This window comes from Lissotriton helveticus, chromosome 6 (assembly GCF_964261635.1).
Source record: "Lissotriton helveticus chromosome 6, aLisHel1.1, whole genome shotgun sequence".
In the NCBI taxonomy this organism is placed as follows: domain Eukaryota; kingdom Metazoa; phylum Chordata; class Amphibia; order Caudata; family Salamandridae; genus Lissotriton; species Lissotriton helveticus.
The window spans coordinates 541,740,257-541,884,435 of record NC_136067.1 but is presented as its reverse complement, the minus strand read 5'-3'; positions in this window follow the sequence as shown (position 1 = coordinate 541,884,435).

Here is a 144,179-nt window from a genome sequence, read left to right as displayed (position 1 = left end):
ATGGCTGATTTACAAAAGTAATATAGAATGAAGTTTGTCCGATCATGCTATATAGTGTATGTTGCCTGTCCCAAACTTACAATACCCAGCGCCAACCACTGAGCTGCAGCTTATGAAGATATGTCATTGTGTACGAACTGTACCGCAATCCATTTGGTATAATCTTATGAATTTAAAATGGAGATGCGGGAAAACTCTGCATTTTTGAATGTGCCTGTTGAAAGGTGGTTTATTAGGAAGGTCAGGTAGGTACCTACACTTAGTAATAGCACCACAATTACAAATAAGGCTGACTCAAGTTCTCAAAAAGTTCATACTTTCTATATCCTTGGTAGCCTGGCTGCTAGTAGACAGGCTCAACTTGGGAGGCAAGCGTGTAAAGCATTTATAAAACAGCAATACATTAAATAAATATGACACAGTACACAATAAATATCCAACAACAATTTATAATAATAGGAAATATTTGTATGATTAAAATGACACCAAAATGAAAAGAATCTAATGGAGGGAACCGGAGACATTACGTTTTTTAAGATTAAATACTTTCTTGTGCCTAAAAGCCAAAAGCGCCAACCTGGGCATCTAGTCACCCTTGACCAGGACAAAGTCAAAGCTTCTGGCTAACCCCAATGGAGCTTAAGTCAGTAACAGTGAGCGGTAAGGCCCGGTCAAGTTTTTACCTTCCTGACAGTCACTTTTTTGGAGCTTTTTTTTCTCGATGTTGAGCGAGGCTACTTGTCATGCGGGCTTGGGAGTCGACAATGGTGGCTCGTTTCAGCGCAAGACCTATGTGAAATCTTGGAGGTCTTGGCGCTCTGGAGTTTTCAGTGGGACGTACCTGAATTCCAGGTCTGATCGCCTCCAAATAGTCTCACACTTCTGGATCTTCTTCTAGAAGGTCCCTTTGAGATTTTGAAGTGTCCCCAACACCAATCCAAGGTTTCAGAAGCTCTGAGTAGCTCCTTTGGAATTGGGGACTACAACACCCACAATGCAGCTGACAAAATCCTTAAAAGTCCACTGAAGCTGTCTTGATGGAGATGATGCAGGTGGAGATCTTTTAAACTGTTACTTCAGGACGGGGCGTGGCCAAGGCGGCGAGCATGGCGGACGCAGCCTGAGAGAGCTCCGTCCCGCCTTTGCATTATCCGTGCCATTCATCCTACATTTCCCCGACCTGCGGTCTCCCAGACCAACCGCTAGGCTACCGGTGGCAGAGGAGAGGCTCCGGTGGTAGTCTGGGCTCATTCCGTGCTCGAGCTCCGGCGCGGTGACCCGGACGAGGTGGGGCCTGCACATCGCCCAGCAGCCGGGACCTCGAGTGACAGGCGGCCCGGCCGGAAGTGAGGCGGAGGCGGGGTCGGTCGCGAGGCCTGTGCCGACTCCCCGGATCTACGGGTCTTTGATCGAGGCAAGAGGGCCCGAGAGCCCCACGGACATTGTGGAGCCGCCCTGGGGTAGGGACGCTGAAGCGGTGAGGTGAGCCGGCGGGGGGAGGCGAGCGCCACGCAAGAGGGGGGAAAGTACTCTTTGCCGCAGGCCGAACCCACTCGGCAGCCGAGTCGGGCTGCGGGGGCCGGGGGTCCTCGGAGTGCCAGGGGGCTCTTGCCTTCGCCCCTGCTTCCGGGGACACCTCCACACTAGCGGACATACCCCCCTCTCTCCCCTTCCCCCCCCCCCCTGGTAGTGACCTACGCGACTAAGCTTGTAAAGCCGGACAGTGGGCCTGCCCGGCCTGGAGTGGGCTGCTGCTGGGGGCCGACGGCGAGCTGTAGCTGGATAGGGGTCGCCCTCTGGCAGTCGGGCCTTCCCCCCTGTTGGCCGGAGCTGTAAACGATCCTGTGGCGCAGGGCCCCCCTGGGGGCCTCCTATCCCTGGCCTTGCGGACTGCAATTGGGACGTACTCCAGTGGCTGAAGCAGTGGAGAGGTGGTGCTCTGCAAAAAGAAGACTCTACGACCCGCTACGCTGACCTACATAGGCACGTGCCCACCTTTCCTCTCTGATCAGGACGTGTCCCGGGGCAGCTCGCGGGGGTCCCTGACCGAGAGGGGGGCCACCAATAGCCGGACGATACCAGGACACCGGGCCCGCTCCCCAACATGACGCGAGGCGGCAACAGTGGTGGCGTTACGAAGCAGGGCCCCATAGATAAGTTTACGGGACCGAGTGGTGGAGCGGGGGCGTCCGGGGGCCAGCCCGGCCCGGGTCCTGGCCCGGACAATGCGGCCCTGATGGCGGCCATCACGCAATCAAGGGATATGCTGGACGCAAAAATTGGGGCAGTTGGGGCTGATGTCACGCTGCTTCGCCAAGACCTGAGGAATGCGGTGGCCAGAATCACGGAAACTGAAACCAGAATCTCGGAGGTGGAGGATGATGTGGTCGTTCTCAAGAGGAAGGTGGCCACTCTGGAGGGGCTACAGAAGAACATGGCACTCAGGGTCGAGGACGCGGAAGGACGGGCCAGACGAAATAACCTGCGATTCGTAGGTTTGCCGGAAGATTGCGAGAAAGGCAACATGGAGGCATTCCTGACAAACTGGCTGGAGGAGTGGCTTCCCCCGGACTCCCTATCCAGATGCTTCATTATTGAACGGGCACACCGTGCGCTTCTCCCGAAACCACCGTTGGGAGCACGCCCCCGCCCGGTCATCGCCAAACTGCTCAACTACCATGACCGCGACACAATCCTCCGCCAGGCGCGAGCAAAGGAACCCCTGATGTACGAGAACCACAGAGTCCTGATCTTCCCGGACTACACAAAACTGGTGCAGCAACAGCGACAATCCTTCACTGCAGCGAAGGCTAGGCTGCGAGAACTTAAAATCCAGTACGCCCTGCTTTATCCGGCCCGCCTGCGGGTAGTGTTTCAATCCAAGACGCTGTTCTTCAACACGCCGGAGGAGGTCTTTGAATGGACTGATGAGACGGTCAGAGTGAAGGTGCATACACCCCCGAGGCGCAACTCTCGGGGGTGTACTTCAACTACAATCGAAATAGGTATCACAAAAAGAATGTAACATTCTCTGATACCTCTTACAATAGCTCCGAGTCAGAAGGGGATAATCATCAGGATCAGAGAAATAGATCTGATGAGAGACAGGGAGGCCAGACAATCAGAGAATACCAACCAGTTTTTTTAGGACAAACACAGAGGAGACAACAGCGAGGTTTCAGAGCCCGGGGGAGGGGACGTCAGGGCAACCAACAGGCAGGAGGAATGACACGGAGACCATATATGCGGACCCGCAGCCAGAAGGAATGGGATCAATAAGAGGAAATCCCACACCCCCAGAGTGTAGACAGATAGCAGAGGGAATAGCCCTTAAAGCCCCAATAATCAATCTTTCGAACAAAATACTTAGCAAACATGAAACCAGTGTCCTTGAAAAGGGTCTTGGTTTTGCTCCCAGCACAACAGGCTGCAGATTCAATATTGAAAGGGATGTAAGGGACCTTTTTAGAAAGATTAGAATTAAGAAGTTTTTCATGGGAAAAGATGGTAGAGAAGTCACAAATAAATCTGGCCTAAAACCTCCATCTACATGGACACCCAATATTGGGATGGTCGGATCAGAGGTAGATACTTTTGAAAAAGCAGTAACCAGTGGCCTAGAAAAATTATTAGACACACAGGCTTGGACAGAAAACAACCTATCAAAAGAAGAAAGGATGGCATTAAAGTCCTTGTCATCTTGTGAGGAAATCACGATAAAACCAGGAGACAAGGGAGGGAGTATAGTGGTTTTAACCACCACAGACTATGAGAATAGAATGATGAAACTTTTAAATAATGAGTTACACTATAGACCCAGCAGCGTGAGAGAATGGGACAACTTAAAGAAGAAGGTTCGCGATGTTGTTAACTTTGCCAAAGAGGACAATCTCATATGTGAGGAGGAGTATAGGTTTTTAATAAATGAGAATCCTAAGGTCCCAGCACTATATGGGCTGCCAAAGGTGCACAAAAGTTTGGAGGATCCTCCAATGCGCCCTATAGTGTCAGGGATCGATTCCTTAACTGAGCCCCTCAGCAAATATGTGGATCACTTTATTCAGCCCCTGGTTACGAATTTGCCCTCGTATATCAAGGACACCACCCATATGATCTCAAAAATTGAAGGGAGAGAATTTAATAAGGATACCCAATGGTTGGTGTGCCTCGATATCGAAGCGCTATATACAAATATCCCGCAAGAAGATACTGTAAAAATGATGAGGGATATTTTAGGTAATGAGAATGGCGATTTAACCACGCATGACACTTTCATTATAGAATGTATAGAGATAATCCTAAAAAATAACATCTTTTTGTTTAAACAGGATTACCATTGTCAGATCAAGGGCACCAGTATGGGAGCCACATGTGCTCCCAGCCTGGCATGCCTGTATGTCGGTAATTTCGAGACAAAGCACATTTACAATGAGATGTGTCCTTTTTTTGAAAACGTGAAGTGCTGGTCACGTTTCATAGATGACATTTTTTTCATTTGGGAGGGGGAGGAAAACGAGCTAGACACCTTCCTAGACTGGATAAACTGTGGGGATCCAAACCTGAAGTTTACCTCCAACAAAAGCCAAGTGTCAGTAGATTTCTTGGATATCAAGATTCACGAAAAAGAAGGGGTCCTTAATGTGGACTTATTTGTTAAGCCAACTGACCGAAACACGCTTCTTCACCACAAAAGCTATCACCCGAGGTGCCAAAAAGATGGGATACCTTTTAGTCAATTCCTAAGAATAAGGAGGAATTGCAGTGACAGAGCGAGTTATGAAAAACATGCAGCCATCTTAAAAACAAAGCTCGCCCAAAGAGGATACCCAAATCGCTTAATAAAACAGGCATATAAGCGTGCTAAGTATTACAATCGTGACAGTTTATTCGAGGCATCGTCCAAACCTAAAAATTGTAATGATCAGATCGTTATGGTAAATGACTATAATGGCTTTAGTAATAAAGTAAAGAACCTGATAAACAAAAATTGGACCATACTAAATAAAGTAGGATTAACACCCATGAGTAAACCCATATACGCATACAGAAGAAATAAGACCATAAGAAATCACTTAGTACAAACCTTTAAAGAACCAAAAAGAGGAGGACAACGAGATGTTGTAAGTAACAACCCCATCAGGGGCAATTTACCGTGTGGTTCTTGCTCGCACTGCAAAAGTATTATCAAAACTGACAAATTAGAAGTGCAGGGCATTACCCATTGGATGAACGAACACGTAAATTGTCGCACTGCCAATGTAGTATACCTGGTGTTGTGCCCTTGTAACAAATGTTACATTGGTGAGACGGGGCGCGAAATGCGTCTACGACTCACGGAACATCGTTCTGCAGTTAGAAATAAAAAAAAGAATGCCCCCCTAGTTGATCATTGGACAGCGCAAAATCATAGTATAGATGACATCAAGTGGTTTATACTGGAAAAGATCAAGATATCAGTAAGAGGGGGCGATTTAAACAAAAAACGCAAACAGAGGGAACAATTCTACATGTCCAAATTCAAGTCATACTACCATGGATTAAATGGACGGGAGGAGTGGGATAGAATGATTCGGTAATGACCCCACAGGACAGTATACTGTCTACCCTGGTATACTTTTACTGAAGTTTGTATAAAATGAAATATATACTATGTATTTTTGCACTCTGTTTGTACTATTGCAAATTAAGTGTATACTTTTCACCCAGGTACATTTTTACTTAAGTCTGTATAAAGTGAAATATATACTATGTACTTCTGTACTCCTTTTATACCAGTGCAAATTAAATGTATTGCTGAGTGAATATGAAATGTCCATTGTTTTAACATCACTGTGGTATTTGCTAAATCACACAAAAATGCAAGAAGTGGTATCCATTTGAGAAACGAGGCAAGCACTGGCATTGAACGTGTGGCTTTAATGTTCTGTCTAGAAAATAATGCATGGACAAAACGGGTAATTTCGTTCTTTTTCAAAAAAAACAAAGGAAAAATATACTCAAGCTAGGGCTAGGTAGAGTAAACAAAATCAGAGATGAGGCCCCAGATTACCCAAAATATAGAATTCAGCATGTGGCACAGTGAGTTTCGGCGTCCACAGCGGTCTCGAACCCGAGACCTTGTAGTTCAAAACAATTTCCATGAACTACTAAAATGGCGCTAACAGATGGGCGCTGACAACTATACACGCAAATTTATTGGCAAAACAATACTGTGGCGAGTATGTGGCACAGACATAAAGTAAATGCAAGGACATGATGCCCTTGCAAAATCAAACTAATTAAATAATGAGGGTCAGATTCGGGAATACGGGGGACTCGAACTCGTGGCTCGGTAGTCAAATAGGGATAATAAAACTACAAAAATGGTGCCGAATTTTGCCGCGAAATTAAGCAATTGACTTCAATTAACGAGACAATTGCTAACTAATGAAGGATGCGCATGGGTATTTAAGGCGGACACAATGTAACCAGCTCAATCGAAAGCAGCCAAAGCAGGAAGCGGTCGCAAGCAATTTTTTCTCTGTGCCGGCAATGAGAAGGTAAGCGTTCGGGGAATGCAAAAGCTGACGGGGGCTGCGCGACTTGAGCAGGAGGACGGTAATAGTCCATGCCCTAATGAAAGAGTAGGCGAATGGTGGGGAACTTTTACCGCCAGTTAGAATAATGAACACAAATGGGGCTCGATGTTCTGAAAGAACAGGCGAAGGGTGAGGGACCTGTTCCCAGTAATAATAACGAAGGATAACGGGGCTTTATGTGAAAAGAGCGAGATATTGGGCGAAAAGTAAACAGTAGATGCCCACGTTAAGGCGGTAGAAACAAGTAAGAAATGTAATATATAGACGTAATACCAACACGTCTCTGTTCCCATCTTAAGATGATCTATTAACCTTTTAGGTAAAGAACAGACCAAAGTAAGATTATCGCTCCAAACAAAAAGTCAAGGCGCACTCTGGACCAATGCCAAACCCGTCAACTAAACAAGGTATGTATGGCATACCAACTGCCCCAGAAGCATAGAAGATAGGGTTATTAGAACATGGTGAAAATAATGGAGATGATGATACTTAAACACACCACTATGTCACTCCAAATATAGGTTGGCAGATACCACCGGAGAGGGTGCAAGAAAGAAAGAGCCAGAGTGTCAGCATTGAGTAATAATTTGCTAGGTGGGTATCAGTAAAATTACTCTTACAAGCCAAACCTACCTAAACAAGAAGGCAAAAAAAATTTTAATCAATCAATGTGTTGTCTACAGGCGCAGTAACATTATTAAATGTATGTGGCAAAGTAACACCACCAAACGCTTGTGGGCCAGACTGGAACACAGTACCAGCTTTGACAGATACCCATATTTTAAAGGGATATATAAAATCTCTATAAGTAAGTAAATTATGAAATATGGATGCACGAGCCAATATCATTATCTCCAGCATGGTGCATAATTCCCTGCTTTTCTTTTGTAGAAAGTCAATAAGAGAATAAGATTTTGGTGCTACCGATGAGAAGCGTAACGCCAAATAGGAATAAAGAAGTCCAGAAAGATTAATACAAGGACTGAAATCCCTAAAATTTCAAGTAAGGGGACCCAACATATTAAAAAGTAACCACTGGTAAATTAGTCCACAACTAGAATAAAAACTCTCCTTAGGAAAATATATTGATTATATTTATTTTTTCCTTTTTTAGAAAGAAGCTATCACGTTGGTTTTAAATATTTCGTCTGTCCTGAGGAAGGTGCCACAAATGTAATCTACGCACCGAAACGCGTCGACAAATAGGACTTATTAATTATTAATGAATTGTATTGTTTTGATTTACTTAATGTGAATATACAAATATTGTTTGAACCAGGTGTGACTCTGAACTAGAAACCGTAACTTGGAATTGTTAGATAGCAGCTATAAGTGTAACAGAGCACCCTTTTTAAATGATTTAAAGTGTGATCTAAAGTTTGTGAATATACATGTTCTTCTTTTAAAAAAAAGTTTTTATAAAAAAACATTTTAAATAAAAAAACTTTGAGAGTAACCAAAAATGATATTCTAGTGTGGCGTACTAATGTTGAAAAACTGCTTAAACCTATAAGTAACACCGAATGAGTCATATGTGTAGGCCTGTTGGTCACTTATAGAAAGACTAATACACAGAAAGGATTTCTTTTTTGTTAAAACTGTTGATACCCAGTCCTTTCTGGTCCCTGGGAAACTCTCTACCTTTTGAGATTGGCAACTCTGAGCCTTCCTCTGAGCCGAGACCCTCGAGGGCTCCCAGGAGATCGCGTAGCAGAAGCAACTGGAGGGCACGTAATCGGAGGGACCAACCTCCCACGGATGGCGTATCAGGAGGCGACAATGCAGCGGAGGCCCCGGCTCCGGACCCATGATGATACTTAACGACTTAAAGCTCTCTACTTAGATGCCACCACATGATTTCCTGCACGACAGCGGTGTGGGACGAGCAGAAGGTCGGGGGGTGCCCGTAAGTGGGCGGTCATCACCCCGAGAACTAACAGTAGTTAATCGGGTAACGGGTTAATTGGCGTTGGGTGGGTGGTTGGTGGGGATCCATTGGCATAGACGGTTGGGGGTCTCCCGTTGGAGGCTGAAGACTGTCTCTACCGCGACAGATACTTCAATGTTACTGAGGTATAGGGTGGGGGGGACGGAGGGTGGACAAAGTTGGGGATGTGGGAGGGATCGGGGAGTTGGTGGGGGTTCAGGGGTTCAGGGGACGGGGTGGAGGAGGGGGTTTGTGGGTGATGGGATTGTTGTTCTCGGCACAGTATGTTTTCAAAGCTGGTTGTCAGTGCAGGAATTTGGATGGCCCCGAGGGCTCAGGACTTTGATTTGTACACTTTTCGATGGCGGGTGGTACACAGGAGTCTAACCCCACACGGGCGGTGTTTCGAGTGGTGAGTTGGAACGTTCGTGGGATGCTTGACAAAATTAAGAGGGGTGCAGTACTGCGGTTGGGGAAGAGAGAAAGGGCAGACGTGCTCCTCTTGCAGGAAACTCACCTTCTGGGCAATAAAACGCTTAGCCTACAACGATATGGCTATCACCAAGTGTTCCACGCAGGCTTTGTGCGGGGGTCACGGGGAGTGGCGATTCTGATACACCATCGACTGGCTTACACACATGAGGCGCAGTGGGTAGATGCTCAAGGAAGGTTTATATTTATTAAAGGAATGGTGGGTGATGAGCCGATGGTCTTTGGCAGTGTGTATGCCCCACCCCCGCTGCAAGAAGCGCTCATTGAGAAATTGTTCGATGTCTGGGCTGACATACCTAGTGTGATGTCTGTAGTGGGCGGAGATTGGAACGATGTCATGGATGGATGCAAGGATAGATATAGATCGGATGGGGGGACTATTTCACACGCTCCCACTAAATTGAGTGGTATGGTACGAGGGATGGGGTGGATTGATACATGGCGGTATCATCATCCATGGGGCCGTGAATTTACCTACGTCTCGGCAGTGCACAAATCCTTCTCCAGACTTGATTGCTTGTTTGTTCCTAATGGGTGGATGGGGAGGGTTGCTTCTTCATCTATACTCCCGCGTGGTCTGTCGGATCACTCTCCAGTCGCAGTTGATATATTTATTGGGAAGGCACGACAGCCATTTCGGTGGCGCATGTCCACATGGCAGCTGCAACAGGATGATTACAGGTCGCACTTGCGCGAAGCCATCTCCCTGTACTGGGACTGCAATGATCAGCCAGACATGGACGCCATGAACCTCTGGGAAGCCTTGAAGCCCGTGCTTCGGGGGGTGGACATCGCTTGGTGCGCGGCGGCACGCAAGGCCCGCAGGGAAGAGATAGAGGAGACTGCGAGGCGGGTTCGAGATCTTGAGGGTGAGAGCACTGCCGACGGGTCTGTGGATACCGTTGAGCGGTTGCTACTGATGCAGCAGACGTACAACTCTCTTCTCATTGACGAGGCACGCCAGCTGTGGCTGGCTACACAGAGTAGGATCTATCAGTGGGGGGACAAATCCAGCTCCATGCTATACAGACTCTGTCAAGGGACATTTCATGCGCAGACCCTACCGGGACTTCGCGATGAGGCGGGAGAGCCTATGACGGCCCCGGTGGAACTGGCAGCCAGTTTCGCCCGATACTATGAAGCCCAATACGCCCCACGAGAGACTATCCCTGAAGCAGACGTTCACAAATTCCTAGCCGATCTCCCACCGCGGGCCCTCTCTGACGAGGACCGGGACCTCCTGGACCACCCACTGTCCTTGGACGAATTGACCACGGCGCTCGGGGAACTGAATTCTGGTAAGGCCCCCGGGCCCAATGGGTTCCCGTGTGAATTCCTTAAGACGTTTCATGTTCAACTGGGTGCGCGATATAAGCAGGCGCTGGAGGAGGCCAGAGACCGTGGTTGCCTACCGGCTGAATGGCGTCACGCTGAGATAGTAGTCTTCTGCAAACCGGGAAGGCCCCCGGAGCAGCACGCGTCGTACCGACCGATTTCGCTCCTGAATGTTGAAGCGAAAATACTAGCGAAAGCCCTGGCCAATCGCCTTCTCCCGTATATTACAGACCTGGTACACCCGGATCAGGCCGGCTTTATGCCCCATAGGGCGACTAGGCACAATATCCGCCGCGCACAGATGGTGATCGAAGCGGCCAAGGCTGCCGGGATCCCGACAGCGCTTCTCCTAGCTGACATTGATAGAGCCTTTGACTCAGTCAGCTGGGTTTATCTCCGTGCGCTGTTGACCCGTCTGAATTTTGGGCCTCGACTCCTCTCGTATCTACACCTGCTCTACACGGACCTGACGGCCTCGGTGAGGGTAGCGGGAGCAATCTCGGCCCCCTTCCCCATAGGCCGGGGCACCCGACAGGGTTGCCCCCTATCGCCTTACTTATTCGCCCTGGCCATGGAACCGCTGGCGGCATGGGTGAGAATTGACGCGCAGATGCGGGGACTTGAATGGGTGCAGGGTCCGTCTGATCGTATTGCCCTGTATGCGGACGATGTCCTTTTCTTCCTTACTGACATTGATAGATCTGGACCCAGAGTTCTGGAAATAATGCGAGTATTTGGGGAGGTCTCCGGCCTGCACTTAAATACACGGAAATCCGCGCTGTGGGTGCTGGGAGAGCGCAGACGACTTGGGTCCTGGGCATCGACGCTACAGGAAGCGGCGGGAGGCATCAAATACCTCGGTGTATTCCTTACGGACGTTCCGGGACTAGCCTGGACCCGTAATGTGGTGCCGGTCTGGGATCGCGTGCGGTCCGACATGAAGGTCTGGTCCAGGATGCCATTAAACATATATGGCCGCTCCGCCATCTTTAAGATGGTGGCTCTCCCGCGCCTTTTGTACCAACTGCAAAATCATCCATGCCCCATTGCGCCACACTGGTTTAGGCAAGTGAACTCTGCACTGGGCCAGTTTCTCTGGGCTGGTGGGGCGGTCAGAGTGGCGCTCCGCACATGCTTCCTTTCCACGTATTGCGGGGGTCTGGCGACTTCAGACATCCTATCTTACTACCAGGCTTCCCATCTTCTCATACTAAATGACTGGTGGTATGGAGACCGGAGCAATCCGGCCTATGCCCTTGAAAGATACCTGATGGACCCAGACACACTCCACACCATCCTTTATTCGGCAGGCAAACGGAAAAAACTCCCACTTATTACTCAAGTGGTATTCCGAGTGTGGCGTGGAGCCCTACGCCGCATGGGTTGGTGGAATGTCTTAACACGAGAAACGCCCCTGTGGCACAATGGACGTCTGCCGGAGCTCGCGGCTCTTCGGGGGTTCCGGGGCTGGGATGACATAGGCATCTCGACACTGGGCCACGTTATGCAAGGCACGACCCTTAAATCGTTCCAGGTCCTGCGGGATGAGTACGCTATGCCGCAGACCCAATTTTATAAATATCTACAATTCCGCCATGCTCTGTCCCCCTCGCTGGTAGGACTGGACAAGCTGCCTGAATTTAGTCCTGTTGAAGCCAAGGTATTTATGGGGGAACTGGGGGACAAGAAAATATCCAATATATACCAAACTCTGGTTACACACTGCTCTGCCCCACTAGATAAGCTGCGTAAGATATGGGAGGAAGATATTGGTGCCTTGGACGAGGATGACTGGAGGGAGGCCTTGGAGGCGCCACGAGGAGCGGCTGTCGCGGTGCGATTGAGATTTATTCAGTTTAAATATTTGCATCGTGCATACTACACCAGAGAACGGCTGTGGCGAGCTGGTCTGATTGCCTCCCCTGAATGCCTGAGATGTGGTAACACGGTTGGTACGTTCTTGCATACAGTGTGGTCTTGTGTGCGGCTGACGCGGTTTTGGTCGGGTGTGTGGGACTGCCTGTCTGAGGTACTGGGCTGGGACCTTCCCCGCTCCCCTAAGCTGGGTCTCCTTCACGTAATGGAACAGGTGGGAGGGAATATTTACAAACGCCACCTACTACTCCTGGGCCTCACGGTGGCCAAAAGAGATGTGGCTCATGCCTGGAAAGACCCCAGAGCCCCTGCGCTAGAGATGTGGAAGAGGGGTTTGGACTTTACCATGGGACTGGAACGTCCGGTCTTTGAGGCCAGGGGGTGCCCCCGTAAACACTTCAAAATATGGCAGCGTTGGGCTGACTATAGAGGGCTCTGGCTGGAGCCGCCGGTGCAGTGGGACTCCGATGTGGACCACTTACCGATTGACTCTGGGTGAAGGGGCCAACACACTGATTGCGACTCCAAGAACTAATGCTCTGAATAATACGAACACTGTGCCGGGGGGGGGGGGGATCCGGGAGGGAAGGGCCAGGGTGGGAGTGGGGGGAAGGGAGTTGGTGGGAATACTTTCAATTGAAAATGTTGATTGCACTGCTGTTATCTCTTGCTTGTCTTATTGTTCACTAGACCCCTGATACATAGGGGACTGTGATCTGATTCTATGCAATTTCAACGAAATAAAATTTGTTCTGAAAAAAAAAAAAAAAAAAAAAAAACTGTTACTTCAGGGAGTACATGCCTCGAACGTTTAGGGTCAGGCAAAGTACTTTTTTTGCTGAAGCTCAAAGTGTGCAGCAGTTGCAGGTCTTATAAGTCCAGTCCTCTTGGTGCAGACCAAGGGGTTCAGCAGACAGGTCCTTCTTCTTCTGGTTTCTTCCAGGCATGAATCTGAGTTGCTGTGCAGCTCTCCTATATTTATCCAGGCTTTTGGACTGGCTAGTAGGGGGGCATGGTGGTCCAATGGGGTGGAGGGGGCCACCCTCAATGATGACCACTTCCCCTGTAGTGTGACATATTTCTTTTCCCAAAAAGCACTGTTCTCTAAAACCCAAAATGGAGAAAATCTCTCCTGGACCTTCAAATCTGCCTAACTGAACCTACAGGTGAGGCTAACTTTCCCTAACACATTTTCTTCCAGCCCCTCTGCTAATTTAATTACAGGGGCTCCCATCTGACTGGGGGGGTGCAGGAAGTGGGGATAGGCCTGGGTCCTGTCCTAAGTGTCTTTCCCTACTCAGCCCCCTTCCTGCGTTTTTCTCTGCAGACTGCAGATGACCTTCCACCAGATGTCTCTTTGTTTCCTTTCAGACCACCTCATGCCTCATCTGAGCAGTTTGGCTCAGTCTGCCTAAGGCTGGCCAGTCAGGGGAGGCTGCTCTAGAGCTGGATTCAGGCACATCAGAAAAGAAAGTTCTATAACTTATTTTCTCTCATAGTTATAATAAATCTAACCTTTGTAAGTTGCAGGATTTATTCTAACTATTATTTAAACTCTTTGATTTTCTATTTTAGCTCACTCTTATCAATAGTTAGACTTTATTAAAGTTTGATAAAGTCTTCCCCATGTTTGTTTATGAACCTTATGCACTACACTTGGGAAAATGAAACTGGCAGTTTTTCCCTCATAGGGCTCATAAAATATCTTTTATAATGTCCCTGCATATTTTATATAGCCCTCTACCCTTGGGGCATCTAGAGTAGACCTTAGGGGTGACTTATATGTACAAAATAAGGTAGTTTAAGACCTTCGAAGTACCTTTAATTCCAAAGTCGAATTTGCACATATATTTCCTTTAAAAGCAGCCTGTAAAGCAGGACTGGCTTTTCAAATGACAGCATACATCACAGCATTGCACACTTAAGTGCATTATTTCTGTTGTGCTTCTAAACCTGCATGCCCTACCAAATACTAAGGGCTTAAAGGTAGGTTGTCAAAATAATTGTAATTACACCTAATTATCATATACCTTTTAAACAGAGCAGTTGCCCTGAGCCTGGTTAGCAGGGCCCAGGGCACAATCAGAGTCAGTAACCACCAGTATCAGTTTAAACAATTGGGGTGATCAGGGAAAAGGGATGACTGTCTCACAGCACCCAAAACACTAAGTTTAGCATTAGTGGTTGTTTGTACAAACGTAATATAGAAAATGTAGGCCAATGTCACTGAATAAAACACAAACTCTCCTCTCTTCCTAGAAACAGCTTACTGTCACAAAGTGCACTCAGTATATCAGGGGCAGCAGGTCTCTAGTTGTGGAAGAGGATCACCTGGGAAGCACAACGCCGATAAAAGATTATCTTCCAAGGTCCATGTATAAAAGATTCTTACCAATGCATTATCAAAACACCTACAGAAAGGGTCTGACCACTACCATGTGTAAGTCTCTCTTCTGGACCATTCCGTTATACAGCAGCAAAAAAAACTTTAAGACAGCAAATGAAGATAGGGTCAGTGTTTGGGTTTGGTGGTCAGTCATCTACACTTCATGGCAGCCATTGGAGCTGCTCAGCCATAGAAGTTCTCTCTGGTCAGTCTGTCCCCTGAATGAGTTGAGCACATTAGACAGTCTAACCACACACATGCGTTGGTCTCTTTAAGAAGACATGGTTCTCAGACCTTGAAATGGTAGCTATGTTTGGATAACTTTCAGGGATGAAAGGTTAAAGTAAGCCTGGCATCAAACGGGCTAAGCCACCCTCATAGGAGCAAAATTGTCCAGCACAAAAAAACATATGCCTTTGACATCTGACATATGAAAAGGTCAAAGAATTAATTTTGTGCAATGGTTGAGCTCACAGTTGCATGTATCCTCCATCTGTTTTGGCATTTATTGTGTTATGTGCATACTTTCTCTTATTAAGTGAAGAGTATAACGAACGGCCTGGTGCTTCATAACATACATTCCAAGTGGACTTGTCTCTTTCAGTGGAAGTCAACACCTGATTCTTTTCTATGGATTGACATTAAACATAGATTTAGTGGCTCAAAGATCCAATGCCTGCTTGACCTGAATTATGAGAAGTTGGTTCTAGGTGCCTGGTTAAATTCACCCTGGAATCCTGCATATTGAGTTCAGACTCCTCCGCAAGTGCAGCAGGCAAAAACATATAAATAAAATGGCATAATAATGCCATTTCATTTTGCCACCAGCTCGTGCTGTGTACAGTGTGAGAGTGAGGCGGGCGGGACTGAATCCTGCAATTGCAGGATTACTGCTGCTCTTTTCAGTGCGCATGTCAGTTTTCTGGCTGGCCAATTACGGCCAGCCCAACATGCACACTGTGAAACAGCCCTGAGATTTCTGGCACAGACCCCCAGCCTCAAATTGAGCGCTGGGTAAACCTGCTCCCACCAATCTTGGAGCTGATCTCAAGCTGAAAAAAGTGTGAGAGCAGCTTCAGGATTGGTTGGATTTGCGTTCCACTTAGCAGGAAGGAAGTCCTTCTTTTCCTACTCATGGATGTGGGGGAGAAGTGCCGCATTTAAGGTGAGTTTGGCACCATTTTGCTCACCATATTTTATAACAGCTAGACACCACTGTAGCGAGTGCCCAATAATAGGTATATTGCAGTAACTAGAAAATGCTGTCAGCAGTATCAACAAGAGGCATACCACTTTCATACAGCAGAAATTGCTAACTTTGGGGAGACAATGAGGTTTTTGCCCAAAGAATTTGACAGCTAAGTTTAGCTTCCTTTGAGAAAGCACTGAACCTTCCTAATCTTTAATCTAACCAAATGTAGTGCTTGAGAACACTGAACAATGAGGTCCCCCAAGTGATGAAAGGCCATTGTAGGAACTGCTCATTATGCCAAACTGTGTGATGGAGGAACACCTCTACCATAGAAAATTGCATTCAAGTGAGATGTTTGATGAAACAACAAAACGCAGCGCATCAGTCTTCTGAAACTGATACGTAATGATTGAAATATGATTTTTAAGCAGAGGCCAAACAACACCAACGTAAATTTGTTGTTATAACTTCCTATGTAAAAACTGTCCTTCCACTTTCTTCAAGTTCTTAGCACACGATGCACGTGTGTAGGCCTTGTCTGTCTGAGTCTGCCATTGTTTGCCTACAAACATAACATGTGTATTTGTAAATTGCACGTTCACCCATAGGTCTCTTGGCGCTGAATAACAGATGTTTATTGTTACCCAACGGTACTCATTTTATCGACCTCAGATGGATGAAGGGCTGAGTGGATTTGAACCTGTGCCCATAAGGTCAAATACAGAACCCTGCAGGGGATGCATTAGTCCACTGAGCCACCAGACCCACCACACCAACCATAAGAGCCAGTTTAAATCCCGGAGGGCAGTATAAGTTTGATCTGCAAAATTAACTGCGCCGGTTGTTTTAAATGTACAATATCTTCACTCAAATATTCTACTAAATTGCTGATGTTGTTCTAGCTCAGCATCAATAATAAAAGTATACGGCATAGGTGCCAAAACAAAGAAGTCATAAATTACGACTGATCAATGAGGCTTGTTATTCACAACTATTAGAGGAGAGGAAAAAAACCATACAGCCAAATGTTTTGTAAATCCAAGAGTATGTTTATTAACTACAAAAAACACGGAGAATATTTTGATTGCTGATTATTTAATTTCATTATTAAGACCGGAAGAAGTGTAATTTTCAACCGCCTACTATAATTAAAGCAACTTACAAAAAATAATTTGCTGATTTAAACGCTGGTTGAGAAAATGGAATAATATGCAAGGGCAAGTGACTGGGAAAGTAATTGATGGAGGGAGACGTTTTAAAGAATCCTACTGAAAATGCAATGCATTAATTTAAACTGAGGTTTGTGAAGTTTCTAAAAGATCGTCCACTCTTTTTTTCTGCCAGCGTATTCCTCTTAGAGTGAACAAAACATAATTAGCGTGGGATTCAACTCAGTATGTTTGTCAGGGTGAAGTGTGCTTTTGCATAACTTATTCCTCGGAGTCTCTTTTTTCTTTTATTCAGATAGGATATTAGACAAACACAGCTTCCTGCTGAATTCATTGCACCGTGATGCTGGGTTGAAAGGCCCAAAGCTTATGGGTCATTTCAATAAATACCTCTCTGTTAAACCACTTGCAAAATATGTGGTAATTAAATTAAATTAGCTTTGTAAATCTGGAAAGGCAGAATAAGGTACCTAAAGGATCAGGGTCACTTAGCTTAAGACTTTTGTCTTTGTCTGTCTGTTAGAGTACATTTTAAGACATTGTACTTCATTTGCTAAGCCCATTAAAGGCAAGGCCCATCCTAACTTCCATCACTCTCAGAGCAAGACCACTGCAACCCTTTCAAATTGAGGGTTCATGAGTGAGAAGAGCAACTTCGGTGATCGGACTGCTATGTGGAATTGTGAGAAATGGGGTTGTTGGTTGAGTGTGTTGCCAACCCTGTACAAGCAACAGCCACAGTGCCAGTCAGGGTGAATCACTAAGGTCACGAAATTAACCCATACTTAACCTTCTGGTAGTTTGGCACAAATTAGTCATTCTTAACTTAGAGGCAATGTGTAAAGTACACAAACAGTAATAAGTGAAATCACAACAGAAGAAACATTCCACATCATTAAAAAAATGAAAACATTTTAATAAAATATTTTACAACAAAACCCCAATTAGCAGGTTCAAGAGATATGCAGTTTTAAAGATTTAGGTGAAAGAAGTGCTTAGAAGCACAAAGTGCAAACTATGGGTATCTGGTTGCCCCGGATTGGAACAAAGTCACAAGTTCTGGCCAACCGCGATGGAGCACGGGCCAGATACAGGGACCAGGTTAGGCCCAATGAACAAAGTACCTTAAATCCTGGTTGCAGTCCAAGGATGTGTCGTGCAGCAGCGGTTCAGAGGAGCTGTGTGGCTGTGATGTGAAGTCCTGCATTTAGGATGCATCATGCAGCGACGGTTCCGAGGGACTGCGGGCTGCAATGTGAGATTCTGCATTGATGTGTCTATTCCGGGGAGCTGTGGGGATGCATCGTACAGTGGCAGCTTCAATGTGGAGCCACAAGATGATGTGTCGCGTTGTGTTAAACCTGCTAAGACCACCGTTGGGCTGGCAGAACACCTTCAGGTCCACATCCAGAGATTCAGAAGTGAGATGGCACCACTTGAGGGGCTATGATTCACAGCAGGCTGCGCCTAGGTACAGTGTTCAAGTAGGTTGTAAGCCTTTTTTTGTCTCTGAGACTCTGATTACGATGCCAGACAACTATCCTTTTTAGTCACTTTGGTGGTCCTTGGTTCAAGATGTAGGCCCAGTTCTTCTCACTCAGGCAGCAGAGTAGCAAGATAGCAGTCTTTCTTGCATTAGAGGAGCAGCACAGCAGTCCTTCTTCCGAGTCTTCCACAGGTCTAGACGTGTACTGAGGAAAGGTTCTGAGGGTTCTATTTTTATGCCTGCTGCCTTCTTTGAAGTAGGAGAAGCTTCTGGAGATTCCCTTTAAAGTGTTTGCAATTTCCTGCTTCCGTGCCATGGCTCCAGCCTGGCTGCTGGCACAATCGGCTAGTGTGAAGTCTTGTAAGTGGGGCTGTGCCAAACTTCACCCTCCATATCCTCCCAGTGACAGCCCATCCAGGAACACCTAATCCCTCTATTGTTTGGCTGTCTGGGAGGAATATACAAAGTTCAACCACCACCTACACCCAGTCGTGCATCCCAGTAACAGGCTGCAGGCACCAAATAAGGAGTTACATGCCAATTTTCTAAAAGTGGCATTTTCAAAATGATAACTTAAAATCTGATTTTACCATTAAAGAAGATTTTAAATTACAATTTCTCAGATACCAAACATGAATTCTCTACCTGCTCCCATTCAAAAGTAAGCACTTAATAGATGTAATAAGGCAACCCAATGTTATCCAATGGGAGAGGTAGGCCCCACATTAGTGAAAGATGAATTCATGAGTTTTCCCTGCCAGCACATGTCACACAAAACATTTAATGTCCAACTTTTTAATTACAACGCCTCCGTGCCTGCCTAAGGTCTACCGTTGGGGTGTCGTACATGTAAAAAAGGAGATTTTACAACTTGGCAAGGGAGTTATTTTGCAAAGTCGAATTGACAGTTTAAAACTGCAGACAGCTTGCAATGGCAGACTTATGCCATGTTTTAAAGGGCTGCTTAATTGGGAGAAGCAACAAGTGCTGCAGGCCCACTAGTAGCATTACATTTAAAGGCCCTTGATAAAATGTATACCACTTTACTAGGGTTGTATAAGTAACATTAAGTGTGCCAATCAGATAGTAGCCAATGTTACCATGTTTTTGGGAGTGAGCACAGTTACTTTAGCACTGGTTACCAGTGGTAAAGTTCACAGATTCTTAAGCCCAGGAAAAACAAATTCAGATAAATGGGAGGGTGAAGGAAAAATGTTTGAGAGAAGACACCTCTAAGTATAACAAATCTCAGAAGAATGTATTACCCTAAATGTTATCAGCACTGCAAAAATACATAACATTGCAAAAAAAGTTCAGTAACCTCTCTCGGCCCAGGCCTTTTAGCAAGACCATAAATAGGTATCAGAATCGTCATTTGGAATGTGTATCTTTACGCTGCATGGACTCCCTGTGATGAGCCACCATTCAAGTCAAGACAGGCTAGCTAAACCCCTAGCAGGCCACAAAAAACTTTACACATCATCACCTCGAACCCTAAATCAAGTCAACTGCATGGGGCCTCATTATAGCCCCAACTAGCAGGCCTTTGTAGTTTGGCTCGCCAGTACTTCAAAACAGTGCCTTAGCAGTATCAACACTGCATTTGTTCTTCAATGTCCCACCAAGTGACTCCACTTTCAACATTTCTACGAGATAGAGCTTCAATGCCATACACTATGCCTTTCAGCCACCTTGATGTTAACTCCACAAAGCTTCACTGAGCTAGACAATGATTCTCACTTACTGATTGTATTGATTTGAGTTGAAATGCACTTCAAACTTCTAACTGAACTTAAACTCAAGATTTACTTTGACGATTGATTCATTTGAATTCTTTATTATTTTTTAATCTGTTATCACATTTATTTAATTTACCTTTGCCCATTTTCCTGTATTGTGTGATTTAAATTGCTTTATTACATTTTTATCTTTATCCTTAACTTGGTGTGTGTTCTTTATAATTTAATTGTATTATTTGACTAGGTGTTGCAGAGATACCACATGCACTTTCCAGAAACCAGAATAAATCTGTGGGTAACATTTCCTCGTATAAGCTCAGTCACATCAGGACTGTGATCCCTCTCTCTAGGGGTTCCCGCCACTAAAAAAATTTAATCTTATGATGATATACCATGAACATAGCCATACATGTTATATTCCTATGGCAATGAAAACAATACCTCGATAACACAAAAAGGCAACAAACAAAGATAAGTGAAACAAAACAACACAGAAGAAAGTGACACCAGGAAATACCAATAAACTAAGAGGGATATTCACAAGGACTTATCTCTGATTTATCTCCACCTTAACACATCAAAAGTGGAGATAAATTTAACACACCATTCACAAGCTGGTGCAAATTGCAGACATTGCCAGTATTCCCGCAATAACTGCCCCAAAATGTATCTCCACAGTGGACACCACCGACTAACCCTAATGAGATGCAGGGTAGGCATTCCCGTGCAAAAACACACGAAAAAACTACAACACCACTTTCACAACGAACTGCCAGATCCGTGATGTGAGTCAAAACCACTCGATAACAGGCATTTAACTCTTGCCTCCTGCAGGTGTAAATCCGGACGACTACCTGCAATAGGCAACGGAGCCCCGCACACAGCCACACCGAAGAACAAACAACGCCATGGAGCTACTCATCATGCAGCTTGGAGCCCCAACAGGGTCACCTCACCCACCACCCCCAGGACCGCCACCACCCCGAGGACCCGGAATCGCCAACCCCAACCACCAGAGAGGCAGCACAGAGTAAGACAGCAGACCTACCGAAAACACACCAGTCTCACAGACCTAACGCCGGAGGAAGTCATTGACCACTACAGGCTCAAAAGGTCAACCATCATCCGCATCATGACCCACATCGCCCACAGGTTGACGGTCCCAACACAGCAGAGAGCCAGCATCCCTCTGCAGACAAAGCTGCTGGCTGTGCTGAACCTGTTGGCCTCTGGTACCTTCCAAACAACAACTGCCAGAGTCGGAGGGGTCTCACAGCCAGCCCTATCAAAGTTCATCACACCTGTCTTGGATGCCATCCTCAGCTTCATACCCCAGTACATTTACTTCCCCCACACTGCGCAGGAACAACAGGAGACCATGCAAGGCGTCTATGCCATAGCTGGATTTCCGGCCGTGTTGGGGACAATGGACTGCACACATGTCCCACTTGTGCCCCCTGCGGATACTGCACACCACTGCCGCAACAGAAAGCACACGCATTCCATCAATGTGCAGGCAATAGTGGACTACCGGGGACTGTTCACCAATGTCATCGCAAACTACCCCGTCAGTGTGCATGAATCCTACATCTTCCGACAGTTCATCATCAACCAGCGCTTCCAGGATGTCATATATGGAACTGAACTGCTCATTGGTAAGTGCCAAATCAACACATCACACACCTCAAAGCCACCATCACATAACACACAACTGTGGGAATGCACCCGTGACCAAACCACATACAACATGTCAATCAACATGCCCACCTACCAGACACAATAACACTACTCCATGGTGATCCTGGGCTTCCCCTGCACACAATTCAGCCACATCATGGCACCACAGCCACACAACAGCAGAACATGTATAGATGCGGAATACAAAATAAAATATATAGCATTATAGACATAGAGTTTGTTGTTTTTGTCGAGTCCTCCATATAGTACTGTTATTATTATCCTACAATTGCCTAGGAAGTATTTTTTTCGCACTAGATGCGGAATGCAGCCATGTGCATTGGATGCAAGTGACCCGTGAATGGGAATGTACACAATGACAAGTGAGGTGTGGATGTGCAGGACAGACATGGGTATGCAAACCACAGATATGTCCATGCAGACCACAACTGCTGGTGAGTTGGAGAGTAGTGAACAGTGGACGCAACCATGTCACACCCGGCCGTGGGTCAGATAGCGGAAATGTCCCTCGCTGCTCCCCCCCTTGTGCGTGAGTGTAGTGGGTTGTCACTGAGTATGCCAGGGCTGCGCAGGGGTGTGGACAAAAACCCCATGGTGCAGAGCGTGGTTCTCTCCCGGAAATGCCATCATCACTGACAGGATGGCGCCTCGCAGTCTGACACGTGGCCGACGCCGTGAGCAGTGGGACCTGCGACCCTGTGCGCCTGCTGCTCCCCAGGACGTTGATACTCAGACCAGGCCTGCCCACCCCGGAGCCCCAAGACCGCACTACTCACCTGCTGACACCATTGTGTGTCAAAGAGTGCCCACCATGTGCCGGTGCAAGCTCCAAGCCCCAGCCTTGCAACCTCTGCAGCCTCCACAGACCTTCCCTGGCCCCCACTATGCTGTCCCACATTACTCCTTTCTCATTGACATACTCCACCTGCATCCTCTTTGTCCCAGTAGGTCTCACAAGTGGAACTGTATACTGAGTTCTGATTGGCAGTCACCCCAAGTCCGTGGAACAGGCCACAGCACCAGACTCCCTACGACCGGTGAAGCATAATTCCCTGCCGCAGGCCTGCGACACGTGGTGCCGCTAACCCTGCTTAACGCATGCCTGCGACATATGGTGCCACTAACCCTGTTCAACGCAAACCTGCAACACGTGGTGCCACTAACTCTGTGAACCGTGAGTGACCATCAGCCTCCAGCGGAACATTGTTGGTGTCTGAGCCTGTGGCCTGGGGGTTGTCATCAGCAAAGGGCAGGTACGTACTTGGTGTCTGGCATGAGTGTGTGGCTCTCATATCCGCCATGATGCCGGACACAGCTTGCATATGCCCTCTGCATCATGCCCAGGGATAGACCTCCCATTCTCCCCCGAGACACTCCGCGGAAGGCACCCATGACACATACGAGACCCTGCTCTCATGACCCTACCCCAGTCTCCCCCAAGTTAGCATCCCGTGGCGGTGGGCCAGTGTCAGCCGCTGTGCATCAGGGGCCACTAACCCTGTGCGACTCAAGTCATCTCCCCTTGTTGTTCCTGATGACTGTTGGAGTTGGTGCCAGCCCCAGCTAGTCCCCGAGGACTGGCCTACACTCGTCACTGGATTAGTGGGCCTGCCATCACATCCTGCCGAACCAAGTATTGCCTTTTTTCTCTCTGCACTGTCACAGGTGATCAAGGATATGCACTCTGCTCTTGGATGATAACACCCCTCCGAGACCCGAACACACCCGCCCAGAGGCAGTACAATGTGGCCAACATACGCACCAGGGGCATCACTGAATGCACATTTGGCGTGTTGAAGTCACGTTTCAGGTGCCTGGACAGCACAGGTGGAATCCTCCTCCTGTACAGCCCGGACATCGTGTGCAAGATGAGCAATGTATGTTGTGTGTTGCTCAACATCTGTGTACGCACCAATGCTCCATGGATCCAAGTTCCAGAGGTACCGGACGATGATGGGGACGATGGGGCTGGTGGTCCACATCCCACTGCAGCTGTGGCAGGAATGGCCCATAGGAACACCATCATTGACAATTACTTCTCATGAGCATGTGACATTGTGGCCAAACCTGGTAATCATGGACTAGTACAAAATGTCCAAAAGCACAGCATGTGTGAATAAAACATATTTGCAGGTTATAGGTTGTACTTGTATATTGTCATGTCACAGTTTCCTGCTGTGCCAGATGTGAATTGCCATGTTGTGCACATTTGCCACACCAGTTGTGTCCTGTGTTCTGTTGTGGAGGTGTTGCTGTTTGTACTGGGATGTTTTCAATGTCGAGGTGCACTGTGCGTATTCTGCAGAGTGAGTGATTTGCTCCTGCCGCTCTGATTTGTCTGCCACTGGTCCCTTTCATGTGGTGTGCCTGTCAGTTCTGTGCTTCCACAGTGCTGAGATGTTGCAGAGTTGGGTAACTTGTGCTCTTTGTTGAGTTGTGACTCACAGGCATGGTTTGTCCACAGATGTGTTTTTGATATCAGGGGTTGTTTGTGCAGGTGGTTGTGTCTGAGTGTGACCTGCTCCTTTGCGGTTGTGGTCGGCACTCAACCACCTCAGTGTCGTGCCTTGTACATTGTCATGGTGATTGGACTGCAGCCATGCTACTCATCATGTGGTGTCTTTTGCATTGTGAGTGTGGCTGACGTATATGCATGTTTGCTGTGTTTAAGCATGTTTGCATGTGTTGGTTCTGTGCTTGTTGATGTGTTGTGTGGGTGCTCCTATGGGCACATGGTGTGCGTGGGACTACTTGGTGTTTGTGTGTGTGCTGAAGTGTTCCCGTGGGATCAGGGATATAATCCTTATTCATTGTGGGTGTGCAGTGTGGTCAGCTTAAATGTGCATGTGTGCCATTGTGCCCATATCCCCCCACCCACCCACTCTCTGGTCAGTGCGCACCCTGTTGCTGTGGTGTAGGGTCATGTTGGACAGTGTCCGGATCCCCGACTCCTGTCACTGTCTCACGCCTGGTGACTGTGGCCTCCATCTTCATGTCATTCAGCACCTGGTGTTCTGCTGGCCCCCCTCCTCCGGGGTGCGTTCGTGTTGGCAGCGATGTTCTGCTTGGTTTTGCCATTCACATCAGTCCAGGGCCTCTTGTGCTCTTCCATTGTCCTCCTCTGCCATGTAACGGCATTCACATGGTCCCAAGTGGTGTGCCATCTTTACCTCTTTGTTGCCAATGACACGTTGGAGGTGAAGTACAGTTGGTGTTGGTGTTCTGGCTCATCTGTGGTGATAATCGGGTTTTCCTGGTGACTGTACCTCGTCTTCCTCTTCTCATTTGCCTTCCACGGGCCCTGTATTCCTGGGTGCTCCTCCGTGGGTCATGTGGGGCTCATGTTGTCCTCTGCAGTCTGTCAGGGTGCATCCGTGGTACTCCGCTGATGTCATTTTTTAGTGGCATTTTCCGTATACTGTTCTTGTGCTTCCTCCCGCAGTACGCGTGGGTATTGCTGGCCTCTCGCTGGTTGTCACTGTTTTCTTATCACGTTTGGGCACATTGCATCTTATTACGCGTTGGGGTTTGTGTTTTTATCTCCGTCGCGGTGATTGTATCGCAGACATTGGTTGCGTTTTTAGTGGACTATCGCATGGTACCACCGTGTTGTGAATTCCATGTTGATGCGGAGTTATTTCCCAAAGATAGGCTGCGATGTGTTAAGTTGCGTTAGCATTTTTTGGTGATGTTTAGCACACGTTCTTGTGAATATCCCCCTAAGTGCCTTATGCCTTATTGGTGACCAGCCATGTTTAATGTGACCGCTCAGCAAACGTTTTAGTTTTACGAAAACAAACTCCCAAAGCATTAGGTTGTTTTTGTAGAACAACATCCTGATTGACCGTGGCATATTAGGAGTTTTTTCCAGGGTGTGGAGGTATTTTTTCTTTTGCAACCACGAGGTTTCCCTAGTGGTCTCGCACATAAAAAGAAGGAAATATATAAGACCATAGGCTCTAAATAAAGCAGATGGTCTAATGTATTTAACCCAGTGTGATCTGTGTAGGATTTCATCTTGTAGAACCCTCATTGAAAACATAATGGTCCACTAACTCTCAAAAGAATCAGTATGGCAGAGAGGGTACTCTGAAAACCAAACTCTAAATGAGGCCCTAAGTTCACTATGATGAAAACATGTAAATTGCATAAAAAATCGTAACTGCATTTAAAATCAACCAAAATTATAGAAGTCCTCAAACCAGCAGTAAAGATATTAATATTTACATAACATAGATAGACATCTGTTCACCTCTTCAGCGCTGCCTTATTACTGTCAAATTAAGGACATTTATGTTGAATCTTGTTTAAGTCTTATGGTCTTCAGAAATTATTGCTCCTTATAAATAAAATTTCTGCCAGAGATCAATTCACAGGCACCGTATTTATCTAATCAATAAGTCTTAGTGACATCTAACTTTCTCGTCAGAGTGTTATCTCTGAAATTTAGTGAAACTCACGATCTAATATTTTAAGTAAAGGAGCATACTGATGCTTAAAGGCAAAAAATTCTTCACAATTTTCAGCCCAGCAGGTGCAAGCATCTTCGCTAATGCAACTCTTATGCGAAGCGGAACTGAGTCTTGGTTTTTGGAGAGGAATCAAGTCTCGGTTTTGGAGGTGGAACCTGATTTTATAAATACCCACCTTTTATCTACTGTGGCAACTTTGCTGGTCGACTGTGCAATAGTTGCTATCACTTTGTATTTGAGTTCAGCCCTGATCTGCTGTTTGTTCTATGAGCTTTACAAGGATTGTTAAATTTTTTAATTTGCGAAAACCTCTGTAAAGTAGACAGACTATCCTATATATGCATCAAACCTCCATTATGCGAATCCTAAATGGCGAAAAATAACGAATCGCTATTAAGAATTCACAGAATGGGATGCAACATCTAAATCGCTTAACATTTGCGATTCGCATCCGGCCGCAATCAGCAAATGTGACTCCGCAGAAATCCCTCCAAAATTGCAAAATCGGCTGTTTCCAACACCCTAATTCCGTATTCGCAAATACTGATTTCGCAAATAGCGATCTCACACATTGTGAGATCGCAAAAACGTGAAGTCGCATTTGGAGCCCAATGATGACATCACTACCAGGAAGTAGCCTGGTCCATGCATCATTCAGAGCACAGAGCTGGATACAGGAGGAGGCAGAGCACTGAGCTCCAAGAGCCACACCCTGCAGTGCCCATACAGGAGTGGAAATCTAACCACAATGTCCCAGGAAGCTGCATGACCAAGTGAAAAAGGCCGCAAGCGCAAAATTAAGTTCAGTGAGAAAGAACTTGAGTACCTGGTTGAAGGAGTGAGCAGGGACCATGATCAACTGTTCGGGAAGCTGTCCCGGAAGGTGCCCGAGGCAACCAAGATGAGCATCTGGGTGCGCATCAAGGCAAAGGTGAACACGGTGGGAGTCGCCCACCGGACCATCGATGACTTAAAAAAGAGGTGGTCTGACCTCAGAGGCCGTGCCAAGAAGCGAATAGCTGAGAGACTGGGGGAGAGAATGGCTACGGGAGGGGGACACTCCACAGTCCCTGAAAACACCCCCATGGAGGACCTAGGGAGTACACCAAACACCCTGAAGCCTGATGGGTGTTACCCAACTGGACACCTCCCGCACCACACACCAAAGTCAAGGGAAGAGCCATGCTACTGCGACCCTGTACCCTAATAATGCCCATGCCCCCAGTGCAATCCATATTTGTGAGCACAGTATTCCAGTCCCTGCTCCTCCCAAACGCCCAAATGCATTGTGGAACCTGTAGTGTGTAAAGGTGCCTTGATAGCCAAACACATCCAGATTAGTAAAGATGCACAGACCCCAAAAGCCAGCCAGGGAATGCAGACATTAACCAATAGCGAGACTGCATGCATGTTGCAACATCCCAGGTGCCTTACTCATACCAGTAATCATGCACTCATCCACATCACAGGTGCTGCGGATACTGACATGTCCGACAGTGACATCCTCCACATCGCGGAGACACCTGAAGAGAGGCAGCCTGCACCTGCACCGACACACAGGGCCACCCCTACAGCTACAGGCGCAGCACAACATAACGTTTCGACACATAAGGAAGTGGAGCAGAACCCACCCCCCACCCAGGAGGCAGACACAAATCACAGCAAGTGTGCGGGCCCACGCCAGCAGCAGGTCAAGGCAGCAGCACTCCGTGCCCACCACAGCAGCCATGGAGCAACACGCACACAACGTGGGCCTGGGTATTGAGACTCAGATGCTGCATGTGCACCGCAAACAGGCACAGCACATGGCAGCAATGCAGCTGCAGCTCTACAAAACAGCAGGCAATATCAGTCTCCTCACAGAGAGTGTGCAGGAACTGACCACAGCGGTGAGGGAGAGCAACCAGCTGATGGTAGCGCAGCAGGACGTCACCCTCAGACGCCACAGGCAGCTGCTCACATGGCTGTCAGCCTACAACCGTTCCAATCACCTGATCGGGAACGCCACATCCCAGCTCTCGAGAAGATCATTGGCCATGCAAATCCAGATGGTCTAATGCTGTGCTGACGTAGCAAGGGCCCTGGAGCAGGTCACCAACGCTGTGGAGCACCAACAGGCGGCAGACCATAGCAATGCAAGGGGGGGGAGAATGATGCCAGCGAAGAGGCATCTAGCCTCAGCAGCCTGTCTGTGCCGGTGCAAACAGACAGGAGGCGCAGTGCCAACCGAACACTGCATCCCGACAGAACCAGCCTAACGTGAAGGGTGAGAGGCAACAGGGTGCACACGGCAGGAGGCGCTAGTTTCATAACATTTCAGGCTGTGCCGTGGTGAGGCAACCATGCACACCAGCTCAGGTTACATGACCGTGGATGTTTATAAGCCGTACCCTTATTTGTTGCTGATGGAAGCACATTGAGACTGTATGAATTAAACACAAGCTTTATTTTGAAAACAAATCATCCTCATGTCAATCTTTGATGTGGCTTGCATGTGTGCAGTGTTGTGTGAGGGGTATGGATGCACTAGAAATAGTTCTGTGTGATGTGTGCGTGGCGCCTGTGATCTTCAGCAGGATTCTCCCTGTGTGCATGATGCACATGTGCAGGTGGCAGGTTGTCCCCCTCCGACTCACTACCAGACACCTCAACAGGTATCCTCCGCTTGGTGGCAATATTGTGAAGCATGGCGCACACGGCCACAATGCGGCAGCAGGTCTAGGGCCGGTATTTGAGGGCCCTGCCAGTCTTGTGGAGGATGTGGAATCTACTCTTTAACATGCCAAATGTTCGCTCTATCACATTTCTGGTGTGTATATGCCCACCATTGCACCTCCGTTCCTGTGGTGTTGCTGGGTTCAGGTATGGGGTGAGGAGGTATTCACGGAGGCCGTAGGCGCTATCACCTGAAGGGAGGAGCAGAGTGTCAGTGCCTGTTATGCGCGGCAACATGGTCTTAACATACTGTATGTGGGCATGTGTACTTACCTAGGAGATGTCCTTCGCCAAAATCACCCCTGGCCAAACGGGTGTGTATGCCGCTGTGCCGGAAGATAAACTAATCATGCGTGCTCCCTGGGTATTGTGCCACAATGTTCGTAATGATGGTCTTCGCATTGCAGACCACCTGAATGTTGAGGGAGTGATATGACTTGCGGTTCCGGTACATGTATTTGGTCTCTGCGGGTGGACAGATGTGTATGTGGTTGCAGTCGATGCAGTGATTTACATGGGGGAAATGGGCGGTATGATAGAAGTCCAGTTTAGTTTGCATTAAGTCCTGTTGGGTTGTTGGGAAGGTGATGTAGTGATGTATCCGGCTCAGCATGGCGTCCAGGAAACTCTGTAGGCAGCGTGAAAGTGTACTCTGGGATATACCCCCTGCAACTGCGACTATCCCCTGGAAGCTATGGGAGGCCAGGAGGTGCAGGCAGCACAGGACCTGGACATGGGTGGGAACGACATTGGTCCTCCGTGTTGGGTGCTGCATCAGGGGGTCAAGGTCTCTGATGAGCTTCTTATTCATTGCCCCATTGAGCCAGTATTTGGAGTAGACCTCCTCTTCAGTTTGTCCCAGTAGTGTAATCCACAGCCGGAAGATGCGTTCATGGATCCTGCGTCTGTTCTGGGCTGCAGCCTGGAGCCTCAGCTGCCTTGCCAAGATGTATAGACCTGCCATTGTGACTTTCCTCATGCTCCTGATGAGTCTCCTTAAGTGTGTTTGATTTAGCCAACACCTGTTTGTTATTTCCCAAAAAATTTTGGGGGGGCAAATTTGACTTCACGGTTATCACCTGGTTTATCTTCTACTTAAATTGCGACTCGTTTTTTGTGAATTATGATATTTTCGCTAAATGCGATTGCCGATGCATGTGGACAGCGATTTGTTTGCTAATTCGCTATTTGACTGTGAATTCGCTATTAAATTCGCAGATTATGTGGAGATTCGCTTTTAAGGAATCGCATTGGGGGTTTCTACGGGTTTAGCGATTCTTTGTTTTGCGAAATCGCAAATTGCTAATTTTCCACTTGATCCATTGCGGAAATGGAATTTGCAATCGCAATCGCGGTTTCGCAGCGATTGCGATCGCAATTTCGCTTGATGCATCTATGCTTATATAGCCATTGCTGTTTGTGCCCTCGAACAAACATCTGACTTTCATCATTCTAGGTGATTTAAACTTGAACCTTATTAATTAATAATTCAGGGATGATTAAAGTTTTTGGGATTCAGGTTCTAGATTAGAAAAAAGACAAACAATACTTAGGGAAGGAGACCAAAAGGTATTTGTATATGTAGATGGTCATCACTAAATATTTGGGACATCGCCTTTCAAAACACTTGAGCTTCTGATCATAACTGAGAGAGAACTGTCAGCCAAGAATATTCTTTTTATCAGTATGGTTTTTTAATCAGTGCCACAGACCACTGATTGCTGTGTCTTTTCCTATAACCCGTTTTTTAGGGGAGTCCCTTTACTCTAGATTTGCCTAGGGTTTCTAAGTCTTGCAGTGGTAGTCTATGATGATACCCCTGTGGTGGAATGCAGGTACCATGTATATTTGTGACATTTACTCAGGTCCTCGAGCCACATCTCAGTTCTATGTTTGTGCTTTGATTTCCAAATGTCTCATTATGAATATATTCACAAGTATCAGTGCTCAGTGCTGTGTAAAAACGTTTCATAAACTGTGATGAGATCATCTCGATTAAGGGCTTCATTCTGAGGTCTCCAGAGTAACCCCTACTGATCAGAATTATTAATACCATGAGGTTCAGTAACGTGGGGGCAGAGGGCAGTGCTACTGAGCTTTATGATTGTGGCCCTGAGGTTGCCCTTAGAAATGAGGAGTTACCAGTAGAATATGGAATACTGCTCCAATTTCCCTAGTTAATTATCATTTCTCTCCATGGTTTCTAGCAGAGATTTCAGTTGCCCAACTGTCTAGTTAAAAAGCGCAAAAAATATCTTAATTCTAATTTAGTTACTGCTACCGTTACTGTCCCCAACAATATTACTGGGGAACTTGTAACAAGGGTATAGGTAAATGGGTTACTGCTTGAGGGGGGAAACCCCTAATGAAGCAGAAACCACACTGTTTGTCAGGGTGAAACACAAGCAAACCTAAAGCCTGTGCTCAAACCTCTGGTAGCTTAGCACTAAAAGAGTCAGGCTTTACTTTGAGGCAAAGCATTTATACAGCACTTCAAACAGTAATGAAGTGGAAACATAACATAAGAATTCTATATCTACTTACGAAATAGAGTAACATGTAGTACATTATTTGACACCAGAATGATTAAATAACCAATTAATAGAAAGAGTAGAAATAGTGGCTTATATGCAGAAAGCGCAAATTGTGGTTATCTGGTCACACCAGACCAGGGCCAAGTTACAAGTTCAAGGTGACTGTGATGGAGTGCAGGCCTGATACAGGGACCAAGTTAGGCCACAGCCCCGAGTCCTGAGCACCATGTCTCCAACGTCCGAGGCACCCACTCCGACTCCGACACAGGTCCTACTGTGCGGCTGAATAAATCGACGCATCACCTGCCTCAAGGCTGGAAAATCAACACTGTGCCAGTTTTCCCGTCGCTCATCGACCCAGCTGACACAGATTTTCGGTGCATCGCACCTGTGCACCACATTCTGCATTGACGTTGCCCAGCACTGAGGAACGGAGGATGCATGTCAAGATATCAACGCATCACCTCACAGTAAGGATGCGACGCATCACATCCCCTGGCAATAAGGAATGGACGCATCACCTCCCTTGCCCTGCAGTAAGGAATTGACACATCACATCCATAAGAAGGAAGTAATCGATGCATCGCTTTGCTTTTCCAGCACCTCATGTGCCCACCGTCTGTTTTCGTCTTTGATTTTGATGCATCCATAGTTTCCAATGGAATTACCCATGTTGAACCTTTTAAAAGTGATATCTTTGCTTGTGTATGATGGATTTTTGTCATTTTGGTCTTGTTTTATTCAGATAAATATTGGTTATGTCTAAACTGGTGTATTCTCCTTTTGTAGTGTTTTACTGTGTTACTGTGTGTGTGTGTTTGTGTGTATATACAAATACTTTACTCATTGCCTTTGAGATAAGTCTGACTGCTCGTGCCAAGCTACCAAGGGAGTGAGCAGGGATTATCTTAGCTGTGAAATCCCCTTACCCTGACAAGAATAAGGGGCCCTACTTGGACAGGATGCATGCCAACTAGAGATCCCCATTTATAACAGAACACCTAGCCAACCTATACATTTCTGAAAGCTAAACACCTATGGGTATACAGGATAGGCTGACTTGCATGGCTCTGACCTTGTTTCTTTTAGCCAGAATCCCTTGCAAGCCTCAATATTTGACAAAAAAAAAACAATTTTACTTACATTTCTTTTATGGAAAGTTCTGGCATCTGCAGGGAGCCACAAACTTCCATCCACCTGGCATTTCCCCAAGTCTCCTGGCAGCTCATGTGTGTGGGTAGGACTAGTGCCGGCTCAAAAAACAACATGGATGCATTGCATTTTTCCACTGAAAACTGGCCCTATTTTTTTAATGCGGTTAGCTGAAGATCTTGGACCCTAGCTCTGACCGCACCTAGGCAAACCTAGCAAACCTGAACATTTTTTTAAACTAGACACCTAGGGGTATCCAGAGTAGACTGACTTGTGTGGCTGTAAACTGATTTTTTTTTACCCATAATCCATTGTGCTGTAGATCTTCCCTACTGATCACATGGCACATGTCTCCTCAACCTCACGTCTTGTGAGGTAGTCATGATCAATCAGAATTTCCCACACTCGTCCCTCCAGACAATTGTGCTGAGCTCTTCAATGGGATTGGTTCCTCGTTCTTGTGGACACTGGCCAGTGGTTTACTGAACTAAGTAGGTCTTCCTCTTCATGCAGATAAAGAGTAATGCCGCTTCAAGAGTCTTTCCAGACCAAGACAAGATCTAATTGATTAGCAATAGCAATTGCCAAATAGCAATTTTTTCCAAATCGCAATTTGGTAATAGCCATTACTAATGTACAAAAGTAATATTAGTAACATTAGCAATTCGTAGTGGGTCATAGAAAGACCTATCTCATTAATATTAATGAGGGAGGTCACAATTGGTGACCCACTAGGATTTACTTGCAGAGGTCAGCAGACCACCATATTTGTGATCACTTTTAAATAAAGCAATACTTTTTTACATGCAGTCCCTTTTGAAAAAAGGATGCATTTAAATACAAAAAATAAAAGATTCATTTTTAGTTTTTTAAGAGTAGTCAGTGGTCCTTGGGACCACTGCCTGCTCTTAAAATATCTTTTTTAATGTTCTCAAAGGGGAAGTGGTCCTAAGGGGACCCCTTCCTATTTGTGAATGGGTTTCCACCAACTTTGAGTTGGTAGTAAAATGTGAATATTTTGAAACCACATTTTGGTCATAAACATTCATACATCCCATTCTTATTCAGTATTTGGAAGGGACACCCTGAACAGGCCCCTTTCAAATACCGAATCGGTATGTATTCACAATTTCAAATTGTGTTTTGGTAATACCTTACTGAATCTCAATTTTGGATTAATGCATTTTTATGGTCGGAAATGGTTTGCAACTGCAAAAATGCTTCATACTTATAGCACTAAGCCCTAATGTGGGCCAGGTACAGTGGCAACCAGCAGAGGTTTCAGTACTGAATATTCTTTTCTTCTAAGATGCACTATTACAAAAAGCCTCCTTGGATGTAGGGAAAAGGATATGAAGTACTTCTCTTTCCCGGATGACAAGGTCTTGGAAATAAGATTACTGATTGTATTATTCAAAACACAGTGGAGATCCTTCAGTCATAAAGGGGCATGACTTTAGTATGACATAAAGCACTTCAGCCTCTCCAGCGGCCCATTGTAAATGGTATAAGTGAAATATATGTTGTTTCTGCACGGGAGGTCATATATTTTAGAAATTCAGAATCAGTAAACACCTTGGGTGGGACTCATTCTGGCAGGGAAATTATGACTAACTTCAAGGGACTGGTGGGATACCTCCCTCAACTAAAGACAAAAAGGTTTTTCATGGAGGCGAACAGGAGTGAATGTGCAAGGTCCACCTTAAGTGATGAGCGAAATTGCATTTTTTATGCATATTACAAGTAATTCTTGTATTAATTACAGGTATTAAGTGTATTATGCTCATACATTTGTCTGCATGAAAATTACATGTGAAGCGTAAGAAAAATGTTAATTACTTGAAGTACACAAAAGCAAAATAATTGAGATTTCTGTGAAATTACACGTGTAATAAAAATTTTAAATGTCCCTAACCACCATGGACCATATTCAGCTGCTCAAAAAGCAGACCACCATCTCGAAGTGCACACATATGAGTCCATTCTCCCACCAAACATCTGTGAGCCCACAACCACATCCACAACACGGAAACTTGATGCGTGTCCTGGACATGGTTGAGACAATGGACCACAGTTATGAAGGGAATAAACAGATTTTACACACAGGCATCTAGTTGGTTGTTCCTCCTGGGTGAACTGAAATAATAATGATCTTTATCCCTGTAATTACAGGTATTAATGTTTGCATTTCCTGTGTCTCATAGGCTGTTGTGTAGTTCCTAGGACCCCACCAGGACCTGCGCGTTTTGGATGACCTAAACTGAGGCCTTGGTGTGTAAACAGACTCTGGACACCCTCACAGGAAGAGGCAGCGATTAGACCAGCTAGCTCTACAGTGCCACTACCACCCCCCTGTATTGTGCAGTGGTATGTGTAGATTCTGGCAACCACTGAACATGACAACCTTGATTCCTCAGGTATCGTGAAAAACAATACTGTATCTTTTGCCTAGTCACTCGTGCTTACTTTACTCTGAACTTCAAGAAACAAAGGTCCTGAGCAAATTCAAGGATTATAAACAAATGCAATATATAGAACGCAATGGTAACTATATAATTCTCCTGTCCAGCCGGACCAGGGATTTATTGTCAATGAATAACACAATAAGATGGAATACAAAACAGCAATCATGGAAGGTAGGGTACAGTCCTGTACCGTACTAGAAAAATAGGGACAAAGTGATAAGGGCAAGTAGAAAAGAGAAATTACACAGGCAAAGAAACAGAGCAGCCTGGACACTAGTTATATCAGTGCAATTAGTGTTCTCCAGAGTAGAACATACACAGTATTTACACAATGGTTTACATGTATGTCTACTTATAAAAGTCGACGAAGTTTCGATCCATTTGCTCTAATATATAAGGATCATCTTCAGGACTACAAATCAAATTAATTTGCCTCAGTTAAATAATGCACCTGTTTGGAAGGAAACAGGAAGAAAGAGAAAGAACAAGGGTTTTCTTTAGAAAATCCGAGTGTAAAGGGTCAGCATTTCGATTGCTTTCTCACACAGTTACAGTATTCGGAAACGCAGTGAACCATCGGGTATTGTGCGGGTATTGTGCCACTACAGTAGCCATGTGTAAAGGTGCGAGAGTTATCTCTTAATTCGCTATTAGATTCCAATTTGTGAGGGCAGTGTTGGTGAAAATAGGCAACGTAGCGAAGTGGGAGCTCACCGTGCGGCGAATTGACCGAGCTAAGTGACGAACTCGTTATACTAATATTATTGGGGTGATAATAGAAGCAATTACCGCGTGCATCCTAGCGTCACTGGAGGATATAGTCATATTGTGAAAATATAGTGCTTGTCGGATTTAACAGTTGCGGACATCGGTCGGCAGCTTACCTCGCTTTGGAGGAGGCTAAATTCTGGTTAAAGCATCTGCCGCTTTGGGCGGTCATGAAGTGCTGTAGATTAGGAGGCATGGATTGTTTAAGGTCACACTTCCGCTGTAAGGACGAAAGGGGTTTGAGCCACGAGGCAAAAATTGACATGCATCTCTGTTGGCAGTGTGAGTGTCGGAACCTTACTGAGTGGATTTTCGTCTGCAGTCACTGGGTATGGGATTACCCGTCCTTTTGAGCAGTTTCTGGATGAGAAACTCCGCTATGCAACCGGGAGAGAAAAAATTACAATTACAAGGAGCCCGGAGGTCGTGGCCACAACTACGAGGGTGAAGAGCTTACCGAATTAGCTGATAATTGACAGGATTTCAATGCAAGGTCCGTGGCAATCTGACGGGGTGCACTTGCCGTATGGTCCGCCTGTGGAGTTACTCGGCAGCCATATTATGAAGCCTGGGATTCGTGGTCAGGTGATCCTGAACCTTAGTCACGTGCTAAGGGTTAGAAAGGTCTAACAAAGGCGACAACGAACCCTGGCAGACATCTTGGAATGGTGAAAAAAATACTTTACTCTGAATACACTTGAATGACGATTGGAATGGTTTCAATAATTATTTATTGGTCACGCATCAGTCTAGTTTGAGACATATTCGCTGCAACAATCAAAAGACAGGAGCAGACAAATGTGATCACTAGCACCAATAATGTATATTGTAAATACATTTCAAGCATAGTGCTAATAAGATGAATAAAAGCAGATTATATATTACAAAAGCTTTGGCGTACTCCTACGATGCATAACCTACCTAAATGTACCTAGCCTAGATATGTAGGTGAGGCATGTGTATGTAAGTGTTAGGATATATCCTAATGGAGCCAAGAAACCCCCGGGGAAGTGCTAACCCCTCATCTGATCGTTCTGAATGAAGGACCCTATCTCTGCTTCGAATATGGCACCCCGCAAGGGATGTCAGGTCTCTGTCTGTCGAAGGATCAGCCTGCAGAGTCTCGGTCCTGCCTGGAAGGATTTCTCCTCTGTTCTGTATGGGGGAGTCTGGGTCTTTTATACTAAAGTGGTCACTTCAGGGTTTCTTGTAGAATCGCTATGTTTTAAAAACTTTTGCTAATCCTCTGCTAATCCTTTTCTAAAAAAAAATGATCTTGCTCAGCTGGCTGTTGGCCATGGGTGAAAAAGGTGGTGAACCCTATACAGAATAAATCTGCTGTGCCTGGGGACATGTTTATGTATGTCAGGTACAGGGCTTAAGATAGGGTACCAGGAGCCTGATGTCGGAGAGACAGAAGTAAGCTACTAGGTAAAAGGTCACCTGTGTTAGGACCATTATGTCATGTGGATGGAAAAAAATGTATGTACATGATGGGACTATCCTAAAGGACATAACAAGGCTGAGTAGAGGAAACAGATGTACCTTCAACCAGAATTGTGTGCTTAGGGAGCTCCTCTCACATCAGGGTCCAGATTTATCAAAATATTGTGTTTCACTTGTGTCACACAGGGCAACACAATCCTTAAATCTGATTTACTAAGCCACGCAAGCCCAACTTGCATGTCCTTGTGTTACTTGGTAAATCTTGAGAAATGCAAGGCAGCACAAGTCGCTACACCAGGAAAATATTAGATGGGTGGAGAGTGGGCTTCACCACACATTCATCCATGCATTTTGGTGCATTCCAAGATTTACCAAGACCAGTAGGTATGTGAATGCCTCAAAATTATACACCTTCCCAGTAGAGGCCTCGTTTTTTGCTCATTTTCCAGCACAGAAAGAGGAAAATAACTCTGAGGATTTTTTTTGTGCAGGATGGCGTTAAAAAGAGTGTAATGCAGACAACATTGCAACAATATGCAAGGATGCCTGAGTTGGTACTAGGCAGCATATAGTACGCCGGCGCAGTGAGAGTGAAGGAACGCGCCATATAATATTACATATGGTGCATTCCTGCCCTTTCCATTTGATGGAAATCAAATTTGATGCTAATCAAATAATGGTAAATCTAGCCTCAGATCCCAGCTCCAATGCCTTGTAATGGTAGAATGGGATTTGCCTCAATGGACATGCTAGGTAGCCAAGGATTACTGAGGGAACCCTACACAGTGCTGTTCCAAAATGTAAAAGGGCAGGGCAGAACAGCTTCCTAAGGGTTCTCTGATGGAATATTGATGCCCAAAATATCGCCATACACAAATATCGAGTCATAAATATCGATGTAAAAAATATCGACATCCTATATTTACAAAGGTAAGTATAAAAAATAATGTTAAATATATTAAATAATAAAATTCACTTTAAAAACATTATTTGGATTTAATATACATTTTAACAAATATAAGAAATACATTTAATTTAAAAAAAATGTAAACATACATATATAAAATGTGATATATATATATACTTTAAAACAAATATATATTAAACTATTAATTGTAATTTCTTTTTGCATTTTATAAATATATAAAAAATTACAGATAAATAAATATATATATACGCGTCATGCCACAGATATAGTTAAAGCTGCCTTACCGTGCTCCGCTGTGTCCCTCATCTTTTAGTCAAAGGAGACGATTTCTATATATATATATATATATATTCACTTACAAAAACGTAGGTTTCAAACTCATTATAGTTAGGAATTAGCATTGAAAAAACCTTACAAATTCACTGAAAAAACCATAGGTTTCACACCAGTTATAGTTAGCTGGACATTTCACTCATACAAAACCATTGAAATTCCCCCGTTATAGTTAGTTGTACTCACTATAACTCGCGCGCCCGCAATCCACTGTTGATGATGTCACATATTCCATCAATCATGACATCGTCAGTGACATCACTGATGACATCACTGATGACATCTCAAATGACAATACTGATGACATCACTGATTACATCATCCATGTGACAATGAAATACACCTCATCACGCACTAGTATAATATTTTTCACTCAATGTAAAATAGAAAGTGCCCTATTTCAAACCATTGACACATCAATGGTATTTTCTAAACATCCACTCAGTGAATCATAGATCTATAGGCACATCTAATCACTTACCTATAGATTCAGTGTTATATACAGTGAATAATTAACAGAAAACTAACAAATATACTTATACGCCTATTTCAACATTACACACCAGCACACATTGTATTCACTTATAAAGACATCTTATTAACTTATGCAAACAATGGATAATACTTACATTTACTCACCTACACACTTCTAGAAACACCACTTCATCTATTCAAAAATACACTTGGTGTGTTATAAAATGACTATTAGAAAAATTCAGATCTCCATATAGTGACTCATACAATCACTAAGTCGTAGGCTCTCTTAATTAGATATAACTGTAACATACACTGCTTCTTTATGGAAATTTAATGGAGATATACTATTGAGAGACATATTTAATCACCACCACACCCATAAACATATACACTCACTGAAACAACTGTTATAACATGTAGTCTTAACCTCATTTACCTTCAGAATGAACTATTCACACATATTTAGGCAATTACATACCCCCCACCAAACCACATAGACATTCATTTACCCATACAAATACTCAGTTAAGAAACCAATAACAAATATAGTCTTTAATATACCTAATTAAGTCAAAGCAATAAAGACCTTAACACAGTTAAATAACTACATATTATATATAGTGAGACTCTACAAATTAGTCAAGGAAACAATCAATGACACTATTACTAAATCCATCATTCACACATTTATATTTAGATATCCACTCATTCTTCAATGCAAAGTAGTGTATTTATAATACATATTTAAATATCAAAGCAAACCACATTCACTGGATGATGTCATCAGTGATGTCATCAGTGATGTCATTTGAGATGTCATCAGTGATGTCATCAGTGATGTCACTGACCATGTCATGAATGATGTAATATGTGACATCATCAACAGTGGATTGCGGGTGCGCGAGTTATAGTGAGTGCAACTAACTATAACAGGGGAATTTCAATGGTTTTGTATGAGTGAAATGTCCAGCTAACTATAACTGGTGTGAAACCTATGGTTTTTTCAGTGAATTTGTAAGGTTTTTTCAATGCTAATTCCTAACTATAACGAGTTTGAAACCTATGGTTTTTTAAGTGAATTATTAACATTTTTTAATAGCTAATTTTTATAGCTATTAATTTGTAAAAAATGTTCTAATTATTACAATATTCTATATTTTTATAATATTATTTTTGGGTGTTTTTTCCTGTAGTTTTTTTTAAAAATATTTACACTCTGGTGCGCTTAGGGTGCGCGCACCCATACACGCACCTGTACACGTAGCGAGAGCGCAAATCCCGCGAGCGAAAAAAAATACATTTATGTATTTAAAGTAAATAATAATGCAAGACATTTAGTGGCATACTCATGAAAGTAGTATTTTTAATTTCTAAGAACCGTATTTTAACTTTAAAAGCATTTCCGAAAATCAAGCAAAACGTCATTCATACGCGCCGCGTAAGCGACCCCGTATGTGCCTCCATAAGCACCTACGTACGTGCCGCGTAAGCGCACCCGGAAGCGCCCCGGAGCGCGCAGCGTAAGCGCGCGTCAAGCCATGTGACCTTAGAACAACACTTTTGATTGGTTCATAACAGTTTTTTTCGCAACTGCGGAAAGTCCCCACCCATTTCCCTCACTACCTCTTTGCAATTGCTGAGAGAACACCTCTTGCCTGTTTCTTAAACTGATTTTTGAAAGATGTCTGCTTCCCAGGACCCCTCCTCAGATTCTGATGTGGAATTTCTGCCTGAGGAGCCCCCCCAAAAAAAGTTAAAGAGCATTTCATTTGGAAGTTCTTTACTTTCCCAGAGGGGGAAAAGAAATGTAATGCTGCAAAGGTAACGTGCCGGATATGTGACAAAACTCTGTCACGTGGGGATCCCACCCGAAAATACAGCTTTGGGAATGCCACCTTGATCCGGCATGTGGAGAGGAGGCATCCTAACAACTTTGCCAGGGAGAGCACCAGGGACCTGGCAAGCAATCCGCCTAGAGATGGTGCCACCACCTCTACCGGAGCATCTACACCATCTGGGAGAGTAACAACAACTTTAATCCCCAACATCCAGCCGGTGTTTAAAGATTTGAAAATCTTCTGCAAACAGTGTGATCAACTGCTCTGCTACGGGGAGCACAGCATTGAACTAATTGTCCGTAAGAAGGAGGACCACCGCTGCTCTTTCCAGCCCTAATTTTTCTCCCTTTTTTTCTCCTGTTGAGCAGTTTTGGACTCCCTGGTTTTGTTTCTCTCATGAAAAAAATCCAAAAAATAGAAAATTGTTCTTAAAAAGTAGGAAAACATTTTTTTTTAAAAAGAAGAAAAAAAATTATTTTCAGAACTACCTCCAATTCTCCAAAAAGAGCTATATTCCTTAAATATATTGTGTCATTCTTTTTTTCAAAGAATGTGTACTGAATAAATGAATGAATCAAATGAGTGAATCAAGGGGAGAAAGTGACAGAGGGAACAAGTGACAGAAGGGGAGTGAGAGAAGGTGAGTTGTGAACGGGAGTGAGTCGAAGTGGAGCGAACAAAGGAGAGTGACAGGGAGTGAGGGAAGGGAATGAGTAAAGGTGAAAAAAAGGGATTGATATTGAGGGAAAGAGGGTGAGGGAGGATAAAGTAATGGGAGTGAGAGTAAGGCAAGGGGAGTGAGGGAGAAGGAAGGGGGAGTGAGGGAGGGTGAGTTGATGACAGTGAGGGATGGAAGATGAGTGAGGGTGAGTGAAGAAAGTGAAAGAGTGAGGGGACGGAGGGAGTGAGGGTAAGACAGAGGGAGTGAGGGAAGAGGAGTGAGGAAGTGAGAGGACAGAGGGAGTATGAGAAGGAGTGAGTGAAGTGGAGTACGGTGAGTGAGGAAAGGAGAATGAGTGAGGGAGTGAAGGAAGGAAAGAGAGGGGAAGGGAAGTGAAGAAGAGGGACTCAAAGAAGCTGAGTGTGGGAGGGGAGTGAGGGGAAGGGGAGTGAACATGGGGAATAAGAATAAGTGAGGGAAGCGGAGTAAGGGAACGGGGGTGAGGGAGGGTGAGAGAAGAGCAGTGAGGTTGAGGAAAAGAGTGATGACAAACTATATTTTGATGGTGAAACTTACCTTATAAGTAATGTAAACTTCATTACATATTTTTACTAAATATAATATCTAGGAAGAGGAAAAAAATAAGTTATAATATTTATAATATATATTTCAAAATACAAGAGACAAGGCAGGAGAATAAAAGTCACAAAAGCGTACTAAGAGATAAAGTAGGAGTGAAGGAAACAGAAAGGGAAACAAAGGAATGGTGAAGGACAGAGAGAGGGAAAGAGAAATAGAGGGAGAGCAAATTACTAAGAGGATAATGAGGCGGTTAGATTCAGTGACAGAGAGGAAGAGAGGGAGAGAGAGGAAGAGAGGGAGAGATAAATGAACTGAAGGTGAGTAAGGGACTAAAGGAATGTGAGTTAGCAAAACTAAATGAGGACAGGGGAGTAAAGGAAGGGGAGTGAGGGAGAGGGAAGGGGGAGTGAGTGAGGGTGCGTTCACAACAGTGAGGGATGGAAGGTGAGTGAGGGGGAGTGAGAGAGTGAGGGGACAGAGGGAGTGAGGGTAACAGAGAGGGAGTGGGGGAAGAGGAGTGAGGAAGTGAGGAAGTGAGAAGACAGAGGGAGTGAGAGAAGGAGTGAGTGAAGTGGAGTTAGGTGAATAAGGGAAGGAGAATTACTGAGGGAGCGAAGGAAGGAAAGAAGGGGAAGGGGAGTGAAGCAGAGGGACTGGGAAAAGGTGAGTGGGGGAGGAGAGTGAGGGGAAGGAGAGTTAAGCATGGGGAATGAGGATAAGTGAGGGAAGTGGAGTAAGGGAACGGGGGTGAGGGAGGGTGATAGAAGGGAAGTAAAGTTGAGGAAAGATCGGTGATATAGGGTCGATAAAGGCGAGTGAGCGTAAGACAAAGGGAGTGAAGGAGTGAGGAGATAGAGGGAGTGAAGGAAGGAGTGAGAGAAGGGGACTGAGAGAGGGAGCAAAGAAAGGTAAGTGAGGGAGTGTTGGTGAGTTAAAGAGAGTGAGCGTGAGGGAAGGGGGAGTGACAAAGTGAGTAGATGGAGGGAGTGAGGATAAGAGAGAGGGAGTGAGGGAAGGGGAGTGAAGATGTGAGAGGAGAGAGGGAGTGAGAGAAGGAGTAAGTGAAGTGGAGTAAGGTGAGTGAGAGAAGGGGAATGAGTAAGGGAGCAAAGGAAGGAAAGAGAGGGGAAGGGGAGTGAAGGAGAGGGACTGAGAGCAGGAAAGTGGGGGAGGGGAGAGAGGGGAAGGGGAGTGAAGGAATGGGGAATGAGGGGTAGTGAGGGAAGCAGAGTAAGGGAACGGGGGTGAAGGAGGGTGAGAGAAGGGCAGTGAGGGTGAGTAAAGAGGGATGATAGAGGGTGGATATAGGCGATTGAGCGTGAGACAAGGGGACTATAATATATATTTCACAATTCAAAATACAAAATGACTTGTACAATATGTTATATTATTTATTTTGCTGTTCTCAGAATATATTGAATTTCACTAAAAACAGTGAGTTCAATACTACTCATCATATGACAGCGGGCATAAAAAAACCTCAATCAAAAAGATTGTGTTTAAAAAACCCATACAACGTTTCAATAAATAATGTAAAACTTAGAAAAAACATATCTTAAATGTTTTTTTCCAAACAACAATTAGTTACGTACATTTTAACAATCACAAACTAATAAAACATTAGTATGTCATTATTATACTCTCAAAGTAAAGTAATATACAATTATATATTAATAACATTTACCCGAAATACTCATTTTTGATTCACTTACTTTTCCACGAGGCCAAATAGTATATGAAAAGTCCTTTTTTTGGAAATTACTTAATAGTACTTTTAAACTTCCATTTACCCGACTTTCTGAATGAAAAGCTCCAACATCTATTCGATCATCTAACAATAGTTATATTTCCACCTCTGGCTCACTCATGATCAACATTTCCTATAATACTGATATCACTCACTATGTGATACACTTACACTACCTCTATAAGAACTACAAGTTTTTTATTATCTTGATCACTCTCACTCACAACGTAATTTTGAACAGCAGACTAACTTGTATTAACTGCTCTAATCTTCCTAGGCCAATTACTTTTCCTAAAATTTTGGTTGTAAGAACACTAGGTAAGAATTTTGTAAGTCAAACGGCAAACGTTTGAAAGTCAATTGAGTATCGTTACAATAAGTCCAGCCTTTTTGACATTTTAAATAAGCTGTGTAATGTCCTGATGTTGTAGAAGGACCATCATGGAAAATAATTGCTGCAGTTACAAAGGTTTTTCCTGAAATTGATAATTGAGAAGCCACAATTTTTTTTATTAAAGTTGTCAATTTAGTTCCATCAGGTCTACATCGTTGGAACATTAAAATTACATACTGTCCATATCTTTGTATAAATAATGTTGATAGCAGTGCAGAGTTACATTGGGTACAGACCATGTTTTGATTTGCTTCTCTAACAAGATTATTAAAAGACACTGTAAAAGTCAAATATATGAATCTTTCAGTGTCTATTGTAGTACTACTTGAAAAGGAACAATTGTCGCAGTCATGCTGCCATTTATAAGAAAGGCCAAAAAGATTTTCAACATCTATACCTTCATCTTGCAATACAACAAGCATATACATTGGAAATTCCTGACAATCTTGCTGAATATTCTGTGAAAATTGATTTAGACCAGAACATATGTCTAAAACATTTCGAATATCAGAAACACTTTCTATTTTTGTTTTATCACTGCTACATTTCTCAAACACAGTATTCAACAAACAACAAAATCTTTGATCCCGATTTTCAACAATCTGCTCTTGTAAAGTTTGGAGAAAAAAACCAACATTAACCACTACATTAGCATAGCAGTTGACACCAGAACTGTTTTCAAACTGAAATCCAACAACATCTTCAACAGAATCCTTTTCCTTTCTGCTTACAATTACTGGTTCATCTAGTTTTTTTCTTTTTGCTACAACCTTGCTACAATTTTTCTCATTTTTTCTTTTTCGGCCTACCAAACGCTTTTCAAATAAAGGATATTGTGGTAAATTTGGAGCATATTCTCTTCTTAACCTATTATATTCTTTTACACAATTTAGATCTGCACTAATCTTTGTCTCATCAAAATCAATCAAATATAATCCAGATAAAGTTCTGACTCGAGATAAAGCAACATATGCCATACCCTCCTTGAACACAGAACTTCCAATATTCACCAAAGCACTATCTACACTTAAATCTTGAGATTTATGAATAGTCACCGCATATGCCAAACAAACAGGAAACTGTTTTCGGCGGACAAATAAATCTTTCACAAGCAAAAATCGAGCAGAACAACGACTCAATTGTTGTACTTCTTCAATTCCATCAAATGTAATTTTCACAAATTCAATTTCATCTCTATTTCAGTAATTCACAAAATCAACAACATGACCCATTGCTCCATTTACTAAACCTCTTTCCACATGTAAATTCCGCCGTAAAATTATACGACAATTTAAACATGCATATAGACTCTTTTCAAAACCAGCAGTTTTAGATATTGTCTTCTCTAAAGAATCCAATTTTGATTTAAACTTTTCTGACAAAATACTAGTAGCTCCTTCATTCTCCATTTTATCAATAGCTTGCAGTTTTACAATCTCTTGATTTTCTAACTTTAACATTTTGTTGTTGAAGATTGAACATTCTTGCAGAGTTGGCATCAAGCATATCAGATTTGTTTTCAGCAATTTTTCTATAAATATATATATAAGAATATTTTTGTTTGGAAACAAATTTGACAGTAATCGTGCCTGTAAAGCTTCTTTGACATGTTCACTTACGTTTCCAATTCTTATAACTTGATGAATATTTTTATAATCTTCATCCTTTGCCTGTCGCATATTTTGAAGCAGTTCTGCATATTTGAAATATAACCATATATTAACATTTCCAATGCTTCCTAGGCACTTTCTGGTATCTTCATGCATAAGCATTTTAAACACTGGCTGTCCTTTTACAAGAGTTAGCTGCAGATCTCCAAAAACAATGATGTGTTTGCCTCCAAATAACACATCATACTCTGTTTTAAGAATTTGTTGCATTCTTAAATGCACAAAAGCAAGCATTAAATTTGATACCATGCTTACCTCATCAATGATAAGAAGTTTCATTTTCTTCAGGACTCTGGAAACTTCACAACAAGCTTCTCCAGATAGCTTGTGGTATTGTAATTTATTATCATGCTCTACTGGCAGCATCAATAAATGATGTAAAGTAATCCCTTTAATGTTATGTGCTGCCAACCCTGTTGGAGCTGTAACAACACAAGAGAACAATGACTCAGTCCTTTTCTGTAGATAAGTTGCAATTCCTTTAATTAGAAAACTTTTCCCAGTTCCTGCTTCTCCACTCACGTACAGTTGGACAGGTTTAAATGACGTACATGAGCACTCTTTTTTCTCATGACATAAACCATGCTCAATCTGTTCTATGACTTTGTCATATATTTGTTTCTGCTTAACGTTTAGTTGTTTTTCCAATTCTTCTAAGTTTACTATGTCCTCCTGAGCTTGTTTCATTGCTCTTTCCACCTCATCCATGGCAGTGGCAGCTTCATTTTGAATAATTGGTCCTCCGAGTGGATCCTGACTCAACGAAGCAGAACTCTGACTGTCTTGAGAAGTGTCTCTAGCAATCTCAGCTGCAATTGTAGCTTCTTGCTGTATTTCATCGTTCAACATTTGCAGATAATTAGTAATAGCAGGACATTCTAAAGTATTTTTGCTTGCATTGAAAGAATCTTCATAACTAAGAAAATCTCCAAGTAGTTCCTCTTCTGTACGCCATGGCTTAACGAGTTGCAAAAGAGCTAAATAGTAAAATTCCCTTTTGTCAGGAGATTCGCAACTCAATTTTCGATGATTAATCAAATGTCCTTTTCTTTGTTTCACCAGACATCCTTCACATCCAATTACAGCATATACTCCTTTATTGATATCTTCTCTAATATTCCTCTTAAAAGTATACCTTTGCAATACTCCATAGAGACAAACATTCTCAAGATGACTACTTCTATTTGGATAGTATGTATCCAACATGTTTGTCTTCAAAATGTCTGTACTGTTTGGTTCTTTCTCTGCCAAATACTCAATTTCTTGTACAGATTTCAAAACTCTGTTTCGCGTTGCAGCAAGACCTAGACTCACCCAAATGATTGTTCTAGATTTGGCACATAGACTTGCTGATGTTAACCGATCTGAACATTTGTATGCTCCAATTTCTTGATGCGACAACATCTTCAGACTGTAACTGTACAATTTCTTACTTAGGCTCTTTTCATGAGAAATTTCTTCCCACATTTCCTTTAGTTCTGTCATTTCTGATTTTGTTATGTAAGACGTTACATATCGAGTCACAGCAATAGAGTTGTCAGCAACATATTGAATATCCATGTTAGCATTCCACATGGACAAAATGACTGGGTTATAGTCATTTATGTATTTTGAATCTTCATTTCTTTTTAAGTTGTATGTATTTTTTGGTGATTTTCTTGTCACAGTATGTTGCAAAGAAGACATAACATTGTTTACTCTTCCTTTAGATATTACTGGTCGTGGAAATCCAAAACGACATTTTGTGTAGAACTTGTCCTTGGATTTGAACTTTCGACGACAGTATTTTCCACAACGAGGGGTTTGAAACCGTAAGACTTGATGTCTTAAATTGTTTTCTTCTGTACTTTTCGGAACAACACATGTAGAATACACTTCAATAAAAATCATCACTGTGTCATCCGAATCTGTTCCAAATTTGGGAGTATCTTTGATCCATAGCAGCATATGTATGTGAAGAGCACCTCTTGCTTGATACTCCTTTCTCCAAAAGAAATCCAAAACCTCTCCAAGAGGAGTATTTTTTTTGTTTGTGATAAAAGACATCATAGCTTCAAATCTATGATTGAAAAACCTGCATACATTAACTGGATCCAAAGAGCACAGTTCTCCAGGTGTCTTGTATTCTATATTTTCTATGTTTGTATTTGCCTCTCGAAGAAATTGAAGTAAGTCTTCTCAAGCATACTCAGCAGAGCTAAGAGTAAGGAACCATGTAGGAGTTCCTAAGTTTCTTAGCATACATTTCAGGTTCTCATGACGACGGTACCAATATTCGTTGGTACCACGCTGACATGCCATGAGATTAATTAGCTGACACTCCAAAATACTGTCTTGCTGTTGGACTTTATCCATAAAGTCCCTTGCCGAAACATTTTGAAGATGTACTCCACTTTTCAGTATATGGTTCACTGCATAAGAAAGTCCAGACAAGTCACTCTCAAACAGAAGATGAAACAAATATGGAATACATTGGCGAAACCTTGGAACTTCTGCATATAATCTTAAAGTCCGGTATTCAGATGCTGGTATCAGCACAGGTCGGACATCATATCGACCACCGTGACCTGTTGGAAATAACTGAGTAAAACAATGAGCTTCCAAGCTTTCTTCCCATACACTAATGGGACTTCATTTTGCTTCTTTCATTTGGAACAACTCAATAGCATTCCCCATTATTTCTTTGGAATGCAGAAGATGAACACTATAATGTTCATAAATTTCTTCACTTCTAGACACATCTACTTTTTCAATTTGCCCAGCTGAGAAATCACTGTCCTCTTCTGCAGTTGTTTTCTCTTCCCCTACATATTCATTTTTGTAGTGCTGATTGTTTTTTTACCAAATACAACGTTGCCTTTTTGACTTTCCCAACATCCACTAATTCTTGCCAGATTTTCTTACTCTTTGTAGGAACGCCATTAACTAGAATAACCAGAGGTTCGTCTTTCACTTTTTCAACACCAATTGTATCAATATTTTTCTTTAAATCTAGAGGCAAATAAACAACTCTTCCCTTTAATCCTCTCTGTAAATCTGAAGGAGGCAATTTCCCAGTCTTAGGCTCCATGCGAACAATAGCCTGAAATGGATGCACACATTGAATCAGAATAAACTCATAAGTATTTAAATCCATCAATTCAGAAGGAATGTTTACCAACTCAAGATTATTATGTACAGCTCTAGCAGGCATTTTGTTTTCATTTAATTTATTATAACAATATTTACAAATACGCAGATCAGAACCCAAATCAAAACAATTCTCTACCAACAAATAAGTTGCAAAATCCTTCCACTCATTATTATTTTCCTTTTCACTTTTTACATATAAATCAACTAACCTAGTCTGATTCTTATAATGAGTTCGTCGACAACACACACAAGAAAAATTTGGCCTTTCACTTGAAATGACCTTAAACTTTGTAATTTCATGGTCAAAATTTTCTGCACTTATATTCTGTACATTCTCTTCCACATTACCTTCTATTACTGTATCAGTTTCTGCACTGCCCTCTTTTTCACCAAAGTAACTAAACTCAATTTCTTCACAAATGTTGTTCAAATCTAATACAGATCCATGCAAAAGAGCACTGTTTAACTGTTTTAGCTTAAGTGCTGGACTTTTTACATAATACAACCTTCTCACTAATTTCCTCACTTTAGTATGATGTACTGCTAACATCCTAAAATGATGAAAAACACTCTGACATACTTTTCTAGAAAGACAAGCCAGTGAATGCCCATGCAAACCAGTTTTTTCTCTCATTCTGCAAGAATCTAACTCTTGCAACATTTTAATTTTTAGTTTTAGACTTTTCTTAGTATATGTACGTAAGAAATTGAGAAACAAGTGCAGAGGGGGTTACTTCTGAATCACCTGGGGTGTCTGATGCAGGAGCCTTATTATATTCCAGTTGGCCGACTGTTACTTTCTTTAACATAGGTTTTGTATTGCCTTTGGTCTTAGTTTTCACAGTGTTTGATATCTGTCTCCCCTCATCAAAACTGTCTTCTGAGGAATATATATTTATTTCTGATTCATCTTCAGACAATTCATAGCTCTCAGACCATTCTCCTAAATTGTCAGCTCCAGCCTCTTCAGTCTCATCGGAAAAAGAATAGAACTCCGTGAGGTCTTTTTCCACTTCTTGCACCTGTCCCGGTTGTGTGAGCAATTGTAAAGTGTTATTTAAAGTCGGTTCATTGATCTCTTTACTTGCACTTGGTGCACTAGATATCTCCTCCGCAGTAACAGTTGTCTTGCCTAGAGCTGGAGTTGTCACTATTACGTTAGGAGCAATCCGGTTGTTATTTATTATAGGAAGAGACTCCTCAGGCAGAGAACTAGTCAGTTCATTTCGTATTTCTGGAATATTACCTCCAGGCCCCGAGAGTGACACTGTCCGGTCAGCTTCAACCTGTTTTTCTTCCTCCAATATTATTACTTTAGGCTGGTCAGTTAAGTTAATTTTTAAAACCTCGTCATTTGTAATACTTATTATATTGGGAATCTCCACATTCTGAGCGTCATTAATTGCTATATTCTCAGAATTTTCAGGATTTTCAGGGTTAGTAAGAGTATTGGATGTTCCCTCCTCAGGATCAGAAGTGGCAATCTGCTGTCCCTCAATTGTAAGACTCTGACCCCCATTCAGTATTGGAGTAAATACAGTCTCGGTTTCAAGATCAGTCTCTAGTTGCGAATTATTCTGATTTGGGGTCTTTCTAAACATTAAGTCGTGCACAGTTTTCCCTCCTACGCTGTTTATTCTTCTACGGGTCGCTAAGATTTCCTGTCTTGATGACCCCGAGGGAGAGTCAGTTGCAATTGCTTGTTTTTTAGATTTTGCCATCTTTACCTGTAGCTGGTCTTCATCCTCCATCAGCCCTTCTCGCTGCTGTCTCTCTGCCTCCTTTCGCAACACCCTCGCCGCTTTTGCAATCCTGGCTCTGGTGGCTGCAGCTGTAGCATTTTTTGGCGGCGGCATCTCTGTGTCTTTCCTCCCTCGCGTCTCGCTTCGCAAAACCTTCCCCAAACACCAAGGAGAACCGCCCAGAGAGGAGCTGGCGTTTTGCCACGTTAATGCCTGGAGCTGACTCGGCTTCCGTAGAGCTGCTGCTGCTGTCTGTGTACACACTGTTTCCCTGGAAACGCCACCGCGCATAGGAGCCGGGTTCCACCAAAGGGTGAGTGTGTCGGGTATTCCGCAGCGCTTGAAAGTGTTCAGTACGTTGTAGCAGTATCTCATTATTAATGTGTTTTGCCAAAGGAAGCTGCAACAGTATCTTACTATTGAAGTGTCAATTGTGAGTTAGACATCGGTGCTTTCCTTCTCACGGCGTCGCGCGCTTTCCCGCTACAGCTACCAACTTGCATCCAGCGGCGCTTTCACTTTTCACGGCGGCCAGAGTTCCCACTAGATCTTGCAACTGTATCCTTCAAATGTATCACACTTTGGGCTGTAGAGTATCAGTTACATTTCATTTCAGCAGGCGGCTTTTTATCCACAGCGCCGGGAGCTTTCTCACTTTCCCACTAGAGCTTCCAGCTCGCACTGTATCTACGAAAGGAAGCTGCAAAAGGTGTCAATTATAAGTTATAAGACGGCGCTTTCCCTTTCACGGAGTGAGGAACTTTCCTGCTCACGCTAAAAAGTATCAGTTGCATTTCATTTCAGCAAGCGGCGCTTTTCCATTTCACGGCGCCCAGAATCCCAGCTAAATTATGCCACTGTATCTTTCAACTGTATCTCGTTCACAGCTTTCCATTCAGAAGTGTCAGTTACAATTCAGCTGGCAGCTTTCTTTTCACGACGCTCAGGGTTTCTCCACTATTAACTAGTGAGGATATCGACAACCTTCTCCTCCTCTGCTGTGGTGACTTTTACCTCTCCTGCTTCAGCCCCTCTCTCTGATATCGTGTTAGCATTTCTTGCGCTCCATGTAGAACCCTCCGCAGAGCGTTTCAGTTAATCCTCGGAGCTCAGTAGAGTGCTGCAGTCAGCCTAGCGTCTAGGCCGCCATCTTGCCGCTCACCAGGATAGCAAAAGATCTCGTATAGCTTTCCGCAAGATGCAGGGGGCTGTAAAGAAATTATCCAAGACATGCACAAGGATTGGAGAGCGGGTAACTGAGATGGAACAAAGGGTAATGGCAGCAGAGAAAGATTCTTCCGAAAACTGTGAGAAAATTAAATTACAGGAAGCAGAGCTGGTGGATATCAAATGGAAGCTCGAGGAATTTGAAAATAGGCAACGCCGCAATAATCTTCGAATTCTGGGAATTCCAGAGAAAGTTGAGGGAGAGAACATACGAGCTTTCATTATTAAACTTTTTAGCGAAGCAATGCCTGAACTACAGAGTTGGAATTGGGAAGCTGAAATCCAAAGGGTACATCGTTTCCCTTTTAATCTTCCACCGAAACCAGGACCATATCCAAGAGCCGTTCTAGTGTACTTTGGTAATTTTTTACTAAGGCAGGCGATAGCGGATAAAGCAAGACCAGACCGGAAGATAGCTTGTAATGGTTTTTCTTTCTTTGTGAGACCTGACTTTTGTCATGCAACCGTCGAAAGACGATGGAGGTTGCGAATGCTTATTAAATCATTTCAAGAGAAAGGTGCTCAGGCCTATTTGAACAACCCGGCGACTCTCAAGGTTGTCCATCATGGGCAGACTAAGTTTTTTCAGTCAGAGATAAAGGCAAAAACATATTTAGATGAGATGTCGTAGAATATAATTCATCTGGACTATAACACTTGAACAATTGATAGGGAGAATGTCTCCATCTTCATGCTCTGACATGCTCTGACATGCTCTGACATTATTTTCTTTTTTTTTTTTTTTTTGATGGGTGAATTAAAGACGCTTCTCCTAGGGGAGATAGTATATAAAGTAGGAAATGTTTAAATCTAAGGATGTATGATATAGACTGTATATAAGGGTTTTCTTTGTTTTTTGAGAAATAATATGATATAATATGATATACTTCAATGTGATGTAGAATCCTCGTAAGAATACTTAGTTTTATTTCTTTTCTTTATGTTACACTGGTAGCTCAGTAGAAGTGCAGCAACTTCATCACACAGACTCTGGGTGAGTCTGAAAGCCTCAGCAAGAAGGGAGGAAGCGGAGAAGGGGTGGGTAAGAGGGAGGGACGACACGGAGGGAGAGGGGGAGGGAAGGGGAAAATGGAAAAAAGGGGGAAAAAATCAGGCATAATAGCAGGAATAGAGTTAATTTTGGAAAACACAAAGCAGGGTTTGTATATGAAGTATGATTTGAGCAACACTAATCAACAAAGCTACCATATCGATAATGGGTAAACTTAATATACAAACCTGGAATATAGGAGGATTACTGACGGGAGATAAAAGAATGCGACTTGAAGAATTATTAAAACTATACCCCGTAGACATTTTATGTCTACAGGAAACCCATATTCCATGGAACAAAAGAGCATTATTAAGACTGAGGGGATACCATCTGATAGTAGCTTCAACTCAAACGACCAATATAAGGGGGGTTGCAATATTGGCCAAGAGTTGTTATGGACAAGGAATACGCTGCGCATCAGATCCATACGGAAGATGGGCAATTGCCAAATTAGCTAACGGTATTACGATATGCACTGTTTATGGATCCAACCAGGATGATCCTACAACTTTTGAAAAATTGGAAACCGAATTAGCCATTTGGCAAGGGCCATTCATTTTTTGCGGTGATCTGAACATTTCCTTAATACCATCCTTGCCGTCGCAGGCAACTGGATTAAAATATAGCGGTCGGAAACCAAAGGTTTATCAGGCTATTAGTAATTTAATTGGTAGCCTAGGGCTGACTGATATTTGGATGCAAAATAACCCAACAGACTCTGGCTACACGTACTACTCACATCCCCATCAAAAATATGTACGGATAGATTACATTTTTACATCAAAAGATTTAACTCCCTCTTCGCAAATAAAGAAACTTCCGAAAACATTATCGGATCATAACCCCTTAGTATTATCAATTAATTACCAAACTAATTATAGTCAAAAAACTACATGGTCCTTCGATAGGAAATTACTATGCAACCAAGAATATATTGATTTTATTAAAGCTTGGACTGAAGAATTTTTTAGCATGAATCGATTTAGTGCTTCAAGGAATACTGTTTGGGATACTTACAAAGCTGCTCTAAGGGGGGAAACTATTAGGTACCAAGCTAAAATTAGAAATGGGGAGAAACAAGAATTTGGAGTGAAAATAACTACTCTAGCTAAAGCTGAAGAAGAGCATATCAGAAAAATCAGGTTAAGACAAGATATAAGCCAGGTGATGACGCAGATAGCTATACTAAAGTCAGACTTAAACTCTAAACTCAGTCAGAAGGCTGCCGAGACATATCAATCACATAGGAAACAAGTGTATGAAAGCGGAGAGAAAGTGGGCAGACAGCTGGCACTTAGTACGCGACAGAAGATCACAAAAAGGGATATAGCTACTGTAATAGAAAACGGACAGACATTTACTCATCCAGCTGGAATCAATTCCCAGTTTCAAGGGTATTACCAGAAATTATACACAGAGGATATTAATAAATCAGATAAAGAAATAGAAGCTTTTTTAAATAATTTTCTCAGTAACTCCGAGGCTATAGAAACACTGGACACTGATTCAAGGGAGGACCTTGAAAAAGAAATAACAATTGCAGAAGTAAGGACCGCATTATCATTGTTAGCCTCTGGTAAAGCAGCAGGCCCAGATAAAATACCGATTGAGCTATTTAAGATACTTAGCAATCAGCTATTACCGATCCTACATGATCTGTTTCTTGGAATACAATACAATGGTGTACCTCCAACTTCCTGGGAGGAAGCTAATATAATTGTCTTTCCAAAAAAAGGAAAATCCCCAGAGCTCCTTACATCATATCGCCCTATATCCCTTATTAATTCGGACTCTAAATTATACGCAAAAGTCTTAGCACTCAGGCTCAGTGGGGTCATAGAACAGCTCGCTTCCCCATGGCAACATGGTTTTATCCCTGGAAAGGGAACCACTGAACACATCCGCAGGGCAATTGCTTTATTTGACGTCATGACAGCTAAGGGGGAGCGAATGTCTATGATTTTACTGGATGCTGAGAAAGCTTTCGATCGTGTTACCTGGAAATTTCTATGGGAAGTTATGACACGCAATAATTTTGGCCCCAAATTTATTAACTCAATAAAATCAATGTATCACCGCCCCAAAGCGAAAGTCCTCGCGGCCGGATTATTCTCTGAATCTATTGATATAACAAGAGGTACTAGGCAGGGCTGTCCATGCTCACCCCTGTTATTTGCTTTATATATCAACCCTCTTATTCTGAAATTATTAGAGAGCACTATTATTAAACCAATTGTTAGTTATCAGCTTGAAACGAAAGTACTGGCATATGCTGATGATGTCGCGATAGTCACATCTGATCCTACAGAAGCTATTCAGGAAATAGAGGTAATTACGTCGGAATTTGGGACTTACTCTGGGTATTCTCTTAACAAAGGAAAGACGATTATAATAAGCACACCCGACACAGTTTGTATTGATCCTCGAAGAGTTGAAAAAGCTACTTATTTGGGTATTGAACTTTGTGGAAACACTAAAATAATATCACAAATTAACTTTGATCCATTACTGAAAAAAATTGAGAACGACTTTAAAAGGATCAATAGCCTTCATCTGTCTATAATAGGGAGAGTTAATTATGTTAAAATGAACACGTTACCCAGATGTCTCTATTTATTTAGAGCAATACCGCTAGCTATTAAAAAGGAGGTTTTAGCAGCGATTAACTCACTTATATCTAAGTTTGTGTGGCAGAATGGAAAAATAAGGAGGTCTATTGAACTATTGTCTTTGCCTATCGAGAAAGGGGGTCTTACTATACCTAATATGGAACTATATTATTGGGCAGCACAACTAAAACAACTTATGCCATTACTTAGAGGCTACAGTGAACAGAATTTGGAGGGGCATGTCGAAATACCGTCAATATATGAACTTATAGTTGGACGGGAGGCAAATAGCTTGTTACTCCGAAAAACTGAGACAAGAAATTATAAAGCTTTTAAAGGGGAAATTATGATCAATGTTTGGAAAATTTGGTGCCAAATTGCTAAATATAGTAAAGTTGGGAAAATTAATCGTTATACACCACTTCTCTATACTAATTTTATTCAGGTACGGGATTCAACCGTCTTTTTGAAACATTGGGCAAAGATAGGAATTAAGACAATTGGTGATTTTTTAATAAAAGACTACGACACAACTTTTTTGGATTTAAAAATTAAATATAATTTACCGAATGGGGATTTTTTGAAGTTCGCACAAATATTTGCCACACTAAAAGCCAAGGAATCACTAATCTGCTTAGATAAGTATGAAATTATGGATGTAATTTCTAGGGAAAATATTAGAATTGGAACTTTATATAATACTCTTCTAAGTATGAAGAAAGATGATCTCGATAAAACGGAAAAAAAGTGGTCTTTAAAATTGAATAACCCTAATGTGGATTTAGACCAGGTGTTAAATATGAGTCAAAAGTTATTGATGGCAAGTAATCTTAAGGCACAATTGTACAAAACCATTTTTGACCTTTACTTCACTCCCGCTAAACTATTCACATGGGGTAAACGAGACAATGATTTATGCCCAAGGTGCACTCAAGGACCGGCAACTCTTACTCATATGATGTATACTTGTCCTAGCTTGACATTAGTGAAAACTATGATAAAATCCTTTTGGGAGGAAATTTTTGGACACATAATTCCAGTATCGGAAACCCTATTTCTTTTTGGTTATGACCTTACCTTAAAACTAGAAAAAGCTGAAGAAAGATTAGTTTTTATTGGCATGGCTGTTTTCAGGATAATCCTATCTGCGAGATGGAAAGACGCAGAGCCCCCTAGCTTTCAGATGTGGTTAGCACGCCTTTTGGCAGCGTATAGATATGAATCTGCAATATTTAAAACAAGAGGGATACGATCCAAATTGCGAGGAGATGCGCTTTGGTGCCCAATAACTGATTGGAAAAATAACTTCGTCCCTGGTGGTATTGGGTGATTATTGACCATATTTATAATTGATTTAGAATGTGTTTATATTATTGTATAATGTATAATTATCTTAAATTGTATTTATGTTGATTACAAACCCTGCAATTCATTTATTTATAACACTGTATTATTTGAGTGAAATTTGAATTGATGTACTGTTGTAATGATGTCCCACTTATTATGCCTGAATAAAAATAATATTAAAAAAAAAGAAATTGAGAAACAAATCAATTGAATCCTGTCGCACACTACAAATACTACTACAATTCCAAGTGTACACTGGAGCCTTAGGATGTCTCCCTAAAACTTCATCAGCTAACACCTCTTCTGCATTTCTAGACACAATTTTTTCTTTTTCAGTCGGACAACCGTCCTTCACCTAATATCCTCGACCACTGGTGTCAACTGCATGCACCAAATCATTATCCTGAAAAAAACTCTCTTCATTAAAAAATGGCTCACAACTTGAACTATGCTTCCATTCTCCATAAAAAACATCACAAAAATTAGTCCGATTAATTACTCTTTTACACTTACTTTTTGATTTCAAAACATTGATTACCTTGTCTAGTGTACGAATTCTATTGATTTCTAAAATATATTAAAAAAAATCATTTCGAAAGCCTGATCAACTATCCTCTCTATACTTTTCTTTTTCTTGTAAAAATCTGTTTTCCTTTTACAATTCTTAACATTTTTTATAAATTTAAAACAATTCTGTTATAAAACATTCACCTACGAATGTCAATGAACTGATTTTTATGTCTATTAATATAGACAATATCATCTCCATAAACTTTTTCTCCATTTTTGCTGAGATTTTGCTTTTTCTTTGTATTTGCAGAAACATTTTCTTTCTTTTGTGCATTATCTTGACTTTTTTTACATTGAGCTAATTTCCGTATAAAATGCTTTGTTGCCTTACCAGGAGCATTCTTCTTTTTCTCCATATTTTGTTTTTGACATACATCTTGTAATTGCGTTTTCTTGGAAAAGTAAGTTTTTTTATATTATCTTCTTCGAACACATTTAGTAGGCATATTGCTTCTTCTTTTTGTAGATAATTACAATCTGTTGTAAAGAAAAAAGAACATATTATAGACCACTACTAACATACTACATAGCAATTACAATAACTAAACGATATAAACACTAGTTTACAACATAAATAAGTTTATAGCACAGCAACTGTGTCTCACCAGAGTAGGTAATCATGCAGTGAGTGCTGTTTCTCACTTTATGGCAGTGCAGAACAGCTTCAACATTATTGTCACTCTCTACCTGCACCATCTCTCTCTTTGCGTGTGTCATCTCACTCTCTGCCTGCACCATCTCACCCTCTACCTGCATCATGTCTCCCCCCACTTGCATCATCTCACTGTCTGGCTGCGTCATCTCTCTCTTTGCGTGTGTCATCTCACCCTCTGCCTGCATCATGTCTCTCTCCACATGCATCATCTCTCTCTTTGCGTGTGTCATCTCAGTCTCTGCCTGTGTCATCTCTTTCTTTGCGTGTGTCTTCTCACTCTCTCCCTGCGTCATGTCTCTCTCCACCTATGTCATCTCTCTCTTTGCGTGTGTCATCTCTGTCTTTCCCTGCATCATGTCTCTCTCTACCTGCGTCATCTCTCTCTTTGCGTGTGTCATCTCTCTCTTTGCGTGTGTCATCTCTCTCTTTGCGTATGTCATCTCACCCTCTGCCTGCGCCATCTCTCTCTTTGCGTGTGTCATCTCAATCTCCGCCTGCGTCATTTCTGTCTTTGAGTGTGTCATCTCACTCTCTACCTGCGCCCTCTCACCTTCTGCCTGCATCATGTCTCTCTCCACCTGTGTCATCTCTCTCTTTGCGTGAGTCATCTCACTCTCTGCCTGCGCCATCTCACCCTCTGCCTGCATCATGTCTCTCTCCACCAGCATCATCTCTCTCTTTGCGTGTGTCATCTCACTCTCTACCTGCACCATCTCTCTCTTTGCGTGTGTCATCTCTCTCTTTGCGTGTGTCATCTCACTCTCTGCCTGAACCATCTCTCTCTTCGCATGTGTCATCTCTCTCTTTGCGTGTGACATCTCACTCTCTGCCTGCACCATGTCTGTCTCCACCTGCGTCATCTCTCTCTTTGCATGTGTCATCTCACTCTCTGCCTGCGCCATCTCACCCTCTGCTTGCATCATGTCTCTCTCCACCAGCGTCATCTCTCTCTTTGCGTGTATCATCGCACTCTCTGCCTGCACCATCTCTCTCTTTGCGTATGTCATCTCACTCTCTTCCTGCGTCATCTCTCTCTGCGTGTATCATCTCACTCTCTGCCTGCACCATCTCTCTCTTTGCGTGTGTCATCTCTCTCTTTGCGTGTGTCATCTCAATCTCTGCCTGCACCATCTTTCTCTTTGCATGTATCATCTCTCTCTTTGCGTGTGACATCTCACTCTCTGCCTGCACCATGTCTCTCTTTGCGTGTGTCATCTCACTCTGCCTGCATCATCTCACCCTCTGCCTGTATCATGTCTCCCTCTACCTGCATCATCTCTCTCTTTGCGTGTGTCATCTCACTCTCTGCCTGCGCCATCTCACCCTATGCCTGCATCATGTCTCCCTCCACCTGCGCCATCTCTCTCTTTGCATGTGTCATCTCACTCTCTGCCTGCGCCATCTCTCTCTTTGCGTATATCATCTCACTCTCCACCAGCGTCATCTCTCTCTTTGCGTTTGTCATCTCACTCTCTGCCTGCGCCATCTCTCTCTTTGCATATATCATCTCACTCTCTACCTGCGTCATCTCTCTCTTTGCGTGTGTCATCTCACTCTCTGCCTGCACCATCTCTCTCTTTGCGAGTGTCGTCTCTCTCTTTGCGTGTGTCATCTCACTCTGCCTGCATCATCTCACCCTCTGCCTGCATCATGTGTCCCTCCACCTGCGTCATCTCTCTCTTTGCATGTGTCATCTCACTCTCTGCCTGCGCCATCCCACCCTCTGCCTGCATCATGTCTCCCTCCACCTGCGCCATCTCTCTCTTTGCGTGTGTCATCTCACTCTCTGCCTGCGCCATCTCTCTCTTTGCGTATATCATCTGACTCTCCACCAGCGTCATCTCTCTCTTTGCGTTTGTCATCTCACTCTCTGCCTGCGCCATCTCTCTCTTTGCATATATCATTTCACTCTCTACCTACGTCATCTCTCTCTTTGCGTGTGTCATCTCACTCTCTGCCTGCATCATCTCTCTCTTTGCGTGTGTCATCTCTCTCTTTGCGTGTGTCATCTCACTCTCTGCCTGCATCATCTCTCTCTTTGCGAGTGTCATCTCTCTCTTTGCGTGTGTCATCTCACTCTCTGCCTGCACCATCTCTCTCTTTGCGTTTGTCATCTCTCTCTTTGCGTGTGTCATCTCACTCTCTGCCTGCACCATCTCTCTCTTTGCGAGTGTCATCTCACTCTCTGCCTGCGCATCTCACCCTCTGCCTGCATCATGTCTCTCTCCACCTGCGTCATCTCTCTCTCTTTGTGTGTGTCATCTCACTCTCTGCCTGCGCCATCTCACCCTTTGCCTGCATCATGTCTCTCTCCACCAGCGTCATCTCTCTCTTTGCGTGTATCATCTCGCTCTCTGCCTGCACCATCTCTCTCTTTGCGTATATCATCTCACTCTCTGCCTGCGTCATCTCTCTCTTTGCATGTGTCATCTCTCTCTTTGCGTGTGACATCTCACTCTCTGCCTGCACCATTTCTCTCTTTGTGTGTATCATCTCACTCTCTGCCTGCGCCATCTCACCCTCTGCCTGCATCATGTCTCCCTCCACCAGCATCATCTCTCTATTTGCGTGTGTCATCTCACTCTCTACCTACGTCATCTCTCTCTTTGCGTCTATCATCCCACTCTCTGCCTGAACCATTTCTCTCTTTGTGTGTGTCATCTCTCTCTTTGCGTGTGTCATCTCACTCTCTTCCTGCACCATCTCTCTCTTTGCATGTATCATCTCTCTCTTTGCGTGTGACATCTCACTCTCTGCCTGCACCATGTCTCTCTTTGCGTGTGTCATCTCACTCTCTGCCTGCACCATCTCACCCTCTTCCTGCATCATGTCTCTCTAAACCAGCGTCATCTCTCTCTTTGCGTATATCATCTCACTCTCTACCTGAGTCATTTCTCTCTTTGCGTATGTCATCTCACTCTCTGCCTGCCCCATCTCTCTCTTTGCATGCGTCATCTCTCTCTTTGCGTGTGTCATCTCACTCTCTGCCTGCACCATCTTTCACGTTGCGTGTGTCATCTCACTCTGCCTGCATCATCTCACCCTCTGCCTGCATCATGTCTCCCTCCACCTGCGTCATCTCTCTCTTTGCGTGTGTCATCTCACTCTCTGCCTGCGCCATCTCACCCTCTGCCTGCATCATGTCTCCCTCCACCTGCGCCATCTCTCTCTTTGCGTGTGTCATCTCACTCTCTGCCTGCACCATCTCTCTCTTTGCGTATATCATCTCACTCTCTGCCTGCGTCATCTCTCTCTTTGCGTGTATCATCTCACTCTCTGCCTGCACCATCTCTCTCTTTGCGTGTGTCATCTCTCTCTTTGCGTGTCATCTCACTCTCTGCCTGCACCATCTCTCTCTTTGCATGTGTCATCTCTCTCTTTGTGTGTGACATCTCACTCTCTGCCTGCACCATGTCTCTCCTTGCGTGTGACATCGAACTCTCTGCCTGCACCATCTCGCCCTCTGCCTGCATCATGTCTCCCTCCACCAGCATCATCTCTCTCTTTGCGTGTGTCATCTCACTCTCTACCTGCGTCACTTCTCTCTTTGCGTGTGTCATCTCACTCTCTGCCTGCACCATCTCTCTCTTTGCATGTGTCATCTCACTCTCTGCCTGCGCCATCTCACCCTTTGCCTGCATCATGTCTCCCTCCACCAGTGTCATCTCTCTCTTTGCGTGTGTCATCTCACTCTCTACCTGCGTCATTTCTCTCTTTGCGTGTCATCTCACTCTCTACCTGCGTCATTTCTCTGTTTGCGTGTGTCATCTCACTCTCTGCCTGCAACATCTCTCTCTTTGCGTGTGTCATCTCTCTCTTTGCATGTGAAATCTCACTCTCTGCCTGCACCATCTCTCTCTTTGCATGTGTCATCTCACTCTGCCTACATCATCTCACCCTCTGCCTGCATTATGTCTCCCTCCACCTGCGTCATCTCTCTCTTTGTGTGTGTCATCTCTCTCTTTGCGTGTGTCATCTCACTCTCTGCCTACGCCATCTCACCCTCTGCCTGCATCATGTCTCTCTCCACCAGCGTCATCTCTCTCTTTGCCTGCGCCATCTCTCTCTTTGCCTGCATCATGTCTCTCTCCACCAGCGTCATCTCTCTCTTTGCATGTCACATCTCTCTCTTTGCGTGTGTCATCTCCCCTCTGCCTGCATCATGTCTCTTTCCACCTGCGTCCTCTCTCTCTTTGCGTATGTCATCTCACTCTTTGCCTGCATCATGTCTCTCTCCACCAGCGCCATCTCTCTCTTTGTGTGTGTCATCTCCCCTCAAAGAGAGAGATAGCGCAGGTGGAGGGAGACATGATGCAGGCAGAGGGGAGATGACACACGCAAAGAGAGAGATGACGCTGGTGGAGAGAGACATGACACACACAAAGAGAGAGATGACACACACAAAGAGAGAGATGACGCTGGTGAAGAGAGACATGATGCAGGCACAGAGTGAGATGACACACTCAAAGAGAGAGATGGTGCAGGCAGAGAGTGAGATGACACACGCAACGAGAGAGATGGCGCAGGCAGAGAGTGAGATGACCCTGGTGGAAGGAGACATGATGCAGGCAGAGGGAGACATGATGCAGGCAGAGGGGAGATGACACACTCAAAGAGAGAGATGGCGCAGGTGGAGGGAGACATGATGCAGGCCGAGGGGAGACATGATGCAGGCAAAGAGATAGATCGCACAGGTGGAGGGAGACATGATGCAGGCAGAGGGCAGATGACACACGCAAAGAAAGAGATGACGCTGGTGGAGAGAGACATGATGCAGGCAAAGAGAGAGATGGCACAGGCAGAGAGTGAAATGACACACTCAAAGAGAGACATGGTGCAGGCAGAGAATGAGATGACACACGCAAAGAGAGAGGTGGCACAGGTGGAGGGAGACATGATGCAGGCAGAGGAAGACATGATGCAGGCAAAGAGAGAGATGGCGCAGGCAGAGAGTGAGATGACACACTCAAAGAGAGAGATGGTGCAGGCAGAGAGTGAGATGACACACGCAAAGAGAGAGATGGCGCAGATGGAGGGAGTCATGATGCAGGCAGAGGGGAGATGACACACGCAAAGAGAGAGATGACGCTGGAGGAGAGAGACATGATGCAGGCAGAGGGTGAGATGGCGCAGGCAGAGAGTGAGATGACTCACTCAAAGAGAGAGATGTCACACGCAAGGAGATAAATGAGACACGCAAAGAGAGAGATGGCGCAGGCAGAGAGTGAGATGACACACGCAAAGAGAGAGATAGCGCAGGTGGAGGGAGACATGATGCAGGCAGAGGGAGAGATGGCATAGGCAGAGAGTGAGATGACACACTCAAAGAGAGAGATGGTGCAGGCAGAGAGTGAGATGACACACGCAAAAAGAGAGATGGCGCAGATGGAGGGAGACATGATACAGGCAGAGGGAAGATGACACACGCAAAGAGAGAGATGACACTGGTGGAGAGAGACATGATGCAGGCAGAGCGGAGATGGTGCAGCAGGCAGAGAGTGAGATGACACACGCAAAGAGAGAGATGGTGGAGGCAGAAAGTGAGATGACACATGCAAAGAGAGAGATGGTGCAGACAAAAGAGACATGGTGCAGACAGAGGGGATAAATAATGCAGGCACACGGCAGATAGCGCAGGCAGAGGGAGAGATGGCGCCAGCACAGGGTAACATGACGCAGGCAGTGGGAGAGATGACGGAGACAGAGAGTGAGATGGCACAGACAAAGAGTAAGATGGCACAGGCAGAAGGAGAAATGATGCAAGAAGAGGGTGACACAGCAGAGGGTGAAATGGTACAGGCAGAGGGAGAGGGCTTTTGCAGTCAGAAAATACATTTCCAATGTACAGCACTATCTCAATACCAGCATTGAATGAAAGCATGAGAAACAATCTAAAAAAAAAGAGTACCCTATAAGCAAAGAAATGCAAACTGTGAGGAGGTACAGGTGACATTATAGAAAAAGGTGCAAACATAATTCTTTAATTTACACAGACACTCAGTGTGATCCTCCTCAAAAATGTTAAAGCCATAAATTTTACCAAAAAACATTTAGCATAGTAAATCGTTTAAGACACAGAGCACAGCCCATATAAATGACCACTACTTTACAATGCAGAAACCTGACTCATTTCCAAAATACATTTCCAATATGCACCATTCGTTTTTTGCCAGCATTACATACAAACATGAGACACAATGCAAAAAGAAACAGTACCCTATAAGCAAACAGATGCAAATTGTGAGGAGACATTATAAAAAATGTCCAAATATAATTCTTTAATTTACACAGACACTCAGTGTGATCCTAGTTAAAAATGTTAAAAACAATCATTTTACCTAAAAACAAGTACCACAATAAATAATTTAAAAGACAGAGCACAGCCCATATAAATAAGCACTACATTACAGTGCAGAAACCTGACTCATTTCCAAAATACATTTCCAATATGCACCATTAATTTTTTACTAGCCTTACAAAAAAACATGAGACACAATGCAAGAATAAAGAAGCGCAATATGCTTGTTAATCTTCCCCATAGTGCATACAGCACTCTATCTATATTAAATGAGTCATTACTCACCTTTAGAAATGCTTTTGAAGATTTAGAACAGTGTCAGTCACACACACCAGATTTTCTTAAGCAGAATCTCTGAAATGCACCTCAGACACTGGAACCTTAAAATGGCCCTGATTCCCTCTTACTTTTCACACATATGCCTGTGTATAACCAATCAAATTTCTTCCCACACAAATTCAAAACCAAACTAACATTTTAATTGGTTGTACATGTCAACACTTTCAAACTCACCTAACATTCACCTATCCCCCCACTTCTCTTTCTGCCTGTTACCAAGGTAACACTCCACACATCACCTAACTGACCAAACAGGTGAAAAGTTCATCATACTATGTTGCAAATGAACCCAGCAAGACTTTTTGACTTCTCAATATACCAGCTTATCCTGTGCAATGTTTCTTTCAATGACTTTTTCTCAACCATTAGAATTACTTCTTTCAAAGAACAGAAGCAGGCACCCTAATGTTCAGTGTTGAATTTTCAGAAACCACCAATCATTTCTGATTCTTCAAGTGCACTGAATCTCATCCACATTTTTTTTAAAATCCTACTTTTCAAATTGCCATTTCATTTGCAGAGCCCATCTGAGTACAACAACATCTCTCTTCAAGAGGCCTAAAGTGTGGATTGTGGGACACAGTTATATTTACTGGAGTGAGAGGTATGCAGCAAACAGAGGTATTCCCAACCTTGATTTACCAAATGTGAATATTATGTGGATTGGCCAGAGAGGATTGAGATGTCACCAATTGATACCATTGGTGAAATCCTTTTTGCATCTCCCACACCCTGACCTCATAATTGTGCACTGTGGTGGCAATGACCTAGGCACTATGACTGGGGTAGGTTTGGAAATGCTTTTTAAAGGACACCTTTGGGGAATTGATGCCACGTTTTTCTCAAACTGCCTTTGTATATTCTAATATATGCCAAAGGCAAAAATGGAAGTGGTCCAACCAATATTGTCCACAGATTGAGAAAGCAAGGAAACATGTGAATAAGTCTGTTTCTGCTTTCCTCAGAGACTATGGTATGGGTTGTTTATACCACAACAACTTGCGTTACAACATGCAAGGCATTTATAGAGGAGACGGTGTACATTTCACAGATGAGGGAAACAGAATCTTCCTCTTGAATTTTAGACTCTGCATCGGTACCTACTTGTAGGTACTTAAATCACTCACATAACACAGCTCTTTTTCGAGCTACCCTACCTCTAAGCACTCTAAATTCTTATTTTACTCTATTGTTTTTCACAGTTTTTCCTCGTGGTACGCTCAGGGTACGCGTACAGGTAAACGCAAATGTAAGCGTACATGTAAACGCGCCCTGAGCGTACTCCGCGAAATGTTCGAAAAAAAATAATAGTTTTATTGCTCTTCGTGGTCCTTCTAGGCCCCCCTTATAAAACCTAGGAGGTCAAGGGGTCTCTACCCTGCCCCCTTTTTAATGTTTTCCCCTTTTGTGTTTCACCTCTTGTGTCTCGGAGCTACGAGATACAGCGAGCCCACAGGTTTCCTTTTCGGCAGCGATCAATGCGAAGTGGACAAGCTGGCCCACAACGACCACGGGCCATTTTGATATCCTTTAATAACTTTTTGGCAAGACAATTTTTGTACGATAAGGCCCGGCCCGATAAAAGAAGAGCAGGGAAATGGATTCAGTTCTTCGTAAGGCCAGACTTTTGCCACTCTACAGTGGAAAAGCGATGGAAATTACGTCAGCTAATTGCTCCAATACAAGCAAAACGGCTACAAGTTTTTCTACTGCAACCTGCAACTCTAAAAATTGTGAACAAGGGCCAGATTCGATTTTTCACTTCTGAGGCTGCTGTCAATGTTTACATGCAAACTGTTTCTTGTAGGGCTCAACTATTGGTCTGACTGTTGTGGACTTCTTATCATTGCCTTTTGTTCTAATTGGTACTGGCTTATTTTACATTCCACATTTCTCTTGTTACTTAGTATTTCAATCAAGGTCAAAAGAAATATATATACTTTGGTTTTTTTTCTCTCTTTTTCTATTTGGTGAGCCGAGCTGCATGGGAACCAATCACCGAGCATCACAGGGCCATTTGCCCAATTGCCTTAGCTAAGGGGGGTGGGGGCACTGTTGGAAACTGGGGGGGATCTGGGTGGTGTTGTGTGGATCTCGGGTGGTTGGGGGTCACCGGGGGTTTGCTGCTGGGAAAGGGGGTAGGGGTTTGTGGGGAGAAAAGGGGAAAAACATCAGTTCATAGCAGCTGTCATAGATTTTTTGGAGCAAGGGTACAATTATGTATGTTTATTAACGACCTGCAATTAATTCTTACATATGGCGGCTAGGAAGCTATGAATCTGCTCCTACAATGTTTGTGGTCTTAATAACATTATGAAAAGAAAAAGGGTGAAATATGAATTACGTTTAATTAACCCAGATATACTCTGCCTGCAGGAAACGCATTTTACTTGGTCTAACTACAAGATATTATTAGAATTGGGCTATTCAATCTTAGCGGTGTCTAAACAATCTACTACGAATCGTGGGGTAGTTATAATGGGCAGCCAAGCTGTAATTGGTACGAGTAGGATACTGGTCGACAATTTTGGACGGTGGGCTATTTGCGAGTGTATTATTGGGGCCATGAAAGCTACTATATGTACTGTGTATGGGTCTAATCTTAATGAGCCAGATATTCTAGAATTTTTAAATGTTGAACTAGCGCAATGGCCCACGCCCTTAATACTACTGGGAGATTTTAATATCCATGGTGATATTCATATTTGGGATTCCCGGCCCCAGAGATATTATGGTCGTAAGCCAAAGGTTTATCAGGCATTATACCAGTTAGTATCCCAACATGGTTTAATTGATGGATGGGCTAAGCTCAATCCTAGTAATCCAGGATATACATTTTTCTCCTCTCCCCATTTCAGGTATGTTCGCCTTGATTATATTTTTATACCTCAACATTTAACCATAGGTGCGAAGATTCAAGTTATGCCCTGAATAACGTCAGATCATAGCCCAATTGTCCTGGAGGTGACATGTATGCAACTGACTCGTCTCATACATTCATTTACTTTCAATAAAAAATTCTTAAGCAATGAAGAGTTTGTTACACATATTAAACTATGGGCTGCACAATTTTTAGATTTTAATAGAGGCACTGCTAGTCAGCCGATGGTATGGGACTCTCTGAAAGCGGGTATTAGGGGGGAAACGTGTAGCTATGGCTGGGCCAAACAAAAATTTCAAAAAGCTAGGATTGCTGAAATGCTGGAGGACCTCAGACTAGCAGAATCTGAACTTATGATGATAATTCAGCCAAATTCTGACCCCCAAGCCCAACAAACTAAGGTTGCTAGTTGTAAAGCTAGGATTAACGGGGTGTGGAGTCAAGACATAGCCTCTCAGTATAATACTTATAAAACCGAAAGATATGAATATGGAGAGGCAACGGGGAGATGTTTGGCTCAAAGGATGCGGGGCAAACAGGCAGCTCAAAGTATTGTCTTGCTGGAGAATGCTAGGGGAGATTTGGTTGAAACCCCAGATGGTATTATGGAAGTTTTTCGTAGTTACTATCAAGAATTATATACACAAGATATAATTTCTCAAGACCAGATGGAAATTTATCTTAACAATTTGGATTTTCCTAAACTTGGGCCCTCTGAGAGAGAAATACTTGAGGCTCCAATCACTATACAAGAACTGCAGCTTGCCTTTGAAGACCTTGCACAAGGAAAGGCACCTGGGCCTGACAAACTTCCTTTAGAGGTTTATCACTTATTATTCAGTGTTATTAAGGAGGACATGCTTGCTACTTTTATTATGGCTCAACGAGGTAGCCCGCCGGCATCCTGGGACGATGCTAATATTGTAGTTTTTAAAAAAAAGATAAGCCTCCTGAACTGCCTGGGTCATACCGGCCCATATCATTAATTAATGCTGACGTAAAAATATATTCTAAAATATTAGCCACACGATTACTCCAAGTTACTCCGAAGCTAGTATCTCACCATCAACATGGGTTCCTCCCCGGGAGAAGTACGATAAACCATCTCCATCGCGTTATAGCATTAATTGATTATGCAACCGCATTACAAAAAAATATGGGTATTCTTTTTTTAGACGCGGAGAAAGCCTTCGATCGGGTTGCTTGGCCATTTTTATGGGCAATAATTTGTAGAATGGGATTCAGTCCGTTATTTATGCAGGCTGTTCAGACTATGTATAGGTATCCCCGGGCTAAAATTTGTACTATGGGACAGGAGTCATCATTTGTTCATATCACCCGGGGCACGCGACAGGGGTGCCCCTGTTCGCCTCTACTTTTTGCGATTTAAATAGAGCCACTCCTGAAGCGATTGGAATCTACCAGTCTAATAAAATCTATGAGGGTAGGTGATTATGAAGCACGCGTACTTGTGTACGCTGACGACATCGCGGTGACAACATCAGATCCTGAGCTAGCAATCCGGGAGGTTGAACTTTTGACGCAATCTTTTGGACAGGTTGCTGGCTATAACCTTAATATTTCAAAAACCCAAATTGTTTATTTAACTGGACTGTGTCTTACTGAGCCACGAGTGACGCAAGAGGCTAAGTATTTAGGGATTAAAATCAGGATGTGCATACAGGAGATAATTGATGTTAACTGGAATGATATAATAGGTGCGGTTAAGAGCCAGCTAGAAAAGTTAGAATGTCTGCATCTGTCAATGGTTGGGCGGCGTAACATATTTAAGATATGCATTCTCCCCAAAGTACTTTATTATTTTCGGACAGTTCCCTTGGAGTTATCTAGACCACAGTTGACTAAATTGCAAGGCATTTGGGATCGGTTTATTTGGGGCTGGAAGAAACCCCGTCGTGCATCTAAATATATGACATTACCTTTGGATCGTTGAGGATGGGGTGTCCCGAATTTTTTCTTCTATTATTTAGTTTGCCTTATACAAAATTCAAGTTTTATGTTAACTGGGGGGACCACACGGTAGTATGAGACACCTAATGTTTATCAAATGAGAATGGGAGAATCGGCTCGCGAAGCCCTGTTGAAATTTTTGGAGCCTAGTTATTTTAAACGTACTAGATTTAAAATCATGATTGCGACTTATAAGGGGTGGAAGCTACTTCGGAAAATCTTGGATATCCAGTGGGTTAATTTTTATACACCCTTAGACTCTATGAACATACTACCATCTATATTTTGGGATGCCAAGATGCGAATTTGGAAAAGTAAAGGGATATCCCATTTGGGCGATTTTTTTAAGGATGGTACTATGGTCCAATTCACGGATTTAATGGAGTTGTATTCGGTGCTGAAAATTGATTTCTTTAAATACTTGCAAATACGGGATTTTATGTATAAACGCCAACTACAACCCATTGTAATTAACAAATTCATTGAAGCTCTCTCACAAGGTGTTAAGATAGGTGTCTTATATGAAATTCTATTATCAAAACAATTGGATGGTATTCAAGTGCAGGTTATCAAATGGCAAAACCGATTGGGATGTTCGGGCGTATTTCTGCAAGATTCCATAGATATGGCAGGCGCAATGGTTCAGTCTGCCAATTTGCGTACGCAACATTACAAAACTGTATTTAATCTGTACCATACACCTGTGAAAATGATGAAAAGGGAAAGTAATTATGATGGTAAATTTTTTTGATGTCAAGTGGATGCAGCCGATATTGTTCATATATTTTATAATTGCAATGCACTTTCCCCATTTTTTTCAAGCATAGAGCAATTTTTATCTACTATATTGAAGGTGCAATTTCATGTAAGTTGAGAACTGCTGCTCTTCGGGGTTGGTATTGATTATGAAAATGCACAGAACTGTTATCCCCATCGATTTTTCCTTTTCATGGCTATGGCGGTAGCTACACTATGCATTGCTACAATGTGGCTGAAACCCGATGCACCCGCTTTTGAAATGTGGAGAGCTAAGATCTATAATGTGTTCCATTTAGAATATAATTTATATCACATTAAATCTACGGAAAAAAAAACAAATGGGATTAAAGATATGGCAGCCAATGCTCCAACATTTTGAATTGTCATTTGGATAATATTCCTGTTTATTATTTGATAGTATTGTCTTAATGTTATGGAACTTATGCTTTATTTTTCTTTTTTGTCTGCTATGAACTGAAATAAAAATAAATAAAAAAATAAAAAAAGAATTACCAGGACCCCAGGGGAGACCCATTGTTTCTTCGATGGGTTCTCTCTTGGAGAACACCTCCAGATGTATTGATCATGACGTAAGACCTTATGTGGTAGCATTACCCTCATACCTCAGGGACACCACACACTTTTTAACCATCATTGAGGGAATACACTGGGAGGAAACTTACATCTTAGTAACACTTGATGTAAGTAGTCTTTGTACCTGCATTAAACATCAGCTTGGATTGCAGGCTATCCTAGCACTTCTTCAAGACTCGTTCCATCTCATTATTCAATCACTCACAAATGATCGTCAGTATGATTGAATTTTGTTTATTGAACAACTTTTTTATCTTTGATGGTACCACCTACAGGCAGTCACAGGGCACTGCGATGGGTACCTGGTTCGCCCCCAGTTACGCGAATTTATTCATAGGCTGGTGGGAGTAGCAGGTGGCCGTGCATATGGAAGAATTTGAAAACAATGTCGCCCTGTGGCTGAGATACATTGATGACATTTTCTTCATTTGGAGTGGGGATGAGCAGTCAATGAGGAAGTTTGTTCAGAAACTCAATACTAATGAGTTGAATTTGATCTTTTCAGAGAATATAAGTACTAAAAGGATTGAATTCCTAGATGTATCCATTGAGATCATTAACAGTACTTTAGAAACTAAATTATTCCGTAAAAAACAGCAGGGAACAGTATTCTGAGTGCCAGCAGTGCGCATCCACGAAATCTTGTGTATAGCATCCCCTATGGGGAATTGCTACGGGCCAAAAAAAACTGTAGCACAGTGGACACATATAAGATTGAAGAAGCCATCATGTCTGACAGATTCAAAGAGCGGGGATACAGTGACAAAATTATATCCAAGGCCAAAACGAGAGTAGAAGGTGTTACCAGAAGAGATCTGTTATATCCCAAAAAGAAAGAAGAGCAAAGTGAGAATATCAGATTTATTACAACTTTTTCTGGACAAGCCAGAGAAATTTGCAAGATTTTTAGCAAATACTGGCATGTTTTATTGACGGACGAACATCTAAATAAAGATCTAGGGAGCAATCCAAAAATAACCTTCAGAAAAAGTAGATCCCTCAGAGATGATTTGAGTCACAATCATGTGACACATGAAGAAAGAGGAAGGTCATTGGTTAAATCTGGATTTAGATGTAGGAAATGTAAGGCCTGCAAAGGCAGCACTGATTGTGACAGATTGACTGTACCTAACTCAGGGAGAGAATTTCTAATTAGCAAAAGTCTCACCTGCAATAAGACCCATTGTGTGTATATATTGTTTAGCCCTTGCAACAAATGGTATGTGAGCAGCACAAAACACCAAGCAAAAAAGCGAGTGCTGAACACATATGGGCAGTGAGGAATAATAACAAGCAATATCCGGTATCCCGCCATTTTCACTCTAACCATTTTCAGGATGAAAATCTAGTCTGCATGGTCATATTGATACTATGAATTTAGGAGTGAGGGGGGCAACATAGAATTGTCTTTGAGAAAATTGGAATCTCGATACATAATTGATTATGAAAGTGTTGCACCAAATGGATTGAATACCAGTGAGGAATTGGCAATCCATTTATATGAAGCTGAATTTTCTTGTAGTAATGTCAGTCAGTTCCGCAGCTGCTTTGTAGTAATTTTAACTTTTCATTCTTTTAGGGCGTACCTCTGCAATCAACATGGCTTTAAGTGTGAACATTTGGATCTCAGGGTGCTATACACAAAAGAAAGTTGGCAGGAGCGTATATGATATTGTTTTGAATCGCTGCGGGACAGCTGGGTGGTGTCCAGGGGGAGGGAATGGACGGACAAGGAATGGGCGATGGTACTGGCAGGCCCTGTTAATATCCCACGCAACTCCCGCTTTAAAATCATACAATTTTATATATTGCATCGTGCATATTTATCGCCAGATAGGATTAACACGTATTTTCTGATCACCACTGCTGAGTGCCCCCGCTGCTTTTTGGTTGGAGCGGACCTCTTGCACATGCTTTGGGAGTGCCCCGCTGTCCACACATACTGGAACACAGTCACGACCCTACTGACACAATGCGGCGGTTTGCCGCACACATGGGAGGCCTGCATCCTAGGGCTATACAAAAGAACTAAACTAAACAAAGTGCCGGCTAGGTTCTAGGACCTGGGGCTCATCACGGCCAAGCGCCTGCTCACCAAGCGCTGGAAAACGCGCGAACACCCGCAGGCTAAATTCTGGTACACCTCCTTTACTAATTAGGCGGGGGCGGAGGGCATCACGCTGCACTGGGAGGAGACCGCTGGCCTGAGGAAGTTCCCCATTGCGCAACTCTGGGACGATACCCTGAAATCTTTCCAGCAGGCGAGTTTGGACAAGGGAGTCACCTAGGCTAAGACCCTTTCCAGGTCAACCCTGACCGACGGGTGCGATGAGATGCAACGTGCTCGCCCTGATGCTGCCTCACTCTGGATGGCGTACTAGAAGCACCTTGTGGCTATGCGAAGAGGCACTGTCGTGGAGACTTGATGCGACAATTGCCTTACACACGCATGCTCCTGGCGGCAATACCCTGGGGCAAGCCAGGTGTCGCTGGGCCGCTCATCTCCCCCCAATTGCCCCACGAAACAACTGTCGCCCATTACCCTCTCCGCGGGCTCGGACTCCTGCCTCCATGGCCACGCATGGACACTCTTCATGACACACCAGACCCTTCACTTCATACTGGTCTCCTCAACTCACTGATTATGCTTTTGTTTATTCCTCATTGTAGTTTCATAATGTAACAGACACTATTCCTTCTCCCTGTTTAGCCCCATCCCGTTTTTTTCCCCTATTGGTGTTGCTAAGACGTCATGGTAGTTTTCCCGTTGACACATCTGCTATACGGCTGTATATGCTGCATTGGTTGACGATCACCGCCTGACATTCAGTATTCCTGATGACGCACTATCTTAGATGACACACTACACACTGCCTATCAGGGGGGACTCGGGGAAGGCACGGAACTGCTAGGACATGCCGCCTCCCTCCCTCCAAATTTCACCCCTCCAGCCTTCAGATTACATTACTATAGGTACAAAGCGACATCGCATTCATTTAGGCCCTGATTATTATCCATGTTGTTCCACCAATTTTGCTAAATGAACCGTGCTGTATAATGATCACCTTGTTATGGGTTATAATCGTACTCTATTGTCGCTATGTTACCATGCAACATATGTGTGTTATTTCCTATTGATCATCATGTACTTAAGTATTGCTTATAAATGTTGAAAACCAATAAAACATATTCAAACAAAAAATGATATTGTATTGAATGTTATATACCGCATGCACATATAGCTTGAATTGGGGAGTAAGGCAGTTATGAAGCATAGAGTTAGCCCACTGGGGCGAGGGGTTCTAATAACTGATGCATTGCCAGAACATCATGCAGTACTTGATTGGGAGGACATTGGTTGCTTATGTGTTGGCATAATGAATTTAATTAGTGCCATTTGTACATTAGTGATATTACCTGCTTTGCGAAGCCCACTTGGGCATAATTGCTAACTGCACGTCATGTTATTGGTTTTCATTATGGGTACCAAATGTCGGTTTCATTCTACATGAGATGCACAGAACATATTGGCTATGTGATTAAATGCCATCTAAGATGAAGGGCATAACATGACAATGAACCTGTATATATGTGTATATAGTTATATTGTACATAACTCGTATTGCACTCTCCCCATTTTCTTATTGTCTCAAAATGGTCGCGTGTGATGGTGGGTTGGCATAATGTATTTGGATTGCTGCTGTTTGCACCTTAGCTGTGGTACCCGGCTCAGTGAAGCCCACTCGGGCATGATTGTTAACTGCACGCCATGTTACTGGTTTCCACTATTTTTAACCAATGCCATTTTCGGCTTACGCAAGATGTACATACCGCATTGGTCATATAATTAACTGCCACTTAGCATGAAGTGCTCAATATACCAACTATGACATTGTATTGAATTTGTATATACTTGTATATACTGTATACAACACGTACTTTGCACTCCATTTTTAATGTTCCAAAATGGCCAAGATATTAGTTCACACTGAGGATACACTTAAACTGAAGTCCTGTTTCCATTGCCATGTTCGCAGGGGTCAAAATTGTGGTGACTATGAGCTTTCTGAAGCGTGACCAAGGCTTAATTGCCGAAACGCTTTGCTTTGACTTGCCATTAAATTCATTAATTTCCTGCATACGTAGGCGTCCGAGTCGTCTGTTGATCTAAACAACTGGTGGAAGAAATACTAGGGACTTCCGGTGTCCCTGCTCGGACCGCCCGGGACAGCTTGCGGATAGTTACCGGACGTTGTGGAGGGGATATTTATATATATACATATATATATATATATTCACTGAAAAAACCATAGGTTATAGACCATATATAGTTAGGAATTAGCATTTACAAAACCTTGAAAATTCACTGAAAAAACCATAGGTTATAGACCATATATAGTTAGGAATTAGCATTTAAAAAACCTTATTTTACTCACACAAAACCATTGAAATTCCATATATAGTTAGTTGCACTAACTATATATTGCGCACCCGCAATCCACTGCTGATCATGTCACATATTACATCATTCATGACATGGTCAGTGACATCACTGATGACATCACTGATGACATCTCAAATGACATCACTGATGACATCACTGATGACAACATCCAGTGACTATGTTTCTGTAAAGTTAAAATATGTCTTACATATTGAAGAATGAGTGGATGTATAAGTGTCTGGACGAAGGATTTAGTAGGTGCATGACTGAATGTATGAGTGAGTGATTAAATGTGTCTCACTGAGTGCATGGGTTAGTGACTAAACTGTCTTAATTTGTGCATCATTATGTCTGTTGTTCTGTAAACTGCTGCATGTGTTGATCAGTAGCTATATGAGTAACTATATGGGTTATTGATTGATTGCCCAAGTATTTGCATGGGAGACTGAGTGTGTGTGTGGCTGGATGGGAGGTGTGTGACTCTGTACAGATCAATGTGTACTTGTATCAATGATTGTATAAGAGAGTAAGTATGTGTTAGTATATGGTTGAAAACGTAAGGTGCTCTATGTTTAACTGTATAGAGTAGAAAATGGAAGTGTGATTGATTCTTTACAGGACTGACTAGGTGTGTGAGTAACTCCATGGATGAGTGGCAGAGTGTGAGTGTCTGTATAGGTGTATGAGTGCATATGATTGTGTTGTAAACATGAGTGATTGTATGTATGAATGATTGTATGGGTGAATGAGTGAATGTGTGTGTAGACGTAGGAATCAGTGAGTACGTATGTAGTAACTAGTATTGGTGTGTCAATGGTTTCAAAAATTATACTCTGTTTTTAACACTGGGTGAAACAGAGGTTATATTAAAATGTGAAGAGATGCATTGTATTGTCACATGAATAATATCATCAGTGATGTGGTCATTGATGTCAAATGAGATGTCATCAGTGATGTCATCAGTGATGTCATTTGAGATGTCATCAGTGATGTCATCAGTGATGTCACTGACCATGTCATGAATGATGTAATATGTGACATGATCAGCAGTGGATTGCGGGTGCGCAATATATAGTTAGTGCAACTAACTATATATGGAATTTCAATGGTTTTGTGTGAGTAAAATAAGGTTTTTTAAATGCTAATTCCTAACTATATATGGTCTATAACCTATGGTTTTTTCAGTGAATTTTCAAGGTTTTGTAAATGCTAATTCCTAACTATATATGGTCTATAACCTATGGTTTTTTCAGTGAATTTCAATGGTTTTTTAATAGCAAATATCATAAGCTGTCGAATGTCAAGTACGTGGTAAGTGAAAACATTTTCGTGTTTATGCACACTGATCTGCTTTGAATGGTGCCCCCCCCCCTCATTTCTATTAGGAGTACTCTCTCTTTGCAGATAGTGAAAGGTAGTTAACGCAGGCCTTTGCCCCCGTTGTAATCCGTCGTGCCTGCTTCTCTCTCCATTTGATTGATTGTTATCCAAGTATTTACTGTTTTAGAATTAGTTCTCTTTGGTTCATTCTCTATTTACAAACAAACACAGAGTCGCAATACTCTGTTTAGTCTTTGCAGATAACGAAAAATCGTGTAAAAAAAAGAAAAGGAATCGAGCAAAATCAGTAGGCCACTAATGGGATCTCTTTTTGACCTCGCTAAAATAGAAACATTAGGAACAACCCCTCATGACAAATACAAAACTAGTGAGATGAACTGAACTCCACACAATGATGGCTGCAAAACAGCTCGGCTCCGCCACCCACCCCGCCCAAAATAACGATAAAGAGCGGCTGCCATGATTGGTTGCGGAATGGCCACGACGGAGCTACGAAATGATGCTGCTCTCATGCTAACCCCAGCTTCAGTCTGAAACATCCAGAAACACTGTAGACTACCAATTCGATCAGTTCCGGTAGCGCCCCAATGTAACCCGGTAGAGAAGAACTAGCCCTCCCCTCTTTGACTGATGGTTCTTGTTGCCTGTCCCTTCTGTTGTCATTTAACAGAACTATTTAGCCTGCTGAAAGGGGTTGTGTTCCGACCGCTGGTTGGTGGAGACATTTTGACTATATTCTGGACCTGCGTTGTCGCGTAATGCGTCATATGACGCGCCGCGTTAGCGCATCCGGAAGTCATCCGGGGCGCGCAGCGCGTAACGTAAGCATAACAAGTCATGTGACTTGTTAATAAAACTTTTCATTGGTTCATTTTACTTTTCTTATTGTAATGATGAAAGGCTTGGTCATATGACCTAAAAATTACGCTTTTCATTACTTCCGAACATTATTTTTTCTTAAATATATGTTATAATGTTCCACACTAATGTACTTTCCCGGAAATTTTACAACTGTCCTGCAAGTAAAATATATTCTTTTTTCGAGAAAAAGAGCGTTTCTTCGTCCCATGATGGAGCCGTTGAGCAAAAGAGGGTCGACCTGCTGTCTTAGTCGCCGATACGCCTGAATATGAGATTCTTATCGATCACTTTATGTTGCAGGAATAGAAAACACAACAGCCCTTGACCATTTATCTTTACTGCGTTCCTTCGTATTATACCTTTTACCCTTCATGTAATTGGTCTGCTTTATTTCACTTGCCTTTTAATGATTCTAAAACAGTGACTATTATTACAAACTTTACCAATGTATATACTACTACCATGTTTTCTTTTAAGAACCTTTATTGTGAAAATTTCATTATACAAATACGAGCCTATAACCACGTGGGCCGGCCACGGAGCAAACTGTAATCGTATGTGATGAGTAGACATTTACACTGTAGAGGAACGTAACGGGCGGGCCATTAGGTTGCAAGAACTAAGGTGTCTAACAGTTACGGAATCGGTGGACGTACATTTTATAATTAAAATACGACAGGGCCAGTTACAATAAAATTATCTAGATATACATTTGCGGGCAAGTACCATGGGTGACGTTAATTCGAACTTTCAACAGTACAGTAATCAATAACACATCAGAACTTAATATCAATAGGGATGTCGAAATACTCAATCAATTCTCGTCCCCGCCCGCCATGTGCTTCAAAACTGCATACGTATCTCGTGATTTCAAGGTTCTGCAACCAGTACACAACAAGGAGTTACGAGTCCCATTTATTCCGGCGCCATTTTGGGCGAGGACGGGCAGGTCCAGGATATAGTCAAAATGTCTCTACCAACCATCGACTATGATGATGTTCATATGCTGTATTTATTAGAGTAACACTCATCTGTCCACATGAAATTAATTTGCCACAATCTAAACATGTCATTTTAATCTTTCCAAAGTTCTTCTAAAAATTTGGGACCGTTTCCCTTGCCTCTGAAGCTCTCAGTGCCACTTCTTTGATGAATGTACTAGCAGGTCAGGGGTTCTCCTCCAAATCTCTCTTTTATGCAGCACTATAATTAATTGGTGCCACCTCTCCATATGACGATGCATGGTATAGTTACCACAACTATATTTTTTTTCGGTTCCTCTGGAGAGTTCATCGTGGCAGATGAAGCGTGTAACGTACCGGGCATTTACCTTTTTTTGCATGTACAGGAAAGGAAAAAAAAATCGAGCGTCCGAGTTCTAATGTGTCCCAGGGCCATTTTAGTGGAGGACATGATACAGCGATAATGCCCTGGATAAGGACACTTCCTTCGGGCACCCCAAGCCGTCTTTCGGCGCAGCATTGTAGGATGGCCACACCAGTGCGGCAACTTGCTAGACACCACCTCGGTGCCATCCGGATCTCGGCGCCCCACTGCAGATGAACTGCCTCCACATGGAGAAGCGGGAGAGGCTCGTTTGCGCCGCCTCCCCCCCCCCCCTTCGGGCACCCCACGCCGACTTTCGGCGCAGCATTGTAGGATGGCCACACCAGTGCGGCAACTTGCTGGACACCACCTCGGTGCCAACCGAATCTCAGCGCCTTGTGTTGTCTTCCATTCCGAAAATATTGTTGGCAGCATTTTGAAAGGAAAGACAAACAGCCGTTTGTGGCCCTCACTACACCGTTCTCCTAGTGAGTCTCACATTGTTACATTTAGGAAGAATGTTGAAGAGTAGTATGTTGAAAATCTGAAGCCATTGTTATACAAACTCTCAACCAGCCTTGGATGGAAAAATCCTGAAGAATGTACAAACTGAAAACCAGTTTTTCTCTGTATAGCATCAGCAGCAACGCTTGAGTCAGCTTTGTGTGAAGCCGCCATTTTGATTCAATCAATAGCGTCCCCCTGCACACATTCAGGGACCTGGTCGTGTCTTCAGGTCAAACGGATTGTGGGACAAGATGCACAAAGGAAAAGGAAAAAAGTTCCGCCGGACCCCGGGAGGTGGCCGCCTATGTCATGGGCGATCTTAGGCCACACCAGGGCAATAGTGAAGCTGCAGCAGGTGCAAATAAGCTTCAGACAGTGTTACAAGCGCTGCTCAGAACTCTCAACTATGACACCACCTCGGTGCCATCCGGATCTTGGCGCCTTGTGCTGGTTCCGGCCTATTCACACATCGGTCCGCTACTGACGCCACCTCACAGGCCAACGGGGCACCCCACGCCGACTTTCGGCGCAGCATTGTAGGATGGCCACACCAGTGCGGCAAATTGCTGGACACCACCTCGGTGCCATCCAGATCTCGGCGCGTTGTGCTGCCTTCGGCCTATTCGCCACAAGTGCGCACGCAACTCAGCTGCATAGCGAGTGAAACACCAAGGGGCGCCCCACTGCAGCCGAGGAACCTCCATCTTGGGGGCGACGCACAGCATCACATTGCTTTCCAATGCAGTCAGATCCTCAAACAGCCCCCACTGACTGACGCGAACTCACAGGCCAACGGGGCGCCCCACGCCGACTTTCGGCGCAGCATTGTAGGATGGCCACACCAGTGCGGCAAGTTGCTGGACACCACCTCGGTGCCATCCGGATCTTGGCGCGTTGTGCTGCCTTTGGCCCCATTCGCACATCAGTCCGCTACTGACGCCATCTCACAGGCTAATGGGGCGCCCCACGCCGACTTTCAGCATTGTAGGATGACCACACCAGTACAGCAACTTGCTAGACATCACCTCGGTGCCATCCGGATCTCGGCGCCCCACTGCAGATGAAGTGCCTCTCAACTATGAAACCACCACTGTGACATCCGGATCTTGGCGCGTTGTGCTGCCTTCGGCCTATTCGCACATCGGTCCGCTACTGACGCCATCTCACAGGCTAATGGGGCGACCCACGCCGAGTTTCAGCATTGTAGGATGACCACACCAGTGCAGCAACTTGCTAGACATCACCTCGGTGCCATCCGAATCTTGGCATCTCAACGCCTAGTGGTATCTTCCATACAGAAAATATTGTTACGCTACCTTTGGCCCCATTCGCACATCAGTCCGCAACTTAGACATCACCTCGGTGCCATCCGGATCTTGGCATCTCAGCGCCTTGTGGTGTCAGTCAGAAAATATTGTTGCGCTGCCTTTGGCCCCATTCGCACATCAGTCCGCTACTGACACCATCTCACAGGCCAACAGGGCGCCCCACGCCGACTTTCAGCATTGTAGGATGGCCACACCAGTGCGGCAACTTACTAGACACCACCTCGGTGCCATCCGGATCTTGGCGCGTTGTGCTGCCTTCGGCCTATTCGCACATCGGTCCGCTACTGACGCAAACTCACAGGCCAACGGGGCGCCCCACGCCGACTTTCAACATTGTAGGATGGCCACACCAGTGCTGCAACTTGCTGGACACCACCTCGGTGCCATCCGGATCTTGGCGCGCTGTGTTGCCTTCGGCCTATTCGCACATCGGTCCGCTACTGACGCCGCCTCACGTGCCAACGTATTTTCTCCGCATTTTATACCCTATGCCGCATAACAGGTCATGTGACTTGTTTATAAAACTTTTCATTGGTTCATTTTACTTTTGGTTTCCTAATGATGGAAGGCTTGATCATATGACCTAAAAACAACACTTTTCATTGGATGAAAACTTTTTTTTTTTCCAAACGATGAAAGCCCCACCTTGTTTCTGGATGTTTCAGACTGAAGCTGGCGTCAGCATGAGAGCACCACCATCTCGTAGCTCCGTCGTAGTCATTCCGCGAGCAATCATGGCAGCCGCTCCCCACCAGAAGCCTGCAGGAGTCGGGGCCCCCAAAACTTTTGATGAATTCTCAAGGCGGAGGGGACGCTTTCGAGAATGGGGTCCAAGACCTAGCAGACAAGCGTCCGATTTCCAAGGTGTCCCAGGGCCATTTCAGTGGACCAGGCCCAAAAAGGAAAGAGCCTGCCGCCATTTTGAGAGTCCTGTGACAGCCGCCTATCGCTGCACCGCAAGAGTGGGCGCAACTCAGCTGAATTGCGGCTTTTGACACAGTGGACCAAAAACGGACGGAATGGCAACTGAAACGGTAAAGGGGCGCCCCACTACAACAGATGACACTCCACCTGGAGAGGCCCGTTCACGCCGCCTCCCCCGGGGCGCCCCACGCCGTTATTCGGAGCAGCATTGTAGGATACCAAAACCAGTGCGGCAACTTACTGGACATCACCTTGGTGCCATCGTTCTGCTGCCTTGGAACTATTCGCACAACAGTTTGCTACTGAAGACCCACCCCCCGCGACGCCCCACGCCGTTATTTGCTGGGTGGCAACTTACTAGACATCACTTTCGTGTCATCTAGATTTCAGCGCGTTCTGCTGCCTTGGAACTATTCGCACAACAGTTTGCTACTGATGACCCGCCCCACGCCGGAAATCTGGACGTTGTGCTGCGTTGGGACTATTCGCACAGCCGACCGCTACTTCGTTGTTTTTCCCTAAAAATGTTTATATGTTATTACTATTTTTGTTTTCTTGTATATATTTATAAATTATTAAAGTTTTATAATCTTACTACTTTGTCGGAGTGCTATATATTTTTAATGTGACACATAATTGTAAAAACTTTGATGTACAAAGAGTCATCCCTGGAATCTTCCGCTTCACGCTCGGTCCCCTCCCCAATCACAATACAGGATGGTTTTCAGATAATAGCAACGCTTCTGCTGTGACGGATCTCATCGAGTGTGGGCCTTGATCTACTATAACTCCTTTGAAGAGGGGTGAATCTTTACAGCTGTGGCCATAAACTACATCTGCAGGGCTAGCTGATACCCTAGGACCAGCCTGGACAATCGGACACAGAGGAAAAGGAGTGTCAGAGGGTGCAGTAGTGAATAGGGCGAAAGGGAGGTGTCGGGCGGGCACAGGGTGTGATTCTCAGGAAAGAGCAGCGCAGATGGGGGGAGGTTTATTACCCATGCATAAGACAGAGAGCGGGGGTGACCACTGCCTGGGGGAGATGCTTGCGAGGGTGGGGAGCCATGCTAAGGATCGACAGCGTGCACAGAGTGGGTCTGGTCAAGGCATCTAAAATGGCTGCCGTGCACGACAAAAGTGTGGCATTTGAAAAAAGACAAGATGGCGCAGACAATGTTTTTCAACACTTCCTGATTTCCTTCGAATCGAACGTTAACAGACGTTGGGGCATATTACCAAAGTTAAGCGATATTTATCCCTAACGATGCATTGCAAAGATTTTTTTACCGTCAGAAATTATCGCAGATAAACCTTGCTATTATCAAAGTTTATCGCAAATACGATAAAAACCGACCGCAATGCATTAATATCGCTGAAAACTCAGCGATATTCATGCATTACCGAGCTAATCCTCTTAGCCATGTTATCCACCTCCCATAGGATAACATGGCTAAGAACTGCTCAGGGCAGCTGTTACTTTTTGGAGATATTCGCGCTTATCTCGAATATTTCCAAAAGTTGATAATAGGAGATAGCGATGTTAGCGACTGTTTCCAGTCGCTAACATCTTGGCATGCCCACTTTGCATGTCATTAGTGATAAATATCACTCACATGCAAAGTGGGGCCCAAGATGGTCGCTATCTCCTACTAGCCGTCGCTAACTGGTGTTAGCAACAGCTAGGTAATACAGATATAATTTTATCTCCGCGAAGCGGAGCGCTGTTACAGATATATATCTTGTTTTTGAACGTTAATTTCTCAAAATGCACTGAAGCACATATATTGAGACCTAGCAAAGGCACATCGGGCTACCAGTCCCTAATATTTTACCAAGTTTCGTGCAAATCCATTCAGCCGTTCGATTATTATTATTATTTATTTTTTTTGCCCCGCGGGGCCCTTTTAAAACCTCCACATCAAACCTAGGGGATCAGCGAGGATCTACTATGCCCCCTTATGGTCATTTGCCCCTTCGCTTTGGCCTCCTCTTGTCTCTCGATCCTACCGAGAGACAAGATGGCGGCCGCTACGGACTGTTTGGAATGTTTACAGACACCGGAGAGCCAATCAGCTTCGCTTCGCAAAGCTCCGTAACGCGAAAAGTACGCGAAGCGGTGCGCTGTTACAGATATATATCTTTTTTTGAACGTTAATTTCTCAAAATCCACTGAAGCACATATATTGAGACCTAGCAAAGGCACATCGGGCTACCAGTCCCTACAATTTTGCCAAGTTTCGTGCAAATCCATTCAGCCGTAAGATTATTATTATAATTTTTTTTTTTTGCCCCGCGGGGCCCTTTTAAAACCTCCACATCAAACCTAGGGGGTCAGCGAGGATCTACTATTCCCCCTTATGGTCATTTGCCCCTTCGCTTTGGCCTCCTCTTGTCTCTCGATCCTACCGAGAGACAAGATGGCGGCCACTACGGACTGTTTGCGGCCACTACGGACTGTTTGGAATGTTGACAGACGCCGGAGAACCAATCAGCTTCGCTTCACAAAGCTCCGTTGCGCGAAAAGTACGCGTCCTAGGCCGCTGCCCGGTCCGCGCTTACAGATATATATCTTTTTTTAAACGTTAATTTCTCAAAATCCACTGGAGCACATATATTGAGACCTACAAAAGGCACATCGGGCTACCAGTCCCTACAATTTTGCCAAGTTTCGTGCAAATCCATTCAGCCGTTCGGGCTAAAAGTGAGGCCAACCGCCCTATGGAAATTAACATGGGAAAAACGCGTTTTGGGACCCCCCTTTATTCTCGGCCCCCCCTTGACGAACCCCCCCCAAATTTTCAAAGGCTGCTCAGAAACAAAATGTGCCATTTTCCTGAAAATTTCAGCCAATTCCGTCCACAAACGGCAAAGTTATTAGACATAGAATTTTCAAAAATCCCATAGAGAAAAAATCCTAACTATATATACCTACTGGCGACCGCCAGTAGGTAATATATATATATATATATATTCACTGAAAAAACCATAGGTTATAGACCATATATAGTTAGGAATTAGCATTTAGAAAACCTTATTTTACTCACACAAAACCATTGAAATTCCATATATAGTTAGTTGCACTAACTATATATCGCGCACCCGCAATCCACTGCTGATGATGTCACATATTACATCATTCATGACATGGTCAGTGACATCACTGATGACATCACTGATGACATCTCAAATGACATCACAGATGACATCACTGATAACAACATCCAGTGATTTTATGTTTCTGTAAAGTTTAAATATGTCTTACATATTGAAGAATGAGTGGATGTATAAGTGTCTGGACGAAGGATTTAGTAGGTGCATGACTGACTGTATGAGTGAGTGATTAAATGTGTCTCACTGAGTGCATGGGTTAGTGACTAAACTGTTTTAATTTGTGCATCATTATGTCTGTTGTTCTGTAAACTGTTGCATGTGTTGATCAATAGCTATATGAGTAACTATATGGGTTATTGATTGATTGTCCAAGTATTTGTATGGGAGACTGAGTGTGTGTGTGGCTGGCTGGGAGGTGTGTGACTCTGTGCAGATCAATGTGTACTTATATCAATGATTGTATAACAAGGTAAGTATGTGTTAGTATATGTTTGAAAATATAAGGTGCTCTATGTTTAACTATATAGACAAGAAAATGGAAGTGTGATTGATTCTTTACAGGACTGACTAGGTGTGTGAGTAACTCCATGGATGAGTGGCAGAGTGTGAGTGTCTGTATAGGTGTATGAGTGCATATGATAGTGTTGTAAAGATGAGTGATTGTATGTATGAATGATTGTATGGGTGAATGAGTGAATGTGTGTGTAGACGTAGGAATCAGTGAGTACATATGTAGTAACTAGTATTGGTGTGTCAATGGTTTCAAAAATTATACTCTGTATTTAACACTGGGTGAAACAGAGGTTATATTAAAATATGAGGAGATGCATTGTATTGTCACATGAATGATATCATCAGTGATGTGGTCATTGATGTCAAATGAGATGTCATCAGTGATGTCATCAGTGATGTCATTTGAGATGTCATCAGTGATGTCATCAGTGATGTCACTGACCATGTCATGAATGATGTAATATGTGACATCATCAGCAGTGGATTGCGGGTGCGCGATATATAGTTAGTGCAACTAACTATATATGGAATTTCAATGGTTTTGTGTGAGTAAAATAAGGTTTTCTAAATGCTAATTCCTAACTATATATGGTCTATAACCTATGGTTTTTTCAGTGAATTTTCAAGGTTTTGTAAATGCTAATTCCTAACTATATATGGTCTATTACCTATGGTTTTTTCAGTGAATTTCATTGGTTTTTTAACAGCTAATATCTGTAGCTGTAAAATGTATTCTTCTTTAAATCCAAAAATATATTTTATATGTTTATTAATAATTTTTTTTTTAAATATTTTTTTTTCTTCGTTCCCGCTTCGCGAATCGGGAAGCTTCCCGTTAGCTGACCTTGATGCCGCGAAATAGACCGCGAGCCGGTAAACGTTTCTTTACCGCAACTGCCGCGTTAGAAAACAACATCGTGACGCCTCCCGTCCGCATGACGTTTCGCGTTGTCGCGTGATACGTCATATGACGTGCTACGTTAGCGAACTGGTACGCTTACCGAGTCGCAAAGCACAGGTTTCTGGAAGCAAACCGGGAGGCCCTGCAAAGCACTTAACGTAAACACAGCAGGTCATGTGACTTGGTAATAACACTTTTCATTGGTTCATTTCACTTTTGGTTTCCTAATGATGTAAGACTAGGTCATATAATCTAAAATGAACACTTTTCATTGGTTGAGAACTATTGTTTTTCCCAAATGATGAAAATCCCTCCTTCTTTCCTCACTCTGACTTTCATCATTGTGAGAGAAAGACCCTTTGTTACCAGTGAGCAATGGCTTCTTTAGTAGCTTCAGCTGGTGCTTCCCCACCACCTCCACCACATCCAAGGAAGAGTGGACCACCTGCTCAAGTTATAATTCAGCAAGAAGAGGAAGAAGAGGAACAGGACGACGAGCACGAAGAGAGGCACTTTTTGCCTGAGGAGCCCAGGACGTCTCACCGGAAAGAAAACTTCATTTGGCAATTTTTTTAAATTCCCAAAGGTCAGAAAAAAGTAAATGCAAGATACGTAACTTGCCTTATATGTCAAGATAGACTGTCCAGAGGGACCGACAAAAAATACAGTTTCGGAAACTACACAATGCATCGCCATATGACTAGGTGGCATCCTAACAACTACAGTGCTGCACAGTTTCGTAACGACCTAGATAATCTCCCTATTATGGCCAGAAGATCTGTTGTAAAGAAAGTAACGGGACCAGAGGGCAGGGAGATGGTGCCAAATATTCAAACGAGATTTCATGAAGTAAAACACGTCTGCGTACATTGCAATGGATTCATTTGCTACGGAGAAAGAAGCATCACTCTGATCAACAGAGCTATTGACTATCATATGCAAGTTTGTACGAAACGCCCCAAATAATAAATACTTTTTTTTTGTTTTGTTGCTCCTGTTGAGCCCTTTACAATGAATCGTTTTCATTGCCCCCTGCAAGAAAAACCCCAAAAAATATAAAACTGTTCAGAAAAATTCAAAAAAAGTAAAAAAATGTTCAGAAAAATAATAAAAAAAATATAAAACAACAAAAACAATAAAAAAAAAGTTATTTTCAGAACTACCTCCCCGTTATTAAAAAATTGGTACAATATTTGGAACTGTGCCAACCTCTATTTCTCGTAGTTCGCTTCCCAGTTCGCTCGCCGGTACGCGAACCGGAAGTGAACCAAAAATTTTTTTTTAAAAAAAGAACAGTAAGTATAAGGGAAGGAAACAGACACTTATGTTAAAAGAAAGACAGCTATAGGGGAGTAAACTAGAGATACTATTACCCGTAATCCACTGCTGATGATGTCACATATTACATCATTCATGACATGCTCAGTGACATCATCAGCAGAGGATTGCGGGTTTTTTGGCAACGTGCCTTATCCACGGTTTAATAACGCTGCCTTTTGCTTTATATAAGTTTTCAAATTGTATGAAATATATACCAATAGGTCGTTATGAACCTTTAGGTAGTGCTTTTCTTCATGAGGTCTGGTCGCTTCCATACACATACAGATGTTTCAAAGATGATCAAGAAGTTTATCTGAATGGAGAGGAATGCACTGAGACGCCAGATCATTCACTAATGTGTAGGCACATACAGTTACACGGTTCATGCAACAAACACCGACCAAATATGGCTTGCGTGTTGCAAGGCACGCCAGTTCCTGCTATCATCCCCACGTTCAAGTTGTTGGAAAATGGTAGTTATTTGATGCTCAATAATGAAGATTGTTCTGGGTTAATTAAAAGTATTCCTTTTATCGTAACAGTAAGTGAACGGGTTATTTGCTGCAGAAATGTTCTATTTCCTCCCACACATGAACATAGGGAGTTTTCAATCTGGCCACAAATACCAACCTTGGGAGCACATTTCAACGGCATGGCAAGAATAAGAGCTCTTTTGTCTCAGAGAGAGGTGGCCTTGAGTTCGGCCCGTGAAACTTTCGTGCTTCACATAGCGAACACCCGTACAGAGGTGCAGACCCTTTTAAATACTGATTCGCCTTTGCATTTCAGCGACATGGTTCGGACTATCTTTAACGCGTCCTCCACAAAGGCCCTGGCGCACTTTTTTAAAGTTGTTACCAGTGGTCTCGTGACTTCATTTGAGAAAATCTTTGGAGTCATCCCTGCTTTCTTTCATTCTATTTTTTCCACTCTGCTTCGTGGATTCCCATTTTTACTTGCATTACCAGCGGACGCTCTTGTGCTTTTTTACATTTTTAAATATGGATGTCCCTCCTGTGCAAGCTCCCGCCCTGCAGCTGCTGACACTGTTCCGCAATCGCATGCTAGAATATTATGGCACAATGCCGTTGGCGATATTAAGCACGGCATATGGATTATCTTTTCGATTCTCCTACTTCACCTGTGTCCAGCCTGTATTTCACTGCCTGACCTGTGATTTCGATTGGGCCATTGATTTGTGTCTCTGCGGACCGGTTTCTCCTGACGTCGACTTTAATCAGCTGATGACTCCTATCATTACTCACGAGTTGGTTTGTCCTGGCGAAAGGATTATGGCTGTGGCATTGATGCATGGACTAATTGGTCCCTGGAATTTACTGGCGGCAACACAGTCTTTCTTGGAACAGAGCTTTCTTGAAAACCCACCGAGCTGTCCTCTGATGGTGATAGAGGATCCGGTGCTGGGAGAGCACGTATGTTCTTTTCCGCTTTTAAATTGGATGGCTGAACTCTTTTCGGATGAAGACGGTGACTTCCTATTGGAGGCTGTTGCAGCTTATTTTGCATACACAGTTGTCATAGACCTTTTTCATGTTTGATATGCTGAGTACTAGCATTTCATTGACAATTCATTGACTTATTTGTCAAGTTTTTATTATTTAGCTTGCCTATTGGCTTAAGACTCGATAAAGTACTTGGCTGTTTTATTTTTCTTTAGCATTAAATTTTCCTAGTTTTTAATGTTTTACCTTGCGGACCGTCCACATATAAAGTTGCAATCTGCTCTCATGAGATGGCACTTCTATTATCTTATTCAGTTCGTTTCCGGATCATGGGGAGGTGTCATCTAGGTCCTGGATATCTTTACACCGTGTTAAGTTAGCATGGGCTCATTACCGGTTTAAACGCCATTTTTCCTTTTTTGCAACTTCTGCACACGACACTTAGTTGTTGCTTTAGCTTTCAACCTAGTAGTTCATCGTGGTTTACATGAGAATAATATGTTATTGCTCTACTATCTGCTTTGCTTGTTAAACTATATCTGTACAGCGAGTGCTGAAGTTTCAAGAACAACACGATACAGAATTGTTATGAGGTCTGATCTCCACGACTTCATACTCATAACATAAGTGCAGCTTCTGCCAATTCTGGGCATGAGGCGGGTTTTATATTGCTTTGCCGAACACACATACACAACAGTTGATGCGGTTCACATGAAGAGAGAGCTGGTGTATGCTGATGTGATTCCTTCAAATCTAAGACACTAAAGTATGGGCACGCCCTAAACCAACACAAAGAGACCTTCTTAGCAAATAATATAATATGTGTATTAGGGAGGGTGAGATATAAGCAGCCGCGGGCCGTGGAGGGAGTTACGGTGGGGCAGGGAGGCGGGGAGGGGGAGGGGCAGGGTGGAGCCCTCTCCACCCTGCCCCTCCCCCTCCCCGCCTCCCTGCCCCACCGTAACTCCCTCCACGGCCCGTGGCTGCTTATAAGTGTTGCTAACTCTTATTCATTTACAGCATGTTAACATACTGTCACCATTCGCTTTTTATGTACTAGTAACTATGCTGGTAATTTTGCTACTGATAATATGTGTACTTGTATTATCTAAGATACTACGCCTGAGAAGACGGCATTAGTAAATAAACATTTCAAATACACAGGTGTTCTTCTTAACTCCATGTTCTGGTTTCTAAGAAATATATAACGACCGACTGTTCATGAGTTCCACGTATCCTGAGGTACTATAAGTTCATATTCTGGATTGTCTAAACATTGAGAGTTTGTTATATCCAATGTGACACTGTACCTAGCTTGCTAAGGGGTTTTTGATTACTAAGGTGAGTTTTGGGGCACCCTAATTCGCCGAGGTTCCAATCCTCTGTCCACAGTTCTGTGTGAGAACAGAAACCCTGCGACAGGGGCACCCCCGACCCTTGCTGGAGCTTCATCACACTTGCGATACAACTCCAGCAATGCGCCACCTTTACGGCACAGATACATCACGCATCTGTGCTGTTTTTGCCCCATGATGCGCCGCATTGTAAATGCAGCACACCATAGGTGACGGAACAGCGGCACAGAATGACTAACACATCCCTGGTGATGCGCCAGTCATCATAAATCTATCCCTATGCTTCTTATCTTGTTAGAGATGAACCGCCATATGTATCATCAAAGTTTTTTGCATTTCCTAAATAGCGAACTTTAAGGAATAAATAGCGATTCTTTACCATTCCTAGTTTGCGATGAGCTATTTGCTAATTACAAATTACCCATTCATTTCCTTCATTTCCATAGGGCGGTTGGACTCACTTTTAGCTCGAACGGCTGAATGGATTTCCACGAAACTTGGCAAAATTGTAGGGACTGGTAGCCCGATGTGCCTTTGCTATGTCTCAAGATATATGCTCCAGTGGTTTTTACGAAAATTAACTTTGAAAAATATATATTGGGCTACATTGGCCTATATATATGTTGGAGCCCAAATGTAGCCCAATGTAGCCCAATGAAGCCCAATGAAGCCCAATGTAGCCCAATGTAGCCCAAAGATGGCCGCCAGAGACAAAAAAAACAAATGTAGCCCAAATATCAGCCAGATGTAGCCCAACTATAGCCCAGTGACAGAATGACCAATCAGCTTCGCAAACCTCCGTTACGCGAAGCGGAGCGCTGTTACAGATATATATCTTTTTTTGAACGTTAATTTCTCAAAATCCACTGGAGCACATATATTGAGACCTAGCAAAGGCACATCGGGCTACCAGTCCCTAATATTTTACCAAGTTTCGTGCAAATCCATTCAGCCGTTCGATTATTATTATTATATTTTTTTTTTGCCCCGCGGGGCCCTTTTAAAACCTCCACATCAAACCTAGGGGGTCAGCGAGGATCTACTATGCCCCCTTATGGTCATTTGCCCCTTCGCTTTGGCCTCCTCTTGTCTCTCGATCCTACCGAGAGACAAGATGGCGGCCGCTACGGACTGTTTGGAATGTTTACAGACGCCGGAGAACCAATCAGCTTTGCTTCACAAAGCTCCGTTGCGCGAAAAGTACGCGTACTGGAGCGCTGCCCGGTCCGCTGTTACAGATATATATCTTTTTTTAAACGTTAATTTCTCAAAATCCACTGTAGCACATATATTGAGACCTACAAAAGGCACATCGGGCTACCAGTCCCTACAATTTTGCCAAGTTTCGTGCAAATCCATTCAGCCGTTCGGGCTAAAAGTGAGGCCAACCGCCCTATGGAAAACTCAATGTTAAAAACACGTTTTGGGACCCCCCTTTTTTCTCGACCCCCCCTGGACGAACCCCCCCCCAATTTTCAGGGGCTGCTCAGAAACAAAATGTGCCATTTTCCTGAACATTTCAGCCAATTCCGTCCACAAACGCCAAAGTTATTTGACATAGAAGTTTCAAAAATCCCATAGAGAAAAAATCCTAACTATATATACCTACTGGCGACCGCCAGTAGGTAATATATATATATATATATATATATATACATATCCAACTCCAGACATCCTACAGGTCATAAACCTGTAACAGATAGCCGCACTCGCGGGAGTGGTTTCCAAAAGATGTTTATTCGAAAACCCTCAGCACATCAACATTTGTTGATGTGCTGAGGGTTTTCGAATAAACATCTTTTGCAAACCACCCCCGCGAGTGCTGCTATCTGTTACAGGTTTAGGACTTGTAGGATGTCTGGAGTTGGATAATATTGACGGGTACACCCCCGTTATGCAGGCACCCGCTCGGTGGTGCGGCAGGCTGGTGTTTTGGGAGCTGATATATATATATATATATATATTGCCTACTGGCGGTCGCCACTAGGTAGTTATAGTTAGGACCTAGTTTCCATAGGAAAAGCATTTTTTGATTTGCCAATATCTTTGGTATCGTTTGACGAATGTTCGTAAAATGTTCAAAACTAATGGGGCACACCAGTCAACTCCTGTCTTGAAATGTTTTGGGGTGATTCGTCAAGAGGGGGCCGAGAAAAAAAGGCACTCCCAAAATGCATTTTCCCCATGTTAATTTCCATTGGAAAAATTGGAACAGCACGAACTGCTGAACGGAATTACACCAAATTTGGCAAAAAGGTAGCTCTTGGTTCAGAAAGCGACCTTATTTTAAATGGTGTAAATCCATTTGGTAGTTCCTGAGAAATTAAAAAAAGAAAACATTCGATATCTGAGCACCAAGTCGTGACTCCTCCTGAGCACGAGCTTCATTCTAATTGGCTTCCAACACTCCAAAACAGGAAGTGTTGGCAAACATTCTCACAGGAACCCCCAGGCCCACAAATGGCATTTTCTTTCTGCGGTATCATGCCGTTGTGCAAATATGTCCGAAAATGTAAAAATCAAAGCGCGGGCTCCCGCACTCTATATTTAAATACTGGGGTCTGTTATGGACACCCAACCCCGGGGACCACCAACTCCCCGGGGCTTTAGAAATGTTGTGAGTGGGGCCCCATGACCCCCCTCCTGGAGCCCTTGATGGCCCCTGGGACCTCCACCCCCCAGGGCCGGCTCCTGCAATTTCCCGGGGTGCCCACCCCCAGGACACTGCCATTTGCTATGACAGGACGGGAGTCATGCTCATAGTAAACTCTGTTTGGTTTTCGTAAGCGAAACCAAAAACCAAAGTAGATTGCTTTTGCACGAGGGGAGCTGCATGTTAGCAGCTCCCCTTGTGCAAAAGCAATGCCAGCTCCAGCAGGAGGTGCGGATCCGTCAGGTATCACAGGAGCATTGGGGCTCCCCCCACGGTCCCCAACAGTGGGGCCAGGCCCGGTGGATGGGGTCGGGCCAGAAGTGGCCCCGGAGTGGGGGCACATGGCCCCCTCCCATTTATTTTATTTTATTTTTTATGGCTGGGCCCTGGTGGATGGAGTCCCCAGAGACAATAGTTACCTGAGGAGGGATACCATGCGTCCCCCCTCTAAAATTAAAAATAAAGGCTGGCCAGGACCCGAGGGATGGGGCCTAGAGAAGTAGACTTTAGACTTTAAAGTACTGCTTAATTTGCGCCAGGGTCTACCAGTGCACAAATGGGCACTTAATCATTAGCACTTGCTCTTTGGGTGTGCTGTGTAACAGACTCGTTAGGGAAGATGTTGTTTCTCTTTTATAACACACAACACACAAAACAGCGAGTGTAATGATGCTAAGGCACAAGCCCACATGGACGGACAGCTCGGTGTGAAGACAACTTGCTGCAGAGACCACGTGTTCTAGCGCTCAGCCTTTTATCTTTTAGGAGCAGGCAACCATGCTGCTACATCAGTTTGGCAATTTTAGACTTTAAACTACAGCTTAATTTGCAACGGGGTCTACCAGTGCGCACATGGGCACTTAATCATTAGCACTAGCTCTTTGGGCGTGCTGTGTAACAGACTCATTAGGGAATATGCTGTTTCTGTCTTATAACACTCAAAGCGGAGAGTGTAATGATGCTAAGGCACAAGCCCACATGGACGGACAGCTCAGTGTGAAGAGAGCCTACTACAGAGACCACATGTTCTAGCACTCAGCCTTTCATCTTTTAGGAGCAGGTAACCATAGACTTATCCAAGCATTTCACCAATACCCAAGCACTTATAAAATCACCACACACTACTTTTCCACTCTTGCAATCACCTTGACACAACCCATGCACTCATGCAATCTTCCAGACATTAACCATTAAATAATGCAATCAGTTAAGCATTACTCATGTACTCTTCCAATCTTCCTAAGCACTACCCATGTATTCTTCTGATCACCCAGACACTACTCATTCACTCCTTCAATTAACCAGCCAGTAGACATGCACTCCTCCAATCACCCCGGCACTAGTCATGCACTTATGCAATCACCCAGGCATTGCCCATGCACTCATGCAATCACTCAAGCACTACCCATGCAATCAATCAGGCACTACCCATTCGCTCGTGCAATTATCCAGGTATTACCCATTAACTCATGCAATCACCCATGCATTACCCATGCACTTACAAAATAACTCAAGCAATACCCATGCACTTCCAAAAACACCCAGGCATTGCAAAAGCACTCTTCATGTACTTATGTAATATCTCAGGGACTACCCATACAGTGTTCTATTCACATGTGCACTGCCCATGCACTTCTCTGATCACTCAGCTACTAGTCATTCAGTTATCCAAACACTCCACCAATACTGGAGCACTTATATAATTACCATACACTACCCTTACAATCATCCAGGCGTGACCCATCCACTCATGCAATCATTCAGGCATTACTCATAAACTAATACAATCAATCAAGCATTATCCGTGCAGTCTTCCAATCATGCATACATTAACTCTGCACTCATGCAACCACCCAAGCAGTAACAAAGCATTTCCAAATCACCCAGGCACTACCCATGCACTCTTCCAATCATCCAGACAGTATTCATCGACTCATGGATTAACCCAGGCACTATCAATTTACTGCTCCAATCACCCATGTACTACCCATGCACTCCTGCAATCACTCAGTCACTAGCATACACTTTACAAAATCACAATGCAATCTGCTTGTACTCCTCCAATCATCCAGGCACTACCCATGTACTCATGAAATCATCCAGGCACTACTCATTCATTTCTCCAATCACTCAGGCAGTACCCATGCACTCTTGCAATCACCCAGGGATTACCCATGCATTCCTTGGATCACCAGGCACTACCCATGCACTCATGCAAACATTCTGCCAATATCCAAGCACTTAAAAAAATCATTACAGACTACCTTTGTACTCATGCATTCACCCAGGCACAACTCAAGCAGTTATAAAATTACCTAGGCATTACCCATGCACTCATTCAATCACTCAGGCACTACCCATGCACTCATGCAATGAACCAGGCATTACCCACACACTCATCCAGTACCAGTCAGCAAAAAGCTGGGAGAGGGGTGCCCAGGGCACAGGGTGACTTTGCAACAAGGCTTCTTTCTGCACCCATGATGGTTCTTTCCGCATACCCCTTGCTGTTTCTGCAACTTTCTTCCTCTTTCTGCACATGCCCTAACTATGTAGGCATAGTTAGAAATTAGCATTTAAAAAATGTTCAAAATTCACTGATAAAACCATAGGTTTCAGGGACCGTATAGGTAGAAATTTGCATTTAAAAAACCTTAGAAATTCACTGAAAGAAACATAGGTTTGAGGGACGTTATAGTTTGAGATTAGTATTTAACACTCAAAATATCCTCATAAAAATATTGTGACCAAAATATTGATGTCAAAAATATCTACATCATGTACTTATAATGGTAAGCACATAAATATCTAAATGAAATATGTATGTCATAAATATAGTTGTACAAATATTGTTTTATATATATATATACCCGTGCTGGCTCCAGCCCTGAAATGGAGCAAGCACACCATCCTCCCGATGTTCCCAGCTTGTTGCTAAGCCGGGACGGGCCCGCAATCCAGCAGTGGACCTCTCCTCAACGGCCGTGCCAGCCGTTTAAAATTCAGTCAATTTCAGGAAGCACAAAAGCGAGGAAGCCACCGGAAGCCTTCTGAGAGGGTGCAATCTTTTATTTGTTTGGTAATCTTGCCAGCAGTCACCCCATGAGAATCGGCATCTCATACTTCAGCCAGACGCGTTTCAGGACGGAATGTCCTTTCATCAGTGGCAGCAAAAAGAAGTAAAAGTTCACGCTGCACACGCACAATTTAAGTTCCACACACCTCCCCCAGTGGGCGTGGCGCTACTGCAGCCTTCTGGTGTTCGTAGTCCGTGTACTATGTAATACCAAATAGGTGCGCTTTTACATTCTTTTAGTTCGTGCAAATAATCTCCACTGGTGAACGGACATTCCGTCCTGAAACACGTCTGGCTGAAGTATGAGATGCTGGTTCTTATGGGGTGACTGCTGGCAAGATTACCAAACAAATAAAAGATTGCACCCTCTCAGAAGGCGTCCGGTGGCTTCCTCGCTTTTGTGCTTCCTGAAATTGACTGAATTTTTTTAAACGGCTGGCACGGCCATTGAGGAGAGGTCCACTGCTGGAGTGCGGGCCCGTCCCGGCTTACCAACAAGCTGGGAACATCGGGAGGAAAGTGTGCTTGCTCCATTTCAGGGCTGGAGTCAGCACGGGTGCAGTTGGTTATCTACAAAGCAGGGCAGCCACAACATGAGAAGCAGGCACCAACCCACATGGGGAAGATTATTTGCACGAACTAAAAGAATGTAAAAGCGCACCTATTTGGTATTACAGAGTACACGGACTACGAACACCAGAAGGCTGCAGTAGTGCCACGCCCACTGGGGCAGGTGTTTGGAACTTAAATTGTGCATGTGCAGCGTGAACTTTTACTTCTTTTTGCTGCCACTGATGAAAGGACATTCCGTCCTGAAACGCGTCTGGCTGAAGTATGAGATGCCGGTTCTTATGGGGTGACTGCTGGCAAGATTACCAAACAAATAAAAGATTGCACCCTCTTAGAAGGCTTCCGTTGGCTTCCTCGCATTTGTGCTTCCTGAAATTTACTGAATTTTAAACGGCTGGCACGGCCGTTGAGGAGAGGTCCACTGCTGGATTGCGGGCCCGTCCCTGCTTAGCAACAAGCTGGGAACATCGTGAGGAAGGTGTGCTTGCTCCATTTCAGGGCGGGAGTCAGCACGGGTGCAGTTGGTTATCTACAAAGCAGGGCAGCTACAACATGAGAAGCAGGCACCAACCCACATGGGGAAGATTATTTGCACGAACTAAAAGAATGTAAAAGCGCACCTATTTGGTATTACAGAGTACACGGACTACGAACACCAGAAGGCTGCAGTAGCGCCACGCCCACTGGGGGAGGTGTTTGGAACTTAAATTGTGCGTGTGCAGCGCAAACTTTTACTTCTTTTTGCTGCCACTGATGAACGGACATTCCGTCCTGAAACGCGTCTGGCTGAAGTATGAGTTGCCGGTTCTTATGGGGTGACTGCTGGCAAGATTACCAAACAAATAAAAGATTGCACCCTCTCAGAAAGCTTCCGGTGGCTTCCTCGCTTTTGTGCTTCCTGAAATTGACTGAATTTTAAACGGCTGGCACGGCCGTTGAGGAGAGGTCCACTGCTGGATTGCGGGCCCGTCCCGGCTTAGCAACAAGCTGGGAACATTGGGAGGAAGGTGTGTTTGCTCCATTTCAGGGCGGGAGTAAGCACGGGTGCAGTTGGTTATCTACAAAGCAGGGCAGCCACAACATGAGAAGCATGCAGCAACCCACATGGGGAAGATTATTTGCACGAACTAAAAGAATGTAAAAGTGCACCTATTTGGTATTACAGAGTACACGGACTACGAACACCAGAAGGCTGCAGTAGCGCCACTCCCACTGGGGGAGGTGTTTGAAACTTAAATTGTGTGTGTGCAGCGCAAACTTTTACTTCTTTTTGCTGCCACTGATGAAAGGACATTCCGTCCTGAAACGCATCTGGCTGAAGTATGAGATGCCGGTTCTTATGGGGTGACTGCTGGCAAGATTACCAAACAAATAAAAGATTGCACCCTCTCAGCAGGCTTCAGGTGGCTTCCTCGCTTTTGTGCTTCCTGAATTTGACTGAATTTTAAACGGCTGGCACGGCCGTTGAGGAGAGGTCCACTGCTGGATTGCGGGCCCGTCCCGGTTTAGCAACAAGCTGGGAACATCGGGAGGAAGGTGTGCTTGCTCCATTTCAGGGCTGGAGTCAGCACGGGTGCAGTTGGTTATCTACAAAGCAGGGCAGACACAACATGAGAAGCAGGCACCAACCCACATGGGGAAGATTATTTGCGCGAAGTAAAAGAATGTAAAATCGCACCTATTTGGTATTACTGAGTACACGGACTCCGAACACCAGAAGGCTGCAGTAGCGCCACGCCACCTGGGGGAGGTGTTTGGAACTTAAATTGTGCGTGTGCGGTGCAAACTTTTACTTCTTTTTGCTGCCACTGATGAAAGGACATTCCGTCCTGAAACGCATCTGGCTGAAGTATGAGATGCCGATTCTTATGGGGTGACTGCTGGCAAGTTTGCCAAACAAATAAAAGATTGCACCCTCTCAGAAGGCTTCCGGTGGCTTCCTCGCTTTTGTGCTTCCTGAAATTGACTGAATTTTAAACGGCTGGCACGGCCGTTGAGGAGAGGTCCACTGCTGGATTGCGGGCCCGTCCCGGCTTAGCAACAAGCAGGGAACATTGGGAGGAAGGTGTGTTTGCTCCATTTCAGGGCGGGAGTAAGCACGGGTGCAGTTGGTTATCTACAAAGCAGGGCAGCCACAACATGAGAAGCAGGCAGCAACCCACATGGGGAAGATTATTTGCACGAACTAAAAGAATGTAAAAGTGCACCTATTTGGTATTACAGAGTACACGGACTACGAACACCAGAAGGCTGCAGTAGTGCCACTCCCACTGGGGGAGGTGTTTGAAACTTAAATTGTGTGTGTGCAGCGCAAACTTTTACTTCTTTTTGCTGCCACTGATGAAAGGACATTCCGTCCTGAAACGCGTCTGGCTGAAGTATGAGATGCCGGTTCTTATGGGGTGACTGCTGGCAAGATTACCAAACAAATAAAAGATTGCACCCTCTCAGCAGGCTTCAGGTGGCTTCCTCGCTTTTGTGCTTCCTGAATTTGACTGAATTTTAAACGGCTGGCACGGCCATTGAGGAGAGGTCCACTGCTGGATTGCGGGCCCGTCCCGGCTTAGCAACAAGCTGGGAACATCGGGAGGAAGGTGTGCTTGCTCCATTTCAGGGCTGGAGTCAGCACGGGTGCAGTTGGTTATCTACAAAGCAGGGCAGCCTCAACATGAAAAGCAGGCACCAACCCACATGGGGAAGATTATTTGCCCGAACTAAAAGAATGTAAAAGCGCACCTATTTGGTATTACAGAGTACACGGACTACGAACACCAGAAGGCTGCAGTAGTGCCACTCCCACTGGGGGAGTTGTTTGAAACTTAAATTGTGTGTGTGCAGCGCAAACTTTTACTTCTTTTTGCTGCCACTGATGAAAGGACATTCCGTCCTGAAACGCGTCTGGCTGAAGTATGAGATGCCGGTTCTTATGGGGTGACTGCTGGCAAGATTACCAAACAAATAAAAGATTGCACCCTCTCAGCAGGCTTCAGGTGGCTTCCTCGCTTTTGTGCTTCCTGAATTTGACTGAATTTTAAACGGCTGGCACGGCCGTTGAGGAGAGGTCCACTGCTGGATTGCGGGCCCGTCCCGGCTTAGCAACAAGCTGGGAACATCGGGAGGAAGGTGTGCTTGCTCCATTTCAGGGCTGGAGTCAGCACGGGTGCAGTTGGTTATCTACAAAGCAGGGCAGCCTCAACATGAAAAGCAGGCACCAACCCACATGGGGAAGATTATTTGCCCGAACTAAAAGAATGTAAAAGCGCACCTATTTGGTATTACAGAGTACACGGACTGCGAACACCAGAAGGCTGCAGTAGCACCACGCCCACTGGGGGAGGTGTTGGGAACTTAAATTGTGCGTGTGCAGTGCAAACTTTTACTTCTTTTTGCTGCCACTGATGAAAGGACATTCCGTCCTGAAACGCGTCTCGCTAAAGTATGAGATGCCGGTTCTTATGGGGTGACTGCTGGCAAGATTACCAAACAAATAAAAGATTGCACCCTCTCAGAAGGCTTACGGTGGCTTCCTCGCTTTTGTGCTTCCTGAAATTGACTGAATATATATATATATATATATATATATATATATATATATATATATACACACAATAAGTTAAAAAATAATAAATATATTACAGAATAACATTATTCTTTTTTTTAAATCGATGTAATATACATTCATCATTTATAACAAGTGAACGCAATTAAAAAACTTTAAACACCTATTCACTGAAAGAAAAACGAAGGTTTCAGGGACGTCATAGTTAGAAATTAGCATTTACAAAACCTTTGAACTTCATTGAAAAACCATAGGTTTCAGGGACGATATAGTTAGAAATTATTATTTAAAAAACCTTTGAAATTCACTGAAAAAACACAGGTTTCAGGGACGTATAGTAAGAAATTAGCATTTTTAAAAAACTTTGACATTCACTGAAAAAACCATAGGTTTCAGGGAAGTTATAGGTAGAAATTGTCATTTAAAAAACCTTAGCAATTCACTGAAAAAACCAAAGGTTTTAGGGACGTTATAGTTAGTTGGACATTTCACTCGTACAAAACTAGAGAAATTCTGCTGTTATAGTTAGTTGAGCTAACTATAACTCGTACCCCCGCAATGCACTGCTGATGATGTCACATATTACATCACTCATGACATGGTCAGTGACATCACTGATGACATCTCAAATGACATCACTGATGACATCATACAAGTGAAAATCTGATGCACCTCCTCACAGCCTAATATAACGTTTAGTACATCCACTCTCAAATACAGACCGCCATTCTCGAAAGCATAGACACACTAATACCAGTTACTACATACCCACTCACTGATTTATAGCTCTACATATACATGTACACCCTCATCCATACACTCAATCATAAATGCAGTCACACATCAATACAGCTACTATCAAATGTACCCATACACCCATACAGACACTCACACACCACCACTCACCCATGGAGTTATTCACACAGCTAGTCAGTAATGCAAAGAATCAATCACACTCCTATTTACTCCCCTACACAGTTATACACACACCACCTCAGGTATTCATACAGATACTAACACATACTTACTCTCTTCTGCAATCACTGACGCAAGCACACACTCATCCATACAGCTACTCTCACAATCACTCATTCTCACATATAATCATTCATATACTCCAACACTCACATATACTCCCTTTCACATATATAGTTACTCACACATTTACCACTGAGACATCCATTCACTCACCAATACAGCTATACACACACTCATCCACCAATATAGCCCCTCACTGATACACTCTTAAACCCATACACCCAGTAAATCACCCAGTCACACATCCATACATGGAGTCACACACACACTACCCACCCACACAGACTCTGAGACACCCATTTACGTACTTAGACAACAAATCAAAAAGCCATATATAGATACTCATATAGCTATTCACCAACCCAAGCAACCACTTACACACCAATCGGCAGACTGATATAGACATTCATACAGATTAGTCAGTCACCCATGTATTAGTAGGACACATTTTTTCACTCACTTATACAGTCAATCATGCACCTATTAAATCATTCATTCAGACACTTATATACCCACTCATTCTTCTATATACCTTGGCATATATATGTATAAAACATATTTAAACTCTTTAGAAACACTCAGTCACTGGATGATGTCATAAGTAAATTCATCAATGATTTCATTTGAGATTGTATCAGTGATGTCATGAGTGATGTCACTGACCATGTCATGAGTGATGTAATATGTGATGTCATCAGCAGTGCATTGCGGGGGCACGAGTTATAGTTAGCTCAACTAAATATAACAGACAAATTTCTATGGTTTTGTACGAGACTCAAATGTACTTACACCCCAGACATTACCCCTATAAAACTGAAACCAACACACAAAATAAAAATAAACAATTACCATAAATATTTACGAATAATTACACAATTTCCATAAATAATTCAACATTAATAAATTAATATCAATTAACAACGTATTAGTTAATTTAAAAGATATCACTCCCCACCCTTTGCCAGTATTAACCCCACAACTCACATCTAAAATTAATTACACAATTGCCATATTTAAATTGTAAATAATAAATTAGTATTAATTAACATATTATTATTAATTAATAATAATAATTTACTTCACACCCTATACCCCTATAAACCCTACCACCTGCTCGTAAAACACATAACACAATTAACATGATGAATTACCAATTCGTGAATCAATAATAATTAACAAGCAATTAATAAATAATTAATAATAAATGATTTCCCACAATTAACACTATAAAATATAAATAAATAAATAATAATAAATAAAAAATATGAATACATTTATTGTAACTAAATTACTTCCTACCCCATATCCCTATAAGCCAACAACCCACTCCTAAAAAATGACACAATTAACATAGTTTCCAATTAATTAATTAATAACACTTAACATCCAATTAATAGATAATTATAAAATAAATTAATTCCCACAATTAACACTATAAAATCTAAAATTAATGTAGACTAATAAATAAAAAATAATAATTAATATATTATAATTAAATTACTTCCCACCCTATTCCCCTGTAAACCCACAACCCACTACAGAACTAAAAAACTCAAAATGTAATTAAAATAAAATTATTAACTACTCAAAATAAATCCCTTGTTCCAAGAATAGATACAAATGCTTAACATGCTGTATTAAAGGCGATTGGGCACTATACAATCACTTGAAAATTGGAATCACCTTGTTTTGAAAAATTCAACAAACGAACAATAAAACGAAAATATGAACTTGAAGTGGTGGACAGTGGATTAAATTTGGTTTAAGATGATGTTTATCATCCTATACGGCGTTGCATCCTGGGACTGATATTATATTGTATATCAATGATATGATAATGATTACTGATGCTTTAAGCATGAAGGGGACTCCAGGATAGCTCCCCTTAATGAATAAATTGAGATGAATTTCTTAAAAAGAGGTGTGCTAGGCATAAACTTTTTTCATTGTTTATACAGTCATCCTACCTGACTCAGCACCCCAGAACTACATGAATTTCCAGAGAAAATTAATGATTCATGGACAATTACTTAAGTATAAAATCAAAGCATTTGCAGTAATTTACTCAAGAAAACTATTGTATTTGTTATATTTGTTGTATTTTTCACCTTGCTCTCATTGTATTGTGATTCAACGAGTTATTGCTGATGCAGAATAGCTGTGCAAACAGCGCAGTAATGTAATATCTAAGGGAAGGGCGGGGCATAGTATTTGGTTACCGAGGGTGGTTTGACAATGACATTTGCAAGTTCTGAGTGGATCGAAGAAGCTGAAAAAGTGGTTTATGGGAGTTGTATTTTTTTAATACCAAGTAGAGATGAACAGTTACGTAAGGGCAATTATGTGGGTGCGGTGAAGGAGTTTAAAACCATGAGTTTAAGTGGGAGGATGAAAGGAACAACATTTTAGAACAGAAGTTGAGAACGCCATGTTCGTAGTTGACCAGTGAATAAAGGTACGATAAAATACTTCATACTTGATAGTTAAGAACTATGGTTAAGTGTACACCAAGCTCAGAGCTTTAGTTCAATGTAAATTCTTTATGGACATTTTTGCAGATTGTTATTACAACTATTATAAGTAAGAATGATACAATTGGTTAAACCCATTCGGTAGTACATTTTGATAGCGTTTTTGTACGATTATAGAGGGAAAGCGCTGTTTACAGGAGGGCTAGCATGATGTATAATGGAGCGTTGTAAATAACTTAGTGATTTATATTGACGAGTGGAAATGAGTACATTATGTTAATGGCAACATTTCTGATTTTAACTTCACAGAAAAAAAAACCTGTCGAAGGGCAGTATTGGCTTGAAATGCATTGGGTTAAGCATTTGTATATATTCTTGGAACAAGGGAATTTAACATGCTGTATTGAAGGCAATTGGGCACTATACATGCACTTGAAAATTGGATTCACCTTGTTTCGAAAAATTCAACCAACAAACAATAAAACGAAAATATTAACTTAAAGTGGTGGACTGCGGATTAAATGTGGTTTACGATTATGTTTATCATCCTACACGGCGATGCATCCTGGGACTGATATTAGTTGTATATCAGCGATTTTGATAATGATCACTGATGCTTTACGGATGAAGGGGACTCCTGGATAGTGCCCCTTAACGAATACATTGAGAATAATTTGTTACAAAGAGGTGTGCGAGGCATAAACTTTTTTTCATTGTGATGCATTGTGTAGCATGCCACACAATTATTTGTCACAGTATATCTAATAAGTAATAATATGTTGCACTCCCTCGATGCTCTTCACCTGGCCGGATTCAGTGAGGGTTCACCTGCTTGGGTTTCGGCCAGCTCCCAGTCAAACTCTGGAAGTCGGACCTCTGGATCTTTTCACTGGGACCAACCTGAAGGAAAGGCCGACTCGCAGTTGAGGGTCGCTGGCTTGGCTGGCCATGTCAAGTCGGTCAACTTATGGAGCTGTTTTCCAAAGTTGCTCCAAACTTCTTGAACTTTTTCCTGAGGTTTCTGTGAGGGTCCCAAAGTGTAAAAAACTTACTCCAAGGGTCTGGAAGCTCTAAAATGGTACTTGAAATTTGAGACTTCAATTCCCACATCTCTCTTGGCCAAAACACTTACAAATCCACTGGTAGTAATCCATGCTGTGCATTCTTGGTGGTGAGGGTTCGGGTGAGCTCTGTTAACCTGTGGGTTGCAGTAAGTCCACTCTTTGGTCATTTTGAAGCAGGTTTGATCCACAAGGCTGTAGTTTCAGATTGTGCAGCAGACGCAGTCAGTCAAAGGGCAGGTCTTGGTTGGTGCAAATCAAACTTCCAGAATGAATGCTTCTTCTTCTGTAGTTTCAAGCAGCTGATCTGAGAGGCACTGCCCCTCTCAGATTCTTATTTAGTGTTCTCTGGGGTCACTCAGAAGGGCACTCCTGTCCAATGAGGAATGCAGGACGGCACCCCAGAGCACAATCATTTCCTCCCAACTGTGTCACAATGTTCTCACAGGAAGCATTATTTCTCAATAATTCAATATGGCTAAAGTTACAGCAGAGAGGCAAGAGTCTAAACCAACCTCCACGATGGCTCTTCTCCATATTCTCCCTCCCACTGGCATCTGCACATTCCTTTCTGATCCCTGCCATCTGGCTGGGTTCAAAGAGTTGGGGTGTGAATTAAACTGGTTTCTCCTGCCTGTCTCCTCCTTCTATTGAAGATTATTGTTTACCACCCCTCTCCCTCTCCCTGGCTCTGGCAATCCTATGTAGCAGAAATCTCTCCTCCCAGAATGGCTCCTTCACCGATGAGCTACTTATCACCTCATCAAATCAGCCTGGCTAATCCACTTAACTCTGACCAATCAGGACAGAGCACTGGAAAGCTGAATTTTGGCTTACATACAAGAAAGTCTTATAACTTCTTATCTGTACATTTTAGGATAAATTCAACAATAGCATATTATTGGATTTATCAAACCCATTCTAGTAAGTCCTTGAATTAAATTTGTATGATTCTCCTGGCTGGAATTATTCCTTAAGAACTTCTTGCCATGTTATCCTATGTAGCTGGGGGAAATGAACTCATAATGTTGCCAACCCCAGGGCTTATAAAACATACTTTATAAGGACCCTGCCTATATCTACAGGACCCCCCTACCCCTGAAACACCTAGGGATGACTTTAGGGGTTCTAAATATGCAAAAGTGAAATATGCAATTTCACTAAAGCCATGGCATATAAAACCTATTTTATAAGTGTCCCCTTTATAAATACCTGACCCTGACCCCTGGAACACCTTGAGGAGAGCTGAGGGGTACATATTATGCAACAATATTGTAGTTTATTAATTTTGTGTAAGTGGCCCAAATACCAAAGTCGAGTTTGAGCACCATTTACATATTAAAAGCAGGCCTGCAACACAGAGCTGCTTTTAAACTGACTTCAGGCCTCAGCAGTGCACACATGCAAATGCAGGAAGGTCTTTAAGCCTTCAAAAATGCCAAGCTCCATTATATACTAAGGACTGATAGGTAGTTTCAATACCCTTGCCCAAAAGAGCGCGGAATCCACAACATGACCCTCCACACCCCAAGCCTGCGGCCCCACTCAGAGCCCACACGGACAGCACAATCACAAGAAGGCAACATAGCAATGACAGGCTCTCTCCTTCTCGGGATGACCCCACCCAGAAAAAACCCACCCCCGCCTCTGAAGAGACGGGGCTGCATGTCACCCTGCTGGAAAGCCAGCTATAAACTTTATTCCAGGGCTTTAACGAAATCCTAACTAACCTTGGCTTGCTCTGAAAGGCTAACCAATACCTCACTGGACTCCCACCTTCTCTAGCCCCACAGACCGAAGGCCTCCCAAGGCTCCCCATACTAGATGGATCACAACCCCCCTCTCGAATCAGATACAGAGACCCAAATGAACAAGAGATGCAATGTCCTTGAATGAAGCGGCAGATCTTGCAACCTTGTACGACACCCGATCTACTGTCACCCCACAATCCAAGATTCAAGTGATCACCGGATTCAGAAGAGACTACGCCCCTCCGAAATCCCCAAGACCCCAGGCCTCCCACACTAACATCCCCATGGCCCCCCTAATGAAGAAACCCAAAAAAGAGGAGCCCTCTACCAACTGCATGCACATAAACTGCAGATCAGCCACTAAACATGCAACAGAGGTAGCAGAATCCATCCTCACCCATGACATAGACATAGCTTTCATCACCGAGACATGGCTAAATGACTTCTCCTCCCCAATCGTGGATACACTGGTGCCCCCCGGCTTTGCAATTATCAACAAAGATCGAAAAGTCCAAAGAGGAGGGGGTATAGCAATCATTCACAAGAAAAACATTTCCGTGATGGGACTCGACACCTTTAACTACAACACCTTTGAATGCTTAACCGCCAACATTAACACAAACGACAACAAAACACTACTCTGTCATCTCCTATACCATCACCCAGGCTACACAGCACAGCATTCAGTGAACACTTGTCTGACTTGATTGCTCATTGCTCACTCCAAGACGCTAACAACCTAATTCTTGGTGACTTTAACCTACACTGGAATGAAGAAAACAACTCTCTAATACAAAACCAGAATCAATTGCTACTCAGCAACATCTCCCAATACTGTTCAGGGGAAAACCAAAACAGAGGAGCAATCCTAGATACCATTATTGCCCAACATGACACAGTCACGATAGACCACATTTTGCCCGTTGACTGGTCCGACCACCACTTAATCCTATTCCACATCACCCAACTGATCATATACCAACACCCCACGCAAGACCCCCCCAAATGGATGAGGAATCTAACTCAGATCACCCTGGCTGACCTGGAGGAAAGAGTAAGCTCTCTCCTTCCAATCTCTACGGATGATCTCTCCACAACAGAACTCACCTCTCATTACAACACAACTATGACTTCCATTCTAGACCAAATAGCCCCCCTGAAATAACAAAAAATAACAGAAAGACTATGGAGGAACAATCCTTCCACAAGCCTCCTTGAGCAACTCAAAGCAGCTCGAAGGAAATACAAAAAACACATCAACAACGGAAAAAAAAGACCCATGCAACCTCAGTTCAGGCCTCCAAAGGCCTGTGCGACAACTTAGCTAACTTCTTCAATGACAAAATCACTAAGATTGAGCTCTCACTGGACATCAACCTCAACCCCACCTACAAACACCTGTAACCAGAGACCAAAGACAGCACACACAAGCACCCCTTGAAATCCTGGAACTCCTTCAACCCCATCCCGGAGGCCAAGATTCTCAAAGTGATCTCTACCTCCAAAACCTCACCGCACGTCCTAGATCCTATACCTACCCAATTGACCATAAAGCTGAAACTCTCCCTAGCCCCATCCTGGTGCAAGATCATAAACAGCTCCTTAAGAACCAGAGGCATACCAGACTGCCTCAAAGTTGGGCAAGTCACACCATTACAGAAAAAAACAGGCCTTGATACCAATGATCTGAACAACTTCAGACCAGCTTCCAATCTCCCCCTCCTATCCAAAATCCTCGAAGGTGTGTTCTCCTACAACTGACTCAGCATATGGACAGCATCAACCTTCTAGATCCCCACCAATTGGGGTTCAGAAAAGGCTACAGCACTGAGACCATGATCCTTAATGTCGTGGATGATATCCACAAGTCTCTCGTTGCAGACCAATATTGCCTACTCATTCTCCTGGACCTATTGGCAACCTTTCACAAGGTTGGTCACAATCTACTCATTAAGGCGCTTCACGAAAGGGTATTCTTACACTGGTTCTCCTCCTTCTTACACAGCTGCTCTCAAAGGATAAAAATTAAATCCTTTACGTCCAACCTACAACCCGTCAGCAGGGGTGTCCCCCAAGGTTCAGTGCTTTCCCCACAGCTGTTCATCATATACATTGAACCCCTCACCACTATACTCAAAAAAGCCAACATCCCCTTCCACCTATATGCAGATAACACCCAGATCTATCTGGAAACCACCTCCGTTGACGGCATTCATAGACTCAACGACGCCCTAAAAGAAGTCCAACACTGGCTATCAATAAACCACCTAAACCTCAACCAAGACAAAACAGAAATCCTCCTAATTTCCAACAAAGAAGAGAACCCTGAAGTCGTAAAATGGCTAAAAGCAATTGACGCTCTCAACGGTAATCTCAACCTGGCTAACTCTGAAAAATCACTAGGAATCACCCTAGACCCAAACCTTGACATGGCTAAACACATTAAGAACTCCGCAAAGAGCGCCTTCCTCAACTTAAAGTTACTCAACAAAATAAAACCCTACATCCCGCCAAAGTACCTCAAACAAGCCACTCAATCACTGCTGCTGTCCAGACTTGACGACGGTAATGCAGTCCTCACTGGTACAGCAAAATCCACCTAGCTTCCCTCAAAACAACTCTCAATGCAGCAGCCAGAATGGTCAACGGAGTTAAGAAATATGATCACATCTCACCGGCTCTCAGAGAACTAAAATGGCTCCCAGTCAAAATGCATGCCAGCTTCAGAACAGCCTGCCTCACGCACAAAGCCCTGCACACAGGGAACCCCGATTAACTGGCCTCGAAACTCAAGAAGGCTGTTCAGTCAAGGAACCTCAGGAGCTCCGACACCCTACTACTCATCCCTATGAAAACACACAATCAAAAAAACGCTGCCCGGTCACACAATCAAAAAAACGCTGCCCGGTCCTTCGCCGTAAACGCGCCCAAAATCTGGAACTCCATCCCAGCAGATATTAGGACTATCCCTCCCTTTGTAAAATTCAAAAAAACACCTAAAAGACCTCTTCCTCAACCGTTCCCTCCCAAACCGATAGCCGCCGCCGAAGCACACAAGCCTGCACACTGCAGCACCCTGACACTGTGTCATTAATGACCTACTTCCTCCCCGCTCCTCGACCCTTGCCCCGTTCCCTCCTCCCTGAAAGAGGTTCAGCCCAAGACAACGTGCACTGAAAGAGGTTATCTCAGAACTTCCTTACCTTAATGTTGAATAGCACGCTGGGACTTCGGAACCAATATTTAAACTACTGCTTTATTGTGTGACTCTCACCTTGAAAACTGTTGTAAAGTGCTCCGATACCCTCAGGTCTGGCCAGCGCTATATAAAACTCCTTAATAAATAAATAAATAATAACTATAATGTATTGGGGCCTTATAGGGAAGGACATGCTAGTTATAGGGGAACCCTACCCCGTAGAGTACCCTAGTGTATGTAGGTGTTTTCTCTGTATTCTAAGTTTGTTTTCAGCATAGCACTGGCCCTGGGCCTGGTTAGGCAGAGCCCAGGGTCAGTCAGAGTCAGTTACCACCAGTACCAGACAGCAGATAAAATGGGGGGTGGCCAGGGCACAAAGATGACTTTACAACAGGTATCCTGTTAGTACTAAAATACTGAGGGATACTGAGAGGATATGCGTGCCCATACTGGTAAAGACGTGACTACATAAATATACATGTGTTCTCATCCTAATGCTGGTTTAATAAAGTCTCCATTGTAAGTTGTGAACACAGAGCACTGCTGGCTGTGCGTTATTTTGTATTAAAGAGGTAAATGGTCCAAATACCTCAGCTCTCGTATAAGAGCACACCTGGAAGCATCTTCTATAATGAGGTGTGATAGGTCTTTCGACCTGACAAACACAAATCCCTAATTACGTGAAAGAGTGTTGTTTAAACTGTTTGCAACACCCAGGTCGCAGGAGCGCAAGGCGCACACCGATAGGCACTTTACTCGCTGTTTTCTGCTTCTTGTCTCTGCGGTGCTGTATTCACGAGTAAATAGATTCTCGTCGGGAGGCAGTTCATTGCTGAGATATATGGTTTACTCTCGGAAGCAAAATGAATCCCCGCTGTCAAGTGAGGAGCTCGAGAGATTCTGTAAACATGTGACGCAATATTCCTTTGATGGAAACAGAGGATTATTGTGATGGTTGTGCACTGCCAAAATAATCGAATTTATCCACATAATTCCCTAAATCCCAGAGATGGAGAGTGCTCAACCTGCGATCTCAGAGACGCAAAAACAGAGCAAAGGTGCCTGAGACGAGCTGGCCAAGGACAGGGATGGATTGCTCTGGAAATAGACCGGGCCGTGGCACAGACCGGCTGCCGGCGGGAGTCACTTCCCGTGTCAGCCAAAGGCGAAGCTGACACTGAACTTAAAATCCACTCGGACACAAAGACAGGAGAAAGAAATGGATGCAACCCGGCGCTCAGCAGCCTAAGACGAGTGTGTTTATCCTGCTGAGGGACTGAAATTCATCTTTTGTAGGAGGAAAAAAGAAGACTTTGTCTTTTCTATCTTGAAACGATTTTTTGGGAGAATGACAGAGTAAAAGATGCACATGGCGGAGCCAGATAAATGGAGTGCAATAGACTAGGTTAGAGCCCGTGAGTGCTGAATTAACAACAAGACAATGGCATGGCATCTATTAACTGGCCTGCAAGGCATTAATACGTGTTTAATATCAGATCCGTGGGCTGCGCTACAGGCCGTGCTTGTTCCCACTTCCCGTGATGAAGTAATCCCGGGCCCAGCGCTGCAGTCTTGTGTAAGGAGGCGCGGGGGGGGGGGGGGGGCTAATTTCAAGCAATCCTGCTCCGTTAATGAACGCGGCTGCGGTAAGTGCCTCCGTCCATACATACCGCCCTGGCCGGAGCGTGCCAGCGTCTGGCATGCACAGGCCAGCCGCGTCCTCGCTGATTTAATAGAAAAGAATGATTGAATCAATACGGTGTCTGAAGATGGCATCAATAAGCGGAAGAAAGAAAGGGAGCGTCTCGCGGATATGCTGCTGCAAGGATACTTTTACTTGATTAAATTCTTTTTACTGATAGCGTGCCAATATACCCGTTAAATGCATAAACCTGTAATGTCCTCTCTGCTGACCTTGCGCCGCTGCGTATTTCTGTGAGGAGTTAATAATTGCCGCGCGGTGAGCTAATGGAGAGGCCTTCCCTCTTGATGAATGTGGCATATAATGCGAAGTAACATTCTCTTTAGGGTCCTGCCACAATCCGGAGAGTAATTAAAGAGCTGTTTTTGCTTAATATGACTTTGGCTGACAAACCTCCCTTTCAGAGGCTGCCCACTCTCTATAATTTCTTTTGGATGCTCCGTAGGTATAGAAAATGTTGTCAAACGGCCACTGGAGTGCAATAAAAACAAGAGGAGATTGTAATATCGATTCCATCGGGGTGATATTAAAAGACCCGCGGCATGTTCCCTTTTGACTCAGCGCCTATAAATCTCAGACGGACTGTAACAGAATGTAAGGTGCTGATTAGAAAACCTAAAGGTGTCCGGCTGGTTCACGCCGAAGAGGGAGGCAGCCGTTCCAGGCTCCCCTCGGTTGGACTCATCTCGGGTCAGCGCACCATGAGGATCTTTTCGGCAGTAACAATTCAAACTCAATTCCACCCGAGGAGCCTAATGGACAGTTACCGATCAAGGCTTCTCTAAGTGCAGCTCCCAAGTTAACCTGGGGTCGCCTTATGAATTTTTCACGACAGTTTCCTGGAAAAGTGCAAGTACCAAGTTTTAATCGAAAGGAAACTTTTTCAGCTGCGATTGAATGCAGCACTTCCCAGTAGAATATTGCACAACACAGAAATACTTGGGTATTTGATTTCTTTTGAGATTTGTAACAATGTATTGAAGGCGCTCACGCCGGAGCTTGGAAGCTGTGACGTTGTAGTGATCATGAATTCATATTCAAAACGGCAGAAGAAGTGGAGATGGGTTCTCCTCAGTGGCAAGCAAGCATCCTTGATCTTGCAACCAATATTCCCAGACAAGTAAATGTTTGCATATAGCTGTGGATGTTTGTAACGACAGGTTCAGCAGCAATGTTTGCGAAGTACTAATAGTGCACAGACGTTCCAGTGACTTCAATCATTTATTGTAGAAGTTCGGAAGACACTGTTCTCAAGCAACTGAAGCAAAACATTAAAAAAAAAATGAAGGGGGGCCTGTTTGCCTCAAGCGTCTGAATACAGTTTACAGTAGGAGACCAGTAGTATCTTCCCGAGGAGCAACAAAGCCCGTCAAAACCTATAAATAGGCCGTCAGCAACGGAGATCTGAGGGGAATGGGCTATCTATCCTGTTGAAACTCCTCGGTGGGTAAACCTAGTGAGTACTCCCTTAACAGGGCACACCAACAAGGAGTCTCTGGGAGCATCGATTTGCAGTTTGAAGGGATCACTCCGCATTGGGGGTGCAAAAATGTTTTCCTAAAACCAAGACAGTGGGCGTTTCAGGGGCAAGGGAAAATGGAAGAAACGGCACAGATGTGCCAGTTGTTGGGGACTTTCTTCTTTACAATAAGTTTCACATTAGGAAAATATCTTCAAAATAAAGTCAGAGAGTTCTTGATTCGTGTTTCAGTGGGTCCAATTCCCATTTATAAGTACGGAAAGTAGTACAACAGGAGTATTCTTTAATGTACTCCTATTTGCCTTTATGAATCAGCCTGCAAACCATCTAGCAGCCTATTACTGCAAGTACAAAGAGGACACAGTCTTTTCTATTTTTACTAACTCTGTATGAATATTTCCTGACTAATTCTATTTTATTCTTATTTTAGATGTTTTAAGTCCAATTTCCAAAGGCATGCAACAGTACATTCTAGTGGCACTCCACGAGCACTGCTTTACATGCTCCAAAATGTCTGTGTGACTAGACCCCAATGAGGATAATAACCATTATGTTTTAGATAATATTTGGCTATATTTAAGTATGATTTAATAAACTGATTCGGAAAACTCCAAGATTCTGCTAACCCAGCAGCATTCAGCATAGACTGTACAATGCCATTCTAGATTCTTGGGAGGTTAGAGAATCAAATTTAAATTTTGAAGTGGAAGATGTAGATTCTTTGTCCACTGATCTCAATAATTAGAATAATACCACCCTGGAAACAATAGCCCTTTTGAAACAGTGTAAACCATGACTGTTAGAAGGTGGTTTGGACACTATAGCCGCCCAGATGTTTCGCTTTTTGAGCACCTAATTGTTGAGCTTTTCCGGTGGGGGAGCCTCATAAGTTGGTACTCACCCACAGTGAACTCATAATGAAAGAGGCTGCATGGGGATTTTACTGGTGTCCCCCTGGCTTGACCAGGTCACTGCGCAGCAGCTGGAGTAAGGGACACTGGGCAGGTTACATGCAGACACATGTCTACATGCGTGTGCACATGTGTAGGGGCTGTGCAGGGGAGATGCCAATGAGCAGGTGCAGATACACTGGTGTGGCAGGACATATGCAGAATAAGGTGGTGACATGGAATTGGCTTTATACACTGGGGAGAAACATGCCAGGGAAAGTCAGTGTGTTTTACTGTTTTTCACTTCATTATTCCCCTTTAGGGATGTGGAGCCCATGGGCTAGATTAACTTTCCTACGGCATACAGATTCCAGACACACACTACAGTCCACTGTAACGGGTGTGAGAAGAAGTATTCTGCAGAGTCCAAAGTCTTATTTGTACTGATTTTGGGTCATCCAGAAATGTCATATTTCTCTGAGTCAGCCATAACCAGGGCCTGGCTGGAGGCTGACCTCAACAGGCTGGATTGATAACCTTTCTCCCAAGAGCTAAGGCCTCCACTCTAAGGAGAGAAGATGTGTGGAGCTACAGGTTCATCCACCAGTAGCTGACACCTGGTGCCAGGCACCAGGCTCCTCTGGAGGGAAGGCAGCCTGGGGGGAAGGGGCTCTCAGAGACCATGTGGCAGGAGACCCTGGACGACGCCATTTTGAACAAACCCAGAGGCCTGGGCAGGAAGAAGAGAGCAGGGGCAGAGAAGGGATGTGTTGCTGTGTGATAGCGCAAACAGAGACTTCCTGCCAGCCACTTCCCCAACTTCTTAAAAGAACTTGTACAGGAAGAGAAGCTCTCTCTGGGGTGTGGTCTGCTGAGGCAGAAGTTGCTGGAACCTAGCGCAATGGGCATTTGGAAGGAGGAACCCCTGACTTCACCCAGGCCCCTGAACAGCGCCAGGAGAATAGTCCAGGACCAGTTTGTAGAAGCAGGGGCCTCTGCGCAGGAAGAAGAGAGGCCCAGGAGGAGAGCAGGCAAAAGGCTGGTACATGGAGCAAGTGAAAACAGCTCCCTGCTGAATCCCCCCCTCTCAGAGATCCAGAGTGTGAAGGAGAGGGTTCTCAGTGGCTTGGGAGCAACACGAGGAGCAAGAAGAGATGAAAATTGTGCAAATCGGCCACTTGGGGGCCGAGATATGCCCCCAAAAAGGTAGGCGACCTTTGACTCCTCAGTGGACTGACAACGAAGCACGTGGGGCTCCGCTGCCGGTCTCAACTATGCCCCCGGGGTGGGTCAGGTCCCGGGGGCTACCCCCAAGAGAAGTAAAGTTGGGGTGCACCGTCATGCATCCCGTGAAGGTTCCCCAATGGGGTGCCAAGAGCCCAACCTGGCCCACGCCAAACATGAAGCCGGGGAGTCCCATCGCGCTCCCTCTGAAGGTGTGTAGGGGGAGGTGCCCGGGATCCCAACTCCAGGCCCCGTATGCAGATGAGAGGGCGGGAAGTGCTGTCGTGCCCCCGCAAAGAAGTTTCCGGGGTCCAGTGACATCATCTCCGGGCCCCGAAGCAAAGCCGAGGAGCGTCGTTGCGCTCCCCGTGAATCTGGGCAATCGGGATGCTAGTAGCCCACCCTGGCCCCTGTGAAGACTGTCGCCACAGCCGGGGAGCGCAGTCGCGCTCCTTGTGAAGAATGCGGTGCAGAAGGGGTCCATGATCTCAACTCCGGGCGCCGGTGTGTCCCATGGAGGGGGAGGAGGCTGGGGGAGTGCAGCCGCACATCCCCCAAGGTCAGGCGTGCCGGCAGGAGAAGAAGTGTCCAAAGCGGGCAGTCCAGAACTGTTGTGTCGGCTCCCATGGTAGAATGCGTGGGTGCTGGATGTGCGGGGAGCTGGTTGGGGCAGCTGGGGGTGGGCTCCCAGAGAGCCTGCGGGGGTCCCAGGTGGGACCGGGCCCCGTACCATAAGGAGGAGGAGCCAGGGGCCCGGGTTGGACCGTGCCCCCGGCGAACCGCCAGAGCTGCCGGGGGTAGGCTCCCTGAGCTGAAAGCACTCACCTGGGGTCCAGGTGGGACAGGGCCTCCACACGAGGTCTGATTGCAGCAGGAGGCTGCCAGCAGTGATCGCGGCTCTCCCTGAAGCAGCGGGGGAGCCGTTGCTACTATGTTCACGGAGAGGACCCTGAAGCACCCCATAATGCCTTGCAAGGCATGGGGAAATCCATTGATTTTGGTGCATGGTGGCCCCCTGAGGAAGGTGTCACCCTAATTTGTGAAAGAGGTGCAGGGGGAGCTGCTGGAAAAGCGCAGTCTCCCCCAGCACAAAGAGGAAAGTCCTCCCCTAAGTTTCATGGGGACCTAGAAGAATAACTCCCCAAGATCTCAGCACAGGCATTAACACCTCCTGGGCTGGAACATTTGTTCTACAGCTGAGGGTGTATTGAGAAGTGTTTCAAGGAATGAAAAGCTGAGTTTGGGATGTCTGGAGAAGGGCATCCCCTGGAGGTGAAGAGATGTAAGTGCACCCAAAATGGATTTACTAATTTTATTTCTTTTAGAGAGACTGAAGGTTACATATGTAATGTGAAGTACCTAAGCAAGGTGATGGCATTAGCAAAGTGGGGTTATGTTGCCAGACGTTCCTGCTAGGTTGTTTGGCTGTATATGCATAATCCTGTGATTTCATATGTGATGCCTTTAGGGGCTGTAATTGCAATGCATTCTAAAGATCCACAAATGTGATGAGTACTGTCAATCTAAAGTGATGCTTAAAAATGTATTCTTGCTGCTGCTCTTAGGTGAAGACCCCGACTGCTAGCCCTTAAGATATAGGGGTGTATACTTCATGGTCAGTAGGAAAGGCTCAGTCAGGGTTATGTGTCACCAAGGCAGGGTTATCTATTTTAAATGCTTGTTGAGATAATGGGGTGAGTCGCCACTGGGATGGTGCCAGTGCGCAGGGCCCTAGCTCCAGGTTATGTTCAACTTCCTACTTCGGGGACAAGATGATGTGCATACATGGGAGTCGTGGTACTAGATCCCACCCCCCTTGCGGGAGGGTTGGAGATCTTAGGCAATGTCACAAAGTAATTCCAACAGCTTATGTATATTTGTAAATTGGTGCAAAGTATTCAGTAGTGTGTGTGCTTAATAAATGTACTTTTACTTTTGTAAATCAAAGTACAGACTTGACAATCAATTATTGAGTGTTATTTTTGCACACCTGCAAACGGTGATTACTAGCCACACCACCTCCCTTGAGTAAGCCTCAGACTGCTCTGCAACGCTACCATCTGAGAGTCAGGCGCTACAATTGGGTGTTTGGTTCCCAGTAAAGGACAAACAAAGTCATGTTATTTGTGCAGGCCTCACAGATAGTACCTCATTTTCCAACAATGACCAACTAGAAACTCAGCACCTTGGTTCACTGAGGAACTTTCAGAAATTAGGAAAGCTTAAAAAAAGGCATGAGATATTCGGGGAGATATTATATGGATGAAAATAGAGAGAACTATGCAGCTACTCTTAGGGAATGTAGAAAGCAGACGAGACTAGCTGAAAAGGCATATCTTATTTCCCAGATCTCAAATGCACCTAACCTTTAATGGCATGTTACAAATTGTGAATTACTTTTTAAATCTAACCTATCTCTTGTTAAACAGTGTTGGCCTCCTTGAAACTAGCAACAATCTTCTGGCTTTTTTGTTTGAGAAAATTATTGATATCTGCACAGAGTTTATTAAAAGATCTGCCGCCAGGACATCTGAGAGTGAGCAAGGGAATGCAGTTGCTTCATCAGAACTGATATTGCTTTCTGAGTTTGGGACATTTCCCACAAAAGTAGCTCAGAAGCTCTTCCTGGCTCTTAAACGGGGCTCCCAACATGAGCCATGTTCTGCCAGGTTACAGCATCTGGCTGCTAGTAAGCTGGAACCTGCATTTGCTACAATCCGAAATTCTTTCTTGAAGGCAGTTGAAGTCTTTCAGGGCTAGAACTTGTGGGAACCATGCACATTTTAAAGAGAAACTTAGGAGATCCAATCACTTTAACACATTTTCAACCTATCTCCTTGTTACCGGTTCCAGGGAAAATAATGGAAGAATTTATGAATAAGAGCCTTCTGATTTCCTAGGATCTCAGTCAGTACTGGACTTTATATAATGAGGATTCAGACTGAGTCTGACTGGTAGATGTTGAGGATGAATTGCCGTTGGTCTTGGCTAGAGAAGGGTGAGCTGCTTTGATCTTTATGGATTTGTCAGCTGCCTTTGACACCATCCGCCACATAGTTGCATTTATGTTGGCTAGCTTCTTATCTTAGGAAACATTACCAGAAAGTAAAACATTTGTCTTCGTTGTTGGAGCCATATCCTGCCAAATTTCGAGTGCTACAAGTTTCATCTGTGAACCCTACACTCTTTAATATTTATGTCACTGCATTGAACAAACTCATTAGATTTGATGGGTGTCACTTTGTGATGTATGCTGATGATTCTTAGCTATGTCTGGAGGGACACCATAATCAGAATTGTTCATTATTAAAAACGTGTTTCTCAGAGACAGCCAACTGGAAGATAGAAAATGCATTGAAGTGTAACACTATTAAGATACAGGTCATGATTTTCGACCTGGACATATCAGTTTAATCAGGCACTTGGTGGCCAACAGACCTTGTTTCCATTTCTACCATCAAAACAGTGGCCAAGGATTTGGGGGTTTAGCTAACCTTTATTTTCCATCTCAAACTGCTGAAGAGAATCTTCCCCTTTTGTTCCTTAGAAGGTTGACATTTTACAGCTCAACATTTCCTCTTACAGGGGATTGACTATAGTTATAGCCTAAACATAGGAGGTACTAAGACAGAGATCAAGAAGCTCCAACTCATTTAGAACTTCGATCTTTGCTTGATTTTCAAGGTGCCAAAAGATGCACATATTGCCTTGTAAAGGCAGCCACTACACAGTCGTTTGCTTGATTTTCAAGGTGAAAAAACATGCACATATTGCCTTGTATAGGCAGCTACTCCACAGTCTTACGATTGAAAAAAGGATTCAGTTTAAGTCTTTATTTCTGGTACAACAAACAACACAAAAAGAGCCTCACTTATACCTTCACAGGAGAATTCAGAAATACCTTCCAAGCCGCTCTCTCCATTTAGCTTCTGAGCATAACCTGAGAATCCCACAGTAGAGATTACTCATTGTGGAGGTGTGAACTTCAGCTTTCTAGCTGCTAGAGCTTGGAACTTCCTCCCTTGGGTTCTGAAGGGTTGATGCTGTACCTTCACATTAGGAATGCCTTAAAAGCAGTGTTTTTTGAGTGGGGGTTGAAGTCTATTGATTGCCTAGATTTCTAAAGAATCCAAAATTCTCTCCAAGTCATCTCACTCTTCATATTTGGTTTTCCCGTTAATGGTGATGAGCATTATAGCACATTCAAGAAGCCAAAACCACATGTTTCATTTATGTAGGCGCAACCCCAGGCACAGAGTGTATAGGTACTCTATGAGCCCTCTGGAATACCAAGGGTTAAGCCAACAGAACTTCTACTAGCTCAGAAAGAAATTGAGAAAGAAACAAGAGATCCTCCTTGCCTACTTTTTTTATACACCAGAGAACCTCACATTATCTCTGTTATGCTGTGCACATGAAATGCACCCCTGGCCCTAGTCCTGGATGCAATTTAGTCAATGCGCCACTTCAATGATTCGTTTCTCTATTTTGTCATTTAGTTGACCATATAAGAAAGCAACAGCTTTCTTGAGCAGTTGCACTTCAGTCATAGTCTTGGTGACCTCAGATTCCACGGATCCAAAAGGCAGTTTAATGTCAGCCAGTTCCTTCATCAATGTCTCAGCAGTGATGTCTTGCATTGTTGTAACAGGCATACCTTAAGCTACTCACTTTGGTCTAACTCAGCAAGGCCCCAAAAACAGCAGCTACCCCTATTGCTTATCAACGGACCACGCACGCAACCTGGGCTTCGTCCTGGACTCCTCCCGCTCGATGACCAGGCAAGTCAACGCCGTCTCCTCATCGTGTTTCAGCACCCTGCGCATGCTCCGTAAGATCTTCCGCTGGATCCCCACCGAGACCAGGAAGAGGGTCACCCAGGCACTCGTCACCAGCCGACTGGACTACGGGAACACCCTCTACGCTGGAACCACAGCCAAACTGCAGAAAAGACTCCAACGCATCCAGAATGCCTCCGCACGACATGTCCTGGACATCCCCCGACACGGCCACATCTCTGGCCACCTGAGAGACCTGCACTGGCTTCCCGTCAGCAAGAGGATCACGTTCAGGCTCCTCACCCACGCACACAAGGCTCTCCACGACCTGGGCCCCAAGTACCTCAACGATCGCCTGACCTTCTACACGCCCACCCGCCAGCTGCGATCGACCAGCCTCGCCCTCGCCGCCGTCCCACGCATCTGCAGAGCCACCGCCGGAGGAAGATCCTTCTCCTACCTGGCAGCCAAGACCTGGAACTCCCTCCCCCTCCACCTTCGGCTGACCCAGGACCACCTTTCCTTCAGGAAGCAACTCAAGACCTGGCTGTTCGTGCAGTAACGTATCCCACCCCCAGCGCCTTGACACCCTCCCGGGTGAGTAGCGCGCTTTACAAATGCCATGATTGATTGATTGATTGATCTCTCAATGTAGTGATTTAGGGCCTTTTGTGCTGTTGGCTCTTAGCCCACCCACACAAGTGGGATATCGGTCTTAAACAGAGACACATGGGAGCTCAGGGTGGTAGTAAAGCTGTGGCTCCCCAGATATTCCAGGTCTTTCCATCACAGAAATGTGAGGAAAACGTGTGTTTCTTACCAAAGTTTGATGTTTGCAAAGGCTTCTGGGAAAAATTACCTGGTGAGAGAAATGCAAGTCGCACACCCCTGGACTTCCCTGGTTGTCTTGTTTTTAAAAATGTGCAGGTTTGCCTAGATGCCGGCTCAGCTAGGGCTCATAATCCACAGCTACCCACATTGTTACCAAAAGGTGTGATTTCACTGCAGAAATGTGTTGTGTCAATGTTGTGTTTTTATGCACACTAGTATTGAAATTGTGGCAGAAATGGGGCTGCTTCCCTTGAAGTTGAATGAAGAAGGACAGCATAGATGGGAATTCAAACATGCTGCTACTTTCAAAAAAATTTGTATTGGTCCACTTTCAGTCACTAACATAGTCAAACATAAGATTTGATATCCCTGATGAAGTGTATTATCCCAACATGCATTGGGTACTTTTAAGATATTGTGAATTGTGGAAACTCTGACTGTCTTGTGCTACTTTGAAAAGCTCAGATGGGCGATTTTGGAAAAAGTGTGAAATGAAGTGAAGAATGATGAACATTTGGAGAATAAAAATGGGGAGAAATAGACAAAAAATAATGTCAAATTGTGATAATTTGGTAAAAGACTTTTGACTCATCTGATTCATGTATACATATGGCTGTGGAGCTTGCTTGGGGACCTGATGTGGCTCCATTTTGTCTACACACATATATTGTGTTTTTAGAATATTCCAATTGTGGGTGCTAGGCCCACCCTCAAAAACTGTTTTTGGTTTCTATGTGGAGACACGTGGGAATGCTGGTTAGTTGTCAATTTGTGGATCTCAACAAATTACAGAAATTTCAAACACAGAATATAAATAAATGAGTAATGTTAGCTATGTACGCACTTTGTAGTTGTTTACATAATTATGGGAAAGTGAACATAAGCAATGCAAGTTATACCATGCTGGGCACCTTTAAATGTTTAGATCGGAAAGAAAATGAGGAGTTCATAGTAAGGGGCATATTTACATTTTGGCTGACAAAGAAGACTCAGTCGCACTGGCAGAGGACTTAAAGTCTGCCATGCTAAGACTACTCCACCCGCCACATTTAGAAATGACCAACAATCTGGAGGTCAATTCAAAACATTGACTGGAGCCACCATCATGGCGGTTCCTGTCAAAGCCATTTATTGTTTGACAAACTACTCCTTCAACAAGATGGAGCTATTCATTAATGTTGAATTTATTTTTTCAAAAATAAAATCCGGAAATTGATTTTCTTTTTTTGTTTTTTAAGTGCTCCTCTTAGCATGGATTTATCTCCCATGGCAAATGGGACATTAGACAGTTTTAAATTCCCTTCCATGGTTTTCCAGGTGGCGACAAGCAGTGAAAATTGACGTCTATGTCTGCACATCTAAATTAGGTGGGCAGCCCAGAGGTCAACCGCAGGTGGCCCCTGCTCCATCAGGATATGGGAGGGGCGCAACCATTCCAGAGATGGAGTGATCTTCCCAATGGTTATGCCAATGGTCCATCCGGTTCTATGTCGGGTGGTCAGACCAATATTTTCATGATAAGGATACTCTGCCGCCATTGCAACAGAGTATCCTTACTGTCACAGATATAAATCTGGTACTCATTTTTTAAAGGTAATTCACCACTTATACTGGTTGTTGTTAGCACCTTGAAGAATTGCTAGCTTCAAAGCACAAATACTTATCAAAGTATCTGAATATTGAAACCAAGAATACTAAAGGTGAGCCATAAAGCCACGTCAATGCACCAACTGCTTTATGGTCCATTCACATGCTATTCATGCACCACATACAAGACTTACACACTGCCAGCCATGGGTCCAGTCCAACAAATCAGTGCACACACATCTTTTTTACGTCACGATTCATGTGCCCATCACCACAGGACGAAATCCCCTTCCAAGACTACCTGTTAACCTGTCACCAAACAAAATGCACACAAAAACACCTCAAACAAACCTCTATAAACACATATGCACAGACATGTTGACAGTTGGTGAATCCACAACCTTCACAAATGAATAAACAGTTTGACTACTTTTTTAACACCTGTCAAGTAACATCCTCTATTCTGAACATTACCAGATGAATGCCTAATGAACCTTTACTAATGGCTCCCATGACAGCCACATGAGGTTCAGGAAGACAAGTCTTACATGCGTCTTCAGTGCACTCCCTGTTAAAAATCCAAGGGGCATATGTAGGTAATTCACATTTTGCGATTCTCAAATAGCGATGTTTAAGGAATCGCTATTTGAGAATTGCAAAATGGAATGTAGGTAAAAAAATCACAATTTTTTTGCGAATCTCTAAAATTCCTTAATTGCGATTAGCAAATTACGAAACGCAATTAAGGAATGAGTGTCCCATTCATTCCTGTGGGCCAAGGGGCCCATAGGAATGAATGGGGATACATTTTCAAATTGTGATTTTCTATGAGAAAATCGCAATTTGAGAATCGCAATTCCAAGGGTGCCAGGGTGTCCAAAGGACACCTGTTGCACTCCTGGAATGTGCCTGTAAGTACATGTGGCGCACATACATGCCCTAAGTACATGTGGCGCACAGACATGCCCTAAGGGCATGTCTGTGCGCCACATGGCACTTTGAATTTTTTAAAAAAATGCATAGTGACAGGAAATCGCAAAATACCATCTACTTGGAGTAGGTAGTATTTTGCGATTCCTTAACCCAAAATCGCAATGTCTAAGGCACCCCTATATAGCATTTAAGGAATCGCAAAATTGCAATTCCTAAATGCTTGAGCAAAATAAGGAATCACAATTTTTGCGATTCCTTATTTTGATATGTGGCAAACGCCTTCCTACATATGCCCCTAAATCCTTCCAGTTTGCGAATGCAAGTTGGGGGTGTCCGAGAATGACTTCCGAGGCCTGCATTGCTCAAACTGAGTGAGCATATCTACCTTTGAAATTAAGGAGAACATGCCAGAGAATGACTTCCGAGGCCTGCATTGCTTAAAATGAGTGAGCATATCTACTTTTGAAACTGCGGCAAACATGCTGGGGAATACTGCCTAAGTACCAGAAAAACCACATCATAAATTATAAAGAATGTTCATTTTTGAAACACAGGATAGTCAGTGAGAACATGGCATGTCACGTTCACTGTTATGTGTAGGGCCGTGACTGTAATTCACTTGTCGTACAGTAAACTGAACATGTACAAAGTTAAGACTGAGTATGAACATGGAAAGCAGAACAAACATTATATCAGTGCAGAGTTGAGTGCAGAATTCTCTGTAATTTTATACATTTTTTGTAAAGCACATTTTCACACAAGAGGGTAATCTGTCGCTGATGCAAGAGCAGTCAGAGCTGATCCCTGGATTAACCTAGTCAAAGAGCCAAGCGTTTAGCTCCATTCAGAATGCACTAATTTTAGAGAAAGCGCATATGTGTAGATGCAGGGCATTCCACCCTTTGGAGCAAATTAGGAGAAGTCACTTCTTCTTGTTCTGGTGCTGCAAATGCATTGAATGTGTATGAGCCCCACTGAGTAAAGTTGTCTGGAAAGTTTCTGGAATCTGAGGCGGTATGAATGTATGCTTCAGGAGTTTGATAAGAGCTGTGGTTGTGGAGTCAGTGAAACTATTTGAACTGCAGAGTGTGTGCATGTTGGGATGTTGAGGTAGAAGGCTCCCTGCTACGTTCCACATGGTTTGGAGTCATCTGCTTATTTGAGTGAGGGAGCAATTCTGTATTCAGGTGAGTGTGGCACCAATGGGTTTGAATCCGTAGGTGAAGATGAAGTGATGGCATATGTATCTATCTGTTCTACCTTTACTAACTGCCTTCTACCAATGCAATATCCCTGTGAAAGCACACCTAGCCTAATTTTTTCCTACCCATGCATGTTTCTGCCCTTATCTAAGTCTTTATTTATCCTGTGTACTTGCCAAAGGAACCTATACTAACTCCTTCCATCGCTAGCTACATGAAGGTCAAGAAAATGTGCCTTTCATGCAGCTTCATTAAGTCTTTCTCTGTGCTAAATGCAACTCCTTCCAGTTCATGGATGCAAGTTGAGGGTGTCCAAGATTGCCACTGAGGCCTACATTCCTCGAACTAAGAGAACATATCTACCTTTAAAACTAAGGCAAACATGCTGGGGAATACTGCCTAAGTTCTCTAAAATATTAGGCCAAACAAATGTCCTGAGGGACTCATTCACCAACACTTCTACTTTTGCTTTGAAAGTGTGAAAACTCAAATAGTAACTTGTATCATCACCAATGTTATTAAAAAGGGTAAAGGACACAATATCTTGCATGATGATTGTATTCATATTGTTAGTATAAGCAGAACGTACAATTCATTATGTATGCACATTAGTGCAGACTATGCTGAGGTCAGACAGTGAGTTAGTTTATATACAACAACATAGCATTGTGTGTTTCCTTTAGGGTCAACTTAGTTTGTTCATATTTTAGCTTATCTGCACGTTTCAGGCTGATTTGAGCATGTTACACTGAACACGTTTATTTTTGTGCCACAACATTATTTTAGAAAACACTGCACGTTTTTGTTATGGGTGCAAACTCTATCTGAACATCTTGCACAATGTCAAACAACACTGTGCCAGGTTTTTCTGTGATCAGTTAGCAAATATAGCTTGGCATTTAGACACAACATACATTCACATTTGCTGTTTTAAAAACAAAAAAACTCGTAAAATATACAACAAGATGTACCATTTGAAAACAGAGAGAAGACATTCTTACAGAACAAAGGTCCAGAGACAAGAGAGCTGCACCAGTCGAGATGTAGAACAGCTATTTATGCATGCCTGGTATGGGGTTCACCCTGATCCCAGAGATCTATATTATAACACTGTTTTTCCATAGTGAGGGTAGGCTGAAGCAGAGATATAATTCACCATGGTAGGGCTTCTTAATGTGTATAGTTTTCTTGTAATGCTATTCACTCTGATTGGATGCATATGTTTTCTAGTTGCAGCGCAGAAGTTTTATAATACAGCACCATAGTTTCAATAAATATTGTAAACTGTTCTTTTGTCTTTGTTTTGTTTATTATGGACATGCATGAGTGGGAAAACAAAAGGCGACAATCTGTTCCCACAGTTCCCAGAGGGGACCAGAGTGTTGTGTTCTGGGGTGATAACGTATCTGTCACATTGGAAAGGTTATGAGAGCAGGTAAAGCACTATTAGCTGGTCTGGATTGGGGTTTATAGGTACTGATGTTGTATGGTGAGTCAGTCCCTTCATACTGACGTTCTGTGATCCCATGCATAGTTTGTTTACAGAGAATCCCTGTAACAATACAAGGCACTGAACACATCCCATTGCATAGGATTTTATATCAAAGAAACATAAGTGAAGATCCTGGCTGTCCATATATGGTATCTCCTGGTGAATCATAACATATTTTGAAAGCAATTTAGGGAGGGGATGTCAACATTTTAACCTGTAGTTCGTCTTTGGTTCTCATCAGAACAAAACTCCTCTGACTAAAGTTCCTTAGAAACTGCAGAATCTTGGCACCTTTAATAAGGCATCCTGTAATCAATATGTGCAAGAATACTTCAAGACAAAGTCTACAATGTATACTGGGTCGCTCAATTAGTCAGACAGTTCTGGTGAGGTAAACAAATTATTCTGGAGTACACCTTTGTATTATGTGGAGAAATTGATCACACCTACACATTCAAGAGTATTCCTAGACAAAGCCAACAATGCAAAACAGGCTGCTCGGTTCATTAGAAGTTCCTTTAGAGGTCTATGGATTACTCAGGAAAAGCATACCTTTGCACTGTGTCATGCCCCCGCATGATCTGCAATCATGTTGGTACTGGGACACAAAGAAAAAGTGTGATTTCCCTAGGAGGAAGTTTACAGAGCAAAAAGACTGGTGTTTAATAAGCATAGCCTGATCAATGTGGATACCAGGTATGTTTCGCAGGAGATGGGGTCCGCTTATCAGAGGTAGGCATGGATATATTCCTCTTGGACTTGCAGGAGGCACTATAAGCATTAGGTTGTAGGTAAGAGGGAGCAGAGCTAATGGGTGAGGCATCTTGGGGGCCCCCAGATATGATGGTGACCACCTCTGTGGCTTGTCAGAATTACAAGGCAATTCAAAGGATTTTGGTGCAGAAAGCAACCATAGAGAAAGCACAACGGAGGTGCTCCATGTGCCAACTCCCCAGAAGTCTTTATGGCACGACCTCTGGATGAAGGCAACGATGCCCCATTAGTCCAATGGGCAGTTGCACACCTGAGCAATTGAGGGCTTGCCTTGTTACACTCTGCCCCTGTGCATGAGTTATCATTCCTTGACAATGGGGGCCAGAGTTTGAGGAAACTCCAAAAGGTATAACATCTGATTGTGTGTAGTCTTGGTGCTTATTGGTTTTTCATGTGGGCGGTAAGGATAGTTTGATATGTTAACCCATTACCTTGCCTTGTGTACATATGAAAATAAACCTGCATAAAAGTTGTTCTCCAACACTAAGTGGTGTGTTCTTGTCTTTTTGTTTTATGGTCTTAACTTTATTGGTAGATACATTTCAACCAGGGCAATATCTGTGTGGTTGGCGATGGCATATCGGGGCTATAGCGTTACACATTGGGAGTCCTACATTGTTACTACTGTGGAGTCAACTAACGGTAAGAGTGCCAGGAAAATTGCAGTGATTGATGAGTGCTTCAGAGGCATAGTATGATTCTGACACCCTGTTCCAGACTGTGAGGTCGAATCAGGCCCCAATATCATTTTCTGCCAACCGTTGGCACCAGGGCCTGACAGTGGGCGTAAGTTGACTGGCCCAATGCAAAAGACTAAATGGCTCTGAAGTGATCTCAGCATTAGCACATCTGGTGGTTCACTACCTACCCATAACCCATGTACATGGTCCACTCCAACATGTACATGCATATCATATTTTGCATACATTTTTGAGAATAAAATTACTCCAGACGTGTGTCTTAGTTTTCTTGTGGTAAATCTTGGCCTCAGTTTCGTCTAACATGTATGATCTATTTTACATGATGTCCTCATAAATCACAGTGGCCAGTCATAAATCAATATGACAGGGCCATAAATCAATACTACAGTGTCTGAAATCATTCTAAGCAGCATAAATCATTCTGACAGGATCATAAATCATAAACGAGTGACTGGTCATAAATCATAAAGGATGCCAGGTCATAAAAAACCTCTGCAATAAAGCATTCCTGTCCTGTCATTTGATTGTCATATTTATGAGACCTTTTAGTTGTTGAGGCAATCATACACACCGCTTTTGGGGGCATAAATGTTCTTGTTGGTTTTGCACCGATCATGGGGGATATCCTCTTACTGCTGTTAGGCTCGTGTTGGAAATGGCCCTTTTTGCAGGGTTAACCCCAAACTTTTTGCTTTTTCCTCCTATTTTTCCCTGACCTGTTTGTGTTGGTTTTAAGACTCTGAGCACTTTACTATTGCTACTCAGTGCTAAAGTGCATGTGCTCTCTGTGTAAACTGTGTTATGGATTGGTATTTCCATGATTGGCTTATTAGATGTATGTCTAAGTCCCTACTAAAGTGCACTCCGAGTGCCAGGGCCTATAAATCAAATGCTGTTGGTGGGCTGCAGCACTGGATTGTGCCACCCACGCAAACAGCCCGTAAAGTGTAACTCTGGTCTGCCATTGCAGAGCCTGTGCGCTGCCTGGGGCTGCCATGTCGACTTGGCAAGTGCACACACTTGCAAGTCCCTAAACCTTCCCTTTTCTACATGTGAGTCGCCCCTAAGGTAGGCCCAAGGTACCCACATGCGCATGGTGCATTGTATGTAAAAGTTAGGACATGCCCTGGTGTGTGTGGCACGTCCTGATAGTGAATTACAACCTACCTCGTGTTTCACTATTGCAAGGCTACCTGTTCTCCATAGGCCAGAATGGGCAGTTTGATCATTACATCCTATGATCCTAACTGACTCAGGGAACATGGTAGAAATTCGAGTTTAGTATGCCTGAACTCAGAATGATAAAATACATCTTTTAGTGAAGTTGGTTTTAACATTCTGTGTTTGAAAATACCACTTTTAGAATGTAGGTATTTTCTTACCTAGCCATCCAGCCTGCCTCTGCTAGCTTGAGTATTATCTGTCTGGTTTGTGAGTGACAGGGGCTGGGGGAGAAAGGGTGAGTCAGCAGGGCTGATATATGGGTGGGAGGAGTTGCACCTGGGTCTGAATAGGGCTGTGCCTGCCTCCCACAATCCTGGTTTCATCTCCTGTGGTGGGTCTGATGACCCTGGCCTGCGCTGACAAAGGAAGAAGGAGCACACTGGCAGAATGCACCCAAAGCTGATTTGAACTAGGTACAGGCACCTCTGCCTTCGGAGGACAAAGGATTTTGTGGTATAAATATTGGGGCCCAGACCCCAGAGATTTAGATTACTACTGAACTAAGGAACTTGCCAGGAAGAAGGACCGGGAAAGCTGAAAGAGGAGTACTGCCCCTATGCTGCGTGTTGAGGGGTTGGCTTGCAGTGGTTGCTTCTGTCTTGGGTAGGGAAAGGACTGGACTGTGCTTTCATCATAACGCTTGAAGTAGAGCTTGCCTCCTGTTGGAAGTCTCAGGGCTAGAAAAGACTTCAGAGCTCTCGCTGCAATCAAGGAACTTGCCAAGAAGAAGAGCTGGAAGAGCTGCCAGGAGGAGTACTGCCCCTTTGCTGTGTTGTTGCTTTGTTGGGTTGGCCTGCAGCTGCTGCTTCTGCCTTGGGCAGTGGAAGGACTGGACTGAACTTTGTCTACTTGTGCTGAGTATCTCCAAGGGCCTGGAACCGAGCGGCCTCCTGTTAAGAAGTTTCAGGGACTGCAAAGACTTCACCAACCTCTGGGTACTGCTCCTGGAACCGCTGTTTCAGTTGCCACAGAGAAGAGGGAACCGATGTTAAAAGTTAGGCTGAAAACCGTCAACATTATCGGCGCCCTCTTGCTCTCCTTAAACCTTTTGTGCGCATAAAACAGCCGCCATTTTGGACACCATGGCTTCCCCGCTCTCGCCGAGAGCCAGCGCGTCTCTCTCTCTCTCTCCTAACTTCGCTGGCAACCCCCCCCCTGCTTGCACCTGCCTTGAGTCATAAACCCCTCTTCGGCACTGCTCTGCCCCAGGCTCTCATCCTGTTCCCAGCGCGACACCTCCCTGCTTCCCCGTCATGACCTCCGGCCCTTTTGATGCAAACCCCTTTTCCCCGTATGTCCGTCTGTCTTCCCCGTTCCCAGGCCGACACCTAGCTCTGCCGATACCATTCTCTTGCCCCTCCCCATACAATAGGAAGCTTCCCTCCTCAAAGGACCCCCGAGATGATCAAAGCCCCCCCCCCATCCCACGAGATCCGATCGAAACCCGCACACTCCGTGAATCGGCGGAATACCCAGCTGCGCAATGATCATCACCTGTTGTGAACGGGGCGGGGACTTCCACTGTAGCCTTGCATGGGAACGGGCTGGGAAGGGGGGATTCTGAGGATGTCTTTCCGTACATCAAAGTATCGACGAGAATGTGTTACATGTAATAAAGAGATAAACTCGTGTATAAGAGGCCAGGCCTCCGGGATGCAGTTAGAGCACCTCAGAACGATACCTTCTGTCCGTTTTCGTTGTGTTCTCCTCCGGAGTGAATAAAAACCTTGTTTCCTGCCTTCCAGTCTCCAGCGCCTGCCTCTTCAATAGTTTAACTTCTTTGTGGGTTCAAGAGGCGACATCGCCGGGCAATAATTAAGGATCTTATATTCTGGTTGGTAGTGCCCCCCCAGTTTGTATTTTTCCACAATTGGCGTCCCAAGCGTGGGGCCCATCAGCGACCCATGGATCCAGTGGGAGAGGTCCTGACGACAAAGTGAACGACTGCAACGATCGGGAACGCGTCTGTCCGATAGACCCTCGTCTGACAGCCGATCATCCGAACTTCACTGGTTCCGAACAGACCTCTCTCGAGTGATCTACGGTCCTGACTGGGAACCATCAGGAGTGCCGCGAGGATAACGAAGAAGAGAGGACGATCGGGCGCTGGATTCGGAAGTCAGGAAACTGTCCATGCGGTCCGGGTAAGGTCGTGTTACCACGACAAATTGCGAAAAAATTGCTTGATTGTTAAATACTAGTATTGCTCTTTTTTGTTTAATTGGAGGTTCACTGTCTGCAAACGGAGAAACAACAGGCTCTCTCTTTGCAAGCAGTGGAGGATAGGTAGGGCAGACAACCGTGCTTATTTTTCTCCCCCACTCAATAGTCACCTGAAACTGAGCTGTTGTTCACAAACTATTGTTTCCTGGAGATTCCCTGTCTGCAAACAGGGAAGAGACCACCCTTTTTGCAGATAGTGAAAAAGGTAGGTAACGCAAATCTTTGCGGACCTACTCACTCTCCCCATTGCTATTTGTCGGTCTTTTGTTATCTTGATCCATGAGGGATTCACTGTCTGCAAACGGAGAAACAAAGGTCTCTCTCTTTGCAAGCAGTGGAGGATAGGTAGGGTAGCAGCCGTGCTTATTTTTTTCTCCCTCACCCAATAATTGCTTGAAACTGAACTGTTGTTCGCAAAATTATTGTTTCCTGGAGATTCCCTGTCTGCAAACAGGGAAGAGACCACCCTTTTTGCAGATAGTGAAAAAGGTAGGTAACGCAGATCTTTGCGGACCTACTCATTCTCCCCATTGTTATTTGTTGGTCTTTGGTTATTGTGATCCATGAGGTATTCACTGCCTGCAAACAACGTAGAATAGAAATATTCTGTCTAGTCTTTGCACCTAGTGATAAGATAGGCAGTGCTGACTTTTTAGTCCCTCGTTACGAGCCGTCATGTCTGTCTTCTCCCCATTGATTGGTAGCCTGTTTAGCCCGGACCGCTTATTAGAGATGGACCATCCAGCCCCACTGGAAGGCACCCCTAATAAGGACATGTTCATGAAGCATGGATTGACCGCTATTGCCTATAGTAAACTATGGCATAAATATACAAAACAAGGTCAAGAAAGTCAATGGCCCCTGATAGGATCCTTCGATGATGACAAAATAAAAACGCTAGAAACTGCCCTAGGTAAAAACAAGACAACACCTACTATGCTTGATAGCTTCGGCATGTGGCGAAAAGAAACTGAACAGCGTAAAAAGAAAACTGAGAGTAGGTTGGAAAAAGAGCTGCAAAAAGCAGCCCACCTAGCTGCTCAGAAGCTAAAAAAGGAGATAGAGGAAAGAGAGAAAGCTAAACAGAAACTAGAAAGGGAAACGCCAAGCCAGTGTCCGGTTAGAACCCCCTCCATGCTCTACCCTGATTTACCCTCGAAACGACAAGCCAATGAGGACCTGCTGTTAGGTCCCCCTATCATCTACATGCCCCCTCCATATGCCCCTTCTCGACCCTTGGCGCAGCACGCGCCACCCCCAGGTACAAGCGAAGGTACCGCCGCAGCGTCGGCCCCAATGGCCTCTGTGCCAGCCGAACCCCTGGTATTAAAACCCGCATCAACGGCAACGTTAGACGAGCATGAGACTCGAGGGGCTGGCCTTGCAAGAACAAACAGACTAGACAAAGATGAGCGAGCGGGGATCGACAAAATAGCAAGGACACTGGTAGAAAGGAAGGATGATGAAGAGTACATCACAGATATGTTCAGCTCGTACACAGGGAGTCACAGACGACATTTTACCGTACGACTGTGTTATCATGTCTTGAATGCATACGAGGACCGATATCGAGACAAAGGTCCCGAGAGCCTAAGGACTCTGTACCGGAAGGTCGATATCGGGGATGAGGGCGAGTGTGATGTGTCGGACCTCCTTACGCGTACGCTTGAGGTTTTCCGCCACCTCACTGAACGAAAGCCGGGAGCTAAATCCACGGCCCCCGTAGTGACCGAACCACCAACCGAGCAATCTAACACCATGATGCCGATACGTGAGGCTGCCCCTTACTGGGTTCCCCCTCGAGGTACAGGGACTCACGATGATGCAAACAACCAAGATGCGAAGGGAAGGGTAGTATACAACTGGGTCTACCAGCCATGGGACCGGCAAGAGATACTGACATTCCGGAAATCTCTACCCGACCTACGTAAAAACCCCACTGCCTTCTATACTGAATTGGGTACAGCCCTGGGTTCAACTATCATGACCCTGGCTGACATCGACTTGTTCTTCGGGTTATGTCTACCAGCTGATGTGTGGAAGCAAATCCGGAAAGTCGACCACCTTGAGCTGTTCGGACATACCTGGCCACAACTCGATGACTTGGATAAACAACGGGGACCAGGACAAAAGCCATTGAAATCCATTCTAGACCTCCCAGATAAAATTGTAGAGAAATTAAAAACCCTGATCCCAGAAAAGAAAGTGGACTGGTCGATAGTAACAGCCTGTCGCCAAAAACCCCAGGAGGATGTATCGGAATACTTCTCCCGGTTTGAAACGGTGTTCTCCGATTACAGCGGCCAGGACATGACCACTGCAACCGGACACCATCTGTTTGTCCAGAATTATGTTAAGGGCCTATCATTGGACATCTCCCAGAAACTACAGGCCAGCGAGAGTAGTTGGGCAGCCTCCAAACCTACAGCGATTCTTCAAATGGCCCAATATTATGAGCATCAGAAAAATGAAAACGATAGGGCGACAGAGAAAAAGAAGAAAGACTTAAAAGAGAGGGTGATGATTGCCAAACTGCAAGGGGTGACTATAGGACGAGACCAATACCGGGGAAACTACCAGACAAACGCCCCTAAGACTGCATTTCCCCAGGACCGCACTCTGACTCCCTACAGTGGACGCACAGACCTTAGAGATGACCAGTGCGCTTTCTGCAAAGGGACTGGCCATTGGAAATCCCAGTGCCCAGTTCTCCTGGAAATGATCAGGAACAGAGACCCCAGGGATGTAGCAAACGGACCGAGACCTAAGGGAACACAACGAGGGCCCCCAAATGACGCGACTAATGACAGATCAAGCAGACCGAATACGTTCGATCGACCCAGACAGAACCAATATCAACAATCTGACTATGACGACACTCACACCTTTGCATAGGACAGCCAAGGGCGAGGGAGGGATCCAGTCGAGCTCTATGTTGACCAGCAGGGCCCTTATGTCACTGCTAAGGTCCTGGGTACCAAGTCTCCATTTCTGGTAGACACTGGCGCAACACGTAGTGCGTTATCTAAACGACTGATTCCAAGGGCACCCTTGTCTGGCTCACTCATAACATCGACAGGTTTCGATGGAACGCCCTCCACCAACCCTTTGTCTGCCCCGATTCTCTTTGACGTAGAAAACAACACCACCGACACCACGTTCTTGCTTTCCTCCAATAGCCCTGACGCCATTATGGGACTTGACTTACTGAAACACTTCCGAGCGACGATTAGGTGTTCTCAAGATGGAGTTCGAGTGTTTCTTTACGACAACCCCGTTCTGCTTAAACATTGTTCCCCCCGACACATGTTTTCCATCACCGACGTCGACGCGTCCCTGCTTGACACCCTACCTCCGTATCTGTGGGCCAAAGCGGATTCGGACGTAGGGCGTATGTTAATTGACCCAGTGCACATTACTGTCCGACCAGACGCAACACTCCCAAAACTCCCCCAATATCGGATATCGCCAGAAGGCGAGAAGGCATTGGTAATGATTATCCAGTCACTGATAGACGCAGGAGTGGTAGAGGAAGTGGTTAGCAACGTTTGCAACAGCCCTATCTTGCCCATTATCAAGAAGCAGGGAGAGGGAGATGAGAAAGCATACCGTTTCATCATCGACCTCCGAGAGATCAACAAAGTGGTAGTACCCCAGTACCCTGTGGTCTCAGACATCACCACCATCCTGACCTTGATTCCATCCACTGCAACCACCTTTTCCGTCATCGACCTCAAGAACGCATTCTTCTCCATCCCCATCCACCCAGACAGCCGATATCTCTTCGGCTTTACCCTAAAATCCCGCTCATATAGGTTTTGCCGAGCCCCTCAAGGCTACACGGAGAGCCCTAGCATCTACAGCCAGGCCCTCAAAAGGCAACTAGACCAAGTCCGGTTACCCGACGGGGTGGTGTTGGTACAATATGTCGATGACATCCTTTTGGCAGCCGACACCACCCCTCTAGCGGTTACCGCCACCATTCGACTCTTGCACTTCCTTGCGGAAAATGGCCACAAGGTCTCCAAGAAGAAGTTGCAATTCTGCCTACCCCAGGTCACTTACCTAGGCCACCTTCTGTCCAAAGATGGAAGGAAACTCACCCCTGATCGAATCCAGACCATTCTAGACACCCCTGTCCCTAAAACCCAGAAGCAGGTTCGCTCCCTATTAGGCCTCACCTCCTTCTGCCGACAATGGTTGCCAAACTTCAGCCTCGTTGTAAAACCACTGCTCTCTCTCCTAAACAAAGACGTCCCTTTCCCACTCCCTTGGACTCCTGAGTGTCAAACCTCCTTCACAGAACTACGAGATGCCCTTTGCTCAGCCCCTGTCCTGGGTACCCCTGATTACAGGAAGCCCTTCTCCCTTTACACTCACGAAAGGGAGGGGTGCGCTTTATCTGTCCTGACCCAGGCCATCGGTCCTAAGCAACGACCGTGCGCTTACTTCTCTGCCACTCTTGACCCTGTCGCCAGAGCCTTGCCTGCCTGCCTGCCTTCGAGCTGTAGCTGCTGCTGCAGTCTCTATCCGACAGAGTGAGGGGATTGTACTCTCGAATTCCCTCACGGTACTGGTACCCCATGCAGTCGACACCCTCCTGAACCAAACCAAGACGCAACATCTGACGAGTGCACGACTGACTGGATACGAACTAACCTTGCTTGCCCCCCATATCACCCTGAAAAGATGCACCACACTGAACCCAGCAACTCTGTTACCCCTGCCAGAGAACGACCCCAATGTGCACCCCGTACATGACTGCGTGACTCTTACGGACGAACAGACCAGGAGTAGGGTCGATCTCAGAGACACAGCTTTCCCTGACCCCGACGGGGAGTTGTGGGTGGACGGTTCTTGCATCAAACTCTCCGATGGTACCACTTCCGCTGCCTATGCAGTCACCACGGCTCGAACTGTAGTAGAAACAGCCCGCATCACCCAGCGATCTGCCCAGGCAGCGGAACTGATTGCTTTGACGAGAGCCTGCATCCTGGCAACAGGAACCACGGCGAACGTTTACACCGACAGCCAGTATGCCTTCGGGGTGGTTCACCATTTTGGGCTCCTCTGGAGGGAGAGAGGATACTTGACCTCACACGGCACACCCATTCTGCACGGGGATTTAGTCTCCGCCTTAATCGAAGCTGTCCTCCTCCCCAACAAACTTGCCGTTATCAAATGCCAGGCACACAAGAAGGTGACAGACATTATTGGACAGGGAAATGCACTAGCCGACATCACCGCCCGAACGACAGCAGAAAATAGAACGACAACACGTATGTACGTGACCAGGTCACAAGCAGAAAACTGGACTGACGCCAAGGACACAATTAGAGACATACAAATGGCTAGCACACAACACGAATTGACTGAATGGGCACGGGTGGGATTGAAAGACGATGAAGGCTGCTGGCGGACAAAAGACACGAACAGATGGTTGCTACCTGATTCATACTTGATTCCCATATTAACCATGGCACACTCCCCAGCCCACATAGGATCAGCCCCCATGATCGAACTTGTCTCCAGGGTTTGGCACAATGACAAGATCCCAGATTCCGCCAAACGCCTGGTCCAACAATGCTTAATATGCCTGCAACACAACCCCGGGAAGGGAACTGTAGTACCCCGGGGGGGATTTGGGGTCCCAAACCACCCATTTGAAGTCCTGCAGATGGACTACATCCAGCTAGACAGATGCCAAGGCCTGAAATATGTACTTGTCGTGGTATGCGCATTTAGCAAATGGGTGGAAGCATATCCAACCCGCGACAACACCGCTATGGCCACAGCAAAGGTCCTGTTAAAGGAGTTTTTCCCCCGTTATGGCCTCTGTCGTGTTTTATGGAGTGATAATGGCCCCCACTTCGTAGCCAACGTTATCCAGCTCATCCTAAATGGGCTGGGTATCAGACAGAAATTCCACGCAGTCTTCCACCCTCAATCTGCTGGGCTTGTCGAACGACACAACGCCACACTAAAGCTTAAACTGGCCAAAATAGTGGCTACGACGGGCCTGAAATGGCCAGACGCCCTCCCATTGGCATTGCTATCGATGCGCTCTACCCCCACCCGACATCACTTAACCCCTTATGAAGTTGTCTTCGGTCGACCCATGAGCGTCTGGTCTGCCCCGAAACCAACGTCCATTCATGACGTTCCGGATGTCCTAATGTCTGATTATCTGTACAAATTGACTGAAACTTTGTCTGTCCTTCATCAGCAGGTGCGGCAGGCCATCCCCGATGCTTCCAGGGGTCCGGGTCACGCCATCCAGCCGGGGGACTTCGTGCTGATCCGAAACTTTCAGCGATCAAAGAGTTTGGAACCCCGGTGGACGGGCCCCTGGCAAGTGCTGATCACCACTCGGACCGCACTTCGAGTGGAGGGGAAGAAACACTGGCTGCACGCTCATCACTGCAAAAAGGTCTCTCCAGCCCTGGCCACGACAGACACCGTCAACACCCAAGAAGAGCTCCTGAACCGGGACCGACCATCGTTGAGCTGCTACCCTGATACAGAGACACTTGAACTTTCAAAACATCCTGACCCCACTGTGCCATCTCGAGAAGGGTATTTCCTGCGTCGAAAGGAGGGAGCTTCGGCTAAGTAGGCCACGGACTAAGCTTAAGAATCTCAGAACGGTGACCCAAACTACCAAGGGTTACCTGGAGAGAAGCTAAAACTGAGTCTGTGGTCCTGCCCACTACCGAGCACCTTGAAGACGAAGATGATGGAAGCGCCAGATAAGAAGATGATGGAAGCGCCAAACAAGAAGCCGACTGAGACAACAGGAAATACCCACTACAGAAATCCGAGAACAGATAGACTCCATAGCTCAAAGACAATTGCACTCTTCATCGTAATCCTCCTCTGTTTTCTCCTCATGACTACGCTCTGGATTATGGAAGAACACGCACCTGCTCACGAAACATTCCTAACCACTGCTCAGCCTACCACCACGAAGGAACATTATCTAATTTCGCTCTCTCCTCAACTAAGAGAGAGGCGAAAGGAGTTTTGGAACAACTCTTTCGTGCAGCTACTTCACCAGCACAATCTTGCCACCAACGCCACCAACTGCTGGATCTGTGGGTTGCTACCCCATGCCACTGGACATTCAATACCATTCATCCCTTCACCCTTCTCCGTCCACGGCTCCTGCCTTGCCTGGCTGATCCTCCTGCAAGAGAGCTATACGGAAAATGCCACCTCCAGCAGAGCTGCAGCACATTCTTCTCATGGGGCCGGGCGAAACAAGACAAAGACACACTTCTGCCCGCTGACCCCCAGCGACTCAATCCAAATGGACATTCCGGCCAAAGAACGAATCGAAATGCAGGTGTTCCACAATCCAACCAGACCCACCTTCTCCTATCTGCGGAAACGAACGGCTGCCACTCTGACTGTAGCCCTGACGGTCATCAACGTCACAGGCCACATGTGTGTAGAAGGACTTGGGACACAGCTGGTGGGTCACAGCGCTTGCCGCTTTACCAGAACTTTGGACTCCACGGATCCACCTTCCTTTGTGTCATCCCCAAACATGTATTTCATCTGTGGCACTAAGGCCTACACCTGGCTCCCCAAAGGCTGGGGGGGCACTTGCTACATCTCCTTCGTCCTTCCTCCAACTTATGTGGCCCCAGCGAATCACCACAGGCAAAAACGAGCAAAAGACGTTGAGCAAGCCGACTCAACAGGAGCACAGTTCCTCGATGCTATGAAAGGACTCGTCCCCCTCTGGGGCCCGATGGCAAACAGCCGTGCCATCCGACATTTGACTCAGGCAGTCGAGACAACCATGAACATCACAGCGGGCATCTTTGCCAACAACACTGCCGAGCTCCAAGCGGTCCGTTTGGTGGCTCTTCAGAACCGCCTCGTTCTAGATGTGGTTCTGGCGGACCGTGGAGGAGCATGCCGCATTATTGGGGCCAGCTGTTGTACATACATACCGGACAACTCACCCTCAGTGTACAAAGCCATCGAACATCTTCACAGACTCTCCTCGGAAGTTCACCAAGAGCAAGAAGAATGGTCGCTTGGTGGTTGGTTCTGGGACACCATCAAAAGTTGGGGCTGGAGACTGCTCACCATTATCCTGATTCCCGTAGTTGTAATATGTGGCCTATGCTTAGGGATTCAATGTTTGCCACCTATGTGTTCTTTATGTGCGAGTTGTATTTTTCCCAAAACTGTGGACATTGGAAGCGAACACATGAGGGCATTATATGATGCCGAAGTTAGGAATTTGATGAAAATTGACATTGAGTAAGCAAGTTGGCTAGATATGTTGAAAAGGGAGGACTGTTAAAAGTTAGGCTGAAAACCGTCAACATTATCGGCGCCCTCTTGCTCTCCTTAAACCTTTTGTGCGCGTAAAACAGCCGCCATTTTGGACACCATGGCTTCCCCGCTCTCGCCGAGAGCCAGCGCGTCTCTCTCTCTCTCTCCTAACTTCGCTGGCAACCCCCCCCCTGCTTGCACCTGCCTTGAGTCATAAACCCCTCTTCGGCACTGCTCTGCCCCAGGCTCTCATCCTGTTCCCAGCGCGACACCTCCCTGCTTCCCCGTCATGACCTCCGGCCCTTTTGATGCAAACCCCTTTTCCCCGTATGTCCGTCTGTCTTCCCCGTTCCCAGGCCGACACCTAGCTCTGCCGATACCATTCTCTTGCCCCTCCCCATACAATAGGAAGCTTCCCTCCTCAAAGGACCCCCGAGATGATCAAAGCCCCCCCCCATCCCACGAGATCCGATCGAAACCCGCACACTCCGTGAATCGGCGGAATACCCAGCTGCGCAATGATCATCACCTGTTGTGAACGGGGCGGGGACTTCCACTGTAGCCTTGCATGGGAACGGGCTGGGAAGGGGGGATTCTGAGGATGTCTTTCCGTACATCAAAGTATCGACGAGAATGTGTTACATGTAATAAAGAGATAAACTCGTGTATAAGAGGCCAGGCCTCCGGGATGCAGTTAGAGCACCTCAGAACGATACCTTCTGTCCGTTTTCGTTGTGTTCTCCTCCGGAGCGAATAAAAACCTTGTTTCCTGCCTTCCAGTCTCCAGCGCCTGCCTCTTCAATAGTTTAACTTCTTTGTGGGTTCAAGAGGCGACATCGCCGGGCAATAATTAAGGATCTTATATTCTGGTTGGTAGTGCCCCCCCAGTTTGTATTTTTCCACACCGAGACCGACTCCGTCAAACTTCTCTACCGCTGGCCTTGTGTCCTGAAGGCACCGCAGGCTGCACCGACTCGCCCCGCACCGCACGCCTTGGTCTCACTGACGCCGTCTGCACGATCGTCACTGAGCCGTTGCCTGCAGCGCATCGAGAGACACTGCAAACTGCACCGTCTCGCTTCACTTCGCTGGCCTGGTCTCACCGACACGGGCGCCGCTGGCTTGACATCCGTGACCGCCTCGTCACGGACATCTGGTGAAGCAACTATTTTTAAAGTACTGTACTGTGGATTTTTTTATCGTATTTGGTCTTGTTTAAGTATATAAAAATATTAGATATTTTTCTAAACTGGTGTGGTGTCCTTTTGTAGTGCTTACATTGTATTACTGTTGGTTATGTGCAAATGCTTTACACACTGCCTCTAAGATAAGCCTGACTGCTCGTGCCAAGCTACCAAGAGGGTGAGCAGGGGTTATTTTAGGAGTGTAACTCCCTTATCCTGACTAGGGTGGTGGTTTCTGCCTGGGTTTGGTGCAAACCGTAGCCAATCAGAAATCCCATTTCTAACAGCTCGGCTGTTTACCTTGTATTCCATTTTGTGCCCTGGCATCTGGCAGATCTGGACTGCAAACGCCATACTCCACTTACTCCAACCCATGGGCCTACTCATCCTCGCGTAAGTCATCCCCCGGTAAGTGGCCTTCCACTGGCACACTGCCTTGGTGGTGTTCTTCCTTTATCAAGAAATGTACCTGTTTGTCCGCTCGTCTGCCCTCCAGCTCTGCAACAAGGCTGTTGTTCAGGTGTGGTTGGAACTTAATAGTTCCTGTGCACTACTTCCTGAATGTTGCCAATGCAGGGGCAGCGCTGTCCTTATCACCCCCCAGTTTCTTCTCTGAGGTGCAGTACGGCACTGCACCTCCTTAGGGGGGTTTGAAACATTACATGGGCCCCACTGGCCCAGTGTTTTTCGCACCAGCCATGGCATGCTTTCTACGGAATGGGCCGGGAACAGTGGCATCCCTCCTTGTTTTTGGGTGCGCAACGGGAGCCAAAATTGGTAATTTTGGGTCACTGGTGCTTATTACGGCACTGGCCCCTAAGGCCCCACTTGGGGGCGGCATTACTATTTCGCCTGAGAGCCCACCCAATCGGTCTTGGGAGCTCCTAGTCGGCAAACTCTGCGTCCATTGTTGTATCATTCTTGATTTAGCACAAATAAAGATCTGACATACGTTTTGTGCTACACAAAATCCTGCTTATCCTCTTGATGCCTGTCCTATCCCCCACAGTACTTGTAGTGATGGCCAAAGAAACTGAAGAGATAGAAAAGGCATACAATTATAAACACGCTTTTAGGTGAGGGAGTGGCGATAAATTGAAAATATGCCAGCCGTAAAAACAAGTTGCTACACCATATGGTACCAAAAAACACACAAAAGCAACGTTTTAAAATATGAAATTCTTCTGTCCTCTGCTGTGCACGCCTGAAGTAAAAGGCGTCAGCCACTTTGCTCTCTGATTATTGTAGCATGCGTTACCTGCTCGCTGATCCCCGTGCCGTGCTGCTAATTACCACGCGCTCTCATCAAGTTCAGATTTGAAGGTTGCCGGTGATTTTCATTTATGTTAACCCCAAGGTGCTTCGTCGCTTTACAATCCCTTCATCTTGCAAATCGCTGCCGTTTAGTAAGAGCCCCCTGCCAGCAGCAGACTGGCACTTCCATTTGCCACTTTGGGAGGGCTTTGGGGACTTGGTGTTGATTAATTAATAGTGGTAGACACGGAACCCGTGGGCTTGAGTGTGCATATGTTTAAGGGATTGTAAAACAGTACAAAGAAACTCTACCGGCGCCTTTCTTCGGATCTTTCGTCTTCCGAGATTGACAGGCCAGGGTTGTAGAACAGTGTTTATCTAAAAGAAAATGTGTTCTGCTCAATGATAGGCATTTACAGCAGCTGCATTAAAATGAAATGCTGCATGTTCGCTTGCTGCCCCCCCCCCCCCATCCCCGGCCACACCAGAGCATACAGTCAGTTTACACTATTTCCTAAAAGACAGTTTATATTCAGACTAAATTTGTGTTTTTTCACTCAGCCACAAAGAACAAACGCACGTGCCCCCAGTTATGGAGGGCCATTGATCCTCCATAGTATTGGTTGTGTGCATTTGCAAGCCCGGATGTGAAAGTCCAACCGTGAGAATATTTTCCCATATTAAGCTTGGTACCTTGCTCAGTGTTTGGTTAACTCCAAAGGACAGGCTGAGTTTTAAACCCAGATTGGAACCTGATGTCTGCATTAGTTTCATCATCAGCCACAGATATGTTGATGGAGCACTGCAACTCGTCTAACCTGGCCACAAGTTTACACTCTGCTGGCCACACCTGAGAGACCAAGCAAAATCGAGTGGGGTTGATGCAAGCAGGTGCCCTTTCGCGCTCTCCCTCCCATGAATCCCCATGAATGTGCTTGTTCTTGTTCTCTCCTTCCATCAGGCCCTTCGGCAGCGCTATACACCTCAGACGCGCCTTCTTTCATTTCAAGAACAGGCCGTGGTCCTTGACTTTGTGAAGCAGATCATGCATGGACAATTGATGAAATGGTTCAACATATGGTAAGGCGAACTACTTCCCTCAGGTGTGTAGAGGGTTGTGTCTCAGAATACTGCGGCAAAGGAAGGCTGCTTTAAGCCTGAGAAGGAGCTTTTAAATAAACTCCAAAATATGTGTGCCACGTGGTGGCCAGAAATGTCAATGTAGGCTTCAGAATCTGAAAACACATCACCAAAGAACTGTTCATCCTCGCCATAATGCGGAAAAGGCTCAGGACGTACCAAGAATGCAGTAGGTAATCCAAGGCTACAGGTAACAGCCCTCCTGGATATGGAGGCCACAGTCAATTCCAATACATACAAGCTAAGTGTATAGGTTAAAGCATAATCCACGGTAAAAGCATAAAACATTCTTTATTAAAATCGATGCCTTTGGTTGCATTTCGTCTATTCCCATAGATGGCAACTTCGAGAGTGAGATAAAGCACAGGGAAAAAGAAGCACTGGTAAAGATAATAGTGATAGGTTTAGGCACTGGCAATCTCTTAAATTGCAACAAAACAGAATGTACAACTCATTCACTTAGCACTTGTGAGTTAGTAGATATGTCAGAAGAATTGCGCTAATTGTTCACTGTCGTGGGCTCTCAGTGCTGTAAGCAGTGCTATCTAAACCGTGACATAACCTCTGCAACATTGTCATATTCCTTTTCATGTCGTCTACTTGAGTAATGAGTAAAACTAAAAAAACAGTGTGCTTGCACTTCCCAGATTATCACCATGAAGGCATATCTGCTGGGAGAAAAGGGGCCAGACTGGGAACTCAAAGCAGCCCTGGCAATATTGTAGGACTAGCCACCCCCGACCCTGCCCCTCCCGTGGGGGATGCATGTCAAAAGCACTGCTGCCTTTGTTAATGGGATCTGATATTGCAAAACCGGCCTCCAGTAACCAAAAACACTCCCACTGTTGAATTGGCACCGCCCGCACCTAGGGGGGTGGCACCCATAGTTGCATCTCGGGTGGGAGTCCTAGCGTCCCCCTCCCTCTTTCTCGAACTCTCCAAGGTGTTCTGGTGAAGGGGCAGTGTCGTGACATCATCCAGGTGCACGATGGACTTCCAGGGGAATAAAAAGTGGGCAGCCTGGGACCTTCCTCTTTGCTTCCTCCAGTATTCCAGAAGATGACCGGCAGCAAGCTTCCCACCCACCCAACCCCTGTTGTTGATTTGGTCGTAGGTTGGCAGGGTCCTTGGCACGAAAGTAGAGGGAGCTACAGAGAGTTACATTTTGATATGGACTGACTAAGCCCTCTGGACTGGGGGAGCATTCTTTTAGTGGGGCTCCGGGCTGGTGGGAGGGCGGACTGACCTGCTGGTGGTCG